This window comes from Dromaius novaehollandiae, chromosome 3, assembly GCF_036370855.1.
Source record: "Dromaius novaehollandiae isolate bDroNov1 chromosome 3, bDroNov1.hap1, whole genome shotgun sequence".
Classification (NCBI taxonomy): domain Eukaryota; kingdom Metazoa; phylum Chordata; class Aves; order Casuariiformes; family Dromaiidae; genus Dromaius; species Dromaius novaehollandiae.
Genome location: NC_088100.1, coordinates 110,838,504 through 110,982,682, shown reverse-complemented (window position 1 = coordinate 110,982,682; position 144,179 = coordinate 110,838,504). Strand labels below are relative to the sequence as shown.

The 144,179-nt window shown below is 40.3% G+C and overlaps 1 protein-coding gene and 1 long non-coding RNA gene across 5 annotated transcripts; one reads left to right on the top strand and one right to left on the bottom strand.

Annotated features, from left to right (window-relative positions):
- Positions 1 to 30,014: 30,014 nt before the first annotated feature.
- FSHR (follicle stimulating hormone receptor) lies at positions 30,015 to 127,181 on the bottom strand. 3 transcript variants are annotated; one of them, XM_026095388.2, is made up of 11 exons: positions 126,960 to 127,181; positions 91,489 to 91,560; positions 66,345 to 66,419; positions 65,876 to 65,950; positions 55,082 to 55,153; positions 52,845 to 52,922; positions 48,890 to 48,958; positions 48,704 to 48,778; positions 43,055 to 43,240; positions 31,143 to 35,911; positions 30,015 to 30,223 (listed from the first exon to the last, which is right to left on the bottom strand). In XM_026095388.2, exons 1-10 carry the CDS (start codon positions 127,142 to 127,144, stop codon positions 34,684 to 34,686), a joined length of 2,115 nt encoding a protein of 704 aa, XP_025951173.1. In that variant the 5' UTR covers positions 127,145 to 127,181; the 3' UTR covers positions 30,015 to 30,223; positions 31,143 to 34,683. The 3 variants fall into 3 exon arrangements, with proteins under 3 accessions (XP_025951173.1, XP_064365853.1, XP_064365854.1); XM_064509783.1 differs by lacking the exon at positions 30,015 to 30,223 and adding an exon at positions 42,143 to 42,264 and having other exon boundaries at positions 35,848 to 40,758; XM_064509784.1 differs by lacking the exon at positions 30,015 to 30,223 and having other exon boundaries at positions 35,848 to 40,758.
- LOC135327940 (uncharacterized) lies at positions 82,457 to 85,016 on the top strand. Of its 2 annotated transcripts, none has more exons than XR_010388595.1 (3): positions 82,457 to 82,746; positions 83,027 to 83,175; positions 84,558 to 85,016. It is a non-coding gene; the product is annotated as an uncharacterized LOC135327940 (long non-coding RNA). The 2 variants fall into 2 exon arrangements; XR_010388594.1 differs by having other exon boundaries at positions 82,458 to 82,746; positions 84,568 to 85,016.
- Positions 127,182 to 144,179: the final 16,998 nt, after the last annotated feature.

Here is a 144,179-nt window from a genome sequence, read left to right as displayed (position 1 = left end):
AAATAACTCTTAAGGCAAAAATTATTTCTGTTCACTACTTTACAGTCTTCTTCTTTTGGCTTTTTTGCATGTGGGAAAACCCCAGCCCATCTCTGGAACATCCAGCATTTCCTGGGTATCCAGCCTCCAATTAGCCTAAATAGTGCTTTCTTAGACTATCCAGTCTCTGACAGTTATTTGATACCTAGATCATCCATGTCCGTACCTACATCTGTCTGTTCTTTTACACTTAATACTGTTCTTAGGCCTACTGAAAGTTGTGGTTAAATGATGATGCAATACTGTTGAGCAGCCAGACCACTTTGGATGCTATCACAACCTGTTTGATACTCAGGTCTGTATTAACAGCAACAACAGGGCAGTCTGTCAGCCTGAAGAGGGCCTCCTTTCAGGTGTGCTCTGATGCCTCCAGATGGAGCACAGAGCCCTCCTTGCACGCCCATAAGGCAACCTAAATTAATACCTGAGCACTTTGAATACTCATTTTTAAACAGAAGTGGTTATCTCCCTTGGCTATGATAACACGACTTGCCTATCTCCTGGAACTGGTGTTTTGCTCTAGTGGTATCAATTAGGCTTAGTTAGTGAACCGTGAGGACAGCTCATGATAAAGCTAAAATTAGTGGAGATGAGTGAAATGGGCAGGTAACACTGACCCATAAAAGAGTATTGGAGCCAATTGTAAAGGAATGAATATTTAGAGACTACACTTGTTTTTTTACCAATGTGCTAAGTTAGTTTGAATTAAGCCAGTTAAACTCATATGATAAAATCTTAGGTAGATGCACTCAGAAAATATTCCTGACTGTTGATGAAAATGGAATGAAATAAAAAACTTAATTATTTTCACTTAGAAGTCAAGTGAAATAAATCAGGTTTTTCAGTTTACAATTTTTTCAGACTAGATAATAGCAGATAATAACAGCTATGGGACATAGTACCTGTTATTGATTGTCATCAATAAAACCCTAGAGGGTTTTTTGAATGTATGTAGATAATAGGCCAAAGCCTCTTTCTCTGTATGTCAAAAATAGCAAGTTTCTTTATCAAACTTATTAATATGCAATGGCCATACATAACCAAGATGCAAAATGGGTGAGACAAACAATCATTCCTGAGAAAACTTGAAATGCTCTAAAGTGAATCCCCTATTTATAAGTAACAGCTTATAAGCTCAGTTTCATGATCTTGATCTAAGTAATTATCAGTGAAAAAAGTGGATGATGGAACATTGAACCCCAAACCTATGAGTGCAATATTGCTAAATGTGAGGTACTTTTTTTTGATTCTACAACTGGCTGGAAGGATACTGTTTTGGATTAAATGATCTCACGGTGTAGTCACATTGGAGAGAGCCTAATGTACTTCACTTCCTCAGAATAAAATTAGCCAAAGTCAGTGGAAGGAAATTTGCTCCTGCCGGTTGCATTTCAGGGCAGGAGCCCAACTTCCAGTGCTCTGCATTACTTCTTGTGGATGCCCCTTCGCAGGGGTGGGGGGGACACGAGGAGACTGGCCTTGCAGTGGTAATGCATGCTTTTACGAACACATTCCTGCATGTGTGGGAACACGGGAAATGTCTGAATCTCTGCCCCATGTTATTTTGTTTGCTTGTTACACATATTAAAAAGCACTAAAATTAAAGCCAGCATCTAATGAACGTGCACTGAGTAGAATTGCTGCGGAGTGTCATTTTATTAGATGATTTGAGAATAGCAGTTTTGTCAATTAAAACAAAGCTATTCCCACTGATTTCAATTTTTTTATTCCACTGCATTTTCTCTTTACCTGTGACTGAAGTCTTCATTGTTTCATACCATTCTTTGGTGTCCATACCACTTTTTTCCTTCTCTTTATCCCCCTTTTTTCCTCATGCCTGTTTTATCCTGTATTTCTTGTCTTTCATTATTTTCTTTTGCTCCTTCATCCTCTTTTTCTTGATTTCCAATTCTTCCTTAGTTATCTTTCATATCATTTCACTACCTTTGTCCCCTGTAGCACATTTCCAGCTTGCCTACTCCTTTCCATTGCATGTCTGTTCGCTACTGATTCTCCACCATCTCCATTTTGTCCACAGGACAATAATGGACATCAGCCATCACCTCTTCCCCTTCTAACCAAGGGTCTTGGGGGAAATTCTTAGAGGACCCAGGGGGCTGCAAGGCTGCACTGGATCCTTCTTGGCTTGCTGGCCAGCCACCTGGCTGCTTTGATTGGTTGGGATGGGCAGGCGCCGTCACAGCGAGGATGCTCTCTGAAGTTAGCTCATAAAGCTCTCCTCAGGACTGCAAATGCCTGCAGAGTGGGCAACAGCACTGGAAAGCAGCACCGCAGGCTTTTCTCTGTTTCCATATGCTCCCGTAAGCCTCTGCTGTTGGCCACAATCAGGGGTAACAAGCTGAACAGCTGCATGGTCATGCCTGCCATGGCCATCCTCGAGTCTACCTTCAGTGGGCAATAGCCACACTCATGAATACTCAGACAAGGGCATCATCTCCACTAGAGAAAGTGTTGAGCTCTTAATAAATCCCATTACTGCTTCCTCAGTGGTGGAAAGGGGCTAAGCCAAGATCTGACCTTTAAGGGCCAGAATATGTGAAATGCGCACCATGAATACACAGGCAAAGTTTCACAAGGATGGCTGAGTCTTGCAGTTCTTTTCAGACTAAATGGACAATTCTGCCTAGCCACAAAGAATAACAAAAAGGCAGAAGCAAAGTAGTTATTAGCACAATCTTCTAATCTGTTTCTAAGCTTCTGCATCTTGCTTGGCTGTGCCTTAGCTAGCTGATCACTTGCAACACAGACTTTCCCCTCAGCAGTCCTAGAGTCCCCACCTTGCCTTCAGGTGTATTATATCCCTCTGCACAGGGCTGATCAGCCTGCAGGACTTTGCAGACCTCAAGTCCACAGCAGGGACTTCAGCTCTAGAAGCAATGGGCTGTCCTCTGCTTGGTGGGATAGAAGGGGAGATACTCAATATACTGTGCTTTTGGGTTACTTAACTCTTTGTGAGGGCATTATGAAACACTTGGCTTCTACATTAATGTCTTCTTTTCCTGATGCTGAGAGTCACAGATGTGTCAGTGGTTATAGCGTGGGCACATATAGTTGTATCTTGTCACAGGAGCTGCCCGTGGCGAATAAACCTGCAAATTAGGGATGCAAAAACGTGCGATTGTATGGCAAAAACTGAAGAGCCAGTGCACGTAATAGGAAAGCACCAGCAGAAACATGAAACATTATAACATTATGAGTTAAAATACGCTGGTGATTGTTTTAAAGGGAACCAGGGTTTTTTGTTTTTGTTTGTTTTTTTCAGAAGGAAAATATTTAAAGTAAAGAAACTTGGTTCTACCCTGTCTAAGTCTGCAGCTGCTATGTTCCTCTTCCCAGTCTTCCTGAATTTCTGTGAGAAATGGAGACAAAAGCAACTTGGGACCTACAGGTTGGTTTGTTGATATTCTAGTCAGGTGCTGTGCACTTCCTTTGAAGAAATGATTCAGCTGGCCCATGTGCTGTCTTGTTGCTCTGGTGGAGCGGAGAATTTGCTTGCATGGCCTCAGATGGTGCAGAGCTGAGATCATCTCCCTGTGCTCTCCTTCAGCTTGTCGGCCACTAGCTCTTGAGTTTGGTCTTGGGAACTATGGTCTTTACACACTATGTAGGAATTGGACTTCATCATAAAGGGGATGTTTTTTTCTAATGGTTTGTTTTAATCTGTAAATTCTAGCCAAACAGTCTAGAGACTGCAACTGTTTTCATTCCAGAGATAAGACAAACACTGTATACTTAAAAACAGGCTTACAGGCACAGCAGTGATAATCTGATTTTAAAACTCAGTGGTCATCATTTTCTCTACATCAAGAGTGATAGACAGGTAAGAAAATAGCTTGACTATAGCTCTATATTCCAGCTGGCAGAAAGGATTCACTTACCTTCAGCAAGAATTTCTGATAAATCTATATTTAGTATCTTTCATAGTCCATCACTTCATGAAATTACTTCCCTCCATGGATGTGCAATAAAGTTTGACAGTGATATATTTAAGAACATTAAATTTTCAATGGCCATGTTATGAACAAAGGTGATCTAACAAAAAATAATACACTTTCAGGAGCAGACAGCAGGGCCCTGTCTCTGATCTCATTGATGAGGCTTAACAGTGGTAGATCTCTCTTTATATTAGTAAAATCATTCATTTTTATGGACCTATGGGAGTGTGTGTTTATATGGACCTATGGGAGTTTCTTCCACAATGGTGTGTGGAAGAAAGACCTGAGAGAGGACTATTTCAGTGTAAAGCCAGAGATACAAATTCATTAATGTATAAGAGAACCAGTTATGTGTGTGACATAGGCTAAGAAAACTGTTATTATCCTGCCCAGAAAAAATTCCTCTCAGTAGACTATGATTTCCCCTATGCCATTTCCCATTTATGTTTGGAAAGCTAAAATTGTGCTGTTTGTCATACAGAGGAAAATCTTCATGCTGGTCGTCAAGTCTCTGTGGGTTCTTGATGGTTATTATCTACTCCTCTGACATGGTTAAAGATGCAGTTCTATTTTTAGAGGGAAGAAAGAGACTACTATTTGCTTGGGGATTAAGGTTTAAAGTGATCGATGTCCTCATATGTTTTCTTACGACTGGGTGCTTTGTATATTCAATTATTATCTCCACTTCAAGTAGGAAAACTGGCTATCCTTGTATTGCCCTTTTCTTTTCTCTTTCTCTTTTAATTGTGTCTGTTTATTGGATTTCATTTCTAAAGGACCCCTTACAGAAGGGTTTTTAGTATCCTAGTTAAAAGGTGCTGCCCTTTTATTACTCGAATAAGGCCAAAATCCAATTTGAACTCTCCTGTGTACCACTCTTTATTTATGGTATCATTACAGTTTGTTTCAGAAACAGCAAAGCCTCTGCGAGGCTTTCCGGATACTTATCTAACCAGCACTGTTGCTTAGCTGAGGCTGGAGTCCAGTCTGATGCCTTAAATTCTAGCCCTGCACCAAGATAATACTTTTAATTAGAAAAGTGAGACAAGTTGTAAGAGCTTGTTCGCAGTCAGCAGGGAACTGGAGTGAAATCGGGACAAACTAAGTCACTGTTTCCAAAGCAGTTTGCTTCTCCAGGTACAAAGGGTTATTAGCAGTGGTGCTGTGTAAATTGGTTATGATATGGAAAGGTGAGCATGCACTGAGTTAGCTTGGACATGGTAACTGCTGTACGCGTGCTCCCACCCATAGAAAGCGCGAGGTAGCTCGTCCCCAGCTGCAGCCCGTTTGCTATACGGAAAAAGCACATGTAGGGTAGAGGTGGCAGAAGTGCCAGTGTGACGGGGATGCGGGTGCCCTCTCCAGCTGCCTGGTGGCAACCTGGACAGCTGCATTGTGGCTCTGCTATGGAAGAGGTGTCCTGAGGGGCCAGCAAAGATCTCCAAGCGTTGGAGGACCTGAGCTAATCAGCCGCTGCAAGGAACATGAGTCAAATGGTTTCCACTCTTCCTGGAGGCCACCACTAATGTTTTGCAGAAAAGGTGCTGGTTGAGGAAGTCTGGAAATAATTGACTAGCTGGACCTGCTGATTGCTTTCCAGTTGCAACTAACATTTCTAAGACAATATTCCTGGTTCACTTCCAATGCTTCTTCTTCTAGAAAGGGTCAAATAAGAACAGATATAATTACTTACTGTCCCGATCCAATATCGGGAGGGTTTCGTTACGATCCCAAGGACGAGATTAAGACGCTAAATCTGGTCAAATATTGTACAACCTTTTAACTTTACTTTCCACGAAGTGGAGAGAAAAGGTGGGGGAAAAGCGAAGGGGAGGCAAAGGGAAGAGGGGAACAGAACAAGGGTAAGGGGAAAAGATAGAGAAAGTTGGAAAAGGAGAGAGGAAGCTAGCTACCACCACTCCGAGGCCGATGATGTTCCGCTGACTCCATTCGATTCACAGCTCAAGCTGGGTGCCTCCGACGAGGGACGAGGGACGAGGAGTGAGGGACGAGGGCCGAGAGAGGGAGCAAGAGGGGGGCCAAACAAAGAAATCCCTTGGCAATTATAGCTTTTTCAAATGAAGTTTTCCCACCCCTCACGTGGTAGTTCACACCAATAGTAATATTTGGGTCTCATCACTGTCCCTAGGTAGGCCGTTTACTGTTGCCGTTTCTGCTGACAGGTGTGTCTCCATTCTTGGGTCCAGCCATTAGCTCTCAAGGTCCTGACAAAGAAGGTGGTAACTCCAGCAATTAGCACTGTTTCAGCAGTGCACAGGAATGCAAATTGCTGGTAACTCCCTTATCATTCCCGCCTGCACCAGCTCTGGGGCCCTTTCTCACTGAACTAGGGAGTGCGGCCTAAGGCTTCAGCAAATTTAGCCATTCATGCCAAGCACGTTTTATAGAAGTTGTGCTAAAAACAGACAATAATTTACAGTCCAGATCCCAAAGTCTCTGCCCGATTGTGGTCTCGTTCAGTGCAGGCTCGGTGCGTCCTGGGTGGTCGCAGGGAGACCATCTCGGGGGGGTCGCAGCAGCCCAGTCCTGTTTCCGCCAGGGACGGATGGCGTGTTCGGGGTTGTGGCCTGCCTGCACCCCATGCACCAGGAAATGTTTAAGGCAAAAAATTCATTCATCTGTCCGCCACACTTACTATATTAATGCAAGAGGTGATTTACATGTACGAGGGCAGATTCCTGACTGGTAGGGATCAGCCTCTACTGAGCTGGGATCATTTCTACAAATTCAGACTGGTATACCAATGATATATGGGGAAAAAATAATTTTCTTAAACAACCAAATACCCAACCAGAATCTCTGAACTAAATATAAAAGTGTTGAAATAGTAATGTTTAAGCTTGAAATTCTACTGGGCCAATTTCCTTAACACCTCTCTAGGTGAGGGTATGGGGAAGAGCTGTCCTTAGAGATCAAAAGAAGCCACATTCTGGGACAAAATAATGATGATTCAAGCAGTTATAGTTTTAAATATAAAAGATGTCATTGATTTTTAAAGGTTAGTTTTAGCTTTCTATATACATATTAATTGACTTTGAATAAAAGACAATTCAAAATGCATGCTATTCTTAAAACAGCTAGGTTTTATGTCCAAGTATTCAGCAGCATGGATCTAAAATAACAATTCTTACATAAACTGTCTGTAATGATTAAAACACATTTCTGAACCTCACTGCCTTAATCTTCACAGTAGTTTAGTGATATGGAGAAAGAGCAGAAGTGCTTATGACCCATACCTCATTAAAGAAACTCAATTTTAAAGACCTTATGCATTCAGAATTTATACATTCCCCAGATGCAAGGAACTGGAATTTTTATTTCAGCTGGAACTCTGTTATATATGTAAACCAACTAAAAAATTCCCCGCAGAAGGCGGTATCAGGTACAAATGAGACGTGTAAGCACTTCATACCTAATCACAAATACAGTATTTTGAAGAAAATGCACTTCTTGCAGCAGGCTTGGTAAAAGATGTCATCAGCGAAGCAGGGCAGGAGTTGCATAGACAGCTTTTCAAAAAACCAGTTTCAGGTCAAAGTTTTAAGACTGTGCATGAGACTGAGTCTGAAAAGCAGTTATATGCCTCTTGGTCCACATCTGCATGAGAAGTAGAAATTGAAACGAAGGTGTGAAGACACTGAACAAAATTCATAGCATGCCTGGATGCTCTCACTCAGGAGTTTAAGCGGCTGTAGCTCTCTGTAGTTTACGCCTCAGAGAATTGAATTATAGTGAATTAAAGACTCTACTGCACAAACTCAGGTGATTCATGTGGGGAAGATTTGGCAGATTAGCAGTCTGTTCCCTGCTCTAGCTGGAAACTCTTCCTCCGGCAGGGTCGTAGCTTGGCCTGCCTTCAGCCTCACTGCAGTGATCAATCTTGCTTATTAATTGAATGCGCAATCAATTGCGATTCGGATTGACTCTCGGTCCGTGACCCATGGCGCTGGGAATTGCACCTCCCATGGCTCTCGCGCTCTTGCGTTGGCCATGGAAAGCGAGCGGGGAGGACAGAGAGGTGGGAAAGGCAGTGCCCTCTGTCACTGCAGCTCAGTCATACCGGGCCGATGCATAAGGACCCTGAAGCCATTTTAACATCTTCTTGCAGACTTAATGTGCTTTGAATTATGCACAGTCTCCTGCCTACAGTAGATTTGCCTTGATGCTCCTGAGCATGCCTGTGTGTAAACAAGCCCTTAAAAAGGGGCTTCTGCCCTACCAAGATGAACGTGAGAGGGAGGGTAGATAAGCGTTTCTGCAGTGTGGGGCTCTCCGAAGAATAATCATGTGGGAATTAAAAGGCCCTTGTGCTGCTTGCTCCTTTCTCCTTGTGTTGTCTGGTTTTCTTACTGAAACCATAAACTTGAGACTGTTGCTGCAGTCAGGAATACTGAGTGACGAAGCTTCTGTATTATTCACGTCAGGAAAAAAATATGCCAGCATGAGGCTGATAGAGCCTTAGTGACAAGGAGCTGAATCCCATGGGGATGGGCTCTAACCTCAGAGGTGGCTGGACACTGTGTATCTAAGGAAACGAAAATAAAACGGCATGAGGGCACGAATAGGCTCACATTTGGTTATCTCAGATGGCCTAACTGGAGAAGAGGGTGCTCTGTCCACGATCCCTTTCTGTATCTCCTGAGGTCCGAGGTTGCCCCTGCAGTAACCATGTTGGTTACCGCAGGGCTCAATGGCAGAAGGCAGGACAGCTTTCTGCCTCTCCTGCAGGTCAGGAACAGGAGAAAGGGAGCAGAAGAATAAGAGGTTGAAGAGCTAAAAGCAACCTTCAAGGTCACACTGCCCTGAATTCACTCTTATTTGAATTATTAGTGAAACCAAACCAACCCAAACCCTCCCCTTTTAATGTAATGCTTTCCTGTGATGGAGAATCCAATTTACCTTTGGTAAATTGGTCCAGTGATTAAGTATAAACATTGTTAAAAACTGCATTGAATTTCTAGTCTCATTTTGTCCAACTTCAGGTTCTAGCCATCTGGTCATTGATATATTTGACTGCTAGTTCGCAGACTGAATTCTGGTCAAATTCATTTTCCCCATATAGGAATTTTTAGGACCTAACAAAGTAACCCCTCAGTCTTGATAGGATAAATAGCTTGAGCCCCTTGAATCTCTTGTTCTTAAATGTGCTTTCCAGTACCTTCAGGATTCTCAGGATATTTTTGGGAATCTTTTCTAAGTTTTCAGAGATTTTTTTTTTTTTTTGGCAACAGACACAGCATTTCCATCACAGTTGTGTGTCTCATATTGCAGAGAGAATCTAAGCTCCCAATTTCTATCAATATTCTCTAATTATGTACCTAAAGATTACAGTTGTCCATAGGGCCAGAGTTCTGCACTAAGAACTTGTATTGACCTGATTATCTGCAGATCTGTCCCACTGAAGATAATGGTTGTTTACTGCAGTGATCCATAGGAAGATTTAGCCTGCTGCCTGTTTAAAATGTAAATACCTTTTCTAGGTGGCTTTGCTAAAACATTCTTGATGCCATTGCAGTTAGAGAGCTGGGCTCTCTAGCCCAGCTGATGTTCTCCAGTGACTTGCTTAAGTTTTACCGCTTCCTGTGTGAAGACCAGAAGGCTGGTTTTTGCAGACATGATGTGTCCCACTCTTTGTGGACATGAGAAAGGATTTAAATAGACTCATAAGCGCCAAGGGAACAGAAGGAGAAACAACACGGCAACTGGCACCTCTCTCTCTTGATTTCCCACCATGACTTTGTTATCAAGACTAGCTGCACTTGTCAAATTTCCTCTCCCTTTCAGGAAAAAATGAGAAAAGTTGACAACAGTCCATCCCTGAGGGCTGCATGCTCAGAGCTAATCTCTGCAGCTCATCCCAAGGCTGCGCTGAATCGCCTCGGGAACACCAGGTAATGAAAACAAAATAGCCAGCATGCAGTTTTATTTATAACAGCAGCAACAGGCTCGGAGGAACAATGCTTGGGGGAGCTGGGGTTTGCCACATGGGTATATGTATTTGAGAGGGGATATTTAGTATTCCAGGCCTCTGTTGATGCTGCAAGTTTGCATCAGGATGGAAAGTCTTCCTCATAACCTGCAGGTACTAGAGGAGCAGCAGGTCATATCCTAGTGGTCATAATGCTTAATACCCTAGGGAAATGATGTGATTAGTATGACTGGAGGCACGTGATATGTCCTGCCTAGAGGATCACGCAGACAGTCAGCAAAACCAGTGTAGTTAATAATTTCTGGATAGTAGGCATACATCACTATGCTGTTTGGACATACAAAAGACCTTTCTGTGGTAAATAGATTTGAGATGCTCGTGAGAGGAGGGCACCCCTAGGCTTAAGCATCATGGGATTTAGGTGGGAGACATGAAGATATGGGAAAATGTACATTTAAGAAAGGCTTTGGGTGTGATTCTCTGCATGATTGCTCTTGTTCAGCTCTGTGCCTTTTAAATGGAAGAGGGAGAGTTTTATGCCTGCAGTGTATTCACATTGCACACATATGGGTGACAGCACAGATAAGTGCACGCAGAGAGGGAGGGCTGGGAGAGGTGTGAATTGCCTTGGGTCTAAGAAGGCCTCCCATCTTCTGGGGAGTTACCTGACTAAATTAACCCCAGAGATTTCAAACTAGCATACAAATGAGAGTGAATGAAAGAGCACCAACACTGTACATTTGCTCAAGTTATATAACCTAAACTCAGATGTAAAGAACCAAGGAACTGGGGGTTTAAAGAAAAGCAACCCTTTAATAGCCTTTCTATCAATACTAGAAGCTCAGGCAATAAACAAGAGGAACTGCACATACCCATTTGTGATAAGAAATTGGATATCTTTAGTGTTATTGAGATCTGGTAGGAAGACTTAAGTAGCTGGAGTGCCCAAATCACTGACTGTAGCCTCTTAATTAAATTAGGCACCAGATATGTGTGTCTATTTGGGTGCTTGTGGTTGAATTGGAGGTGCTCTCTACATCAGAGAGGCTGTTTGTACCCTGGAGCGATTTACTGCTCAAGGCTAAGAGCTCTCACATGCTGATGGTCACAGGCCTGCGTACCACTGGCCTGGGAGCCAGCGATTGTTTGAAATTTGGAAGCATATATCCATACTTCCACTCATACCAAATCCTCAGAGTTTCTAAAAATGAGAGAGAGTTTTCTAATGACAAAAGAACTGAAGCCACCGTAGGAAAAATCTGTATTAGATATTACTCTCATGCATAAGGCAACTTGATTGCTGCACATAAAAGTAAAAAGCATTGCTGAAATGTAAGTGATCAAACCCAACTGCATTTGCTGATCCTAACTGAAAGGTAGATATATCCAGCAATCTCTCTCCCTCTCTTTCTCTCTGCTCTAAAAAGGAATAATTCTCAAAAGACAAAAAAGATAATGAGAAAAATTGAAACATCAGAGTCCAGATGATAATAGAAAACTCTCCAAGAAAGGCTTATTAAATTTCAAGCCCCTACAATTCAGCAATCGGGGAAAAACAGGCTACAGCCTGCTGTAGATCAGAAGCAAGAGCAGCAATTATATGTGAAACCAAATACATTTATACACATTCATACAGAGCCAAAAAAGCCCTGATATAACAAATGGGGAATGTGAGCCTCTTAAATCTACAAGAAAATTCAGAAAATTGGTAAAAGAGGCTAAAGACAGTGCTGAACAATCTATAACTGTTTGCTTTAAAGAAATTCTTTAAATGTATGGGGAGCAAATGAAACCTTAGAACTGGTACAGGGAAGATCATAGACAAGGATGATAAAATTATCAGTCTTGATACTAGAAAACCAGAATTTTTCTTGTAATAGTGCTGTTGGAGCCATGATGGTTTAAGGATTTAGGTAAGGCAAGTTCCAAAGGGAGTGATACAATCTTTTATTAACCAGCTATCAGTATGATCAATACCATCAGTTAGTCTAACAAAAATACTACCTCTCCCCAAAAGTTTTGCCTCAGAACTATTCAATAAATGTTTGTTCTGTGCTCAGAAAGAAGCAGAATTGTGCTTTCATATCTCAGCATGGTAACAAACATTTTCTCTTCTATTATTAATTAGGGAGGATGTTAAACAGCAACTATTGAAGTTAAACAGTTTTAAATCTCAGGACTATAGTGCTTATATCCAGAAGCATTGAAAGGACCGCCTGAGGAGTTTTATGAAACATTTGCACTGATTTTTAGCAAATCTTGTAGCATGATGGCTGAGGGGTGCCAGAGCTAATATTGTGCCACAATTTAAAAGGGTAAATTGAATGACCCAACAAAATATAGAGCAATTAATCTATCAACCCTCTGGAGAAAAGTCATGCAAAAATAGAAGAGCACTGAATAAGTAAAGAATTAAAAATAGATAATAGTAATGCTATAGGTTTATGAACCACTGGTTTGCTCAGTTTTTTATCTGGTTCAGCACAGTATATTTTAGTTTCTGCAAAACAATTGAAACCTGCCATCTCGCTGAAAATATTAGCAGTATGTAAATATCCTGATGAGCCATTACTAAGTGGTTTGGATACCAGTTAATCTGCTAAATCACAAGATATAATTGCGAATGGAAAAGTGTCATCCAAAGTGGGGTGTGTCTGACAAGTTCCTGCAAGGATGGATTCTAGCGCTAATTTAACATCTCTAATCTAATTTAAGGATTTTTATGAGCGATCTGAAACAATAATCATTTGTAAAATTTGCAGTGGTGTTGAAACTGGTGGAGCGGTCGATAGCCTTGGAGGCTAGAGCAGCGGGGATGTGTTGGGGGTGGCATGGATTCCTTTGAACTTGCATTTTAAAGCTGCCGAACACAAGGCTGTGCACTGGGGGGCAAAGCCCCATATGCGTCTTGTTAGCGGGACTGTATCTTAGGGTGCAGTTGCACTGGGAACTACTTAAGGCTTGTGGTGTAAAATTAACTGAGCGCCTGTGCCAGCTGTACTGTTGTAGCTGCGTGGGTGAACACAGTACCCAGATGTGCAGGTGAGGGGCTAGCAGGAGCAGATGGTGAAGTGGCAGTACCTTGATGGAGTAGCAGTGATGGGATTGCGGTAGCACCGCACCTGGTGTCCAAATTTCAAAGCACAGAAAAACTGGACTGGGGTCAGAAAAGAATGGTGAAACTATGTGCAAGCCCAAAGGCATGCCCCAAAGTGGACTTCTTCAGTCTCTTACTAAAGATAGTGAGTGGAAGAACCAAGATGGAAAAGACATTCAGGATGGACATAAATGCATGTGTATTTTTTGTTTGTTTGTTTTTTGACAGAGCAGTGATCATTCATGTAGGCATCTTAGCTAGGCTTATGTTGGGGTCATGATGCCATTCACATTTCAAACCATAATCAGTTCCCTCTCCAGGGCACATGGCACAGGTGGAGCAAAGCTAGAGGTTTGGTGGGGATGGCACTGGGCAACCTCCTTTGGCCTGTGCCGTGCAGGAAGGCACACAGCGCTGTCAGAGTTGCCTTTCTGGCCTTCAGATCTTCAAAGCGAGGAATGTTTTGCTGCTTTCAGTAAGCCAACGATTTAACCTGAAGGGGTGAGTGAGCTCCACAGGTGAAACAGCGGGAACGTGCTGCGAGGTCTGGGCTGCATGGCAGCTGCAGCTGTTGGTATAGCGGAGGGTCGGGCCCTTCTGACGAGACCGTCTGTCCATACGGCAGGTTTGCGCTGAGGGAACCACGGGAGTGGTTTGTTTCCTGCTCCAGAATTTTAATGCTCCTGCACAGGTTTAACTTTGCCATTACAGGAAAGTGGTTCTACCTTACGAACACAAGCGCTCAGCCTGGAAATCTCAAACCACCTTTATAATCTCAATCCCTGCAATAAAAGTCTCTAGACAGCAAAAACTGCAGAATACCCGCCTAGCTTTTATGAAGTGAAACCCTTAGGCAAACCTCATAAAAAAAACAGTTGGAAAAGAATGATTATATTTTGAAGTACTTTGTGTTTTGCTATGTATTAAAATATAGTTTGCTCTAATCTATTCCTATATTTGCAAGCAGAATCTAAAAGGCAATAATATGATCTAAAGAGCACAGTGACCCGATATATTTAGTATTACTGTATACTTGTAGAAGCCAAATGAAACAAGAGTGTTTTCAATTCCATGTAAATAAATATATATTTTAATAACAGCTAATGTCAGTTCATAAAGGGAAGCACACTAGGAGAGTTCTTTAAAAGAAGATTACACTCTCAGTGCAAAATCCCTTCCTCGGAAGTGATTGAAAAGAAAAATGAACTTACAAAATACCATCTCCAATAGAAGAAAGTCTCAGTTCCATTTTGTTCTTTCTCCCTTAGGAAAGTGGAAAGACATTATTAAGGCATATCAATCAACTTTGGTGGCACTGTTAATGCCTAATATTATCATTTTGTTCATATTGATGATTTCTCCACATTTTGTTTACATAGTACATCTTAACAATGTCTGCTTTCCCCATGTAAAAGTTATAATAAAAAAGTGCATGTTTTGAATAATGCATGTGCACAAAGTGCTCAGCGATACTTTGACATAATCTGCTATTGGCAGATTCAGAAAGAAATGTAAAGAAGATAAGGTCTCTTTTGGTTGGGTACCATAACCCTGTATTCTTAATCATAGTCAGTAGTCCTCATTGTCTATGTCTTGAAATTGTACAGGTATCTTTCAGGAGAACCATGTGATGCAGTGGTGGATGAAGAATAAAGTCTGGGTGCAACTAGGTAGAAATCAAAAGCCTGTACTGTACCACAAATGTGCTGTCCAATTCTGGTTTTGACCACAGTTCAGCAATGTTTGTATCTTGGGTTTTCCCTTAGCTCACCACAGACATAGAGTCAAGCCCCAAACTCTGCCTGGGTGTCCCAATATTTCCTTCATGTTATACTTATTGCCTACTTAGTACAAAATTGTGCATAATGAAGCAATACTGCCATACAGGACCACAAAGAACCAACTATGTCATCAAGACCAGTCCCTCTCAGTCACAAATACCATGTTTTAGGCATTTTATTTTGAAGGAAACACTGAACATCAGTTGCACGTACTAATCTTTCCTCACCAGCTATAAAACTAACTTAAGATATGTGGTAAAAGATGAAAACCCCCACATACAGTATGCTCCAGGACAGCTGAGGACATTTTCAGTATCCCAAGTCTTGCAAAAGCAAGGTTTTAGTTGGAAAAAACTCCCAGATTGTCCAGGAAAAGAACAGAAAAAGACGTAAAACAAAGAAACTATGGTGTGTGGCCAATCTCCTGTGCTTCAGAAGAAGGTGGAAAAGAACCCAAATCCTTTGGAAAGCACATTATATATTAGGAGGGAAGAAAACCAAGCAAACCTTTCCTAGTGCTCTCAGAGCTTTGATGCACAAAATATAAAAAAGGTATGAACAAACACTATCAACAAATAACCTGCTTTCAGCTCCCTGCTGTGCAGATACCAAGAAATTGGAGGGGTAAGGATTGAAAAAATGATCTTAAATGTTTCACTCTTTTCTTTATACAGTTCCTTCCATAATCTATCATCCTCATTTTAAGACAGTGGAGGATCCTGGCTCCCACTGTCTTGTAGGTAGACTGTTTCGGTTTCATTTTTTGGTTAATTGGGACCAGTTTTCCAATTTCTGGCCTAAATTTTTTCTTGATTCATTCGTATCCATTTGATTTTGTGCCTATATTATTCTTAAATTAATTATTATCTTTTCTTGATATGTAGCTTTCAAACCCATTTATAAATAGTTGTGATAATGGTGATATCTCCAAGAAAGCTCTGTAGTTTTGAAGAACATAATTTGTACAGTTCACATCTCCTGCCAGTGCCAGTAAGTGGTAACTATTGATTGACTGCTACTTCTGGAAATTACATTTTTTGGATAGTATTACAGAAACAAGCCATCTTAAAATGTACCCCTTTCAAGTTAGAAGTGAAAAGATGATATAAATGGGGCCAGAAATAGCATTTCAGAGCCTTGGTCTCAGTTTTCCCTTTGCACACACAATCTACATAAGCATTTCAGATGAGTACCAGAGTGTACTTTTGAAATGAATCTCGTGACCGTTCCGCCACACTGCACTTTGGTTCCCACCATGGAGCAATCTTGGAGCACATGAACTCTTCAGAAAATAAAGATGTGTACCTAATGGACCTGCTATGTACCTAATAGACCTGCTAATGAGGGTTCGTCTTCATGGGCCCAGACTAGAAATAAAAAAATACTGAGGGCTATTCATGTAGGTGCTGTGAACCACCCACAGATGTTGTGGACCTCAGGTCTTCAGCATCAAATATCTCAGTCTACAGCACCACTCCTTCTGGGTGATACTTCTTGGTAAAGCAGATGCAGCCTCGGAGGTCCTGCATGGCCACAGCAAGCAAGTTGAAGAGTTGTGTGGTAATGTTTGCTGTCTGTAAGACAGGGTAGCTTGCCTTTTTTCTGGAGGTCTTTGGAAATATTAGGGACTTGTGCTATTCACATATTTTAGTGATGACAGCAATTTTAATGCCCTTTTCCAGTTTGTGGCACCAGAAATTTCCCATTGCCATTAATTAGCAGGCAACAGAGCAGAGGAGGGAAGAAATTTTGCCGATGATAAGGTTACTGAAAAAAAATGGTTTTAAAGAATGAAAAACCACTTAAAAGTTTGATTTGCAATTAATAACAATTTTTGAATTAAAAAATTTATTTCAATATTTTACAGTACAGTTCTTAAAATTTCCACAAGAAATGTTAATGAATGCAATTATTTTTAAAGTATAAGAACTGATTATATAACAGAAAGTTGTATCTTAAGCATTTCATTTTAGGTCAAATATTATATTTTTTATTTCATACAGAATGGTTCTTTTCCTAGATTTTTTTTTTTAATTTTTCAGGTAAAACCCTAAATATTCTGACTTGTCCTGAAACAAATTTTCTTACACATTTTCAGCTCAATCACCAAATAGAAAAAAAAAATCATCATTTCCCAAGCTATCCACCAAACCACTGAAAAATAGCAAAAGAAATTGAAACGTGAGTTTACTTTTAAAAGAAAAAATCCTTGCATAACCTCAATATTCAGCACAAACCTCCTGTGGGTATCCTGCATGGTTGGAGTGCAGCTTAAATCCTGGAACAACAGTCTTTGGTGCACTGATACATCATTAATGCTCTTGCTTTTGGCTCTGGGAGCTGGCAGAGCCATTCTGCGGGATGGCTCTCACTGAGACCCCATGTGCGCTCTGGGAAGAAGGGATTTTTTGCAGCTTCAGGCACCTCTCACCTGGGTGAGCATCTGTCCTTGCAGGGTAGCCACTATAAAGAACCAGTTTTTTTATGCAAGCGCGTTGAATATATTCACACATTTAAAAGCATTCCTCTTTGCACTGAGTAAGGTTCAGCTAACAACATTAATGAGCCCTTTTAGCAGTTTGACAATAGTTCCAAATTTTGCTGTTTTCTTTTTTCTTTCTCTGCTGTGAAGCAAGGACAAATTTATCTGCAAAAATTTTTTTTATGGTTGTGGATTGGAATAATTAAATTTGGTAACTCCCTTCTGCCCAGCAGTGAGAAATACTTTTCATCAAACTCCAAAGTCATGTGAAACTCACCTGGTTTCTGGTTCCTGCCCAGCTCCAGCAGTTTTTTCTCTGAAATCTGGTAGAGACTGCAAATCTTCAGCAGAGATTGCAAATGGAATAATTTCACTGCCTCCAGAGAAGCACAAATTTCTGGTGTCAGAATCTCATTGATTTGTTTCAAGTTCATTAACAAAAGTCAGGCGGCACCTATTCTGAATCTTCATTCGTCTGAGCTCGCATCCAAGAGCGAGCAGAAAGAGCTGCAATGCCAGTCCCTGTTAGATATTTGCTGAGCGCCAGATTCTTTATTTCCTTGCAGTCATTTGACCCCTGACAAGCTGATTCTAAAAGGCTACCCAGCTCTGTAAACCATAATTCCCCAGCCCGCCTATAGGAGTAGACATATGTGATTAATTGGACAGCGACAACTAATTAATACAAGATTTGAGGCCATAGAGCACCTGTTCCCCAAAAGACAGGCCAGTCCTTGCAGATTCTCAAAGAAAAGCAAAAATGTAATACCTAATAATATTTCCCAAAAAACCTAATTTTTCCTGTAGGCCTCTAATAGAGCAGATGATAAAGAAGAAAGAGATTTTTCATTAATTTTGACTTTCCATCATTTTAATCAGCGCTTTCGTCTCTCAGTGAAAATACCGAGGGAGCTGGGCTGGCTTTGGGTATTTCTGTAAAGTGAAGTAGGCTGTGCATGACAGCATCCGTCCCCGTGGCCAAATCACGATGGTGCCCGAGTGGCAGCCTCAGACGCTGGCCTGGGTGGTGGGAGGGAAGGGCCCAGAAGGTCGTGGGGCCTTTTCGGCAGCCAAGGGAGAAGACTGGGACCTGCGGCAGCTCCCCAGGAGGGGGTGAGGGTTGACTCCATGCTCTGAACATGTTGCTAGTGTGATACGCTGCATATTCAATCGGTAAAGGTTATCTTACATATCACGAAAGCATCAATAGAGGATGTGAGAAGTAGGATGTCCTTTATTTTCAGGACTTCATTACTCCTGCAAAATCGATGATAGAGGAAGGAAATATTGAGGAATGAAACCACATACACTAAAAGCATATGAACAAAGCACACTTTATGTTGCAGGTATTTCTTTGCTCATTGTTTCATGAAATTCAGGTACTCCCATTGGAATAAGGCTCCTATCTACAGCAGCAAACTACAGCGATTTCATTTTGCAGCCAGATTTTCCTATTATGCAAAAAATAAGAGGCGTCAGATGCCTAAGGAATGTTCATTCCTCGATGGCCTCACATGCTCAGTAACATGTTTTCTGAGGTTATATATGTGTTTTACAGGTCTGAGTCGCCTGCTCATGGTTTGGGCACAGACCAGCCTGTTGCCTGTGCCAGTGATGATGCTGGTGATATTCGGGAAGAGCAGCCAGCAGCAGCAAAGCTATGTGGTGCTAAGCCCCAGTCCCTCCTTGCAGAGAGCTTATTGCAGAAGTTGCTCCTCTGTAGGGAGCCAGGTGTGGCTGGAGCCTGTGCAGAGGGACTTTTTACTCCTTTACCCTGCTGTGGTCACGTTTTGCTGTTGCTGGCAACCCAGTTGTGTTTTTTACTTGGAGCCTTGTGGTTGGTAGTCGTAGATCTGGTATGCTTGATGGAAAAGCATTTCGCTGGCACTTTCTCCTTCTGGGTGTCAAAACACACTAATAAGTTGTGTAATTTGATTTGTGGTGTATCTCCCTTTTGGAATGTATTACTACGTATAATCTAGCACTGTGGTAAATGTTTGGGGTTTATGCTGAGCAGACTGCTTGCATACATTCCCTTCCTGAGATTTCACACAAATATGACAAAACACAACCATGTTCCTAGAGCTATTATTGGAAAGGTTAAGTTTTATTTTGTGTGGGTTTTTTTCCTGCTGCTGTTTTAATTTTCAGACATTTCTCAAGTTTTACAAAGAAAGCATCTCTTTATACCATTGTTGTTCATAAAAAAGTGAATGTGCTAGGTCAATGTATGGCACAAATTCATGGTATTTTACTAGATAACAGTAGTGTATTTAGAAATTCAGAAATGCTATTCCTTAGATTATTACTTTTTCAGCATATGAACTTGCTTTCTTATTAGGGAAGATTTAATACCAATTTCATAGCATAATCACTATGCTCCATCTGATATCATTAATCAATTCAGAGTAAATCTTCAGTGGGAGCCACTGCTGCTGCCCTTTTAAACTATCTGTGTTTAAAACTCATGATCCGGGCATCAACTTTTGTCCAAGGACATATGGAAAATACTTATTTCCTTGGTCTCCACAAGGCACTTCTGAGGCTCTTCTTCCTCCCAAGGAAAAAGTTAAGCTGTGGAGCTTACGTGTTTTCTTGGAGCTACTCAGACCCTCAGTGTGGACCCTTCTCCAGGGTAGCTCTGCCTGAGTGTGGGAGACTTGACCCCAAAACCACCAAGTCTTTCTATTGATATAATTAGTTTTTGCCACATAAACACAAAAACCTGGAGATGTGTGAAAGAATTTGAAAGCATACAGTAAATCTTTACCAACCTACAGACAGATATCCTGAAGTGAATGTGCATCTATTTTAGGGTGGGAAATAAAATAATCTATTTTCCTGAATTTTCTTAGAGGTGAAATGATTATTTGAGAAGGAGGAGAAAGAACAACGAAATGACATATTTGCAGCTGTAGGTGACAGAAAAGATATTAAGATGAATGTCTGCCTTTTTGCTGGGAGTGAATCTTTTCTGTCAGACTCCTATAAGGGTTCACTCACGTGTGTAGCACTGTCTCCAACTTTTCACCTGATATTAAATGTATCGTAACTCCTCTCAGCATCAACAGCTGGAATAGATAATAGAAATGCAATCTGAGATTCTTTTACATAGCACAGGAAAAACTATAACCCCAGTCATGGTCAGTGATCGGTCTGCTTATAGCTCCTTTTTTTTTATATACACCTTTCCAATGCTGCTGACGAGCAAAGCGCAGCAAAAGCTAAATATTGTGCTTCCAGATGGGGCGAATTCAGTGAAATCTGCTGGTGCTGAGCAGCACGCCTCCCTGCAGAGGGGCTGCGCTGGGGCCAGCGGCACACGGCTCCCCAGCCCATTCTGACCATCCCCTGCCAAACTGGGACATGCGCTGTGGCAAGTCTCATGGTCTTTTGCTCTTCTCAGACCCCTGGGAAGCATTAGGCCCTTTGACACTTTTATGCAGGTAGGATGCAACTTTTCCACCCCCCCTGCCCCTCCCCCCCCCCCCCCCCCCCCCCCCAGTGTGCTGAGCTCATTCTAGGAAATCTTCTGGGAATTCCTACACTATCGCTTGTGATTGCATTAGTGATGCTCTGCCCGGGTGTCAAAGCAATGGCTGCACCAGGAAACTTCCCTCCCGCGCCCCCATCCTCTCCCCCAGTAGCTGCCTCCCCCGGCAGCATGCGGAGGAGCGGCTCGAGCGAGATCCGAAGCACTGCCACCGAAGGAGCCAGTCTCGCCTGTCACAACCTGCTGATACACTTGCCTTTTTATCATGCTTTTTGAGGTATGTTTTTTGCTGTTCTCCCTAAGCAAGAAGCCGCTTTCCTCTATGCAGGCATGACATTGTGCTGCCATTTACACTTGGGAAAAAAGCAGGCATTGCAGTTTGCACTTCAATAACACCAACAGCTGTGTAGCTGGATTACTGAGCATGCAGCTGCGCGGGGGAGAGGGCAGTGGGGAACGTCCTTCTCGGAGCAATTCCTTTCTCAGGCCGCCCCGGCGCAGCGCCCAGGAGGAGGCTCCCCACCTTACCCCGGCAGCCAGCATGAGGCCAACCTCGACTCCGGGCGCTTCCCATCAGCCAAGCGATAGCAGCGTGCCAGAGGTCACTCTGCCCAGATGGTGTCGGGAACGATGGCCGATGCCGACGATCTTGTCCCCCACTAGTTTTAATGTGAGCCTGGGCCAGAGCGGAGCATCCAACACGGGGCTGGTGCTGCAGCCGCAGGCACCTCTGCATGGTGGTCCTGCCTTGCTGAGACGCCCAGTTTGACATGGCTTTTCCCTCCTGCCTTTGGCTCTGCATCTCTTTTCCAAGTGAGAAACTGCAGTGGGTAGGAGATGCTGTCCCTTGCTTCAGGGTGTCTCCGGCATTTCCCTTGGATAGAGGAGACGTGCAACATGGTGGCATGTGCCCCTGTGGCTGCCCACATGCCTGGTGCGCTATCCCGTGCCAGGGGCTGCCAACGGCCACGGATCTTCAGGCAATGGGCAAGGCTGATGAGGCAAAATTTCCCTCACTTGTGGGCACCAGAAGTGTACCTCTTGGTGTCAGCAGCGCATTTTCAGTAGATCGGGACATGGTGAGCTGCCTTGATGTGTCCAGGCGTGTTGGGCCAGCTCTTGGGCAGTGCTGCTCGCTTGCCTTTCTCCATGGCCTCAGTAGCCGGGTTGTGCACCATTTAGGTGTACCATTTAGGTGCAGGTTGCCCTATAGCTTGATGTTATCACGGTGCTTGCTTGTTATTTGTACTCCAGCTTTCCCGGTTTTCTGCTCTGCTGTATTCCCATAGGCAAAATGCCTGATTTCTACAACTTTCGAAAGTTTTCAGTCACTTCGAAACATCTGTCAGCTCTCTCTGTCACAGCCCTGATTTTCATGTTCTTCTCTGCACCCAAGGCTCTGGCATGAAAGCCTGTTGTACTGCCACAAAGCCAGCTCAGAATTTATTAGTATTTTTATTGTTTTGCTAGTATAAAGTGAGTGCTGTGAAAGCCCATCATAATGAATTCCTCGGGGAGGAGGTGGTCTGAACCTGATCAAAGGCGCTGGGGAGCACACCTGTGAGCAGAGGCTTTTAATCAGCTCCCGCATGGAGCCGGCCGCTGTACCCCTGGGGACCCCGCGCCTGCGGGCTACGCAAGGGAGAGCCAGGGGCTTGCAGCAGCGTACTGACAGCAGGCATTGCGAGAGAGTGAGAGAGACACGGGTTGTTATGGAAAGGGATTTTTTTTTTTTTAATGCAGTACCTACAAGCTTTGCAAGTTCGAAAGGTCTTCAGCATAATGAGCAAATTTTCCTGAGGTGAGAAAGTATGGGATTTGCTATGCACAATATTTTTCTAACTTAACTGATCTGTAAAGAAAAACCCTCCTGCAGAACCGTGGCACCTTACCTTCCAGAAATGAAAACAGAGGTCAAAAGGCATCTTTGATCTTTCAACGCCCAGCAGCAACTCCCATTAAGCCAGAACCAGGCAAAGGCTGAGCAATGGCACAACCTGCTAGGTTTTACTTAGGGACAAGGGTCCCTAAAGTGCTAGGCCCTAAGGGCCCTGCATGAAACCTTATACCGTTTGCGCAAAAGGGCTCAGAGGTCAAGAGAAGCTTGACCAAATGCACAGAGTATATTCTGCAGTGTAAAGGCTATCTATCGCTCTCTAAACTGAAAGCAGCACCTAAGTCCTATATTACTAGTCCTGCGTATGTACTTTCATTATGTTACACTCGAATCTAATATTCTTCTACTAGATAAACAAGAAAAAGCTATAGGTGGAATCATTTCCACCTCTATCTGTGATGGAATCGTATAGGCAGTCTAATTCCCTTAAGAAAAGAGGTTTGGCGGAAGAGGATAACAGCTCAGTTAACCCTTTCTGTGCTCTGACCAAGGCTGAAGAAACTATGCAGAAAAACCGTATGAAACTGCAGGTGCAGGAGGGGAGAAAGAAATACTCACTGCTGCCTTTGGAGCTGCTCCAAGACGAAAGCCTGGAGTCCATTCCTGGAAGACGCATGGGTAAAGTCTAGAAAGCATAACAATCAGGTTATAAATAATGCTGAACGATGTAACACAAACAGCTATTGAGCAACAGCGGTAGATAACGCTGCCACATCTATATTCAAGCACTAGGTGCTGTAGAAATCCAAGACAGCTGCTTTCTACTTAAAGAGGAAAGGGAAGCTCCTGAATTATTAATATGGATGGGTTGAGACTGGATTTTCTATGCCACGGTGAGTTAATCCCTTTAAAGGGAATGACTAGGAAACGGAGTGAAGGAGCAGAAGCGCAGAAATAGGCAATCACACAACCCGGGTCCTGAGTGAGCGTGGGTGCTGGGCATGAGTGCCCCTAAGGCAGCACCGCCGAGCGGGGCCGGCAGGTCTGTGCCGGGGAGCCGTGAGGGCACAGCGGGGATGATAGCTTCACTACCTCTCTCCTTCACACCAGGCTGTCTCCATCTATTGAAGCCCAGCTCTTCCAAAGGGTTTTTACCCTCTGGTTGCAAACGTCTGTCCCAAACCAGGACACTAATGTGTGCAGGGCTCCTCTGGGCCAGGCCAAGGCTTCTCTTTTTATTTATTTGGATTTTTGGACGCCTCGGGGATGGCTGACTGAGTGCAGCCCTCCCTCCGTGGGCCCCACAAAGCTCTGCCCCGAGTTTTCCATGTATTCCAGGTCTGCAGGCTATTCCCACCAGAAGTGAAACATCTATCCAAGGAGTAGAGCTCCTTGTCTACACTTGTAGATGCAGAACGGAAAAATGAAAGTGAAATTAAAAAAACAGAGTGCGCTTATGTGCGTAGGGGAAGAGGGGAGCGAAATGTATGTGTAGAGGGCAGGAAAAGGACATTGAAATGTTTTCTGTGATAAAAAAGTCATTTCTGAAGTAAATGAAAACTGTCAGTATCCATTTCACAGTGCCTTTTGAGTTTACCAAGAATGTTGCAAAAGAAAAAAAGACACACAAAAACCCCAATATATTCCTAGTTTTTAAAGAGAGTATTTTTGATTAAAATATTTTTATATTTCAGACATTACTTGTAACTCTATAATTGGTGTCCCTTACAGGCAAGTGCTGAGGCAAGAGGGAGATGAGAAAGGGTTGGTTCAAAGATGGGTAAACGGAAGAGAAAAAGCAGAAAAGCACATAAGCAAAAAGAGAGAAGGAGGAAGCACGTACGCTTGGAGAGGTGGTGCAGGAAAATAGGTAAGTGGAATACAAAAGTGAAACGTGGTGCAGTTTTGAGGATAAACAAAGGAAGCCAAAGACAAGAAGGAGCTTTGATAGTGGCAGAACTGTGGTTGATAGAGATGCCTTTTGGTCCTAGTGACTGACCTTCCTGGGGGCTTTTTCCTGCTCTGAATAGGTGGATGGAGCACAGAGCACATATGTTTCAGCTTTTAATTTGCCCACTGCCATTATGAAGGTATGGAGCATACATAGGCCTGGGAGGGCAGCCTGGGGCCAGGGAGCAGCCAGAAGTGGCCACCCCTGCAAAGGGCAGGTTGCAGTGGGAAAAGCCCTGCCCCAGTTCCCCAGTAGCTGCCACCTCAGTTCGCCCCTGGGAGCCTGCTGATCATGCCACTGAGTAGTTAGCACTGTTCAAGCACTTCTTTTTTTTTTGTGTCCCTGTTCTTAATAAGCAACAGGAACACTGTAGCAGTAAAGGGCATGCTACCGAACGTGCTGATTTCCCCAGCTTCATGCATGCTCATTTGCTCATCGTACACTTTTGCATCAAACCTGCTAGGAAATTTTGCGTGAAGCCGAGGAGGCTCTATGAAGTTAAGGGGAGGGATGGGAATAGCCAGCATGCTGGCTGCTCTCTTTCATGCCGCCCCTACCAGCTACTGTGGTTTTATGCCCGCACAGTAGGCGGGACAATGTATACCCAATTATTTCACATGCCTTTCACTGTAAGTTACTCTCATATTGTGTATGATCAAAAGCAATTTTGCAAAAGCACTAAGGGCTTGATCTCATTTTGCAGTATCTAACATGCTGCCTTGGGAAAGCATGTGTTGCGTGTACATGGGTACGTTTGTCAGATACGCAGCATTGGCGACCTCAGAGGAGGGGAGAACGGGTTTGAGTTAGTCCTCAGCCACTGCCGTGACTGCTGATTTTGACATTATTGCCAAGGGAGCGACGAGGGATGGAGTCCCAGCGTGTCCGTCACTGCGCAAACATAAGATGGGCCGAGAGTTTCTCCTCTAGCTAGTGAAGCCATTGGTATACCATGCAGAGAGAGGGGACACTGTGGATGTGGCAAATGCGCTGTTTGTTCCAGACAAGCTCTTTGGTAGTAGGAAGGACTTGGATCAAAATGGATCATTTTCATGAACAGTGAAGGCACAGATAGCGACAAAGCCTGGAGATGATGAGGCAGTTAGAAACTTGCTTGCAGCACTGGTAGAAGTTGTGCTGTGCCCTTGGTGATGACACAACACATTTTTCTTTCTTTTTTTTTTTTCCTGTGCAGAAATTCAACCAGCTGCATTTTAGCAGAGGCACTTGTTTGCTTTGTTTCTAGGTGAGGATACCTGTAAATGCTTTGCCAGAAGTAAGGGACAGAGCAGCTGCTGAGCTGTTATGGGGACAGCAGCTTTCACAGCCTCTCCCTTGCCATGCCGCCTGCACTGGTGCCTTGCTCGGCTGCTGTCCCTCCCGTGGCCCTTTAGCCACCGTCTGCAGAGGAATCGGTGTTTGCTTGGAGAGGCTGGGAGCTCAATTGCAGCGCTCTGAAACACCTTCCCTTTGCTTGTGCTTTTTTCACTCTGTTATTTTCAGCGTGCTAGAGCAGAGAGGTGCACATGTACCCTGACTGCCCCCTCTCTGGGGCTTTCCATTCTGTGTCAAGAAGATGGGTAATAGGCAGGAGTTGGCCATTCTCGAAGGGATGTATTTTTATCATGTGTTTTTCAAAATAGCAGGTTGCTCGGGTGCTATTTTGTGATGCAGGGCCTTGTAGCCAAAAGGGCATATAAATAAATGCGTGTTTAGAGTGGCTTGGTGGGGGCAGACACTGACAATTTTTCATAGGCGTAAGGCAAACATTGCCTCCTCAATGTGCAATGCACTGCACTGCAGAGGGCCAGCACACAGCTTACACATCATGTCAGCCCCACTTTAAAGGTCATTCGTTGTGGAAATAGTCCTTGTGCTGGTTCGCTGAACAGGGATGAATATTATTCTCAGTGCAGGCCATTGCTCACAGAAGACCCAGTTTAGAAAAATTTAACATTGCTTTTTTATGAGCCTCCTTGGTGCAATTCTTTTCACTCCCCTCATAAGAATTATTTGTATAGCCTTAAGACTCCCTCTTTCTCCCCCCCCAACACTGTTTCTTCAGCATTCACCAATATTAAAAAAGGGAAAAAGTCTTTGAAAAAACCTCTCTAGGACTTGCCTCTGACAGCCTTCTTCTCTTTGCTGGCTGAAGAGCACAGGACCTGGAAGATTTTCCACCAGTAATGTCTGGCTTCTGGGTACAGCCTGAAGAAAATCACTCTACTTCTGACATATGGCAGAAGCTCCTGTTAAATGCTTTATCACATCTTGTTTTTCTGGATGCTATCCATTCCTCTGTCATTTGTGATTTTCCTCATGCTGCCAGCAGTGAGTCCTTCTCCAGGCTCGCGCTTCCAAAGCCTGTTTATTTTTGTGGTCTTTTGGGAGGCGGAGAGAAACCACGAGGGTAGGAAGGGTACCAGTGGGGACTAGACTTCGCCTAGCTAAGCACTAAGTAAAATATGGCAGACCCTCATCATATCTCATGCTGAAACATAACCCCTTCCCCAAACCAGTTTTCCAAGACTGAAGAGCTGCTAGTAAGTCAGCTCTTCAAAGAAAGTCTGTTCATGAGAGTCCATGAATTCTGGCTACCTAATTCTTTAGGGTCTTCTGAAGAGCCCAGCCTATGTTCTTCATTATTGTCTACACGCTACTGTTAATCAAAGCTTTGCAAAAGTGAGTGAAGTGTGGCGATCACAACAGCTCTATAGGCAAAGGAAGTATGCATTATGCAAATAGCCTCAGCTCACTCACAGCCTTAGGCACCACCATCTGTGTCTGCTAGGCAAGGGGACGCTAGACAGAGTGCTGGAGTTATCTCTTGCCTTTTGAAAAAGTGCCGCAGGGTCTTTAATTACAAGGGAAGTAACTAGAAGCACTTAGGCTAGGATTCACGTGGGACTGTTTAGCAGGAAAGAAAGATATACATATATAAATAGATATGTATTTGTTAGTGAGTTATTCCTAAAGAAGGAACAAGGCAAAGGACTCCTGGCTGGTTCTTTTCCTGACAGAAACTAAGTCAGACTAAGTTAGTGACATTTTTAACTTGTGGTTACACATGTATGTTTGTCTGCTGCCTTTAACACTAAGCGATCCCATGGTGCTTTACAGATTACAGCTCTGACAACGCAAGTTCTTTCCATAGTTTCCTCCTTCATGTCTAAAATACTTCTGGGACAAAACTTAGCAATGTTAAAACTGCCCAGCGATGCTATGCAAGATGTGAGGGATGGGCTGCCGAAAGAGCAAATGATTTAACTGAAGCAACAGAGAGACCTTTGGGACCTCTATGTATGCTGGGATCTGGCTGCCCTCGAGGTGCTCTTCAAGGTGAGGAGCTACCTCTCAACATTGCTGAGGTGGGCTCAGCATGGAGGTTGCCTGCTTTCTCCCTAGTTTTGCATGACTTCGTGGATGATCCTGCTCATGGATAACAGCAAATCTCTTGTGCTGACGCTGATTAACATCGAAACAGGACTGCAGTCAAGGCAGTTAAAATGGGAGGTCACGTGTGAGGAGCTCAGAATGACGATGCTTGTCCAGTTAACACAGGCGCAGAAGAGATAGAGGAGCCACAACCAAAGGCGCTAGCAAGTTGATGACTTAATTAGCAGTGTGCTGTAGCACAGACGCTGAAGCTGAGCATTAGTTATGATGGTGTTAAATGAATTGAAAAAATATTCTGTTGGCAGAGTGTTACCATGTGGTAAACAACACCTTTATGTGAAAAAAGAGACTACTGTGTCCTAAAAAGCTTTTGTTGGTGACTAATGAGTGGTTCGGTTGTGACTTCACTGGAATCATGTGAAACGATGCCGCTGTCCAAGGAAGGAACGAGAACTGAGCCTAGAAGTGACGGTGTGGGCAGGGGTAGGAGCTGAAGGAAGACAGTGGAAGAAGTAGTGCAGGGGGAGAAGCGGTACTGTGTAGCAGGAGAAACTGGAGTCAGTAGGAATCCCTCCCCAAAACCTGACCCTTGGTAAAGTCAATGTGCAGAAATGCAGATACAGCCACACCAGCTCCGGAAAAAATTTCTGACTAGTCCAGGCAAGCTAGCTCTGCTGAGAAACAGAATATATTAGCCCAGGCAGAGCTTTAAGCAAAACCCATTTCTGGTGCCCTTGTTAACTTGGTATTTTGGTATTGTCTCATGCCATATAGACATACGCAGGAACCCCAAGGTGGAGTGAATCCCTGTCTCACTGCAGACCTTGACACAGGAATTAAAATGAAGAAGTTTTCCCTTGAAGCTGGTCAGGTGGGGCCCAGACAGTCCCTTTAGCACGTGGTCCCATTGGAAAGCTGCCCTAATTTGGCCCTGCTATTCTAACCTTTTATGGCCTGGCTTTCTCCAGCCCCTGTTTTCTCTCTCCTCCTTGCCCAGCCTTTTCCAGGGCACTTAAGAAAGCTGGATGCCAAGAACTACTTTGGTGAGACAATGTGAAGCTGCATACAGCGATGGGGGGGGGGGGGGGTTTAAAGGAAAACACTGAATTGAAATTATTTAATTTTATTAATATTTAAATTATTAAAAATAAGATGAAAAAATTTCTTTATAACAAAGTAAATGAAAATCCAGGGAATCTGCAGGAGGCAGGGAGAGGGAGCTTTGAGTTTCACACTGATTTATTGCTGTCAACCAGCTTGAACAGCAACTGTTTTATAGCAGAATTTTCTAAGCTTGGGAAAAGGCCAGTTACCCTCACAATAATCACTCAAAAAATAACCAAAATGGGAGACAGAAGCTGGAAAGCAGCATGAGAAGGTACATGCACTCCAGTATATAAAGAACAACAAGCAGGTTTCTGACCTTCTAATTACTGATTTCTGAAGCAATATTTCTAAGGGACATGGCCTCTGTTTATTCATGATTTCAGTTAAAAGCAGAGCATTTCTAAGCCCAGGCAGCCTAAACCATCAAAGCTGGAAGAGACCAAGATGGGGGTAAACCTGAGGCAATGATGAGGCAAGAGCACAAGGCATTTGGTGAGGGGGCACACCTGCTCAGGTACTATAGGTAAGAAAACGAGAACCTGGGAGAATGTAAAGCTAATTAGTACTGTGCAGCTCACAAGCAGGGCGCAGCAAGTGCCCTGTCAAATGTAGTCCACAGCAAGTGCCCAAGGAGCGTAGTGCACGGGTGACTGGTGATGGTGCAGTGTGCAGCCTGCATGGCCCCATGATAGAGCTGCTGTACTTTTTCCATGGAGAGCGTATACACATTACTTTACAACTTAATATTATCCTTCTCTTCTGTTTTTCTTTAACATAGGCAACAATGAAATAAAAATGTTGGCTTAAGCTTTCCTTTAAACTTGTCTCTCCATAGACTTTTCTGTGCTAATTTCTATCACTTGTGCCGTGGGAGCTATATTTTAGCCAAAAGGGCCCTTCTAATGCAGAATTTAAGCACTGGCTATTAGGATGACAGAAAGCAGAAAAGCCTTTATTGTCTCATACTGCCCTGGAATCTCCCACCCGCTCCCAAAATACAGCATGTTCCCATCTATGCACCATTCTCATGGTGGTCAAGCTAATTTCTCCAAGGACACTGCTCTTTTACATGTGGGACCTTGCTGTAGGACTTCAGGTTGGCATAGCAAAGACTCAGATGACACATGGCAAAGCCTACAAGACAGAAAGAAATACAGTAGTTTAGTAACGACAAAGTTAAATGAGGCATTTATCTGCCATATTAGGTCTGGAAACACATTTCTAATCTCATCCAACATCATTTCTCTTGCAAAAATGATACTTGATGAAAAGGTTTTCAATGGCTTTGGGGAGGAGGGAGGAGGGGAAGGGGAAGAAGCCTCTGCGGTTCCTTAATGCTTCAAATCCCTTCCTGAGTACTTTCATCCCCAATTAAAGGTCACCTACTGGTTCAAGAACAACTGTTAATGAAGAGTTTAATTATCCCGATGACAGCTGTAAAATCTTGCTCCTGTGCTTGAATATTTTAAAGCAACAAGGCCCAGATTTTCAAATATGTGCCTGCAAGTAAGTACTTAGTCTAAAAACTCACTCTGAAGGAGAGTGTGCACATGCAATTCACGTTTGCATACAAAATGAGGGATTACATATGCCCATATTAAGAACGCAATAATGTGAGGAGGTTTGTATATGCTTATGTGACCATTTGAACCAGATGCACTGTTCTTTTTCTTCTTTCATTCTTGGCTTGGGCAGGGGAAGGAGAGGATGGTTAAATTATTCCTCAAGGATAAATCATTTTGCATTATTAACTCCTCTTAACAACAAAGCTGCATAAATTAAATGTAAGATTATCTCCTGTGTCCTCGGTGGAAGGATTAGGAGGGGATCTAAAGGAAAGAAATGTGGTTAAATGATTTGGCAAATGGGATACAAAGCCTCATCTTGAATTCCTAACAAGTGCAAATGTAGACCTGCCTTCTAATAAGGGAACCCTGTTTGGAGCTTCTGTGCAGCCCCTACAGTGGTGTAAAGAAAATATTTCATAATTCATTCTCTCCACCGAGTCAGGCTTTAGTTTTTATTGATGCTTTTGACCAGCTGCTCCCATTACCTTTAGCTGTGGTGGCAATTCTCATGATGCGGGCTTTAGTCCATCCAGGCCGAAGGGGACCCATTTCTTACTTCCCTAGCAAACACCAGCTATGTGTTTCTGGGCGGGGGTGGGGGAGGTCAGGTAGCTGCCTTTATCAGTTCCCCACAAGATATATGCCTGAGGGAGTGATGGTCCTGTCAGAGAGATGAAGAAAAAGTTTATAGTGTCCTCAAAGGCAGCAAATGCACTGCCAGGGCCATCTCTTCATGGCATTCAGATGGCACCAAAACAAGCAAAGACAGTCATCTCTCTAACTGAGGATTTTTCTGGGGCTGGGTGAACACTGAGACCCAGATGCAGGGTACCATGTACAGGTAGGGAGGAAAAGTAACCAGAAAGCATTATAGTATTTTCAACTGGCAGATGGTCTTCTGAGCTAGCTGGCAATGGGCTGCAAGCTAGAATAACGCCAAGGTTAACAGAGTAACTCTTGTGTGCCAGAGCTAAGCAGAGACTCGGTTTTCTTGTTACCTGCGGCCCATCGCTCTTACACGCACACATGCACATAGACCTCCTTATTTGTTCCAACAGAAGCCTCAGTGAAGCAGAGCATCCAAGCCTGCACTGAAAAAATGAAGACTGTCTCACCTTAGAAGAACTACTTTTATATATATATTAAAGAAGACAAAAAGTTCTATCAATGGTTTATTTCTTATTCCGTAAGAAATGTAAATTAATAGACTAAGTTGGCTTTAAACAAAGCCAAGTCAGTGCTACTAAGTTATCTAAGAGGTTTCGAACATACCTTTCTGTGTTTTCTTACCTCTCCATGAGAATACAAAAGGGTTTTCTTAGTGGAGTCTTTCATCGAGCAAGTTTCATTTGTAGGTCACAATGACCCCGACTGTGGAGGCCGCGCTGCATAAATGGAGCTCTCCAGATAAGCAGTAACATTTATTGCATACTTCATCAGCATATCTCTAGCCGTACACTTGTTCTCAAGGCACTTTGTTTTGATATTGGTTTTATTAAAATAGATTTCAGAAATGTAAATGTAAAATAGTTTAAAGATTACACACATAAACATGTTGTTCAGTGCTGAGAAAATCCACACCAGACACCAGCAGGCTTTTTATACATTACAAGCATGACTAAAATGTACGTCATATTTTCTTATACTATTTTCTTCAAAGAAAAAATGCTACTTTCAAAGTAACTATAAAAGGACCAATGTCCCACAAAGACCAACAGACATGGGTCCTACCTACTGTGCCCCTTCCAATTTGGAAGATGCTTAAGATTAAAATGCAAAGAGTCGTGAAAGCCAAGGAGAACGGAGGACTTCAAGAGGGAAGTTTGGTCTTGGCACCATAAGGTTTGGATCCCAGTTTTGGAGCTGCTGCCATGAATTGGACTGCCACAGGAGCTCCTGTGCATGAGCAGTACATGTGAGTAGGATGACACGTGTCTTAAGCCCTCTCCTCTTTCCTTACAGGCAAATAGCAGTATCAGCATTTCTGTGCTCTCCTGGGAGGGACAAGATAAGGTGTTTAAGGTAATTTTGCCCCATTTGTCAGTAAAAATGGCCTACCATTTGCCAAAGAACACCCCTAATTTTTTGGCCCAGGAATAGGTTCAAGAGAGTCTTTTTGCAATGTGACTAAAATACTTGTCATTTCTGTGTATCATCATTCAAACACTTCCACTGGGATGGGTTTTAATGGCTTCATACTTCACCACGTGATACAAAGTATTTGTGAAGAAGTGATTCCTCTGAGTAGTCAGAAGGGCTTCCCAGAGAAGGTCTGTCTTTCCTGTTTTGCTCTTTGATTCTTCCTTCTCCTGGCTCTTCGAGGGAGAGTTACTTACACTGAGTAATGAAAGTCCCCCCTCCCTCCCAACCACACCATCTTTGATCTTCCCTGTTTTATGCAGTAGAGAGCTGACATTTCCTTCCCTAGCTAGGACTGAATGAGTAATCATCTCCTGTAGTTATTCACATCAGGTTCAGATGCTAAAATATGAAAGCTGATGACAGGAGGAAATTATGGATGCAAGCATCAAGAATTGTTGCTGAAATTTTAAGAATTGTAGGCAGGAAAAATTCAAAGCTCATCACAGTTAACCATGAAGACTCCAGGGACTTATAATCCCATGGGGCAAGAACTTGAAACTGTGAGCCTGGGAATGAAGTCCAGGCTCCTGACCTGGCATTTTCTCTAACGTTCCCCAGTGCCTACATACTTGCACATACACACACAGCCAGCATAAGAAACCCTAAATCCTTGATGCGATCTAGAATGGTTAACCCTCAATAAGTTCAGTATTCAAATCACATAGAAAGACTACATGTTAATTCATGTAGATGTTATTCAAAACCCCTGTAAAAGCAGGAAATCTCGAGTAAGAGCTTTTCTTGCCTTTTTTTTTTTTTTTTTTAAATTCAAACATATGCAGAAGACAGTTTATTCTAGATCTTTGCTGGACCATTGGTGATGATGTGCACATGAAGGATTTTTTTTTTTTTTTTTAGAATGGAACAGGGAAGAGAACTTTTAGGATTTCACAAAAGCTTTGGTTCAGGTTTTCAAAAGCCATGTCTGGATCAGAAGTCCCCTGCATAGCCCAAAAAGTACATAGCACTAATACTGCTGTATGGGAAGCATGCCTCAGGAATCACTTTAAAGCAGCACATTGGCCCATGTTGCGATGCCCAAAGGATCAACCTCACAAAAGCCATTCCAATCCAGCTTTGTGAGACAAACTTGAGAAAACATCCTCCTTATTACAAAGGGTTTCTCCTGCTCTTATTCTTGCTCTTTCTCACCTTGAAAAACAAAAAAAAAAAACAAACCCAACAAGAATCCTTGATCCAAACTCAAATGTAACCTAGTTCTCTGACCCTGGCAGTCTAGATCTACACAAATCCTACCCAAAGTGAAACTTCTGTGCAGAGTAAGGCAGGTCCACGCAGTGTGAAACTGCTAATACCAGCCTATCTGGAGATGCCGCCTAGTTATCTGCTGTGGCAAACAGAAATGCAAACAGCACAAGATAGTCTCATTCCTAGTAAGTCTGTGCTGAAGGAAGAGTGTAAATTGGCTTCCTGCCTCCTGTAACCCCAGGAGATCCGATTAATAAAAAAAGCTAATTACTTTGTCATTGTTACATGCTTCACAGACAAAAAAATTAATTCTACATATTTTCTCTTTCACCTGTATATAGCCATTAGTTAATTCTCAGTAAGCAGTAAGCAGCTAACATCTTCCTAGAATGAAGTATAGTGGGAGATACCAGTTTATACAACTCATTTATTTCTTGAGACAATTCTACAAGGAAGCTTCAGTGCATACTGAAGTTTTGTTCTTTGTCCTTCAAGAACCAATGATGACTATGTGTCATTTTTGATGGCTGTTCATTGAACAAAAAACCCTGCAAAGTGGAAATAAAAACATTTCCCCATAAAAAGTAATTTTACATACTATGTTGAAGTCATTAGTCAAATTCACAGTTGAAAGTGATTATCACACTGCCTCAGACACAAATTCATGCAAACATTTCAGTTCAAGTGATTCAGAGGAACCAGTGAATAAATAGTACCATCACTGGTTTTTGAGGCAGAAGTGTAATGGCCATTTCTTGTGTGGAAATTATGAGCAGATGAGGAAGTCTCTGTTCTATAAATCTGGGCTTGCATTTCACAGCAACCAAACTTGCTCAACAGAATGAAGAAATCCCTTCGGAAAGTCTTTGTGAAAATAGCATAGAGGAAAGGATTGGCACATGAATTGATGGGGTAAAACAAAACCAGAAGAATCTTGGATTTGGACACTGTGATGAGAGGAACCTTTAGTGAGGCTGATATTGCAAAAAAAGATATTGGTGCCATGCAGAGGAAGTCTGTGAAGATCAGTATGGCCATGCGTTTGGCAATCTTGGTGTCACTGTTTGAAGAGATGACATTAGGGTTTCTCACAGTAAAATAGATGCAGATGTAGCAGGTACATATGATCACAAATGCAAGTACATTCAGCACTAAAAGAAATATAACATAAGCCTGAGAAAATGGTGTTTCTATATCCATGGGCAAACAGATGCTGACCTTCATATAGCTGCTGACTCCAAAGATGGGGACAAGTGCCACTGTGAAGGCAAACATCCAGCCAAAAATCATTACAATCACAGCGTGACGAAATCGAACCTTGCGGTCCAATTGCATGGCGTAGGTGATGGTATGCCACCTTTCCAGAGTTATCACAGTCAGTGTGTAGACTGAGAGTTCACTTGCAAACACTGTAAAAAATCCTGCAGCATTGCACCCTGCCCCAGTTTGCCAGTCTATGGCATAGTTGTAATACTGGCTTTTGGTCTGGATATCTACAGATGCAATCAGCAAGAGATAGATACCTATGCAGAGGTCTGCAAATGCAAGATTGCACATTAGAAACCGAGGTACTGTGAGTTTGTATTGGCTGCTTATTAAAATGACAAGGACAACAGTGTTCCCAGTGATAGCTAGGATGCTGATAAACCATATCAGGACTCTGAGAATATTGTATCCCATGATATCTTCACATGGATTGAAAGCATCAGGTTTAGGTGAACAAGCTACATTAACTACTTCATTGCATAAACCATAGTCAAATTCATTCTCTGCTGGGTCAAAACCTATGCCATAGTGGGAAATATAATCTTCAGCTGCAGATCGTCTGTGCATCTTATCACCATGCTGTTCATCAAGGTCTTGCTTGGCCTGAGATATACTACATATTGGATGTAATTCAGTGCTGAAATTGTAAAAAGAGTAGAGTTGGAAAGTAAGAGACACAGCAAGAGGCACACAACAAATGAGAAATCATGCAGTTTCCATTAACAGCTCTGTCTTTCTGGTTAGCTGATTAAAGAGACTACCCCGGAGCTTGAAATTAATAGGCTGACTGGTCCCTACTTATAAGGTATTACATGAAAATGTAAATAAATTGAAAGCATAGTAAAATGTAAGGGAAAGGAAAGCTTGATGTTTGCTGTACTAACAATCACGATGCAATTATCCACCTGGACAGACGCAGTCTGTAAGAAGCCTCCCTTATTTCAACTGGACTTCTCACATAATCTGTTATTGATAATCTGATTCTGCATGGGGGCAACATGATGATGAATCACTATATAAGACTGAACTTGGAAGTATGATTCAATTCAACTGTGCCTATAAAGAGTCTGTATAATCATAATCTTCCTACTATCTATTAGTGTTACTCTGGAATTCTTTTTTCTCTAAAGTTCTTGGCAGTCAGTGTGTCATATTTAATCTTGTAGCTCTGTCAGGGCAGAGAGCAACTCCAGTTTGTGCCATTTATTTTCAGTATCTGATATCACATTGGCCACTGTCCATTAACACAACATAGCATAAATAGCATAAATGAGTTCATTCAGGGCTTCCAGATAATCTCTGGAAGCCAGATATAACAAATAAAAACACAAGACCTGGTAGAACATTTTGCTTAAAAACTTTCAAGGAAAATGACTTAGAAACCAACCTGACCCAGCCGAGCGTTTCTGTAGAAATAGTAGCTGCTTTTGTTTTTCTCAGTAGGTCTTTTTTAAACAGTCTTGGAATTTTCAGTAGAAAAAGTAAACAAAGGAAAAGAGCTCACTTCAAAAAAGAGTTTCAAGAAAAAAAAATCTGTGGAAGGTAAAAACTTTCCTTTTTTTGATTGTATTCATCTTTATTTCCTAGAGGATTAACTCCCCCACCCTTCTCCTTCCTGACTAGACCAATTGAAGAAACAAGTGTTTTGGCTGAGATAAAGAGATGATCAGCTCCATGAAGGTAACAGATACCAAGGAGTGTTAGCAAATAAAGCAGCTGACAATGTGTTGTAAAACCAACACAGTTCAGCTCTGCCTACTTTTGTCAACAGCTTAGATGATAGCAATTTAGCTGTATATTTTCCAGGACAGGATCTCAGCATATATCTCACCCTGACTTGCAGTACACATGAGGGAACAGCTTTCTGAGCAAGTTAGGCAAGTGAGAATTCTTTTTTGTAACCTATTTTTATCCTTTCACTCTGCACTCACTACATCTTCCAGGACCCCCCCCCAAACCATAAGTTTAAAGCATTTGTTTGTAAGAAAGAAAAACTAATGAAGCTCCAGCACCAGCAAGTGAGGCACACTTCCTCACCTCCTGTGAGGTCCTGAGCATCCTCTACTATTACCAGTATTTTTTATCTTGCTTATCAGCTGAGGTAGAAAGCTGACTTTTTGTGAGGTCAAATATGCACCATGGAAGTCACAATACCATTAGCAAGACATTGCATTTGCTCCTCTGTGCTCTGCTAGCACACGGATGAGTGACAGGATGGCTGATAAACAGAGCAACAATTTGCAGCTGAAAGGGAATGCATGCTTGGAAGGGGCAATGATAGGGGAGCAAGCCCCTCAAGTCTGAGTGCAACAGGCACTCATGGGCCCTGGGAGCTATTGCAATTGCTGTTTTTTAGTAAACAAACCCAAGGAAATGTTTTCAATCAAACATTTTTCAGCCATGAATGAAAAATAAACCTTTTCCCAAATTATGGAGACACTGCTTAGAGCTACATCTATCCCACAGATAAGGCAGCTGTTTAGGGCCAGTATAATATTTCTGCTTATTATTACTTACTAATTCTTGTTATTATTTAACACCCAGAGGTCACAAGTAAAATCAGAGTCCCACAAGGTTAGATGCTCTGTTTGTTCTGGGGATTGGTGCCAAGGAGTCTTCCTGCTGGTTATTTGCACCATGAGCAGTTAAGATGGGCAGAGTTTCAAAACTACTAAGGGAAAGAAAAGCTTTCCTCTAGTACAGACTGCTTGTGACTAGCACTTATGCCTTTCTTGCCCTGGGATGTTTGCCCTCTGTGCTGTACAGTGAACTGAGAGTAATAATTTAATACATTTTTGGCAAAGGATGGGTCCTTGCGCCCTTTTGAGACCATATGCATTTTAACATGGTTCACTTATGCATGTTATTTGTAACCCTCGTTTGCTCTGCTAAAGTGAACTGTCTGAAAAATAAACTAGAGAAAGGACAACTTAAAGAATAGCATTAAAATTGGCAGAGTGCTCCGACAAAAATAGACAAAAATAACAACCTTTGTACAAGTAGTCATTTCACGCACTCTGTCTGGATCTGGTGAAAGCGAGATCTTTTGTGCTGAGAAATACACTCCGCAGAATAAATAGTCCAGATCTAGATTCCATATTAGGTCCTATCGCAAATCAATTATGCTTACTGAAAAGTGACATCGAGTGAGTTGTGAGCAAGTGATATTATATTCTCACGAAATGAAGCCCAAATATGTCTCCTGATGCTGCCATGCTTTCTAAAAATAGGTTTGCAAGTGACAGGTCTTCCAAAGAACAATGATAAAGTGTAACAATAGATTCATATCACTGTAGTTCTTTCTGGCAGAAGGTGATCTTTATGTCAGAGAAAGCCAAAAGCTTGCTGAAGTTCATAATGGTCTATGCGAAGTCGAGGGTTTTAATGTCCAGCCTCGGCGCTATCCGAGCAGGATATTATTTCCAATCACAGAGAGATGTGAGAGGAGCTCAACATAGTGCACTGTATTTGTTTTTTGAAAGTTTTCATAAAAATCAGTTTACCTTCCATTGGCTCAGCATCAAAATATTCTAGTGTACTGAATCTACAGATCAATACTTATCATATAATTCTTCTTGGAGTGGAAAAAGCAGCAGCAAAATTGACTATGCTGTTTTGTGTCTTGTGTGTCAGTCTTGCAGCTGGTCTGTGGTTGATGTGACATCCTCCAAAATGTAGAAAACACTGTGGCTATAACATATTTAAACTTCCCATTATCACAACAGAGCCAGTTCACTGGTGCATATGGTTTTTAACCAGGTAATGGGAGAGGTGACACATTACTCTTAAGTGTTGCAAAAGCCTCAAAAAGGGGAAATTTCATGTAAATGGGTCAGTCAAAAAGAGGCCTTAGACATCTGTCTTAATTCCTTCTTAGAGTTCCCACGTGAATGACAAATGCCCCAGCGATGCTTAGAAAAGCACTTCTGGGGGTTATTAGATATCCTTTTTATCCTCCCTGGATTATCTGGAAATATTTTGAGATCTAAACTGCTACAGGAGAGTGAATGGGTGAAGATGTGAAGATGCAGGGTAAGTCAAGTCACATCAGTTCTCATGACAATAAGTAGTATCTGCTGCACTAAACCAACACAGCTCTTGCCAAAGAAACCATCAAAACTCTGTGATCAAGTACTGCAAACTATTCATAACTCTCAAAAAACCTGGCAGTCTTGAATGCACACACAGCTTGTGTCAGCTGTCAACAAAACTGTTCTGAAATGAAAGCAGGTGTAGCTACTGTATGTACGACTAATCTCTGTCAAAATGTATGTTAATGCCTTTGATGTTCAAATGCAGGGCACTTCACCATTCCCCCAAACTAAAATACATCCATTCTATATCTTTAAACTAGGTAGAGGATATCAGTTTCCCACTAATTTCAGTACAAGACACGACTGTATTAATGAAATGACCAATTTTAATTTTGATTTAAACTGGTTAACAGGAAGGGTTATTCTAAATCATTTGTTTCAATCATTTTGCATTTATGCTTAGTATTTTTTAAAAGATAGGGTTGGTAGCCATAGAAGATATAAATACATTCAATGTTGTTCTGTTGATCAGGAAGATGATACACTCTATATGTGCACATTTATTCAAGTAATCGTGTATGAGAGCATACACTGGTCTAAATGAAGTCTTAATTTTTGTGCTTTTAACCCAGTTGTGATGCATTTCTTTTACAAGACAATGATTACTATTTTCCTAATGATTCATGTCATAGTTTAGTTGCATGAAAATTTAAATAAAGTTAAAATGTACCAAACCAGCATTCAATTGTTTTAACAGTGAAACAAAACTACTTTGAATGTGCTGTACACAGAAAACAGTTTATTTAAATGCATTTATTGAACAGAGAAATTCATAATAATAGCCAGAGAGATATGAACAGATCGTTTATGGCTACCTTGTCCTTCTAGATTTTAGAATGAGTGTCTCTCCTCTTTTACACCGACTTTCTAATAAACAAAAGCCTTCTTGTTTTGACAGCTACAATTAACTGGAATTTAATTTAATTAGTAGAATAAACTGAAATGAAAAAAAAAGTCTTTGTACCTGCATAGCAGCTACTCTTTCAAAAGTCTTTTCATCTTTTTAGCACAACAATTAATATAAACTTGTCAATATTTTAAATTTAGTTCTAAACATGGTTCCTTTTATGAAAAAAATGTTTCAAAAATCTCTAAAAATCAAAACAGCTTTATTGACTCCACTAAAACTAGATCTTAAGTAATTTTTTTCTGCAGTTTGAAGGTTCTTTCACTCATTTAAAGCAAATTTTTGAGATAATTTATATTAATGATATAAATGACATACTAATATGTGCTTACATCTTAAAACGCAAAGAGCCTCTTAGAAGAGAAGCAGCAGCACCAAATACCTCCTTCCAAGAACAGAAGTCAATCATCTGAAGCAGGGATCAGAACGGGCTTTGGGGGTATTCTAGAGTTCACCTCTCAGGAACAGTATATTCAATGAGGCCTAGAAAGTATGCATTATTGAGGTCAAGGAAAATTTATCTTGAGAAGACCTTTTTTGTATGGGGGAAGAAGAAAACTTTGAGAGGTCAGCTAGGGGAATTTTATGTTCTGCTTTTATTTGCATTTGTAGCATCACCTTGTTTTATCACCGAAAGTATTTCCTAGAAGGTTCTGTGTAAAGGATTAGTTGCTTTATAGTGATTTTTTTTAATTTTGCTTTTTTACTGAAATTTTAGATTTAGGCAACTTGCGAAGCCAAGCCCCTGAATTCCAGAAATTATCTATAAACTCATCTGACAAGAAAATTCCTTCTGCTCTAAGGACAGACAGTAGAAGAGCAGCACATATCAATACAAGACTTTTCACAAAGCCAGCATAAAGAGGAGCAGCTCCAGCTTGCATAATACTTCCTCCTGTTGCACTACAAATGATACAGTAGCTGATCATGAGTGAAGTCGTGAGCAGACTTGCTCCAGAAGCAGCACCAGCTGCTTCAGCTTGGTGCTCCATCCCAGCTCACTTGGGTTACACAAGCTCTGCACAATTCACGGACATTTCTTTTCAAATTACTCTTGCCCAAGCTGTGGGGAGGCTAGTGTCAGTGTCCTTGCTGGCTTCTTACCTGCCAGGGCTTCCAAAACGGGTTGAACAAAGAGGGAACTGAGTGTCATGGGTTTAAATCCCATGGGGCGAGGGTGGCAGTGAAGTTATTTATAGCCCAAGTGAGGAGATGAGCTACTGAGATCTTACCAAAAGGTCAGTGCCATTTCCTCCTGTAACTTTCTTTCAGCTGGGAGGAGTGACTCTTAACTCTGCTGGATTTTTCGAAAGCAGAGTTGCCTATCCTGAGGGGTAGATTCTGGGATTTGGATCCTGATTTGGCACAAGCAGTCCAGAAATCTGGTCAAACATGTAAATTGTATGATATCAAAATCCCTTTGCTCATTCAGCTTTTTAGGACTAAGCATGCTTCCACTGAAATCAAGGCAAATATCAAGTTGCCATCAGTGGTGGAAGGATTGGGAGCATTTCTACTGAGCAAGCCACCAAGCACTGTGCCTGCATAAACTTGTAGAAGCATGTGAAAATATCACCTTCTCATAAACTCTCCTGGCAAAAAGTTTAGCGTTTTGGATCAACAATGGGCAATGAGGGATTGATTCTGCCAGATACTTCCCTTATCATTGCAGTCTCCACCATCAGACTTGCATTCTTCATACAGCTAGTGTTGCAAGCACACGTAAGTGATCATTATTAGCTATCAGCACAAGTGAGATGAGGCATCTTTCACTGCCTGGTGACAACATAATGCTAAAAATAAAATAAATTGCTATTGTAAGTATTGAAGTGTAGTAGTAGTTTATGCTTTCTCTGCATGGTTTTACCTTTCTTTGAAGCTTTAAGCAACTTCTGAAGACAGTGTCTTGAATTATAACCATGATCTGTGTTTCTTTTTTTTCTGTCACGGCAAATTCCAAGTCTTTGAGGACATCCAGCAAAGGAAGAACTTGGAACAATAACAGGGAGTGCCATAAGTACCAGTCCCTCAGGTTTTCCAGTGGCACAAGCTCAGGAGGTTCATTAACTAATTAACATGTACCTTTTAATTCTACCAGAGGAGCTGAAAATAATTCATGACAACCATTGATATATGAAGTCTCATTGCATCTTGCTGATGATAAATTAAAACTAGCATGGGAATTTACTTTGGGAGTCTAAGATGACCCCACACTTGATTTCTGTTAAAGTGTCTCTAGGTTAACTAATTTAGGAATCATGTCCATAAATGGTGTATATGTAGACTAGACAGAGGAAGTGTGTTTGGTCATACTGATTTCCAAAGTCAGTGTGACTTTCTGAGAGAAGAGGTTAAGACCACTCAGTGGTCCTGTTACCCTCTTGAATTGATGGTCAAATATGACAAGCTTCTGTGGAAACACTGCATTCCCTCCAACTACCTCCTGAAAAGTTACCAAGCTATTTCTCTTGAATGTCTTCAGAGTGGCTCTGGGCTGATCCAGGACTGCAGGTGCCAGTGAAAGATGATCCTATGACAAGTATGGGCTAGTCTCGGCTGGGGAAAATGCTGATGTTAATAGAGCTATCAGAACTTATCACCAGCCTGAAATACAAAATCCCGTGTAACAGGCATAAACGTTATGTATTCTACCTTTGTTTTTATCCATCTACTTACGTGTGCTGAAGAGGCATTTCCTATTCAGATTTTGAACAAGTTTATTTAATTCACTATCAACAGCTGAGAAGCATCAAAATGAAAAACAAATGAAATTACTTACTTTTGTCTTTTCCAGTTTGTAAATGCACAGCAATGGCTAGGATAGGTGAAGTTTGCCTCAATCAAAGAACTGAATTTGCTTAAATCAGGAAGTTTTTTTAAATTGTATGTAGACCTTGCTCTTAGCTTCTTAATGAGTTCTAATCCATGACTTGGCAGGAAACTGATTCTTGTCCTTGAAATATCCCTTAAGAAAACATATGAAAATCTTGATAAAAAGCAAATTAACTTTTGCTCAACAATGGATATATGTTTTAGACTGCCCCACTCATTTTCAGACTAGTGATTGGAAAGAGGTCATCCAGAAATCCACACTGAAAACAGAATTCAGGGATAAATTAGGAGTTCCTCAAGGAGACTTGAACTACTATTAATTGCAAACAATAATCAAGTGATGCTAAGCTGGTTTGAAAAAAAAAAAGAAAAAACCCCATAACCTTCTGGGGTAAGAATTAACAGTGACAAAAACCGTTAGCTCCATATGATTCTGGGTTTACTGAATAGTGAAATAAATGCACCAATCATCCAAGAACACTGTTACGATACACAAAAGGCTGATGAAATCGCAATAGAAGCTTGTTATGTTCCTCATGAACATCACATTACAAGAAGGCTACTGTGGGACAGGTGAAAATGCAAAAGGCAATAAATAAAAAGATACAAGCTGATAGGGGGGTACACATACGAAGACAGGTTGGGAATATGAGGTTCTGTATTCGTTAGGAAGAAAAGATTAAAGACAGATGGGGTGATAAGTTTCAAACTGCAAGGAATGACAATAAAATTTTTCCAGAGGTTTAAAAAACAAAGAGAGCACAGACTGAAACTAAGGGGCAAGATAACAGGAGGTTAGGCGAGATGTATTTATGTGGAAGGCAATTACCGTGTGGAGTAGACTATCGAAGGCACTGATGGAAGCAGTGACTATGAAGGTACTAAAGACAGCATTAGAGAGACTTTTCGAAGGAAAAATGTTGCATGGCACAAACACTAAATCTTGACTTGTGCCACACAGGTGAGGGGAGGGAAGCAGGATCAGTTGTTCTTCATCTCCCAAGAAAGAGCTATTCAGGAACCCATCCCCATGCTCCACGATGTAACAGCTGGGGCAAGTTGTCCCCACATTTCCTTGGCTGGGCCACAAATTGTATTCTTCAGCCTGTGACAGCAGGAAAGCACACTTTCTTCTGTTACAGCAGCAGTAAAATGGACTAAGCAACATCATCCAGTCCTCCCTTAGGTGCTGCACTCTTACGTCACGAGATTGATCCAGGATCCAACATTTGCTAAGGCTGCTCTGCTTTTTGTTTTGTCTGACAAAAATAAAGGATTTTCCCTAATAAATCAGACTGACAGTATTTGATATTATCTCCATCCACCCTGATGTATTTTCCAGTTTACCTGTAACAGTCCTACGTCAAGACGTTATTTGATCTGCATTACATAATCCGCACAAATTATTTTTATTACAATATTAATGCAGAAGAATGGTGACACATGTGGGAGAGACCAGATTTTAGTAGCATATATATAGTTCAGACAGCTGCTATGCACAATATGCACATTTGCACCTCTACTCCCCATTCTAAGGAACAAAATTAACACCAGGAAACATTTCTGAACTCACAATCTTTAGCTGAGGTCAGTCATATGTAACAAATTCATACTAGCTACTAAAGCAATTACTGGCAGTGGGTAAACATGATCTTTGTGTCCATAATGTGCCCACAGCTGGTGGCTTCGGATTCACTCCTCAGGCCCAGAGGCACCGCAGCACGCAGCTCTGCCCTGGCAACTCTGAAGGAAAGAAACACCCCCACAACGCCCAGCTGCAGGCGAGGTGCCCTGCGCTGCACGTGCAGGGCCTGTAGAAGTACTGGGTACTTAAACTGAGAACCACCCCCGCATGCTAAGGGGGACTATCCTAAAACACTCAAGCCGAAAATGCTGAAAAGCAGTGGTGAGTGTCCGAAACTCTGCCCATCTTAAGGATTTGGCCCCAAACTTTGGTGTCCTCCCCAGAGCCCACTGGCATGACAGAGATGTCTTTGCGGCTAATCCCAGTGGAGTGTATTTGAGAGCTAGGCACAGGCTGCTGAGGACCTGGGGCTTTGCTGGATTTTCCTGGGGCTGCTTAAACTGTGAGGGCTCTCAAATATCAACCATGACCATCTGCCGGGGCTATGGCCCCATCTGAAAAGGGTCTGCGTCCATTCCTCTGTTAACGCCAGTTCACATGCTGGAATATTAACACCATCCCTCCTTCGCTGGCAATTTAAGCCACTGGCTGGATTACTGCGAATTGTGGTAGCTGAGGACCAAACACAGACCCCACTCTGCTACCCTGAGCCAGGGCTGTAACATCTACTAGAAGGGCAAGATGGACAGGTGAGAGCAGAAATGCTTTGCACTTCTGCAGGCAAGGCTAAGAGATACCATGTTTTGGTCCTGAGGTTGTTCTGGGTCTGATCCTTTTCTGGCAGAAGCTAAAAGCAGCAGCTGAAGAGGAACTTTAAGCTTTAAATTTCTGATTTAGACACCTAAAGTGGTAATTAGGTTGCAACTGGCAACCTCAATTGTTTCATGGACTGATTATTGTCCTTAGTAGGCTGCCTAATGAAAACTGTCACCTTGAGTATATGTTCATGACTAAACAAGCAAACTGCAGTTTTCTGCCGAAATCCACAGACAGTATCGTTCACGGCACCATTAAGAGCCTATGGAACTTCAAAAGGTTTTATAATTCTGAACAAGGGCATGAAAAACGTTTTCTTTAGCTTGTTAGCTGGAAATCTTTGGCAAGTCCAAACAGTTATTATGCTAGCTAGGAAATAACAAATATGAGTATCACCTAGACTTAAAAGTAGATAAAATGTTACTGGGTCTCTAGTCATCTCTAAACCTAAAATACTTAAATATCTTCCTGAGAAAATATCTTCTTCTTTTAAACATCCTTCTATGTTTTTTAAGATTGTTATTGCACATAAACAGAAGCAAGTTGGGGGAAGTGCTTTGCACAGTAGTGCAGTGTTTGTTGATATGCCAGTTACAGATAGTTACTGATACACTGCCAGTAGGCCACCGAGCAGCAAACACAGACAGGGTGCAGGTGGTTTAGTAACTTACTCCACTGAGCTGTCACAGAGCAGACCTCAGTTCAGAGGCTCCTTGAGGCTTTGTTCACTGCTAGACATCAGCCTCAACAGCAGCCAGTGCAGGAACAGCAAAATTAATCTGAGCTATCTTCCTATCACTTCCCTTTCCCACTGGGAGTCTCTGTTGGATTAGCAAAATATACTGACAGTGGATAATCGCATTTAGGTTTGAAAGCTACATATAGAAGCAGCAAGAAAAGGTTGGGATAGCGGGGATCAGAGAGCGGTGGACTGAGCAGTGATACTAATCTTCTCAAAGGTTGCATTTAAACTGCTCTCTGGAAGTGCTTCAGAAACCCAGCCGTCTAGCTGGGGACCTACTGGAGCTCTCCTGGACCCACATGCTTGGGTTTCCTGCTGAAGACAAGCTGTGAGGGCAGGATGCACGGTAGCCACATCTTGCCCTACTGTGGAGTCAGGGTGTAGCCAGGGAATTTAGCCCAGAATGGATCATCATTGAGCAGCTGAATTACATTTATGGAGAGGGGGAACCTGAGAGTCCCCCTGCAGCTTCCTGTTCCTTCCTGGAACTCCCCAAGTTTTGTAATGCTTATGGAAGGCAGAGGCTCCTATGGACTTCGTTAAGTGACCCAGTCCCTAAAACCTGGTGTAAGCTCCTATTGCTTTGGGAGCATCAGAAGAGAAATAAAGGAAACAAAATGGCTGAAAATTGAGGCTATGAAAATCCAAGTCGGAAATAAAGTGTATTTTTGTACAGAAGGAAAGCATGTAGGTGTAAATCTAATTAGCCATTTAATTTACCTGCCTATCGTCAATGCTGAAATTCTTTAACTCAGAACTTGGTGTCTTTCCAAAATAGATATTCTAAATTCAGCCAAAAGCCGTAAGCCTGAGAGAGGATTTGATCTGTGAAACTGTGTAGCCTGTATAAGGCAGAATAGGTGACAAGACTGGTGCAATATGACATTCATATTTGTGTCTGTGCATCTGTCATGTTATTTTAATATTCTAAAATCTAAAATAGAAGGTGGCATTAATAGACACTGGTGCAGGAAGAGCAAACAATTAAACACTCTGAAGTTCAGTCTAATAAAATATTGTAGCCTGCAACACAAATTTGTTTTCAACAACACTATTTTCCCCAGCAAAGATATCATTATGGGTCAATCATTTCCATAAGTGAAAGCATATTTCTGGTGTACACTACAGTGACAGATGAGTAGAAGGCTCCTCTTTCATGTTCTCAGTCAGGATAAAAAGGTAATTTACAATCTATAGAAGAGTGGACATACTAGTAATGGAACAGAAAACTTCTTGCACAAATAACTCAGTGTTAGAAATTGAACTATCAAATGAATCTGAACTATAGCCAAATCAATTTGATAAGCTTCCAGAATATGATTGTATCAGCTACAGTTTGCAAAGAAAACGCATTAACTTCTTGCTCCAGGAAATGATGTTTTTCCAGAGAAACATCAAGTGCATCACTGCTGAAAAGATGCTCCATTGGCAGTCCTTTCTAAAGGAGAAAGGCATTTTGAGGGAATGATGCAAGTGGAGTGAAATGTAGGTAACCCTTATGGTAGCTCTTTACATCATAGGTGCATTGAACATTACAAGATGGAAAAAAGGTTTGGACTGTGTATTCAAGGCCTTCCGAAGAGCTCTTATCTGAACTCAAGGTTGGCTAGCCATTTTTCTCTGCCTTTTCTAGACTTCCAACCACTCTAAACCTCTGTGTAAAATCTTCCAACAATTCCAATTACCCTTTTTCACCATTTTTGGGGTACCCTCTCCGGACATCCAGGGTAGATGGGAAGAGAGAAAGGCTCTGATGAATTGGTGACACACAAAAAAAAAGTTCACGTGTTTGTTACGGCTCTTACATGTGGCTTGGGCTCAGAAGCACAAGCAGCTGTGCACAGTCACAGGTATTTTCAGACCCCTGCCAAACCACAGCTTGAGGTAACGGTGACTGAGATCCATGAGCACTCTACTGCTGAACTGCATACTTCTGAGATCTCTTTTTTCCAGATTAACACCACTAAAGAGATCCTATTTTAACTGTGTGAAGTATAGGGTAGGGATTTTACCTTTAGAATTAAGCTTCAGAACTGCAGCGCAAATCCTCTGTGGTTTTAAATTGTTCAAGGGTGTGTAATTCAGATTTAAGCAATGAGGACCCACTTACCTATCCTTGCTTTTGCCCTAAACAAAAAATGAACAGCATTTTCACTGCATAAATGAAGCAGAACTTCTCTCTTACAGATCTTAATCAACTCTGAAGAGGAATCTGGATCTAATAACTGGATCCAAATACTCCAAAAACCTTGAGGAAAAAGTGAAAACTTGGATCTAGACTAGTATTTCAGATATGGCTTCCAGTTTTTTATATTCAGGCATGCAGCTCCAATTTTGACCTCCAACATTTGTGAGATGTTAAAATCTAGACTTGCATTCACATTTGAATGCTGTATTCTTATCTGTTCTTTTCTGGGGAGTTAATAATGAGAAAAAATCTGAATATTACTTACAAAACAACTGGACCATTGGCTCCGTGAAAGACTTCATTCGGTAATTTTTCTAAGTTGTGGTTGTCACTAAGATTTCTGTAAAACACAACAATATCAATGCTAAAACAATCTGACATTAAAAAACCTGCAGGAGTTGCTACTTGCTAATAATTGTTTTGCAGACTGCTAAATAACAAAAGTAGTTACAGCTCATCCAGGTAGGTTCCATTAAATGCATGATTCTCAATTTCTCGAATTCCATTTTTATTTAGCCATCTGCAATAGAGAAAAAAACAGTTATGTTCTTATACATGCTTCCTAACTAAAACATACCTAATTCAAATAGACCAGGGAAAAAATAAGGTGATTTCAAACACGTAGTTCTTAAATGGATATTTAAATTAGGAAATTTCTATGAATACCAGGTGATAAAGTCCCAGTAGTTAGAAGAAGGATTTGCAGAGCACAGATCTGAATAGGACAGATCAGCATTATCATTAGAAATGATACACAGAGTAAGTTTTTGAACCAAAGTTAGAAACAATAGCTACATGGATTTGGGTATGGTTCTGCCCATCGCTTTCCTGGGAAGCCTACAGTAAAATCAGTGAAGCTATTCCAGATTGAATTCATACAGAATGAATGAGATCAGAATCTTTCCTACTGTTCCTCTCAGTGCTATTTACACTTCATATTTTCAAAATGCTTATGAAACACAAGGTCACAGCTTATCCTTTGCCAATTATTACATAAAAGAGGAAGGCATGAGAAGCCCAGGAAATAAATGGAAGACAGCAGCTGCTCCAGTGAGCATTTCCACTTACCTCCAGAACTGTGAAGACCCCAGAATAAACACCAGGGAGAATTGAGAGCTGGGAACGGGGAAGGTGGCTAAAAGCAGCAAAACATCTACAGAGAAGTCTCCTCTACCAGACAGTTCCTCATGGAAACGTGCCACACACTAGTGCTGCTGAGTCCCTGTGCTGGTGGTCTAACTTCCCTGGAGCGTGCTGGTGGAGAAGAGGCTGCCTGCGACTGAGCAGGGCAGGATGCATTGGAGTGGCAGTGCTGCAGAAACTGCCACCTAGGCGGCTGAATTCCTTCTGTATCTGCTGTCTCTCCAAATTACACTCCCTGGCTGCTCCCCTGTCCCTAACCCCAACTCCTCTGAGCTCTTGCCTGTGAGAGAAGAAACAGGTAGTGAATCTGTGAACTAAAACTCCTGGGGCTTTCTGCCAAGCTTTTACTATAGTGCATTAACTAATTAATGTTTAATGTCCTTCCCCCTGTTCCCTTCATGGTCCAAAAATTTACACTCAGGTCAGTTATATTTATCATTTATATGGTGTAATCTTTCATCTCCTTTTAAGTGTCACTTTGCGACTCACACCTTCTCCAGCACAGGATGACAGGTCTGATTGATGGCAAAAATGGAATGATTTAATTAAACTGTCACCATACCTGGACATTTTATTTCTAATTCACACTGAAAGCTGAGCATGCAAGTGACCCACTTATCTAAGGTCCGAGATGGTGAGCTAAGGTCAACATGAAAATCAATTACGGGCTTGGCTGAAAAGATTACCCTTCTGACCATGAAAGGCAGATGTGCATAGATCCATGTCTATAATGTGTGTCAGATCAGATCAGAAAAACTGTCACCATCCCCTTCACTTGCAAGCACTATTAGACATGAATGAGCAGGCAAAGAGGAGAGACGTGCCCCTGCTTATAGCATTTGAAACATTTATTATATTACATTGATCTTACCCATTCACAGCTGCCAGGCTGATATATATGATTTTAATCACTGTTTTAGCACTTACTGCATTCTCTCACTGAACATGATGTTAATGCAATGAGATACCAATGCCGTAAAGTCAAACAATTACTGTCGCCATGCAGTGTGGACTACACTCTGCTGTCACCTGGCAAATTGCATCCAACTAGTAAAAAGAGCAAAGATTCTACCTGACTCCTGAGGTCTTACTATAACTCTTTCTCAGTTGTTACCTGGACAGCTTTCTACGGGGACAAATTCTTCTCTCGCTTAAATCAGCATCCTTACTAGCTGCACTGAATAAAATGGAAGTCTTACTTTAATAACAAATGCAAACTGATGGAGAGATCCAGACCTTGGCCCTATCTGCTTTTGGTTACCATTTCATGGCTATAGTGCTATATTTAAGCACAATTTTAAATTCACCAAGTGCCAGAGGCCACTGCCTCTGAGGTACTATTTACACCTTAATTTAGGAAAGCTCTATGCTAGGCTCTAAATGGCATGCAGGCCTGGAAGCATGGTAAATTTCTTCCATAAATTTCTATGACTTTACAAAATGTATCTACAGTTTCCGTCTGTGCTGATCCCATGCAAAGCATAAGATTAGATGCAATCCAGTTCCTGGCTTAAATGTGCTTGGAGCATGCCACAACTAAACCTGCTCATATTGGCAGACCCAGAGTGTTTCCCAGAGTGTGGCGGTGGTAATGGGTCCCAGGTTTTTAATGCTACTTTGACATGCCTGGTTTCACAAATTACTGCTTTTGCAACAGTAAGTTTCTGTAGTATTGCATAGTGACTTCAATTTTGTACAGAACAAGAAGTTTGGCTCTAAAATGAGGAAAGTCCTTCTTTGTTATAGCACAAAGAAAGCCTAATCAGGGACTAGCATTGCCCAAAGACCACAAAGAGGGCCCCTGTCCCAGGGAGAGAACTATGGGAGGGTGAGGACATAGTTTGACGAGACGCTTGGTGGCCAGGGCTGCTTACAGAGCCCTCACCAGCCTGCAGGCAGAGGTCCTCACTGCTGCTCCTGCACCCTCCGGTGGCAGAAGGACTCAGGGGCTGTTGCAGGAGGCAGGTGAAGCAGCTGGAAGAGGAAGGATCCCCTCGGGCCAATTTTGGCAGTAGATCGGCAGCCTGAACACTATCCGAGAGCAGTATCCTGCAGTGCCAAGGTAGTAAGCATACAGGCCCGGGGAGGGCCTGGGGAGGGAGGAAAAGCCAATTTCATACTGCTTGAGTGGCATGGAGAGATCAAAATGCAATAAAAATCTTGCATATTTATCTCATTGCTTAGTAGCATTATGGAAATAAATAAGGTACTTGTTGCGCAGTGCTCTGCACATTCCATATGAATGGCAAATATGCTCTGCGCATTCCATATGAATGGCAAATATTATCATTTTAAGAGAAAGGATAAAGCAATACATTCGGAGCATCATTATCTGAACACGTTTGAGAAAACTGTGTGAATATCTCAGGGGTGTGTGTATGTGTGTGTGCATGCGTGTGTTTAAAACTTTAGGGAATATGACATAGACAGCGGGTGCTGATAACTGATGGGGAAAAAGGAGAGATAATAGTGAAGTGACTTGTTATTAGCCTGTTTCGGGCAATCTCCAAGCACTGATGGTCTGACCCTGCTCCCGCCAAAATCAATGAAAGTCCAATCAGTCAAGCAGATCCTGCTCGTCTGCTTTGGTATCTGAGGTAAACTAAATATCACAGCAGGAAGTTTTTCCAGTCTATCGTCTGGCTAGGTGAAATTAAGGTAGCTTGTTAGTAAGCAAATAGTACATTTTGGTATACCAACAGAAAGGATCAAAGAACCCAGATAGTTCATTAAAAAACATGACTGTTCAAGTCAAATGAAAAAACATCTAACTACACAGCATGAAAGTGCATTGTGAACTGGCCTGTATCAATGCATTAACATTATGTATAAATATACCATATTTCCACAGTATCTACATATATTTTGCCCAAGTAATAAACGTCTTTGAATGATGTATCTGACTGTAAATATTTATGAGTCACAACATCCTTTTAAACACAATGTGAATCACATGGAATTGTTGTTGTAGGTGGAATGTGTTTAACCTTGGTATCAGTAATTACTACATTTGCTCTATGCTGTAGTTCTAAAATAAAGAGCAGGATTAGAATAAAATAAACCACAAAAGCATTCAGTCCTCATAGCAGGAAAACAGAATACACAGATTTCAGGGACAGGGGAAAAGTCTAAAATCTCAAATTGATTTTGAAAGCCTACAGAATAGTGCCCATCCCTCAGAAATAAATAAGGTTTTCTTGACCCTATTCTGGAAATGAAACGAGGAAACAAGGAAAATAATGGATTTGTTATTTCTTACTCACATAATCACACTTTCAGAACTCAGGCCCATGAACGAATTACTTTCAATTGTACGTATATTGATATTGTCTTGAATGTCTCTGAAAAATAAAATATACCTTTTTGTACCTCTAACCGCCTTTCAATGAGAAAAGATATTTCAAACAGCAAAGGTATTTTTCCTTACAGTCAATCTGAGGAACTATTTCATGCAAAGGATAACGATTAAAGTTTCTAGGACATTTCATCTGCAGAGCACAAACCTTCCTGGTAAAAAAGACCGAAGTCAAACATTTCCAAACTGTTGTTCTCCACGCCCCTACACCTTCATCCCAAACAAGCTTAAGCCATTAGAACATACAAAAGCTTGGGTCTGAGAACCCAGACATGGAGAAAGTAGCCCCTCTAGAAAATATACTATCCAGAAAACGCAAGTGGAGGGGCTGTGAAGCGATGCCTCTCTCGGTCTCCCACCTAGAATGAAAAGCTGTTAGTCTTTTTGACCTGATTCAGCAGGGTACCTAAAAGCCTATGAATAATTCCCCTGCCAGTGTCGACGGGGTGGCTTATAAGCTTTGTATGTGCTTAAGAACTTAAGATGTAGGACCCCTGTCAATTGAATTTGTTGAACTGACAAGTATTCATTTCAGTCTTTCAGCAGTTTTGACTGATATAAAAAAAGAACTGCAGATAGACATTCTGTTGCTTGCTCAAAATAGACCTCAAAGAAGTTAAACAGTATTACTCATAATTTAGACGGGGAATATGGTTGTTTTCATGCTGTTTCTGTTGGAAATCAGGGAACAAAATGAATTATCTGCAAAGCTTGAAATTAAATGCAGTTCCAGAATTATCTCATACTGACAGTTAAATATGGCCACAACACTTCATTAACTGAGAGTTAAACAGAAACCTTGTTCTGCAAATTGAAATCAACAGAGTTAGGAACAGGAAGAGAGGGCACAGCATCAGTAGAAGCAAAATTTACCTCTGTCCTAAGTACAAGGCCTTTACAAATATCAATAACCCATGAAGATCTGTCTTTGGGATTTAAATCTTGGGACAACTGAAGCCAACGGGAATTTTCTTATTGACCTCAGTGGGGCCAGGGTTTGAACCAAGATCTGTTTTGTGACTTAAGCAGTGTCAAGGCCTAGTTAGCTTTATAGAAAGGGAGGAATTTCACCTGAAAAGAAAAACCCTTGTCCACCAGGACATAAAAATTCAAATCTAGCTAAGACTGATAATAATCCCAAAGGCATATAGCAATAACGTTCTGTAGCTCTGCATCTGTTGCATTTGCTTTATGGTTTCACAGAGCCCTAAAGTGCAGTTCCCAACACTACATACTTCAAGCATATTACACAAATTTATTTCTTAAAGGATATGTATGTATACAATATACAGACACCTCTAATTTTTCTATATATTTTTATTTATATTCATGGCCATTACTAAGATAATTGCAGGATTAGTATTCCCACAGATTGAAATCTTCTAATCAAAGGTTCAAAAATCTTTTTTAAAGATTCAAAAATTTCAAAATTTCTAATATATCTTAAGGAAGATAAGAAATATCTGTTTATTTCCTAGCTTTTCTGTGTGCAACTATATAAAGAATTGATTGAAAATTTCTGCCAAGATCTTTGTCAGTGGAAAAAGAATAAAATTTTGCATTATATGCAGTTTTTACAAAAAAGTGTCTGCTTTCACACAAAATTTCACACAAATATTTTTTCGCTATTGGCACCGGAATTTTCCATAGCAATATTTCATTCCTGAACAGTTTTACTGCCAGTCAAAAAAATGACGTGCTAGGGATATTTTCTTGCGGTTTGTTTTGTTTTCTGCGATGTGGCCATCTGTCCACTGAAAACAGGACTGAGATCAGTGACTCTTTCCACACAGGCCATAGAACTGTCACCAGATGCCAACAAATTTCCACTACCACCAGCCACGATTGAATTGCAATTGGTGAACTAGAAGTAGTAGTCTGTTATCAGTCTCCTGGGCCATCTAGCTGTATGCTCCTAACACAGTGAAAGGAAGAGTTGTCTGTAAAATGCAATCATCTATGCCCAGAGAATACTGAGACCTTTTAGGCCGAATTATCACCAATGCCTACAGAATTACAACCTAAAAGGCTATCATAAAGCTAGGAAATGAACACAAGGGGACTCACATTTTAAAAGATTTTGTTCGAACAGTAGAACATTCAAATGCAGCTTCTAAAAAGTTAAAAACAGACATTAACACTTACAGCAAAACTTTCTGGAAAGACTGAACCTTACGGAGAGCAGGTAAAAACCTAAGGCCAGTGTTTGATATTAACCTAAGGAAGAGAGAACAAATGAAGATTATTAACGCTGTCCCAGGAGTGAAGCAATAATTAACAAAGAAGAAAACACATTGGACTTAAAATGGCAGCCACAAAAGGTAAACTTCAGCCACATATGCAGGGGTTGCCCAAGGAAACTCCACATCGTAATATGAATGAGTTTTTCTCAAAAGCACCAGCTAAATTCTGCCCCCATTGAAGTTAACAATGAAACCATACTTTGGATAATTCCATAATCCCTCTTGATGATCTCAAACAGCTCCTGTATTAATTTCCTAATGATATTTTAAGAAGTCAATTGCACTGACACAGAATAATTATTTTCCTAGCAGTTCTTTTAAGAAAAAAGTACAAATCAATTTACCACAATTTTAACCTTCTATTTGAACAGCAGATACAGTAATTCCATTAGAAATAACATCACTTCATAAAGCGAGAGAAAAATAGAATGCTTTATTTGCTAGCACCTTAGAGAGCGAGGAAGTGAACATACGTGAATGTTTCCGCAGTTTGTTTCACCAGAAACAGGACTGAGCCTCAATATTTAGGGCTGAAACGACATCCCACCTTCCACGACATTGCCGATGGCGTGCAGTGTGGCTGTGGTGCGTGCCCACCAAACACGGCGGCACAGAAACACCGACTCCGGTGCTCCTTCTGGGGCAGTGAGGAAACGGGGCCACGGACACCAGCAAAGCCACACCAGGTCTTATTTAAGTTAACATGGTTATCAATAACACGAGCAAGAGCAGGACAAAAGTGGCAAATGTTATTGCTGCGCAGAAAGAGATGGCTGGTCGTTGCTGATGGTCGAAATGAGGGACTGTGAGCCTGCCCCAGGAAGTGCCAGTAGCCCGAAGGAGCAGGGCTCCAAGGGGCTGGGAGATGCCTCAACCACCAAAATGTCTCATTACCACTCTGACACTATCAACAAAGAGAAAATTTGGGTTCTTTAAAGGTTAATTATCTCTTTGTATCTTTAATATGTGAGCTGATAGAGAAGGTAACCTTTTACTGAGAATATTGGTTCCTTAAGAAGCACATTAGCAGTATATAGAAGGCATTTTTTTGTCTTGGCACTGAAACAGAACAATAGTTTTCTGTTACTGGATGTGATTTTTTTGCAGATTTACCCTGAATAATTAAACGATGATAAAAGGCACTGAGACTGGAAAAAAGTTACACCATTTATTTTATGTTTATTATGAACCTAGATTATCTCAGGAGAGTTGATGAAAGACCTTTCAGGTTTCATGGACTGAACTGAAACCGACCACCTAAACATGACAACCAGTTTCTACATTTGGGCACTAAGAGTGACATGTATGTCCATAAAATAGTCATTCACTTGCATAAATACTGATCTGAGCTCTCTGAAGTGATATCTGGATATTCTCAGGCATTCACATTGAAAAATCAGCTTGTCATCTGTCTAATTTTAAAACCAAAAGCATTGCTTTATATGTAGGAAAAAAATAAAAGAATTGTACTGAATATTCAAGAAGCCAGTTTGGGGAAGCTGCTGAAATGTCATGACTATTTCATCCTGGGAGTCGAAATGGTCTGATATTGCATTAGCTTAAAAATCGCAGCTCTCGTGTCACCGAGAGAGCTCTACAGAAATGCCCTTGCAAAAAACTATTACATATAGTTAAGTAGAAGGCATGATTAATGAAGCAAGTGGATTTCAAAAGGCCGTTATTATTTAAAGTACTTTTGCACTTATACTTCATGAAAGGAGTTAGCCAAAAATATTAGAAGCAATAGAAGAACCTGCAACTCCACCCTTACGGTATTTTAAAGCACACTCTCTAAATTACTAGAGATGTACAAGATTTTAGCTGAAAGGCTGCCTTTCATTTTAAATGAGTCATGAGTCGAAAAATGCATGCAGTTCTTTCTAAGAGACACTTGTTAAATACAATTTATAGCATGCATTTGGTTTAACAATTAAATGATGAAACAAACTGCTGCCAATGAGCGTGTGGCTGTTGTAGGGCTCAGGAGAAGACCTGAAAAGCTTTCCTCTCTACACTACTTTCCCAATCAAAGCTTGATCCACATGTTTCAGCAATGAAGGGCCACAGTACTCTAAAATATGCTATTCAAACACTATTTCTAGTGGTAACTCGCTCCGTTTACTCTAGTGGTAAACGTCTCAGAATGCCACCCTGGTTAGCAGGGCATTCGCCACAGATGTGTGAAGAAATGCTTTCAAGGCCTTGGGTGGTGCCATATTACTGATCTTCCCAGTCATCTCAAAGTGTTCAGAGCTCACTTTGCACTGGTGTAAACTGAGCAGCATGAGATGATAAGGAGAACATCTTTGAAAATCATTATATATTGAAACAAATCTACAGGTGGTACAAAGCACTGATTGCAGTGAGGCACAGTAGGATGATTAGAAATAGGAGAGGCTGCTCCTTTAATTAATTGCAGAAAAAGAACTAAAAAAATATTTAGCTAGACTGCGGTCCGTATCTACCTTCTTTTTTATTCAACCAGCAACTCTCCAGAGGTCTTTAAGTGGATAATCTTGTTAGAATGCAGATAATCCAATTTACTGAGTCTCTTTCCTGCAGGACAGTTTTATCAATGTATTTACCACTTAATGTATACATTCCTAGTAGCCTTGCTTTAAACAAGTGTCCTCCTTAATCTGTTATAACTGAATCCCCCCCTGCCACACATAAACAGCTCTGTAAGAACCTGCTTTCAGATGGTTGATGGCTGCATTCCAAAACATTAATTGTCTTTTTGAAAAGGCTTACTAGAGTCAGTACTTAAGAAAACATAGCACCATGATCACCAGAGAAAAAAATCTTTCAAAAACTAATTTCTGACAGATTCTGGCTGCTTATTTGCAGATATAGCAACATTCCTGCTCTTTTTATGCCAAACTGGTAGGAGCTACTTCAACAAAACAGGAAACACAGCTTACCTCATCAGCTTATTGTGGGTACTTGCTAAATGGCAAACACAGGGGAGGCAGAGATAAAAACAGTGCCATTCAGGAAGTCTTATTTGTGTGTCCGTGTGTGTGTGTGTGTGTGTGTGTGTGTGTCCGTGTGTGTGTGTGTGTGTGTGTGTGTGTGTCTACCTGGAACTTGGTTGTAAGAAATCCTGTCTGCGAGCACTTCCACTGTGTGTGGAGGAATATAAGAGACAATATAATAATGAGGAGACAGGTGAGATGGAGCCTGACTCCAGTCTAGTAGCAAGACAGGCCTCTGGCTTGTGTGTCCTGGCCTTGCAGGCTAAAATGAGTCTATAATCCAAGAAGCCCACTTCTGGGGCAAGGTCTTTGACCATGAGGCTATCAAGCAAAAGAAAGGAGAGCAGCATTACTTCTTTTTACTGCAGAGTCAGCACTGTCCAGGGGGTCAGCGATTCTGTGGACTTCCCTGTTACATGTGCTTTGCTGTATCTTTGCAGCAAAAATATGTTTGGATTTAGGAAGTATGCCAGGTGCATGTGTGTCAGGCCTTTTAAAAAATAAGGCCAGGCAGGTACAAGAAGCTGCAAGTCTTTGGAAGTGGACTGCGCTCTCCACAAAGCAAACTGTTCTGCAGATAAAATGGATGCTTTTGAGACATTAAAATAGGACATGGACACATCCACTGTAAAAAAGAACCAAAGGACATCATAGATTACATATGTGAACTTACTTTGGAAAGAAAATAGGTTTGAAAAGCCATCACTACATTATTAAACAGACAATGCCTCAGCTTTCCTTAATGAGAGCCAGATAAATAATCTTGTACCCATGAAAAGGTCAACAAGTTACCATTTTGAAACAGTCTGTCTCTTTGGCATATACCCAGGAAGACCAATTAATAATTCTCTTCACTGCTTCTGAAAGACTTGTGAGGAAGTTCAGGTTATTTTTCCAGAAGGTTTAGGGTATTTCAGCACTGTATTATTATTAATTGTTTTTAGTATTTTTCTTTCCTTACTATTTTTGCCACACTAGTAATGATGATGCAGGAGACAAAGAGGCTGCACTAATCTTATGAAGTACTGGGGTGGGGTGGGTGTGAAATATATTCCTACCCAAGCTGACACAGATAAAAGTGTGTTAATGTTCCACAGCTAGTGGCTGTAAGGAGCCCATAAAGATGATGAGAGGACTGACAAGGCCAGCCAGAGCTTCTTGCCTGCCCATAAATAAGATCTAGTGGCTATACAACTGTTTTCAAAGCAGCACAGAAAAAGCTTTGCAAGCAACGTGCTGCAAAGGTCATTAAACCAATGGGCTGTGGTGCCTAGCCTCTATCTCAGGCATTAACACTGATTAATTTTTTTCAAACATTTTTTCTGAAAACTGCCAGTAAATATATATTTTTCTGTGAGATTTTCTAAGCTGCGTTTTAACAGTTCTGTCACAGTCACAGCACCGTCAAAAGGAATCAGACTAAGTGTCTAGTACCCTGTCACCGATGCTGGAAACTTGGGAAAAAAACACAAAGTAAGTTCAGCAACGGGCCTGCAGCTGAGTCCACCTGCTCTGGAGTGCTGGTTGCAGGTGGGTCTTGCTAAACCTCTTTACACTGTGATACAGGTGTGCCTGTGCTGGCTGTTCTGCCTGGTAGGGGCAGACTAAGAAGGGTTAGAGAGGTCTATGGTAGGGTCTGTAGCAGAAGGTTGGGTCAAGGATCTGTCAGAGTATGCACCACCACCTCCAGGTCTGCTGGCTTGACATGGAGCATTTGGAAAGCTGACATGGACCCCAGCTGGGGAAAAGATACATCATGTAGGCAACAGGCGTACATCCCACTGGGACCAGCCTGAGGTTCCTTTTTCCAGTCAAACCTACACAACCCCCCACATGGCTGGACAAAGTCTCCTAATCTGTTTTATGAGAGCATATTTATGAAATCACTTGCAATTCCTTCCTAACTTCCTGCAGTTTATGGGGGAATTAGGCTGTGCTGTATAAAGGTTTGTTAGTTTACCTTTGCAGCCTTAAAATTTTTATCATTTCTCAAATAGATGCTGCTGACTTATTTTTTGTGAACAGGGATGTTTAATCCTTCTCTGAATTGTTTTAAACTCTAGTTCCAAATGTTTACAAGGCTTCACTTCTGTACTGTGCAAAGAAAAAAAAAATCCATTAACTCACCTCGGTGTCTTGCCTGACATTTTCATTGAGCATCCCTTCCTCATCATAGGAAGGTGAGTAACGGGGGCTGGATTAGCTTTACCAGGTGCCATTTCGTAGCCTTCTACCAAGATTTCTGCTTCCTCATTAAATTAGCAGTCCTGTTCTTTCAAATGATAAACTCTTTTTGCCTTTTCAAGGGAGGTTTCTAAAAGGGCAAGTACTAGTGTGTGAAACTAGTACTAGGATGGAGAAAATGGCAGTCCTTCCTACTCAAGTCAAGAGAGAGCAAGAAGGTATGATTGTACATACAGAGAGTGATGTGAGCATGACATAACGCAGCATCACATTCAGCTCAGTCCTAAGGGGACTTCAGGTCTTGCTCCAGTAACACAGGCAGAATTATCTGAAAGGAAAACTTTCTTGGTATCTTATGGGATGACACTGGTGAAGTGTATATGGGGGTGGGAAAAAAGAAAAGAGGTCTTCGTTTGTTTGTAGCATGGGGGAAAAACAGTAGCGTTAGTGGTAGGGTACATGCTGAAGTTGGCTGGTAGCTGAGGAGGTGAAGACAACTCCCTTGGCTGGTACCCAGGTTGGCCCTGCAGGCTCAGCACAGTGTGGTGGGAAAAGCAGTGCCTGGGAAGAGCAGCAGGCTTGTCACAGCCATGTCCCTGCCTGTTGCTTGGGAACAGGACCTCAGCCCTCCCCGTGCTTCCTACTTCCATATGCTACATGCTGGTTTGGCTTTGAGCCTAGTCCTGAAGCTGAGCAGAAGTTACATCAACTGCTACTTTCAAGTAGAATACTTAGCCTGGTATAGCTTGGTTTGATTAAAATAGCCAACGAAAGGTGGTCAGAGTCATTTAAAACTGCGCAAACCAATGCACAGGGAGGTAGGATTCACTTTTTCACATATGATTCCCCAGTGTCCAATCTTTTAGCATTTATAGGTCTAGCTGTAGACACCTCTAGGTTGCTGTTCCCTGATGTAAGACCAGGATAGCATAACTCTAGCACGCCACTCCCCCACAGCCGGTATGGAGAGCGGGGCACAGAAGAAAAGTCTCTGCATGCTCCAGAGATTTTCCTGCAGTGGAATGGCACTGAAGGGCTGGGGAACTCCAGAATAAGTGAACTTACCCCAAGTCCTGTAGAAACCTCCGGTACTAATACAGTCATATCTGTCCTCTCCAGGTGGGGAACACAGCTCGAATACAGTTGACAATCTAGACTGACCAAAGTGTTTCAGTCAAAGCCTCATGCAAAATGAACTGGTGTAGCTCCCCTGAAGTCAAGGGTGCTACACTGATTTATACCCACAGCATAGCTAACTCAAACCTTGTAATTAACATGAAAGGCACATTCAGCAGTTCAAATTCTAGGAGTCATGATGCTTTGCACCTTTCGTACTATTTATACTCATGCAGGAGTCTTTTTTAGCCTCCTAAAATAAAGGCACAGAGGGGAAACAATATAAATACATTAGTGGAGGAAGCACCAAAGACGGATTTTATCTAATTAAATTAAAGAACAGCTTTGGCACAAGAACAAATGTGAATGAAGTGGCCATGAATAAAATTAGAGAAAATTTTCTAGTCACAAAACCCTTGAGTTTCTGGAAAAAGCCTCCCCCTAAGAATAGCAAGAGAAAGCAGGGGAGAGTGCAAAACATCAATAATAACAATAAAGCACTTAATTAAGGAATTTCAGGGAGCGGAGACAGTAAGAAATGGGATACAGTAATCTGGGGAGTCTCTTCTAGTCCTGTGTTCCCACAAGACAGAAAACCGTGAAAAATACCCAAAACATTTTTTTCCCTCTGATCTCGGCTAGCGAGTAAAACTGGCTAAGGGTGGGGGGGGAGGAGGGAAACGGTTAGTTAGACAAGCTCTCTTCTATGTTTTTAATCTTTTGCTTCTGTGGGCCATGGTACAGCTGCTTCAGCTGAGTTTTTATACAAGAAACATCTTAGAATGTTTGAGTCAATGCATATGAGACCATGGAGTGACAAATATTCAAAAGAGGGAGCATGTTTCTCAAGTGGATGCCATAAAAATGCTTATATTACTATTTTGCCCTAATCAATGCTGATGAATAACGTTTTGTGAGGAAACATGCTGTTCCTGATTAGCATAAAACCACCCATATGAGTAATCTTTATGGCATTCTATTGCAAAATAGAATATTTGGAGGAATAGCACTGGGGTAAGGAGCTTGAAATAGTTTTATAAATCATGAGATTTGTGTAAATCACTGTGAAATCAGCACAAATTCATGGCATTATCTGCAATTTATATGGGCTGAGGAGCTAAACCCACATTCAAATCAAATTTTGGTCCCTGTGACTGAATAATTATATGCATTTATAACAAGAATAATAGTCACTGCAGAACCTTGCATTTTAAGAATCAAACAACTGCTCAAAAATGATGAATACCAAATATGAAATATATATGTCTTTCCCCATTAAAGTCAGGTAATTGTTCAGCTCTTTTAATAAGTCTAAAGAATACTGTGGAAGAGACTTCTGCAGGAATGGAACAAAGGATCAAGAAATGAGAGATGGAAAAGGAGCAGAGAGAGAGAAACAGCCGTTAGTGCAACCAGCAGCCCAGGAAAGGGTGGCTGAATGAGGAGTTTCTAGATATTCATAAATGCAGAGGCTTTACTAGTTTTAGCTGGTGCTAAGCATCCACTCAAGTGAGCAGAAAGACTTAAACTAGTTCAGATATTGTAAGTGGGGATTTAGCTTTTCCTCCAGACTTACAATTTACATGTCCCACATCAAAAAGCACTGAAACTAGTGCACTGTGATCCTCACAAAGATAAATATTTCTTCAATTTTGTATAAAGAGAAATGTACTCTCTTTCATTCTTTTTATCCATCCACAGACCTGACAAATATATTAGCAACAGCAGTTCTGCGGATTTTACATGGGATAAACAAATGCTGTAGTTTTGTACACAGGCAGCCAGAATTATTCAAAGACATCAGTCGCTATTGAATGACTCAGGTGTGAAACCAAAGGAAAAAGACATGTGATTCTCCTCATGACAACGCAAGCTTAAAGCTTTATCTCCCTGTTGCAAATAAAAAAAAAAAAAATTGGGTTTCAGTATGTGCACAACTCTTGACAGTCTTTAAGTCAAAGGTTATCAAGGTGTCTGGTGAATTTGCTAAAACAGATATTGGTCCAAATACTGGGGAGAGACACAATCCTATGGCAACTCCTACTGCAAACGACCAACAGAGACTTTCCATTGGTAGAAGGGGAAACATTCTGCTTGTACACCATCCTACGGGGGCCTTGGTATGCCTGACAGTACCTGCGATAGGAAGGGGATATGCTAAAAGAATTCTCTGGTGCTTTGACCCTTTCTTGCTACAAGGTCTGCATTCGTCCCAGAGGATAAGACAAGTGCCCTACCACCTGCACCACCTGCGCCTACTTCCTCATTCCTCCTGGCTGGAAAAATGTCACATAGCAGCCCAGCAAGAACACAAAGAAGATATTAGGGTTATTTTCACTTACTCTGTGCCTAGAATGAGCTACATTCAAGATTTACTGGAGAGACCAATTACAATGACTCTGTTTACCTAAGCTAGCCAGGGGATGTTTTTTCCATCCTTCAGAAATTTGGCACTTCCATTTTTTTTTGGCTGCCAGTAAAGTCTTGGGACAAATTAGAATCCTATCAGAAACATCCCTAACTTTCTCTCATGCCAAAAGAAAACCACCTCAAAACACTGGCATACAAAAACAAGGTATATTTGCTTGGGTACACCAACAGTCAAGGCTTGGATAGTCTCTTGTCAAACAGGAGCTGCAGGCTGAAGTCACCGCCAAAGAACCCAAGTTCTGGGTTAGCTGGTGTTCTGGAGAAAACTGTTCAGCAGAAATTCCACCTCCACCTGGAAACCAGTTTCTTGGTTTAACACTCCCTCTCTCCCCACCTTTTTAAGCTTTGAAACAACAGCTTAATAAAAAACAGTTCATTATTTTCTCACAAGGAACAAAGAACCAAAAATCCAGCAGAAACATTTACAGATGCTTCCTTGGCCAGCTGTATGGGCTATTAGTGAGAAGCTTGAATATAATATTGATGTTATGCTCCACATACTGATGAGATTCTTTCTGAACTCAGATGGAAGCATTGTTGGATCTGTTTTCTCTTTCACAGTCTTTCACGCAGCTTCACTGCCAGGAGCTCTATGTGTTCACAAAAATCCTTCTGTAAATTTGCAGTCATAAAACCAGTCTCGGCCATCTTCAGTCTCTTCAGAGACTTAATTGGCCCAGTATTTGTAAGCAACATAGAAACCTCCCAGTACAGCATCTCTAACCACATATTCCAGTTTATTGAGAGTTTAAACTATAATAGCTTATGCAGAATTAAATGAAACTTACAGTCCAAATCTTAAACATCAAATCTTAAAGTCCAAATTCAAACCAATGTCTCATAGCAATTTTGATCCCAGAACATATCAGAGAATAGTGATTTTCAGAGACATTAAATACTCATTAACTCATTGGGAGCTATGCTTTTTAGACCATGGACCTGACCTTCATACCACACCTTTAAGAAGTATCTAACCAGTATCTAATCAGACAATTAAGCATTTACTCTTATGTAGCCAAATGTAGAAACTGGGATCAGCAACACTTCTTGTATGGGTAAGGAAAGCAAGCTTGGGTGTATGTGTTCAGGTGGACAAACTTAAGAACATTAATGCAATATCCTGCCTGCAATATATGCCATTGTTCAGCAAGGTGCACTGTGGGAGCTTATTTAAGCTACAGCCATTAAAAACAATTGCTGTTAAATGGAGTTCATTGGACTTCATTTGGCTTTTGATACAGAGTAGAGCAGAGATTATTAGTCATGTTAAGATCACATGCTAAAAGCTGTGAAAATATTTTTGGGTAACTGTTTATTTTAAGGATGGGCTCAATTATCACTGAATTATGACAGCAGCCCCGTGGGAGCAGATGGGGCAACCACAGTTGAGCAAACTGCATTCCTGATGAGGCTGACTAATGAAATAAAATTATACCACAAACCAATACATTTGTATTCAAAAGTTTTAATCATCTCACATCAAGTGTTAATGAAAACCATTGCTAAAGCACTGCCATTGTTAAAGCAAAGAGAATTTGAATGCTTAAGACCATGCATATGAAGTGTAAGAGAGGGCAGAGCCATAACAAAGGTGGATGAGAGTGATTTTGTCCCAGAGCTGTTGGGAAGAATTGCAAACAAAACCAGTTGGGTGATTCCACTTGCTCCGATCAGTGCCCTGGCCAGAAAATGCTCATGCAATAGCAATAAAAAAGGCCCAGATCCTTTTCCCACCATCTAGTTTCAACCTGGTGCCTAGAAAGCCCAAGGATTTTGTGTGTGGGAACACTCCATGGAGAGTATTATTTGAACTTTTCTGAGGACTGAGTGTCCAGGCCTGGTGATGAAAATGTGGATTGACAATGTGCAACTAGTGGGGAAAGAGGGCATTATCCTGCCTCATCACCAAAACTGCTCAGTACAGCTGGGACAGAAAGGCATCTGCATCATTTAAATACACTGCATAACTTTAAAAGAGCAGAAATTCTTACAAATATCTGAGGTTTGGAAGGTCTTGGAAAGCATCTTGATCAATGTATACGAGGTTGTTGGCCTTCTCAATTCTTCTGCAAAGACAAAATGAAACATCAAAGGAAATATATTAATATATTGATCTTAAAATATCGGTGGTTACCCCACGATGAAGAGGTACTGTATGTTAAGGGACCTTTCTTTTTGACAGAAAAAAATCTGCATGATTCCGGAAGAACAGCCTAGCATAGCCTGACAGACCCCACCTGCTTTCAAAATCAGTAGTGGTTTCAGGATAACGTTCAGGCTGAGTAAGAAAAGAAAGGGAGGACTGGACGAGAAAATGGAAAAGACAAGGAGATTTCAAATGTTCCTGTATCCATACAAATTCTTCAGAGCTTACTTGAACCAAACTGAAGAACCTTTGATACTTGTCTATAATGAATCTTTATAATTGTCTCCTTTGAATTTAGATTGCTCATTACTTACATTTCATGTAGTTTGGGAAGGCTGGAAAACACATTTGCTTCTATGACCTCCAATGCATCATTCTGTGAGATCTCTCTGAAAAATAATTAAAAAGTCTGGATATTTCGAGCAATGCTGTCAATGCTGTACATTGTGAACATGGTGAACCAGAGAACGGACAAATGAGAAATTTATATGGAACTTCTTCCTAGATTACAGAGCAGTTTTAAAAATGAGATAAACATCAGGTAAGAAAACAGATTCCAGAAACATTGAGGAGCTGCCACCAAGGCAACTAGTGAGAGTTCGGAACAGAACAGGACATCTTCTGTGGCCAAAGTTGGTACCCAAAACAGCAGCCCCACACTTCTGGCTGTCGCTGTTCCCTGCGTATAGTATAAGGCAGAGTCTGTCCATCATCGGCTATTTACTGGATCTCTGACATCACTAATTGCCAACAGAGATTTAATGAAAGATTTTAACTTGGTGAAGGAAAGAGTAGACAAAAGAGGACTGCAACAGAGAAGATAGCTAAAAAGCTCCCAAGAACTGTGACATAGCTTCAGCAGCAGAACATGCTACTGTCTTGACCTGATGTGAACTACAGAGATTAAAACTAAGTCAACAGCAAACACATGTTTTTTGAAAGAATTTGGAGACCACAGAAATGTAGAACTCTTCCATACTCTGGAGGAAACCATATTTGATCTTTTCTACATGCAGTTAATGAGTACCAGCAGCCACAGAATGACGGAGTAAGAATGGCCAGCTTTCTGTTATCAATGCACCAGAACTGCATCTCCTGCTGGCCCAGAGTACATCTTTCTTTGCTTCCTTAATCTGTGGGCTTGCTCAGGCTCTGATATAATTTAGAGCTCAGGAGTCGTCCTGGTAAACCAAGAGGGAATTACTACAGTGCAACATGTCTCGGTCATGTCTCTTATGCTGACAGTGACCAGGAAAGTCGAGGTAAAGGTGGCTATGCCAGAAGATTCCCCATTGCCATTTTTAGAAATAGGGCAAAAATACGATTTTGCAGGCTGAGATCAGCTGTGATCAGGAGGTGAACTTTGTGATAGAGATATGACTCAGGCATACTTTGATGGTCTGTTGGATTGTATTGGCAATGTAACTGTGTACAGCTTTAGAATGAAAACTTAGATAAATCCTCAGATTGTAAACTGTCCATCACTTGTTGCTGGATATTTTGTTCTTTTGAAATTATGATAGTTGCAAATAGATTCAAACAGGAATAGATGGTAACTGTAGGTGCACAGTCAATAGTAAAACACGAAAAAAAACACAAGAATTATTACAAATCATACAAAAAGTATTCCACTTCCTTTGAGTAACAGCTGAACTGTACCTGACAAATTATGTGCCCATGTGAAACAAAAGCCTTGCAAAAGAAAATAAATTTTTCATCTGACCTTTTTTGCTTTAAAAAATGCCGCAGTGGTTTGATATTTTTTATTTCAATAAAAAGCTCTCCCTTCTGCTTCCCCAAGACTTTTACAGAAGAAATCCATCTCTCATCAGCTCCAGGAACTCTACAGTGACTGGAGAACAAGAAAATGAAAGTATGTAAGGAAACACCCTGAGAGATAGGCAGTCAGTAGGAGAGGTGATTTTTAGCCATACTATGATGACAATTGTATTTGTTTAACAGTGTTGAATCACCAGTTCAAAGGCTGAACGTGCTCCTGTTTATTATTTAGGTTTCGGAAGCAACAAAATGCTTTGGTGAGACTGGGATTCTTTTATGCTATGCAAAGTACATAGCCATTGCAAGGAATGCTGTGTTGGAAACTTTCCCATTTAAATAAATGGCCACGAAATGAGAATTACTTGCTCAATGTCTCATGTAGCAAGTCAGTGGGAGATCTAGGAAAAAAGTACAGGCTTCCAGAGTGCTAATTCAATGTGGAGAGTTCGGACTGCCTCCAGTTTGCTGTAGCATATCAAATTAACTCATAAGCCTCCACCAAAATATTTTTCAAAGACTTTTTTCCAAAGACTTTTCAAAGATCTTCCTGTTTTCTTTCACAGTAATATACTGTAAGATATAGATTAGAAGTAATCAACTACCATGCTGTACTTACGTGAGAGTACAATTCAACCAACTACAGTCTAGAAGATTTAATGCCGTAAGAGGTGTCTCGAACAGACTCTCAAGATCTGAACTGGTTTTATTCTTGCTCTTTTTTGGAGATCAGCAGTATATTTGCCATCTCCTACAATCTAAAAATCAGTTGTCTAGAAAAAAGAAAATTCCGCAACAAAAGCAGAAGATTTTATACCAGCAATTCCATTTAACCAGAAGAGATTTCACATCGGAAAACAGCACAGGGAAAAATGCGACAGATTTGTTTGCCTTGTGCGTGCAAACAGGCTTACTAAGAAACCAGAATATGGTAGTGACCTCACCCAAAAGACAGTGCTGTTGAGGGTAATAATCTTTTGTGATCTAATCTGTTATTTAACTTTGGGACAACTTGGAAGATGTATCTCTTTTAATGGAACGGTTACAAACTGAATGTTTCTGTATCAGGAGAACATTTTGGCTTCCTAAGACTGTGATGGGTTGTATGCTCTTTTCAGATAGAAAAATGTAAGATAGAGATCTGAGTAAAGTAGGGCACAAGCAAGCCATGACACTTTGGAAGATTAGGAGAATATATGATTAAAAAGGAATGAAAGAGAGGAAAGGAGATAGGAATCTTTAAATGGGTTTTAAAAGATTAAGTATATAAAGAATTTAAATAACACTTGTATAAGTGGGGTTCAGATATCTGTGGAATTACTTGGCTTTCATACAAATACTCCTATTCACATGCACAAAGGTGACAGTAATTTTTATGGATAATTAAAGTATGTCCATTTAAAATGTTCTTGCTATCTTCCCGCTCAGGCAAACAGCTACTGCAGCCATCGCAGTTATGAGTCTCTCAGAACAAGGACAGGGACCCCCAGGGTGGCCCATCTCTACAAATGGTGGAAGCCAGTAACCCTCCTGGTGTTGGGCATGGGAGAGCTTTGCATCAAGGCACTGGGGACAAGGGAAAGGCAAGAAAAAAGGCATTAAGAAAAATCCCAATGAATTCTGCATCCTCTCTAAACTTTTGCTAGGAAACCCTGTTGATGACCCTACTCATCCTTCTTCTTAGCTCTGGGCCGAATCCCAGTTTAAGCTCTTCAATCAGGAATCACACTCTTAAGTTTTTTCCCAAGATTAAAGTGCTGTTTTCTAACAGGAAGCCATTGCCTTTTTCAGCCTTTGGGGGTCTCCATATACCTGTTATAGGATGTCATTCAGATAAGAAGGAGAATTAAAAACATTTGGTTTAGGAGAGCAGTCACACGCTGTGAACAACAAGCAACACTAGTCTTGATTTTGTTTGCGTAACTTGTGTCAACAATTTATAAATAATGTCAAATGCACATCCTGCTTATGGAAAACCCAAAGAACACTAACTTGGATAATACTATTTATTGAACTAAGTTATCTTTGGAGTTAAAAATATGAACCTATACCACTCACATCAAACAAACCACTCAGCAGATTCACATTCTCTGTAGAGGACAGCAAGTAATACTCGCAGCAGTTGCTATGAAGAGAAAAAGGGGATTTCTGGCTAGTATTTGTGCAAGTGATTCATCTTACAGTATAAATACACACCAGTAGATGATTGCTTATTTTGTGTATCTTATTATGTGCCATTATGAGAGAAGATGGGACTGTTACTACATTTTGTGTTGGTAATTAGCTCTAGTGCTAGCTATCACAGCAAATCCAGACAGCAATTTGAGCATCATTTCTGCTCCATGCAAACCTTTGAAAAGGTGTAGGCAAAAAGATCAGGAACAGTTTCTAAAACAAACAACAACCCACCATACTAAGACCCCAGGGTTGCAAAGTGCTTGAGCATGTGCTTAGCTTCCAGTGCATTCACAGTTCTACTGAAAACAAGAGTGATCCTCACAAGCATAAATTCATTGCTCAAACACAGCCTGAAAGAGGAAAGAGAATTCAGTAAAAACGTTTTACAAAGGATAATTGTTTGCTTTGTTTTTTCTTCAAAATGAGCTGAAGACTTAAAGGTGTGACAAGGTCACACTCTAAAGGAATATCCTCTCATTTGCTACTAATATAGCAAGATGTAATCATTTATTATTTCCAAGCAATTGATTGTAGTGTACTGTTTCGCCATCAGCTTATGATGATCTAAGATGGTGGTGCTTTTGCAATGGATAATCCCAACTCCCTTTCACTGCCAGCCATGCACTCCCACTGTTTCGCTTGCTTTTTTATGCTGGAAGCATAACCACGGGCAATACTGGTGGCTGCTCACAATATCTGTGACAGAGCCCAGTGTGCAGCGCAGGAAACATTCCCCTTCAAAATATCTGCTCTCAGAGTGTGATCCATAAAATCAAGATACATTGAAATGGTCATTTAAACATTTCTATTAGCAAGGAATTTATAGTTCATGGCACTTTTTTTGTAGTCCTCTAAAGAAAGTCCCTTACATTAATCAAAGTCTTACAGCAAAAGCAAGACTGCATTAAACTCACAAACTAATGGTCTTACAGCCAAGTGATCTCACATTTCAAATTAATGAAAGAATAAAAGACTGGACATTTATATGTCTTTTATGACAAAAATTACTTTCAGGATCAGAGTGGGGCACACAGAAAGAGGATATTTTTTTCTTTCCTTTAGGAAATGTGACTGTTTCTCTTTTCTGGCTATTTAAAATGAAGGTGCATATATATATATATATATATATATGTATATTTATTTATATATTTAACAATGACTGTGAAGTGGAAACCTCCGTCAAAAGAAAAACAAAGCACAGTCATGGCAACACGTCAGCTTAGAGGCAGATCACAGCATCAGTCCCTTACATGGTGCTAAAAGATATAGACTCAAAAGCATGAGGACCTTAAAGTACCAAAACCAGAAACCTGAACGACATAGGGTAACTGTTGCCTAACTGATGAGTTCAGCTGTACTATTACTGCAGTTGCTGTAGGATATACGGATTTCTGCATTTAATCTCCTCGCGGTAGATGGCCAGAGAGGGCTGCCCTGGTGCCTCTGATGGCATTCAGGTTTCTGGGGTGCTTGTTTGGGGTGCCCCCTCACACAGGCCTGGCATGTGGTGGGAAGTGGGAATTTCCCCTCTCACCGGAGCCACACTGCCTTCCTCTGTAGTGCTGGCTGCGATCCACTCCCTGTGCACACCTGGGAGTTCTCCTTACCAAATTCCCCAGCAGCAGATGTACCCAGGGCATGGGCTACACCACGGATCTTTCCACCTTACTTCCTGGCACCCATCCCAGCTGTGACTTTGGCCTTTTACACTTGTCATTGGAGAGGTTGTCTGCTGCGGCAGATGGGATAGATGGTCTGTGGATTCCTCTGAACAAACATTTTTCACTGTATGGTCACCTGCAGTTACTAGTGATACTGCATGTAGCAGTTACCACTGCACAGTGCAGTGGTCTCACTGGGCCCTTTACACTGCAACAAAGCTGTTTTAGCTTTGCGTTGATTCAGGGGAAAGGAAGAAATATCAGACCTACTTTGTTTTTTCTTTCTTTAAATACACATACTCTTTAGAGTATTTCTGCAGTTACATCAGACAATTTGCCAAGTCAGTTTTACCTGGAGCTTTGACTGATACCAAAATTTAAGTCACGATTAAGAAAAAATCAGCAGTAGTGTGGGCATCACACGCACACACACACACACGCACACACACACACGCACACAGTCCTGTCCAGGATTCGCTGAGTGAGCAACTACAGGAACAACCTGTGATGTGTCTGAACTGAAAAAAACCCCACCCAGAGCTGGCCAGCCTCCATCTCAGTGTGACAGCCTGAGAAACCCTTATTTCTAACGATCTGATCAGAAGCAAGCCAACCTGGAACCTCCTTTTGAAAACCTCCCTCTAAAGTGATAGCAAAATGCTACTACATTGATTTAAACAGGTTACAAAGAAAAGCTATTTTTCTTAAAACTATTAGAGATTTTTCACCTTTTTAAAATAGATGCTTGACACTTTCTCCTGCCATCTTCCTTGTGAACATGAAAAACTTGTCTCCCTACCATGATTTATTGAACACAAGGGAGTTGCAGGCTAATATATCTTAGCTGTTATTGACATTTCAAAGATGAATTCAAACACTAACTCTTCTCATCATCTCTGTACTTTTCTGAAGATATACACACATACGTCGTACTGACCCAACTAAATAAGTAGGATACCCCTTTAAGCAACTGAGTATTAATAGTGATTCCACACGTAGAGCAAAAGAGTGTATACATAAGGCTTTGATGAAGGTTACCTGGTGGCACCAATACTTTGCCTTCCTGCCTTCTCCAAAGGGTATAACACCACATTCTCAAGTAAATCAATTCAGGCACTGGAAAAATAAAATGCAAATTTCCACATACCACACTGAAGCAAAGGGGATTTTATTTCTATCAGTGCTTTAGCACCATGCAAGCAATCCAGACGAAAGTCTGTTGAGAGTTTGGTTGCATCAAATTAATTGTCCATGTAACTGTATTGAATTGGTCTCTCTAATCTGAAAAAGTGTGTGATTCGTCTGCAAAATTGGAACTGATTATGACAGGATTCAAAAGCAGAAGTCACATCATTATAGGAATTGATTTTATAATCAGTACAGTTTGGTGGGATAGATATATCCTCACACTGTAGTACTGAGAGGATAATATTATATTAATTTTAGTTTATTGCCAGTAAAGCTGAAAATGTGTGAAGCCTTGTAAGTCATACAAACAACAACCTTCCTGCAGGATGAGGTATTCAGAGGAAATGAGAGCTTACCACAGAAATCGAGGCTCCAAGGCCCAGTGCTAAGAAATGCGTATTCTGATCTTGCACCATCATTCCTCCACTTAATATCTTAAATGGATAGCTGCAACCTCATGACTGCCTTATCTTTCTAAAATTAAATTCCCAATCTCCACTCCCTTTTTGACTAAGCAGTTCCAGGTTGCTTTTAATAGACAAATGCTGACTTGACTCTCCTTGCGCTGGGCTGGGAGCTATTGCAGCCAAGTGTGCTATTTGGGAAGGTGCAAAATACTAAGACAATGGCTGAAGAGTAGCTATAACAATGAAGAACCTACTGAGCAGTATGCATTCAGGAATCTATGTTTAGGTGATTCATTAGGGGACCTCATCTCTTGATGCAGTAAATCCAGAGGGAGGAATCCACCCTGGTTGGCACTCCAGAGGAGACAAACTCCTGAGCCCTTGGTCCTCCCACCCACAGCACCGGTAGCCCAGAGAAATGAGCCTTGTAACTCAGGGTCCTTGAACCGCTGGGGTAGATGTACCCTGCTGTTCCCTATATTCAAGCTGGCTGAGAAGTAAGCTGGTTTGGAGAAGATGATGAAATCATCACATTTTACCATTGATTATGAAAGCTTTTAGGGAAGGCAAAAGTATGTGATTTCTCTAAAATAAAAGCATATCCCTTCCTCCCCACCCCCTAGCAATGACACCTCTTTCTCAAACATGACGGGTGTCAGAGGATTTTGAGACTAAGCTGACAGACTGATAGACAAAAATGGTTGTTCAGCTGCGAAAGATATTTCCTCACTCAGAGATGCTGACATAAGCTTTATGCCCACCTAGTAACTCCTTTTACAGAACTGGGCTAGAAGCATTTATTGCCGCTTATCTTTTATTACCTTTCTCTTGGCTGTGATAGTCTGCTAATGATGAATAGTTTTATGAAGAATGACCTGAACAGATGAAGGAATTGCATTTGGGATAATCACTCAAGAGGGCAGCAGAATGAGCAAACTGGAACCCTAACTTTACAGCAGACTGATTCTTGTATGACCTGAATACTTTTCCCAAGGCAAAATACGGTTCAAATTCATCTCTGGAAAAAAAGATAGGCAGACTGTCTTGGAATTGGAGAACATTTGGTTTCCAGGACCCAACATCTAGTGACAGCTCTTCAACACAGACTGCCTTGAAGCAGATGTTCTCAGACACTTTCACAGTTAGTTTTGAAATATTTTAACAAAACACACCCACAAGAAATGCCTCTGGAGGACAGTTCATTACTAACTCCAATGCATTACAGAAACAGAAAAGTTCAGAATAGCAAGTGCCTCAGATATGCACAATGAAACTTTTTAAGCTAAGAAGGAAAATTGTAAAAAAACCTTTACTCCTCAGTTTTGGCATTAAAAATGTTCCCAGGCTTATGAGTGGACTCTGGATAGTCACCAGAGCAAACCATCCTGAGAAAAATATTAGCATCATATAATGTTAAACAAAATTCCAAATACAGACATTATCTTTCAGCTGCCAACACCATCCACTACTTCTTTCAAATGTCTTCCTGAAGGGATTCAGGCTTCTGTTAGTCAGTGTTACAGTCTCCCTGTGAAATACCTTTTTCCAGCACAGAGACTCCCTTCTGTCTTCTTTCCTGTTTACATTCATTCTTTCCTCCCATAAAAACTATCTACTATTCTTGTGTTTTATGTCTAATTGTAGCCTTGACCCTACAAACTCTTATCCATGAGCTTTACCCCAAGGCTCAGCTGATATCCTATTGCATACATATGTGTGTAATTGGGGCCCTCAGATATAAGTTACCTGGGAAAGGGATCTTCTTTTATGCCTCTAAAGTTATATCCAAACCTGTATCTTGTAACAGAGTGACAGAGAACAACAGAAGTACCAGCAAGAAGCTGCTGTGTCAAAAGCTTTATGAAACAAGTATGCAATGTTGGTGACTTATGTGACTACTATACTGTGCCTTCAAAAGCAGAACAAATTACCACAAAGCCCAAATCCACAGGTTCTATGTTGGAGGATGCAGAGATGACATACTATACAAAAACAGGAATTACTCACAATCTCTAACCCTTTTGCCAAGTGGCAAATGGCAGCAAAGAGGAGCCTCATTCAATACATCTAGAGTCTTATTTGATAAACAACTAAATTAATCTCCGCTATGAAGCCTTAGAAAATCACATGCATCCACCTGAGTTCCCCTGACACAAATAACCTCCTTTAGTTGCAAGCACAGCAAGACTGCACAGAGTTAAACAAGTCTTTTCTAGGGGGAAGAGAATATGTCATAAAACTTGGGCAAACCCCCAATATATAAACATATTTTTATATTTGTGTGCATATACACACAATATCCCAGTAAGAGCAATAAAAGATAATAGACTCTCAGCCACATGACAGTGCTTATTCTCTAATATCAGTGAGACTTTCTGCATGTCTAACCCCATTTACAAGGAAGTTGCTCATGCACTCCATCAAGGGTCTCTGCCACAACTACAAAGGTAACTCAGGCTTGCAGAAGCACTAGAAGAACAAGAGCGTCCTGGTGTCAGTTCAGCACCACTGCTATCGTATGCTGCAAGAAGGTCCTCAGACTTGAGAACCCAATGGCAATTTCTAGATGCTTGGGAATAACCTCTTTCTCCCAGGTAAGTGCATTTTGGTCTCCCTCGGTGCCCCTCTCCACTACACTATACTGGTTCATATCTAACTGGGGACATGAAAAGAACTTTTAGAGACAACACTGAACCTTGTGAGAGCATTTTTGTTTTCAGATTTGAATGAACGTTTTGTATATGTTAAATATCTAATTAGAATCTAAAACTTAACTGATACATTGTTTCTTTCATCAGACTAATAGCAAAATATGTATTTTGAGTCTAAGCAGCTTATTTTTACAGGAAAATGATGAACGAATATAACCCTCTATTATAGAACATCATCAGATCTCCCTCTGAAAGATCTTCTATCTCAAAGTAATGCAAATCTTTAAGGCCCCATGGACCTTGATGAAGATATGTAAACAGAAAGCAACCAGTAGCAACAACACACTTCATTTTTCTACACAGAATAAGTTGATTGACAGGCAAGCTAATATGGTTTCATTATATTCTTTTTATTAGTTTGATGATGGCTCTGCAGGCTGGCTCTGGTTAAGAGACATGCTAGGGAAGAGATTCTCCCCAGGTCAATCCCTAATGCCCCATCCCCAGCTGGGAGCTTTGGTGAGGACTGATTAGGCAGCAGGTAAGTATAAAGGCTTTTAGCTTATGGCTCCCCTGGGGGCTAAATTGCTGGTAATGTGAAGCAGGAACTCCAGAATGGCAGGCTCAGGACTTGCTTCCACAGTAGCACCTGTTTAACTTGAGGACCAGGCAAAGCCCAGAAACAGATGTGTTTTTGCTTTTGAAGTGGCACACACTTAATTTTTATCTTTCCTTCAGTTAAATGAAAGCAACTCTACATGCATGCACATTCTGAGGAGTAAAAGGGAGAATCCTGCATTTATTTATGAGACATATTAAAAGAGATTCATGCTAAGAGTGGCTGCATTTTTGCTCATCTTTTTCTTTATGTGCTGCTGAAGTCAATTTAAGGACATTCATACAGTGCAGACTGGGAGCTGCAGAGAAACACATCTATTTGAATACTGCCTGAGCTCAGTACAGTCCCATCTCCCATCCAGTCCTGTGATTCTGCTAGATACATTTTGCCACATCATTCAAACTATCCACAAGGGTAGCAACAGCATGCATGTTCTCATGTTCTTATATTATCCTCCTCCTTCTTAAGGACCTGCAGATGGAAATTTGTTAGGACTACTAAGTTCTGTGTGTGACACAAGAGTTAGTAAGGGGCCAAAGAAAAGGAGGAGGACACCTGTCAAATAGGGAAAATGCCCTTGATTTTCCTTTGGGTCACATTTAGCTAAAAAATAAGGTGAAAAGACTTTATAGCATGTGACTGGTGAAATCCTCTATTTATCCACAAATGAGACACAGCATAGCCAAAGCAATCCAGTCCTCCCACAGCATCCCACAATGTAGCTTGGTCACCCACTGAGATACCAGCTCTGCTTCAGAGACATTTCAAAGTCTGGCCAAAAGAGGCTGCTGATTAAAGCCAGCTGCAGCAGTTGTAGGTTATATGAATCACAATCTGCTGAGGATACAGGCTGAGATCACCATCTCATTGTATGCAAGCCACCAACCTACCCATTGGAAAATAAAGCCTTAATCACACATATGTGGACTGGATATGAACAAGTGACCTAGAAATGCTGGGGTTCGAAGTCCTGTTACCCTCTGCTTGAGTCATTCTCCAATCATATGAAGCTTATTTTGACATAATCTGTGTGGGTTGGAGGGGGGGAGGACAACCAAAAGTCTATTTTGTCCTTTAGTCCTAAAATTATGCATAGCTCAGAGAACAGACAAATAAAAGAACAAAATGACTGTGAAAGAGGAAAATGTGTCAGCAAGGGAAAAACTCTTGTTGCATATTATACCTTCATCTGAATTTCAGAATTAATCTGAATGAATTATATTTTTTAATTTGTTTAACTATGTTAATAGTCAGCATGCAGAAGTGGTTTTAGCAGTATTTTCCCTTTATATGTATAACTCAAGAATTACCATAGCAACTTGCTTCCTAATTAGCCTTCAGTTACTAACAATCAATACGATTAGACAAGGTCAGCGCTGGAGTAAGCTCTATAGATTTTTAGAGAATAGGCTATTGAGAGTCAATAATGACAAGAAGAAGAGGAGCAGACTCCTGGACAATCTTCCCCAAAGGATGGCTGCTATTCTGTTATTATTTGCTGTCTTGCGAACAAAAGAAGTTGTGGCAAATGATAACTTTGCCACTTACCTGACTGCAGAAAGCTTTTAACTTGCCAATAAATTCACAAAATATGGAGATCAGAAGTGTGTTTAGATTTGCATTTAAAAAGACATCTTGCTCTCATGTTGCTGGGATTGACTAAGACTTCATACCGTCACAAAACAAGAATAACTATGGCCTAGATTTTTATCAATGGATTTACATCTGAAATCAATTCCTCTATGTGAGAAGGACCCTTAAACTTGCAATAAGATGAGACTGGCAGTCCACAGGGAATATGCTGCATGGGACTTAAGTTTGTGCGGTGCTCAGTTGGGATGCCATTTGGAAGCCCTCCCTTCAGTGACCTGAGCAATTGCCCATCACTGACAGTTTTGTCCTCATTTTTACAGTGTGTTTCAATCGTTAACATGTTCTCTCTTATCCTGAAAGCACAGTGCCTGGCAACACAGTAGGATGAAAACATAATGTGCTATTCAGAGGTACTCTGAGTCCTGGGAACACAAAACAAGCTCCTTGATACTGACAGATGAAGGTTCATGAAAAGCCACTTTGCTTGTTAGCATGTTTAAGCCTGCTACCAAGAAACACAAGGGGAAACAAGCTTATTTTTAAATAAACGTTGTGTGTTGTCAATGATGCCTAGGCACAGGGCTGTCACAGATGGATCGTGATCAATTTACTTGCCTCAGTGTAAAAATCTGCTGCCACCCAGCTCTCTCCTTTCTTCCTCTGCCAGAGGTTACCTCTGCACTGAGGCCATGCCTTCGGCCTCAGCTCATCCCCTCTTGCAGTGCAGAGTCTCCGCAGAGTGGGTCTGGCTCAGGGTAACAGGAGCTAAGATGCTGCTGAAGCAGCAATGTCCCTCTGCCACAACTACCTTCCCCAGAAAGCAGTGGTGAGCTAGCGCGTATGTGCCCTGCTCAGCCACAGCAGCTCTGCTCAGCACTGAATGGGACAGGGCTGTCGCAAAAAGGTGGATATGGGTACACATAACAAATACACAGCAAAAATGCAGTGACGAGAAAGTCTGGAGGGTCTGTTTGATGGCACTGCAAGTCACAAGCTTTGAGGTTATATGTCTTGACCTTCCCCTGCAGAGAACACTTGAAAGAACAAAAGGTTTTTAAGCCCCAAAAGGGCAGTTTTTATTAGAATGTAAACTAGGATGATTAACTTTAAAGCAGAAAAATCTCAAAGGAAATTGGTTAGACAGAAGAGAACAGGAAAGACTATACATTGCTCTCCCCCTACATGCAGTACCTTTGCAGAAGGTTTGGAGTTACTCAGTGACTTTGAGTGGCAGTAAGCTCTGCCCAGACCTCCTAGGAAACCCTTTCCATCACCCTTGGGGCTGCCCTCTGCTCCTCAATGCATATTTCCATTTCTGGCCTGGGAAGCTCCTGCCACTTGCAGCACCTCAAAGCTTCTGCTCTCCACACAGGCTCAGTAGCCCACAAAGGGAACGCACAACCCCCTTCCTCCAGGGAGCTCTGCCTCTGCCAAGTTTCCTAAGGAGCATCATCTAATTGTTAACAGAAGTAATAAATAAACAAATCCTTTCCACCATATCCATGCTTATCCCTTCTCACAGCACAGATGGGAAAAGCCACAATCTTAAAATCAAACACCAGAAGTCTTAAAAACATGGAAAATAAAGCTGAAAAACGTATCACCACAAATCTCTTTCAAAATAGAAGACTGACAAAAGGATTAGACATTTTCATGTCTAATAAGCACCTTCGATTCATGATTGTTATAAAACAGATAAAAATTTTCAGATAAAGATGTAAATCTTTATGCTCTTGAGCACACAAGCAAGGTGAAGTAAATGTTGCTTCCAAACAGCACAGATCAGGTTACCTCACAAGTTCAGTTCTGCATTCTGCTTTTGGTGGAGAAACATCACAACACAGAGGCAACATGGAGAGACCATTCAAGGTGTTTGTGTTGAACATCACCACTGAACACCTATTACCCGTTAGTTATTACAGGCTTCTCTTCTCCTTAGAGGAGAAAACACCCTATGAGACAAACAAAATATATGCTCCCTCTAGACGCATTATTCTATGACTGTTCAATAAAAGTTCTCATGAACGTCCTCCTTCAGCAATTGGTAGCAACAACTGTCAGAAAGGAGGCTCTGAATGAGGATAGCTGCCAGTCTGTCACAGTCTCCAACTCCTAATACACTGGTGACTGCACTCAACGATGCATTCAAAGGCACAGACACCAGTAGTTCTTCAGCATTCTGCATTTCTCTCACAGTCTTTTGTAATTTCTATCTGCAGTGCTGGCTCCTTTAAGCATTCACAACATTTTGTGGCTCAGGATCTTTCTTCCATTCTAGATTGTAACAATTTAAGTGTTTTCCAGCCAACTGGACTACAATAAATATATATGCAGGTATATATGTATATATATTCTACCACATGGTAAGCAGTTTACTCATGAAAGTATACCACTCTTTATTATTTCTTATTTTTAAAGAATCATGCACATGTATGGGGCTCTTCATAAAAAAACATGTTCCTGCACTAGAAATCAAAATAAATATTCACAGTATTTTGTGAGCACATTGCTCTTGCCTTGGTCACAATGCAAACAATAGACACAATGAATCTCTGGATTTACACCTGGGATGAATTGGGGCCGTCTCTTTTGTAGAAAAATCAAAATGCCACTCACTAATAATGATGAAATTCTCAACTGCCTCTCCACTGAGCAAAACAGCCATCAAACTAATGATTAAATCCACATCAATCATTTGGCATAATAGAAATAAAGGCAATGCAATATAATGTTGTCAGAGAATCAGCGTCTCCCGCTTGGAAAATAAATGTCTTGACTTCATCTCAACATTTGTTTTCTATAAATGCTGAGGTTTGTATCAGCATTTGTATAGCAGCGGGAAACAATCCATCATTGCAACATGCCAATTCCGCTAACATTATTTCTAAAATAAACAGAAAGCTAGATAAAATTAGTATGGGAAGGTGTTTCTGAAATCCTCCTGAAATTGAATTTCCATTTCTGATCCGGTACCAACCTTCCTCTTACTAACAAACAATATTTACTAATAGCAAAAATAAATATTCAAGAAAATCCCTTTTATAGCAAATCAGACACAATTTCAAGTAGGTCAGATCTTTTGCACTCATCCACTATTACAGTTAGAAACATATACCTATGAGATTAATAGAAAAAAAGTCTACAATAGCTGCTTTCTAATGAAAAAAATCCTGAAAAATATGTACATTTTTCATAACAGCAGTTTTTAGAGCAAACACAGAAACTGGATACGCCTCGTAGGACATGGCACTACTATGCCTCTTGGTATATGCCACCATCCAGATTACCACAGACTCTCACCACCACAAGACCATGGTGCACCAGGAGCTGTGGACCTTTATTGGCAAGTCTGGTAGCCGGAGGAGATAGAGGTGTTACATGTTTGAATTGAATAGCCAATTGAAGTGCAATAGCTGTAATTCTGAACACCAATATTTGAGTTTTCTCAGAAATGTTTTTACTCAATTTTTTGCATGAATATAGGTTTTTTTGGTAGGAGAAAGACCATTTCGTAGCAACCCCCTTTATGACCCTTCTAATAAAGCTTGTTGACTTTAATGTTGCTCACCTTTACTAACTTCATATTTACAATTCTCTTTTCTTTCAAGTCAATATATTCTATCTTGAATGCTTTCCAGAATTATTAGAGTTGTATTTGATTAACATACAAAAGACAAATGGTTTTAATTAAAAATAATTTAGGCATATTAATACTCATTTAGGCATATTAATACTCATTTTAACTAGAAAAAGGTAATTGTTTTGATCAGAGCAATATTCTAAAACATCACATGAGAAGAACCACCTTTTACCATGTATAAGCTGTGAATGATATTCAAAAATGTAAAATGTAATTAGAACTGGTAATTCTGAATTCTTGTTTCATTTTCTGGCATGCATATGTAAGTTTAATAAAGATATCTCTCAGGCAGCATAAGAATTATTGTATGTTTCTTAGCAAAGACATATTTTTATATTTACAAAGACACTTAGAAGGTCACTAATTCTACTTTGAAAATACAAGAATCTCATGATGAAATACAACTTGAAACTTCCTGTCCTTCAAAGCAGGGTGAAACTCCTAGAAGGAAGAGATGGAACTTCATGAAATGACATATTTGGAAAAAATATTTGGCTCTGCCTGAAGTTGTCTTATGTTTTAGAACAATAGTTCTGGTTCCTCTTAAAAGAACCCCCCCCCCCCCACCACCACCACCAAATCTCTGAGGTGAATCTCAGAAATTGGGCCAGAAGGCATACAAACCAGCATCTTCAGGTTGCGTAAAGTATGCAGGAGAAAAACCCAAAGATTGTAATATTAATTCTGAGTCACAGGGTGACTGGGACTCTTTGCTGGGACTCTCTGTTAAGTTTAGCAGCCGCACTCCTCTGAGTCAAGGACCTAGAGCATGACTATCTTGCAAAACTGAATGATTCAGAGGAAGCAAATACATCCTTATGAACAACTACATCATGATAGTCCTAAGGTCCATCTACCCCAGTATGCTGAGACTCTAGTGGTGATAGGAGAGGCCCAGAAAACAGTGGAAGAGCAGGGCAAGTCAGCTGAGAAGGTCTCCCTGAATACTCAGCCAGCACTTTTGGTGATTTGCAGCTCAAATGAATGTCTTCATATTTAGTAGGTAAGTAGCCAAGATACATTTTTCTTTCCAAAATTTTACCATGGAGACTTTTAGCATCAACAAAGTCTCAGAGCAGAGCTCCACAGCTGAACCATATTCTATGTGAAGAAGTATCTCCTTCTGTTTTTTGGTTCGTCAGTTACTAGTTTTTTTGGAAATCCTATCCTCCAGTTCCAGGATTAGAAAGGGCAGTGAATAATCCTCCCTGATTCACCTTCCCCATACTAATTCTGAGTGTACGGACCACTCCAATATCTCTTCTCAAATGTGTTTCCTCCAGGCTGAGGAGTCCTGATCTACTCAATTATTCCTCAGATCGAGAGCATTCTTGAGACTGGTCGGCTCTGTTGCTCTTCTATTGGACATTTTCAGTTCTCCCAGAATCTTTCAAGATGGGGAGATCCCACCACGAATTTCAATAGTGACACAGTAAGTATTTTCTCTTTTGTTCTTATCCTTTTCCTAGTAACTCATAACATTTCATTTGGAGGGTTTTCTGGCCACTGTGCTGAGGTCTTTTAAGAACTGTGTGTTATAACCCTCAAATCTCATTCTTGAATGAACAAAGCTAATTCAGAGTCCATATTTAGACATGAAAAAGAGCAATTGTTTTTCTCCATGCATGTTATCTTACCTGCATTTAGCCTATAGTGAATTTTATCTGATTTGTTTATGTTGAGAAAGACAGAACACTGGATTTAAGTTTCCTCCTAAAAAAGGGCGGGCTCTTACATATGCATTTTCCCATGTTTCTTTTTCATGAATTCAAATAATCTGAACAGTATGTCTCACCAGGGAGAGGCATTAAAACATTCATACAGGCAAGTAAATTTCCCTTTTTCACTTTATCTGTCTCTGTGCCTAGACATTTGTGAAGCAGAGACAGAAATGACATCCAAGATGATTCTTTTGTTAAATACCTCAGTTTCTAATACTGGCTTTATACTAAAACAGTTAACAAATGAAGATTCTGCTAACAATTCATTACCACAAAACTAATTCCTGCTAGACAAAAGAAAGTAATGACAAAAATATTTTTTAATTTTTTTCCTTTCTAAATCTATTCCACCAAAGAAAGTAAGCATCAAGAGACAAAACTGCAGAGAAAGAGTTATGGAATACTTCCCTTTTTTGCATTTTAACATGCTTCAATTAAAATATGCAAATAGCAGCATGATTTTCTGTAACTTTTTAAATGGAAAAGTTAAAAAATGTTGATATGGACACTATGAACTGATCTTATATTTCCTAGTTCCTTCTTTTAAGGGTTATTATTTTATTTGTGATTTTGTTCTGCTAAAGCATTAGCAAAGATTGAGATCAGGGTAAGCATTTACTGACGTATTATAATGCTGTAGTTAAAATCTCTGGTCTTAGACATAGCAGTGACTTACTAACACAGATAATAAGTCTGCTTCACTTTTTTGTAATTCTGCAAGGAATAACAAAAAAATGCAAGTTCTCTTCCACAGATAAGCTTTGGTAGGAAAAAGCAGAATACCAGTTGATGATGCAGCAAAACATTTATAGATTATGATAAAAAAATAGTCTTGGTTCATTCCTAGTTATATTTAGAACAAAAGGCATAGCTTCTAGTTTCAAGAAATAAAATTAATTATGAACATACCAGGCCTCATACGTGTTCATACCAAAGACTTAAATTTGCTATCCAAGGAATGATATTTGCAGGCAGGAGAAGGGTCATTTTAAGTAGTGGCATTCATTCTTGAGGAAAATGTATTTAACTCACTCATAGCCATACTGAGACAAGCAACCAAGTGCACTGCTTTGCCCAGTCTCTCTACTGACAGTGTGTTACAGGACGCCGGGAGAAGCTTGCACAGCTGTTCGCCCATCAAACCCCATTTATAGGAACACATTTCAAAGAGCGAAGTGTAGAAATGGGCAAATGAAGACTGACACACTGGATGCTGTTGGGCTACGGGATGCATGCAGTACATGGAGCACCACAGAAGCTTTCTTACTTGATTTTGCTGCTGAACCAGAGGCCTGAAGTATAAGCAACCCCTCTGTATTAGAAAAGAGAGGGTCCAGAATCGCTGACCGCTCTCAGCTGTGATAGGGGCAATGGAGACTTACACTTCTGCCAGCAGGAGCCAGAGCAATTCCCGCGACTGCTCGCTGCTCTGTCTGAACACCGCGCGGTGGCCGGCAGCCTGCACTCGCTGCTGGCCACGCAGTGTCACACCAGGGAGACAGGGGGTAAGCTCCATATCATAACAGTAGCTGCAATAAAACATTTATTTGGAGCATTGGCCTGAACTTTGAACTTCTTTCCTTCTGTGGTTACTGGCCTTAATGTTTTTGAACTATAGCCCTCTGTTCCCTGACAGGAAATGCATATTTAGACTCATTTAAATGCATTAAGTAGCATGCTTCTTTTCATGCCCTGCCCTTAAGATGCAGAATGTTACACGTAACTTCCTACAATGCAAATTAGAATGTAATATCCATGGAGTTGCACCTTGAGAATATACCCTGGAGTATTTATTACCAAGGCATGATCCTTACCAGATTCAGGATATATTTTGGTACACAGAACGCATGTGTCCCTCTTTCACCTTACAGATGTAAATAAATATTTTTGTAAACACTATTTAACTGATGTATCACAGCAACTACTGCAAATTCATATTTTGCTTCTGGCAAAAAAAGATTTATCCAAAGGATATAAAAGAGATGGAAAGGACCTGCTGCCTAGAACCAATTTCCAAATGTCTCAGTTACGCTGAATCCTAACCATTTTCTCAAAATAATTTTAATGATCTTTTCTAATCACAGCCTCTCAGATACCAAATGATGGAATGCAGCACATGATACACTGCAAGAAAAATCAGAGAAACTGCAGCATACTGCTTAGCTTTCTTAGGAGCAGAAGACATGGGCTGCTCATTCTTAGGTGACCATGCAGTTTCTGGTCTCCCTCCTTCCCTTCCCCTCTATTTAGGCTGCACACTATCAAGCGTTACAGAATCACATGCTGGGTTTGAGTGAAGCCAGGTTCAGGAGCACAGGGCTTTGATGGCTACTGCTAAAAAGAGTCGGGATTGAAAGTCCACCAGTTTTTCCAGGCTGCAAAAACTTGCTAAATAAAGACTCACAGTCAGTGACACTTTTCACCATGCCAGATTCCAGTCCTCATGAGACTTTTACACCCAAGGCAAAAATCTTGCTCCTTCCCCTGCTATGCCTTGATTTACCAAAGTATTTTAGCATGTGCCTACAAACTACTCACTTGAGGGATCAATCCCCACTACTATGAGCTGACAGGGACAAACTGGAGTGATTTCTAGCATCATACATCAGGTTAGTTGTCATATATGACATAACCTGGTGCCAGCGCATCCTGGTCACAACAGACCAGCATCTGTTTATATGAACCATCACTGGGTCAACAGTCCCAGCAAAAAAAAAAAAAAAAAAAAAGGTAAAAGATGTAATGGGCTGACTGATGAGATAAATATACGATCCAGAACTATTTTATCTAATTAAGGGGAAGCTGTACCTAGCGGGTGCTTATATTCCTGCTGTATTCCATAGATAGACTTCAGTTCCCAGGACTGTCAGTGCTGGCAGATTCCTTCAACCCTAGAAGTTTTAACACTTTCCAGGATTTTCAGAGTTCATCAAGGATTTAGGTACAGAAGTTCTGTTCATCACAATGTGGTTCATGTTCTTAAAATGTGCCTTCACTAAAAACTTAAGAAGTCCCCTTCTCCTATTACTCCAGACTAGAAAACGTTGCCAATAAAAGTGTTTTTCTCCCTGATGTCTTGTAGTTCACAAAGTTCTTCACATACATGGATGAATTACCTTGGGCTGCACAAAAGTTACAATTTGAGAATGAATGATACAAAAAATTATGTTTCAGACTAAATCTTTCCAAAGAATATATAACTGTCTATGGATTTTCAAGGGGACTCTGCCTTAGGATATAAAAGTAAAACCTATTTGGCTTGCACAGGTAAGGCAATCACATCTCTTCACCTACAATATCATTGTACAGAGAAACCTGGTTACACAGAATATCTTTCTCCAGAGGTACAGATCAGGAGCATGATCAAAGTCTTAAGAAAGACTTCTTTATTTCCTCCAAAAGCCATTACAGGCATGTTTCAAAAGGCAGCACCGGTGTAGACATACCAGGTTCCTCAGGCTGCCTCTATCCTTCCCAGTGGTGACTGGGAGCTGCAATCTCTCTCCATTGACAATAGCTTCTTTGGCTGAAGGCTTTGTTAGCATCCCTCTTCTCTCTCCTGTACCCTCCTTCACCCCAGGATGTAAACTTACAGTTCACAGTTAGTGTCACGCATTTCTGTCATTTGATTTTTCCAAGGGGGAATGAGACATTCACTTTTCCTTAGAGTAATAATATATCCATTAATCCTAGCTATGGAGTTCAGTCTCTCTCATTAGTCCTATAGTGCTGAATGTCAGAATACATGATGTTAGATGACTTCCATTAAATATTATTTTTATTTTAATTTTTTCAGTTACCATATATTTTAACAAAAGTTAATATCAATCTCAAACTGCACAGGTAGCACAGTTTCCTGGTACATGTAAATCAGTTTGGTTCTACTGAAGCTAATGGAACTATGCTGATTTCAGAATAGATGAAGATCTGCTCTAATAGCAGAAGCAAAAAAGCACTCCTCTCAGTTTTTGCTGGAAACAGCTCTTTTCTGATTCTCCCCACCATTAGTTCAGCTACTGAGGTTCAGACCAAATTTCCTACAAACATGGTGCCTGAATCAAGTGCTGTTAGATCGACATTTAGAAATCTACTTCCCTACCCTGTAGAAATATAAGGAAAATTAGCAAGAAAAAAAGGTAGAGACTTCAGTATTGCTTCAGACTTTCTCTCCTCCAAATTAAGCCCTTTCAGTGCAGGTTGAAGATGACATGGCAGCTGCAGAGCATGTTGAATTGATTTTGCTAGGTATGTGCCTGCATGGTGTTGCCTTTTAATTTAGTAACTGGAGGGTTAATTAGTTCTTGGAGTGTAGCAGGTTGGTTAAGCAGGAATCTGGAGAAGATGCCACGTTCCAGCTGGCTAAGACTTCTTAGGAACAGACTGAACCATGTATCTAGAATAACTAATGTGCTTCTCTGAACACCCCTTTGCTAAATTAACATGAAGCCAGAGCTGTGCAGAAGTTGGAGAGCTGGTAGCAATAAACCGGTTGGGTATTCCTCAGATCTGCTATTTCTGAAATAGTTTTCTATATGAAAAATCAAATTATACTGTTAGTAAGAGAAATCTCAGATAAGTCAAAATATTTCCTAACTTAAACATTTTATTTAAGAAGAAGAGAACATCTTTCTCCTAGAAAAATGTCTGTAGAAAGTTGTTTCTGTACATGACAGTCTGCAGAATGGACATTTCATGATTTTTCCGTAACAAAATGAATATAGATGAGCAAGCAGAAAGTGATAATGGGCTCTCATTCTTCCAGAAAATTTAGTAAAATAACAAAACCATTTCAGCTGAAATTTTTTCCTTACCCTAATGCCTGTATTTTGTCAAATAAAAAAAATCAGATGAAAGATTTTAATTTGGTAACTAAAACTGGAGCTTTACAGGGAGGGCAGACCAGGTGCTCCATGATGGCATTTCCAGGTCACGCTGCTTTTTCATAATGAGTCATGGTCACTTGTGTGCATTCTGGAAAGTGTTTGGACAGTCCAGATAAGACATTTGACTCAAAACAGGGAGGGGGGGGAAAAATAAACACAATCTTCCTTGGGCACCAAGACAAAGCCTCTGACTGGAAATATTAAACATTTTGTGGCAAGATACATTTGTTCAGAGTTCCCAGGTGTTTTGGTTTTTACAAGTAGTTTAAAATGCACATAGAAAACAAACACTGAAAAACTTCATTGAATGCTTTTTTTTTTTTTTTTTTTTTTTTTTTTTTTTTTTGAAAACCGGAAGTTTTTGGTCTCTGTATTCAAAAGCTTTCCCTTACTTTGAATGTAAACAGGAAAGAGTTAAGATTCTTATGTAGGACTCATCTCCTATTGAATTTATATCCAACCAGCTCATCCCAAACAGATGATTTCCAAGTCCACCATCACCTGCAACTTGTGGGCCTTAAGACCTACCCCTTTCTCGGAAGCACAGTTAGAAATGATCTAGAAGAGATAAAGATCATGTCTACAGATCTGTTGGATTTTATCAGACACTGCTTTTCATTAGTAACATACTTAGGAAATACTGTCACTCCCTTGATTATTAGCCTTTTTAGTTCAATGCAAGCACAATATGTATACTACATTAAAATATCTCATTTGTATACATCAGGCTATCCACATTTTACCACATGAAGGTATCACATTATTAATAGCTGTTTTCCTTTAATAGACTGCAGTTTGCTTTAACCTTCCTTTTTGTGCATGATCTTGCAAGAGAAAAAAGGCTTTCATACAAAGGCTCTGTTTTTATATGCAAATATACCATTTGATTATACACTTTTTAGTCCCTACTTTATTACGAATATTTCTGATGAATGTTTTATGGGTTAGATTTAGGATTTGTGAGCTATTTCGAATTTTATCTGTTTGTCATATCATCTGCAAATACCGCATCTTTGTTGATGTTGATTGGTCTCATTTACATATTTATCACACTTTTATTTTCAAAGATATTTTGCTATAAACGATCTGTTCCCATTTCTCCTCCATGTACTAATCGTACATAGATATATTTTCAAACTGAGCTCATTTCCATATATAATTTTTTTTGTTGACAATAAATCACCAGTTAGTCAGAGACATCCTATTCAATGTAATCGTCACACTTCATACATAACTGACATATGGTTTCTGAGTAATTAAAGATAACGTGAACAGTTTACAATGCACTTTGTAACTCACTTCACAGTCCAGAGAGCTTAACGATTTTCTGTAAGGACTAGGCTAAAAGCAAATCTGGGGAGAAACAAGTGCCAAAAAACTAGCAACACCGAGCTGAATTTATTCCTAACTGTTAACTCCTGGTGACAAAAAATAAGATCTGCTTTCTTTTTTCTCAAGAAAATGACTGTTTACTGTGATGGAGCATTAAGCACAATAAACTCTTTTAAATATATGGTGGGTGAACTAGTCAATGTGAATGGCATCCAGTCCTCCTAACTCAGGCAGGCAACTTGGGGCTTTTTTTTGACCCTCATGAAGTAGCCCTCTTCAGCAAGAGCCTAACTATAGTAGAATCTTAATGGAAGGATGGTGGTATTTTAGAATGCTTCCAGAGGTAGATCCTCTTCTTCTAACTTAAATCAAGTGCTTTTGTAACTACAGTCCTGAACCAGGAACAGAAGCACTGACGGGTTCAATTTCCAAAAGGCCCCTGAAGAGCTACATACACCATTACAAGTCAAGAGTCAGTCTGAAGAAACTGAAAGATCTGCTCCATCTGCCCTCAAGTGCTCGATGGGGTTATGAAGGTCTGCATCCACAAGTGGGCTGCAACAACAGAAGGCTTTCTAGTGCATATCAGCATGCTTGTGCCAGTAGGACTTGAAACTACCATGATGCTCTCATGCTATGTAAAAGCCCAGATGCCATGTTGGCTTTACTACTTGCTACTGACCAGCAACTCTTGAATCCTTCTTGCATATTCGCTGCCTGTTCCTCATCCACCCATACTCCCATAGGTTCAAAATCCTTTCTTTTCATTTGCCCTACCTTCTGTTGTCCCCCAGCCCCCTCCCTTTTGCTAACTCCCCTACTTCTGCAAGGGTAGGGAGTGAAGGAGAAGATGACAAAGAGAAATGGTGGGAATCAATTCCTTTTTAGTATTGTCATTACACATACATCACTGAAAAAGGCACTCACATTAAAGCGTATTCCCTGCTCCCACTCAGACCACTCTTGGACAAACATGTTGGTGACCCTCACCAGTGAGGGCACAAGACTGGGCTTATTCTAAACACAGTGTAATTTGCTCATATAGGAAATAATTCAGAAAAAGCTACAGAATAGCTCAGATTTGACAGTGACATTTATCTTTGCTGGAGCTAAAATGAGTTAACCCATAGATTTGCTGTAGCTAGAGAATACTGGGAAACGTATAATTCAGCATTTTTACTCCCAGGGTGGAGGGCTGTAGTACATCCACAACAGTATGAGTATGTGATACATCAGCTCATCAAAGGTGCTCATAATTTTATATCCAGACTTATCACTAAAACTCATGGAAATTAGATGCTTTTACTCCTTATGTGCTAAGATTTTCATAACAAGCAGCTGTAAGAAACCTATCGCACGCATCCTCCCAGAGGACTCTAAACATGCACAGAATTATCCTATTTATTCAGCAGTCAAAAGAGGACTGGCTGACCTGTTACGAATAGCAGAATTTTCCTCTCTAATCGTCCACTGATTTCTTACAAACTAATTCAAAGTTCTCAAATTAATCAGTTTCCCATGGACTTCTGCTATGGCATTTTATTTATTAATTACAATGATGCTCCATGCTGAACTAATCCTTTGACCAAGAGCTGCTTCCTTGCTGATATAAAAATGTATTTGTGACAACAATGTTTTGGAACATGGTCTTAAAAAAATGTTTCTTTTTTTTTTAAATGGAAAGATGAAACTAGATGAAGCTCAGTTAGGGACTTGCTTACAGACTGAAGCAGTAAAAGGAGCGACAGCCAGAAACTACTGTTTAAAGCAAAATGGTTGTTTGCCAGTAAGTATTGACACAATACATACATTTTCTCTAGGTCACCAAGTCCTGTGAAAGCTCCTTTCGGAATGACTCTCATCTTGGTAAGGACAAATCTCCTGAAAACAGAGAAAATGTGCTGATTATTCACTATTCACAACACAGGGCTGCATGGTGGCCCTCTGAGAACAGGCAAGGCCATCATCACAGATACAAGGATAGTCTCCCAGGAAGGATTCATATTATAAATACAGCTATATGTAATGTTCAAAGGCTTTGGGGGACTCCAACTGCCTGCCCCAGAGCAAAATTACAGCATATTGTTGGGCTATCTCTGGAGGTACTCAGGAGAAAAAGCATCAGTCACTGAGTCTCAATTTCCCTTTTTGCTTCAGTAAGAAGCAGACACCTGGTCACTGCAACTTTGCTGTGCACTGTGAGGGGATGGTGCCTTTTTCGTCTCTTCCTCTCTTCTAGTGTGCAGATGTTCAAACACAGCACAAAGCAGCCCTGGGGAACCTGACTGGGATGAGTTGCTTACACAAGGTTGTAGGTGGTATATACATGCTCATGCAGGATAAGCCTTAATCTGCTGCACTGATAATTTAAGGAGTCATCTGGTATCTCCAGTCAGTGTAACTTCAAAATCCCTGTACTGCTTTTCACAGTCCATCTTCAAATTCATAACATACCACAAAATTGGGGTATTGGAATACACAACTCTACCACACATGGAGCAAGACAACATTTTAATACATATTTTAAAGGACACATGATACGCTTTACGAAGAATAAACATTTACATATCATGTAAAAACCTTCCTGTTAATCTGGTCTCATCTTCTTTTACCACAGTAGATAAGGAGGACTACAGCTGATAGCATCCAATAAATGAAAGGCAGGTTATCAACTACTTTTTGGAGAAATCAGTTGTTATCCTAGGTAATTGTTTTCTCTCACGCATTTAATCATTCAAAGATACTGAACACAGACAATTGCATATATTAACACAACCTGTTTATCAAGATACATGACTCGAAGCCAAGTTGAGAAACCATGACTGAGGCACGATAAATCCCACAGAGAGTTGGTATGTGGAAATACCATATTTTTATATTTGCTGCTGAGAACAAAAGTGATACTCAAACTCTCAGGTGTTAAACACCAAGCAGATGCAATAAATAAGACATCAGGCAACATTAGTTTTATCAAACAATGTCTGTTAAAAAATGATATATTTTTTTTAAAAAGATCACCTGTGTGACATACATGAATATCATCATTCTGTGACTCAGTTTCTTAGTCTATTTTCCCATAGAAATGGAAAAGATTTTTTTTTTTGAATTACTACAGAAGTCTTCTTTCAGTGAGCATGCCTGCTGGATGATTCCTCATTGTTATCATTCACAGAAGTGTTTTTGAATGGCTGCTTGGAGCCTCTTTTCATTTCCATCTGTGTTGCCTTATTTTAATATCTGCAGAAGGATAGAAATGGGAACTAAGCCTAGTATCACCTACTGTGTAGTCTTGTAAATTTTAACAGTTTACACTTCAGAACTAGAAACTTACTTTCTTACTGTTCACATACTCACAGAAACCACTTGTCTTTTTTTATTTCATCTGATTAATTTAGAATTTTCACGAGCAAGTATCATGTTTTAATTAAAATCTCAGAGAAAAAAGTATTAGTTTGATGGAATACCACTGTGATAGATTTAAATTTTCTAATTGCAAATCAGAATCTATCTCTCATTTAGATTTTTAAATTTAAGTTGTTATTACTTATTCAAGCACAATAAAGTCAATGCATATCTCATTTAACTCTAAGGATGCCAGGAGTGAATTTGGCCCCACACATTTTAAACACTGACATTTATGGTGGTCTTAATCCTGAAAGACAATAAAGTCAATTTTTTATTTCATTATTCTTGTAATATTTTAAGTCAGAAATAGCTTCTCTATGCTGTCACGCAAGAATTACACTATTGAGATCATTATGCAAATGTGGAAGGATTAAAGAGCTTCCAGGAAAGGCCTAACCTGGATTAGGCAATTGTAATGCCTTACCAAACACGTGGCAGTGTAATGCATGCAAAGCTACGTCCCTACTTTCAGAGTTCAGACCCACACAATGGAACCTTGCAGAAAACCCCCCAGGCGTAGTGTTGCAAAGCTGAGCCATTAGGAAACTGTTTAACTTTGATCTACTTTGCAACCTTTTCTAAACTCTCCTTTTTAGAAACACATGCTTAATTTTGGAGGCCTAGAAAGTGGGCTCAGTCTGAAAAGCAACCTGTAATTTTGAACGGCAATATTCTAAAACTAATCCTCTCACAGTAGGTGTGGATCATCAGGAGGCAGGCATTCCTTTAATTAAGCACTGGGCTCTGCATGCTTTACCACAACAAGAACTTACAGCCTGATCCTGAAACTAATAAAAAGATGGGAACATCACTCATATATGAGGCTACCTGTACAAGTAAAGCTACAAGTGCATAGAGGTAGAAATCAGACACTGAGTTTCTTTGCTGAATACTCTGCTATCCTGTGCTAATAAGGTGCCAGAATTCAGCACCTACCTTTCTAATGTCCTTAATAAGCTTTTAAAGTAGAATTGAAGTTTAACAGCTGAAGTCTCAAATTCCACTTCAAAAAATTAAGGTTAGGTGTTTTAGAACATCCCTGAGTAAGCTAATAAAGTTAGTCATAATGTTATAACTAACACTGAAAATTAGAATCTGCTATTTGTTGAATTATCAACTGTATAATGAATAGGAATCTATTATAACTAGTGAAGTGCTGTATTGTCAATAAATCTCACCAATTAGGCTCCAAGAATCAATCGGTACTTGACTTAAAGTACTGGCTGCTCCGTAGCAATTCTTTGAGGAACGTGTAGAAAATGACTGAAAAGTACTGCCTTGGTTTTGTTTCTGGAATTCTTTTAAGGTTAAAGAAATGAATATAAGCCCACCTTTGTCCAAGCATGCTTTATGCAAGACAAACAAGACATCAAAGTGACCTTTGAAAAATGGGTACTTAATGGAGAGATGCATTATTTGCTCCTAACAAGGGACTTAGGCATCTACAAGGAAAGCACTGAAAAGCCTAAATGTTTAGCACTTGGTACGGAATTCAAAAAACAGCTCTATGCCCAACAGAAGGCATGAGAAAGGCTAGACCCCTCAGAGAGGTGATCCAAAAATCTGTATGTACCCGGTGCATGGAGCTCTGCAGCACTAGTCCCTAGGAAACACTAAACACAGGGGCATGTGTGCGTGTGTGTATCTGTATGTATTGATACATATCTATACATCTATCTCAACCCCTCTGAGCTCCCAGCTCTTGAGTCAGAACTGTAAGTATAGCACAACCCTCGCAGTATGCAAAAAAAGCTTAGAAGCCCCTGCTAGCAGCAGTCTTTACAAGAACCGAGGAAGGCTTCACTCCTCCTAAACGCAGCCTCAGCAGTGGAAGTGCAGTAACAAGGAATAGAGGCCCCAGCTTCAATTATCTCCTCATCCACAGCGGTTCAGACTCCCATATCTCATGTCACAGGAGGATGTGCTACCCAGCGGATAGGGCTTCTCGCTGACCCCCACTGCGGCTCAAGCGTCATGCAGCCACGACTACAAGATTTGTTGTCTGTCTCAAACAGCTCAGTGATGCTAATGTTACTGTTATTTGCATTAGTGTAGGTCCTAGAAGCCCTAGCAGATGCCCCAGTGTTCCAGCCACCAAAAACTTACAAATAACAAGATGCAGGAACAGCGCATAGGAAAGCAAACAGCCACCAACCCATGAAATGATGTGTCGTATGTCCTGAGAAGGCCATGTATGTGGCTGGATGTAGAATAACAGTATAATAACTACTGTTATTCCAGAAGTAGAAGAGTACAAGCTAGATTTAAATCTGGCCCATTGCTCCTATACAACTCCATATCCAGAATAGGTTTCTAAACCCTGATTTAAATACATCTATTGAGGCTAATTCTTTGAGACTTTACTATTACAAACCAAAGCTACCCTGCTGCAGTTGTACAGCAAAACATATACCTTATATATTTATAATTTATAGTATACAAATATACTTAAATATATACTGTTTAATATCTAACAGATTTTTTCTTACTGCAGTTCCTGTTACTTCTGCTTCTGTTCTTAAGACTACTGAGAGTGATTGTTTTCTGTTGTGCTGTAATATCCTTTTACATCTGGAGGGACAATTAAGCTTACAATCAGACTATAATTTCTGGAATGAACATGCACAACTCCCATAGTTTTTTTTCCTTTTTTGATTTGTAAATGTTATGTAATTTATTTGCCTTTTTATTTTATCATTTTAGTTTGCCTCATGAATGCTTGTGAGTAAATTTTGCTATTACAAACCTATCAAAAATCTGTTGCTAATTAAGGCTTGATGAGTCAGGGCTAAAGCAGAACTATCTCCCACAGATTTATTTATATACAGAGAGATCTAAACCTAGTTATTTAGAATGATGGCGTCCTAGTTAATAGAAAACCACTGACACAGATAATTTACACAAGTTTGTATCACAGTGAAAACAAACAACCCAGACACATCTTGTTTCTGCATAGCTGTATCTAGTACAAGAGAAATATCATAGTGCCAGGTTAATCACATGGCCTATAGAGAACACTTGATGCAAAGAACAGAATTTAGCAGGTACTGGTAAAACGATCCCAAATAACCCTGTAACATTTTTCAACTATGAAGAGATTTATTGAACTTTTTTCCTAAAATAGAGAGTTCCACAGCTGAGGTTCTTCAGACAGCCAGAACGCAAGACTCAGGGGGGAAAAGGAATGTCCAGAAAAAACTACATTCTTCCACCCAGTCCCACATGAATCCAGTGATGGAAATCAGACCTACCATCATGAAGGGATGGAGGACTGGAAGTCATTATTCAGATGTCTAGTGCCTAAGGCATGGGTGATTAAAAAAAAACTTGATAAATCACAAGATTAAAATTGGACCAATAGGGCCATTTCTGTTAAGCATCTCTAAAAAAGTGCATACAAAATACGTAATATGTGCACATTAACTGTACTGATGTATGGAAAGATGCTGTATTTGTTAAGATAACTATTTGTATGTGAAACAGAATGTATTTTGCACGTTCACCAAATGACGAGTGTTCAGACCCTGGACCCACAAGATTTTTCTTTAACAGGTATGGAGGAACTCCTTGGCGAAGGGCACCACCAGAATTCCCTCCCATGGCACAGCCTGCACAGCCCTGGTGGCCCCCATCTCCTCCCAGCTCCCTTCCTTGGCAAACACCCCCCTTCCATGGCTCCGACCTTGCACAACAAAGGACTTTGCTCATTATCAGCAACTAGACTAGGAAAAAAAAAAAAAAAAAACAAAGAAAAGATTAATCTCTGCCTTATAAGCACGGCTGAATTTAGGTCTTTCAAAACTCTCTTTAAAACTCATTTCTCTGATCTACTTAAGTCACACACAGTTAATCAGAAAGTGTATGTATTGTAGAATTATCTTCCCTGCCTCTTGTAAATTGCAAATTCATGCCATTAAAATGAATTATCAAGCATATACTATAAACTTTATAACTTAAGGACCAAAGGAAAATAAAATAAAAAGCTAAAAAGATTCAGTGACCATAGTGCTAAATCACTAAATTCAGTTCCAAAGAAATAAATGTGATAGGATTTTGAAGAACTTTTTACTTTAATCTCTGAGGTAATAGTCTGATGTTATCACCTTCTAATCCTCCGCAGCAATGTGTTTTTTGTCAGACAGAAAGATTTACTGTGAAATTTAATTTCCCCTCTTTGTAATTTTTTTGGTTGTTTCTTTGTTTTTGTTTCTTGCTTTGGAGATGTGCTGGAGGTCCCAGCACAAGCAACAACTGAGTCTTTGATTTACATCAAGAGAAGACAAAATGATGCCATGACCTATTTTGTGTGCATAGTTTCTTGCTCTTGATAACATGCAAAAATAAACAAAATCCTACCCTATTTTTTTGTTTTTTTGCTTGATTAGTCAATGCAACAGTGAAGGACTATTTTGCTTTTCATGCTGTAATAGAAGACAAACAGACATTGCAGACTGTGTCCCAGATGGTGCAAATCAATGTAGCTGTGTCAGTCTGGCCCTAAGCTTTAGTCCTAATTCTTACCGGAAAGAAACGTGAGATTCCTTTGGGCTCAACTATGATTTGATTCACATTTGTGAAGACCATTTGTAAGCCCCTGCCTCACGGGCTCATACTACTATATGACTTCACTGTGACTAGGATTGAGTTCTAGTAATCATCTCACTAGGAAGGGACATACGCAGAAATACATGAACATTCAAGTATTTTTCATACTATGATTCCGAACATGAAGATATTTTTTCTAATATCTTAAAATACTTTAATGGATCAGTAGGAGGAAAAAAAATCTGCTAACAAATGTAGTAGTTATACAAGTTATACCCTGATCACCTACACAGAAGCGCACGGTGGGCTAAAGATTTTTACCTTCTAATTCTGGAAAGGCTCCAGGTTTGTCACAAGTCTTTCCATGGAAAATGATCAAAATGGCTGCTTCAAAAACCCTGCCATTCTTACCAGAATTTGGCATCTCAAAATTTGGCATCCTCAGGGCTATGTAAATGGAGCTCAGGGGAGGAAAGGGCACTCAGCCCCTCATGGGAAGCAATTGCAGCACTCCCTAGAGCTGGGCCTTTCTTGCATGACGATTTAAGCTGCATGCTTGTGACTTCTTTTAAGCAAACACAACTGGATTATTTATTTTAATGCTCAGAGCGTGAAAATCAGCAGTCTAAGCGGAAGATCCCTGTAATCTACAAAGTAGCTTGTGGTTGCTTTCTGACATAACCCCACTTCCTATCAGCAGCAGGAGAGGAGTCCAAAACTATCAAATTAGATCCTAAAACATCACAAGAAAAGCTTCAAAAAAATCTTCAAGCTAAATGCAAAAAGGTTGGTTTTATCTGCTTTCTGGTTTTTACGTCTTCCAAGGGCATTCATATCATGTCATCAAGCTCTTTTCCACAGTCATGAGGCTTTAATTAGAGAAAAAGAGAGAGAGAAAGATTTGTATTAGTTGCCTCAATTCCAGGAGGTGCTGAGGTTTGGACTTCATAAGGCAGGCAACATCATGAGCAATGGCACTGGTACTGACAAAACACTGCTCACACCATGACACTGGCTTGTCTTTTCAGAGAGCTATTCCATCATCTTAAAGGAAATCTAAAACCAAGCAGAGTATTTTTCATTAATGACTATTCATGTAACTAATTTACAGATTCATTTCAAAAAGGGGACCCTGATGGCACAGGCACACTTGAATGAGGAAGGAAGAGCTTTGCAGAGAGTCTGAGAACTCCTACTTTACACACATTTAAACTGACTTACAAAAGACAGACCATACTCCTCTGGTAATAGGCACAATCTGGCTGGAAGCATCTGATCACTACACCCACCTACTGTGCTCTGTCCACGGTTAAACCAGCTGCTCATCCACTTTAAGTGCTTGTAAAAAGACAAGCTATCTAGTCTGTGCAGCTGGTTAATACATGTGGGGTAATAACAGGAGGTGAAGGTGACCATCTCAAAGAAAAATTATGCAATATATATTTCATGGAGAAGACAGAAAACAAACTTCCCTCAATGAAATTTACTAACAGAATCAAAGGACAAAATAAAAATCTAACTAGTAATTTTTTAAAAAACAAGACATCAAGTCCTGACAAAGAGCTATGTCAATCAAAAATAAAAAGAAAAACAAGTACAAGAAATTCTGACAAGTATCTGGCATCATTTTCCCTTTATTTTCAAGAAAAATAGCTCTATCTGCTTTTGCACACACACAAAGTTACTTCCCAAGTTCACAAAGGAAATTTGTCACAGAGCCCAGGCTTGAACCCAGAGTTTCAGTCCAGCATCATAATCACAAAGTCATCTTTCTTTTACATCGTATAACTTTCAAAATGGGAGAAATGGAAGCAATCTGTTTACAGCTGGCAACCATGAGCAGTAATAGACAAACTAACGAAACGTTAAACTTTAACAAGACTCTATTAGAGTGAAATTGATAAAGTGCAAGGCATTACAGCTGTGCTGTAAAGGACAGTAACGCCACTCTTCTATTTGAAAAATGCACTATAAATCTGAGAAAGCCAATGTCTTCCTTTCAGGTATGCTACACAGGAATCTCTTTGAGACTGGGAGTGATATAAGTAGCCATCCCTGATAAAGAAAATGTTTTGGTTTGTGCACTATTAAACAAAGCAATGCACAGACAAAGTAAATGCAATTAGAACCGGGATGATAAGATTATTAGTGATGCCTCTCTGCTTTGCAGATCTGAACGTAAAAAAGCAATATGTGCAGTAGCTCATGAAAAATCACTCCTTAATCTTTACTAGTGGCCTCTCTTAAAATCATTTTCCTTTTCTTTTTTGAATTAGAGTAAAAGCGTAATGAATAGTACTAGCGGCATTCCTATTCTAAATTTAGTGAATACTTGCTTGGCATAATAATGCCACCCAGCAACAAAAAGCTGAACAGAAACATTTTAAGATCACATTGGCTTTTCACTTGGGGAATGTCCCAATACTGTAACACAGATAACAAAATGCATCTCTGCCTGCACTGCTTAAGTCCCATTTCCCCAGCAGAGCTGTGATGCTACTCATAGGCATATAACAAGGCTGCTGCAGAATTTGTTTTTCTTCCAAAACCCTGCTTAAGTCAGCTAACAAGTTGTACACTGTGCCCCTTGCAGTTAACAGCTGATAAGCAGAGATGAGGAAGGACAGAGAATTGCCGTGAAAAAAACTGCATCGGTTGAAGTACAGGACTGCAAAAGAGGTCAAGCAACATGCTTGTAAGCTTATTCCATCTTCCACCCCCCTACATCTTCTTCTTAGTTTTCAGAAAACATGGTATGTTTAGTCTCAGCACTGATACACTTCTCATTTCAGGACAAAGCATCCACTGTCCTTAGCAACACTGTTCATACCCCACTGCACTGCAGATAGCTCCTTTCCGAGGTCACACATGCAGGCAGTTAAAAATAAAGCTGAAAGATGCTTTTAAATACCTCTGCTTGAATAGGGTGAGATGAGTTTGGAGATCTGGGCTTAAAAAACAGGATGGAGAAAAAGCAAGATTGCAAAATCCACAATCAGAAAAAGAAATGCAACAGAAGTACTTCTACTCAATCTGAGGTGCTCAAAACAAATAGGACAGGACATATCCCCACTTAGTGCAAATTCTGCAGTGTACTTAGACTGAGATAAAGTTGGAAAGGAACTGACTCTGACAAAGTTTTGACATTTTAGACTAGTTGCCTGGGTATGTTAACTAATTCTGCAAAGAACATGCCTGACAAAGAACTCTGTTGTAGATTTAGATGCAAGCAGCACAAGGCAGTAACACACACAACAAATGCAGCAAATACGAATAACACACATGCCCGGAGCAGAATTACTGCAGAGACACCCCTGCAACAGTCATCACCTCACAAGACAGGGCTCTCTTCAGCATTAGGGTTCATGCTAATATCAATGCATAGTTACACACAGGCAATTTTGTTGCCACTAAAACATCAGCTATTCTAGTATTCATATCCTCCAGATTTTCCTCTAGAAGTGTTTGTAAAGAGGGTTTCTTTTAAGCTTGTTTGTCCTCATGTAGCTCACGTCAGTAAAGAGGCTTTGCTAAAGAGATCTGTAGCTATCAAAGGAGCAAAAACTGCCCAGGATGATTCCAGATTAGTGCAGATTAGTAGCACAGGATGATTCTTTCAAACACCCTTTGATATAAGAACGTTGGTCAGTTCAATGAATTCTGGTAGTTGGAAGTCAAATGCAAAAGCTTCCTGTGCTTCCTGCACCACCACGACAGATAAAACACACTCCAAAACACAGCCCAGGCTCTGGATTCCTCTCCAATATGAACATAGAGAAAAGAGGTTTGTCACTGAACACAGAACAAGTCCTGTTTAAGCCTATAAGCAAAATCACAGTGACCACATTCACATCCAGAAAGGGTTTAGTTGCTAGGAGTGTGTTATCCCCCCCCCCCCCCCAAAAAAAAGAAGAAAGAAAAGAAAAAAAAGACCACAGTAAGCTAACAGCGCAGTTAAAATTGCTTCAATTAACATCAAAGGCGTGCTGTGAAAAGTATTTTGTATAAGACACGTAACAGAAGTGACAGACATTATCCTATCTTGGTTACAGAAAATCAGAAGATAGCGATTGCTTTATTTTTATAAATAGCTATACTGCATTAGTATTGATTATCCTGAAAAACACTACTTTTATTCTTCCACAGAGAGTGCTCTACTTTGTGATCTTTGTGGTCAGCTTGTCAAGGCAAATAGGGTTATGGGAAATGTCTAGAGTCCAACCAATTTTTTTCCCCCTCTCCAGGTATTATTGTCGTCTTCAAAACTTTCCTCTCTTGATTCAGAACAAGAATAGCCATCCTGCTCACACACAGCTGGTCATTTCAACTCTTTTCCTTTCCCAAGAATGTGTCAAGAAAGATCTTAGTCCTCAGCAGGCTGAGAACAGTGGTTTGTTCATCAGTTGAGGTCATACCAGAAAGGTGAAAAATGTTGTTTGTGTGTAGTGTTTCTACCTTTAAGACTTCAGGACTTTCTGTGTTGGTAGGCCCGCCATACATGATGCTGTTTTTACTGACGGAGACAAACTGTCCAGGGACAAAATTCTGTAAGTTCTGGGTTGCGGATTTCTTACTGAAGGTAAAACTTCCTTTAAGGAGCAAGTTTTTCTGCAAAAGGTATTGCTGAAACATCGCTGACTGACAAAACACCAAATAGCTTACCTCTTTCACTTCGTTTTGTTTGACAAATTCCTTAAAGAAGAGTTATTTTACTTTTTAACTCCCTTTTCATCTATATTCTCATAGATTCTATACCTATCTTGTTTAATTGGACACAGCCGAAATATCATAAAGTATTAATAAAATGAAAAGTGAGAGAGACCCATTGTCAATTTCTTTAATTAACACACACAGTCTAATAAGTAAGAGGGCCCCCACTGAATATTTGGGTTCATTTAGATATGTCCAGAGGCTTGTTTGAAGTTTTAATGAGATATCTGATACTCCCTGACGCCAGAACTTTCAGAAATCATATAAGGAATAGCACCCGGAGACTCTGATCATACTCTATTATTTTTCTCTGGATCAGAGCATGAGCTCTGTAAATGTAAATATTCTCTCTGCTATCTAATATGCAACGGTTCTTCCAAAGAGCATCCTGAGTGCCAAACACAACTAACTCAACTGGCAGTCTTGAGAAAACAGCATCTCCCAATGAGGGGTCCCAAATGCCAACCAGACATGCTCTGCTATTCTGAGGGCACCAGCTAGACTTGTATTGACACAGTTAATTTAGAAATATGTTTAGGTTCTGCCATATGCTCCTGCATCTCTCTCACCATGATGAGTGGAACACTTCCTCCTTCTTACACATTAAGGTGCATATTTGAATTTTAAATACTTCAATTTTGAAATAAGCAACACTGAGTGACCAAGTTGAAAAATTCAGGCCTTCCAGTACTGCAGAGCCATGAAAATAAGCCAAACCTCTTATTCATCACCTCCAGTTAGGCCTTCCTCTTACCTGAATCTCTCAGCTGAGTATTGCCAGGGATGAAGAAGCTGGCTCTTATAAGCGCTGTTGTCTGTGCACAATTATGAACAAAACAGCACATCAATAATGGGAGGACTGACAAGATTAACATGGACAAGAGGCTTCTGAGTGCGTTAAGGAGTCCGTAGTCCTCGCAATGCAATGAAAACAGCTGAGATGAGGCTCTCCACAAAACCTGCAACACTTTGCTGTTTATATGCCAAATGCCTGGGAACAAAGATAGCATCTTAAAAAGCGGTTCTCTCAATGTTTGGTAACTGGAGGTCACTCTCCCCTTGATTCAGTTACCAGCTTCTTTGGGGAAAATCCTGAGCAGTTGGAGCACTTTACTGCTAAGTCCTATCAACCAAGCAGCAAATACATGGTGGCATTTTTTCTTTCTTTCTTTTCTTTTCTTTTTCTTTCTTTCTTTCTTTTTTTTTTTTTTACAGAAGTTCAAGTGCAATTTAAACGTTCCAGTTTACAACCAGTGCTCACCACATATTTCCACATTACTGATTTTCTTACTAGCTGCATAGTTTCCATATCAAGAACTCTTCTCAGCACATCTATTAGCTACCACTCAGGGAAACACTTATTTTACTTGAATATTAGCAGGTCTTTTCCCAGTAATGCACAGTGAAAAGCTTGCACTAGTGTCAAGCACAGATCTTTAAAACATTTGAAAGTGAATATTACTGCTTCAGAAAGTTGCCAGCCTGACAACACTGGCAACTGAAAAACTGGTTTATGTTCAGAAGAAATGTGTGCTTTGCACTTTCACCTTCAGAGTGCTTCTTGAACATGAACCTTCTGCGGAGCGCTTAAACCTACATGGTTCTGTTAAATAGGGTGACAGAATGGTGAACCAGAGATGGGACAAACTGGACCTCCCCATGGCACAACAGGAGGTTGTGAGGGTCCTTCAAGAAAGAGCTGACCAGATACACCTAGGCAAATATATCCTTTTCAACATCTAACCTCAGTGGATGAAAGCTATAACTCTGCCCCCTTCCTACATACCCTTAAGTCAGCCTTTTTGAATTGTGAGATCTTTGAGTGACTACGATAAGCAACTTCTTGTTTACAATTGGATAAAACCTGAGTAGAAGAAACAAGGGAAGCTATAATGGTCAGTTTTCAGAATGAAGGTGGGTCATGAATAGAGTCCCTCAGAGACCAGCACTGAGCCTGCTTACCATAGTCAAAAATGATCTGGACGGGGAGTGAAGAGCGAGGTGACAAATGTGATGATGATTAGCATAGCAAGACAAGAGCTGGGTGAAAACGGTTGCAAAACTAGCAGGAGGACTTCATTCTTTATATAACGTGTAGTTAAGCTGTGCAACTCCCTGTCACAGGACACTGAGGTAGATATTCAAAAAGAACTGGATAAATTCATGAAAACAAAATATGTGAAGAGAGTTAACTACCAAGATGCTGCTCTGCTCAAGATGTCAAGCCAGACATAGCTGGATTCTGGTAGTGCACAATTATCTGAGATTACCAGGATGCTGGACTAGGGAGATCCTTGATCCAGTCCAGAGCTCCTGTCTTCATAAGGGAATTTCTAATAACTGTTCCCTTTCCTGTTTTTCTCATCTTTACTTCACTCCCCCACTTGCTAATGCTCCATGAACTCCAGCTCTCATATTCAAAATGTCTGTCCTTATCATCATTATGCCATTCAGCAGGCAAATGCTTTCTCCCACTGACATGTATTCAAGGCCTACCAACTACTGAACCTTAGAGATATGTCTTTCCAAGTCCCAACACATACTCACAGGATAAAATTCTTCTGTATTACAGCTTTTTTGTTTCATCTTTACTGGCTAATGAATAAAAAAAGATCTCCACTGAGATATATGTCAGAGGAGCAAAGAACCTTCACTACAACTCTGTCAAAATGGGGATGGCGTTTTGACATGTGCAAATGAGCACAAGCGAACACCACCTATTCTGGCCCCCTTTGAAAGAGTCAATCTCTGTGTCATTGAAATGCTGAAGGATTTCCCGTTCTTCAATATTTACAGTTCATGTAGGGTTTTGTACATCAAAGAAGAGGAGGTTACTCCTTAGGTCAAAACAGTTAAAGGATTATTCCCTTCCCTGTGTCAGCAGATCAGACAAAGTGTAAAACTGAATCAGAGGTAATGTTTTCAGAGCTGCACTCATACTATTTCGTTTCACAAAGCAGCTCTACAGGACATTTTTAAAAATAAATACCACAGCATCAAAGGCTTACTCCACTTACTTTAATAATAAAAAGTATTAAAAGAATGCTCTAGCTCTTCACCAGCTCTTTTGCTAGGTCATTTTGGCAATTTTTGTAAAACCAGACGAAATGCGTTGCTACTGCCCAGAACTTACAGTTCTCCCTTACTGTCTCTCTCACCTCCACATTGTTTTTTAATCCCAATCACTCTCCTCAAAACCATTTTTCTTTCAAGTTGACTCTTTTGCACTGGTCGTATTGGACTGCAATACATAATCTATTGCAAAATAGTCAGGGAATCTGAAACTCAGCCACAGCAAAGTTTCTTTTATCATACATTAGGTGCTTAAAGAAGTAAGTTACTAACTGAAAGGCAATCTCCTCTTTGCCTCACAGCTTGTGGATGATATGAACTTGGCATCTCTCAGAACACACACACACACACCTGAATTTTGTATGAGAGAGAGGTGATGGCAGTAGATAGAACAGATTTCCTTTCAGTATTGTAAAACAGACTCAGGCTCATAATACTCCAAATGTGTAGGCTTTGCATGACCTCTTTGCTGCATTACTTTTCCAATACCTTCCTCCTCCTCTTCCATGGTAAAGATAGTGGTTCACAAAGCCTTTGAGTAAAGGGTGCAGTTACGATCCCTTTATCTCAAAAAGTGTATATTAACATTAGGAAAGGCAAATAGAAGGGCAATCAGGTTGATCAAAGACAAAGAATGGCTTCCATTAGAGGAATAACCAATTTGGCCAGGACTTTTCAGACTGAAAAACATAAGGGGCCTATAACAGAGATCTACAAAACGTCTGACAGGGTAGGCAAGGATCGATTCTTTACCATCTCTTCCATTACAAATGCTACAATACATCATGTGAAAGCACAAATAGCTAAACTCAAAGCACACAGGAGGAAGTGGTTCTTCACACAACGCGTGTAGACTGGTAGAGCTCCTTCGTACAGCTTGCATGGATGCAAGAAGCAGACATGGGTTAAAGGGCAGACTGGACAAATAATTTGAGGAGAGATAATTCAGGGTAACCAAACATACAAAACAACAAGAGTCTCAAGCCTGGGACTGAAAGTAGTTGGAGGCTGGGGGAGTATTGCAGTAATATATCTTAAATGTGTCCTCATTCTTACTCTACCCTAAGCATCTCTTCAGAATCCCTATTGTATGCAGTATGTTTGGGCCCTCCTAGCATCGGAGGGAGACAGCAGTTAACGGATGGGCTATCTTTCTACAGAGGAAAACCTGCTCCAACATGTGCCTCTACTGGGCAAATAGCCCTACCTGTCAGCTTGGGGGCAGGTGAGAGGATTAGGGAAAGGGGATTTAGCATGCTATTTGTTGGTGTTCAAGGGCCCAATTTAGCTGCTGACCACCTGCAGAAGATCCTTGCTATGCTATATAACATCTTTGTGAAGCTTTTGGACTGGATCACATTTTAAACAAGTTGAGGAGCATACCTTTCATATAGTATTTGAACAGCTGCATTTTTGCTTAAATGCTGGTTGTAGCAAGTATCCAATCAATACTCTATCTGTGGCTATCAAGATAGGACAAAACCAAAGGTATCTTCTTACTGCACTACATAAAACATTTCTAACCTACAAAGCTTTATTCAGCAATACTGACTCCATCTTTCCATCTCCATATCAATTTCAAAGTAAAGCCTACATTTTTTAAAAGCAGGCTAAGATTTCGGAGCCTACTACCTACATATGCTTTTCTTATGAAGACATCTAAGCTTACTTTCTGTCTGATTAATTCAAGTTTATAATTATGGCATATTCCCAAAAAATCAGAGGCAGTAGTCTCTGAGGATGACCAAGCAGGCTTCAGGATAAACTAGGAACAGACTATCAGTGTTTTTATTGTGGAAAGAATACGCTATCGCAGTAAACACTGCGAGATGCAGTAGACGCAGACCCAATATGCAGTCCTTGCTCGAGCAGGAGCATCCCAGTATCTTTTAACTACTCAAAGAATTTAGAGGCTGAATATTAGAACCATGGTCTAAGATTAAGAGAAAGACGGTTACATAGCACCACCTGCTAAATGCACTGCCAACAAATGAACACACTAAGTCAATAAATGAATGCATTGACAATTAATGAATTAAGTCAATAAATGCTGATACTTGGCCAGAGACTTAATTCCATCTTGGTGCTAAAAGGTGTCTGTCTCCTTAAGGCTTTACTTTTGCTTTTAATAGTAACATTTTTATTTGATTTTTTAATTCTGAATAAAGGTATTTATTTTTAAAAAAGCTATCCCTCAGCCATTAGACAAACCTGTGCTTCCAGGGAAGAAGCAGGCAAAGGAGTTCCTCTGCTGGGCCTTAATTCTGGAATATGGTAAGTCCCATTCACTCCAGCATATCAAGATGAGTGCATTTAAGCAAATACTTAGAATTCTTTCTTGAATAAAAGTAGTACTTTGATTCAGGACAATAAACAATGGGTGTATCCTGCTGTCTTTGATCATGGAGTTAAGTGAAGGATCCCTTGTGTCATTCCCTACATTACATGCCTAGAATTAGATGCGGCTGACTGCATAAACAGCAAATGATATGCTGAAGGGAGTAAAGTCCTGTTCAGTGCTGGGGAAGTACAAAGTTTGTGAGCCCATGTGGTGGCCAGAGGACCACCATCAGAGCAAAAATTGCACGAGTATGAGCCACATAAATTTTCCTGAGCTCACTTCATATATCAGAAAGAGGAATCTAGACCCCTCTGTTCCCACTGAAGGTGTGAAATTAAATGCCTTTTCTCTTAGAGAGACACAGAGGACACAAAAATGAAACACAGAACAGAACTCTGCTTGAAAACAGAGTGAAAATAAATCAGCAGTAAATGGATTAGCCTCAGATCGGAACACCCAGAGCAGCCTGATCTGGAACAGCAGAGCACTCAGTGCTTGTGTTTTCTAAATTAGTTTTAATAAATAGAATCAATAGCTCAAATTATGAAGAAGGAGGACAAAAGCACAGATCAAATCGATCAAGGCTGTAGCTTATCATTATAAGCCAAGGGGTGTCATCTCTTGTCTGAAGGAGATAAGGTGGCAAAAGAATCCACTTGCAGCTTTTCAGTATCTTTCTCAGAACAGCTGTATACAGGGTTGGATACAGAGCCTGTAAATGCTCCTGGTTATCCAAATACAAACACAGCCTCCCTTTCCTTTTCCTAGCAGAAAAAATAGGAATTTTTGAATCAGTTGACCTGAAGATAAATGCAAATATTTACCTGGAAGACAGGCACAAATAGACAAACAAGCACAAAATATCCTTCATTACATATGGGATTAAATGCTCAGATAAAGAGATTCTTGTTCAAAGTTTTGGAAAAAACTTCCATATAAGAGGAAGGTTAGGAAGGGGTGTTGGAGGACAGAGTTCAGGAGTGTGCTATCTGCCAAACAGCTGGACAGGAATGTCCCACACTGGAGGGGAACGGGGGGATCTGCAGTGGGAAGGAGCAGGGCATTTGCAGGGCATTTTCCTTTTGTCCTGTTTTATGCAGACAGACTTTACCCAAGGGAAACTGTGCTTTCTCATCTACAGAGCACGGGTTTGGGATCCCAGGGACTTGGACTCCACTCCTGGCTGCTGGAAGGTAAAGGGATTTGTGCCTCATTAACCTCTTTGTAAAACAGGTGTAATAACAGGTATTTCTGCAAAGGGCTTTGCCATTGAGTGATGAAAAACAGCAAGGACAAGCATACTGCTTCTTTTTGCATAAAAATCTGAAAGTATCAGCAACTCCCAAACAAATTTGTATATTTTAAAGCAATTCTAGCTCTTCATGGCTGTTTTAATTCCACCTATTGATTTACAGACAATGAGATGGCTTTATGCAGGGACAGTTTGGGTCCAGCTGGGCTTATTAGCTCCAGCTCCAGGCCAGTTCTGCTAAAGCGGGGCTGGCTCACCAAGAACCGCAGGCAGGTTTCAGCAATGGGGGCCCAGCTCTGTGGGAACGCCTTCACCTGGGCACAGAGCTACATGGGTGCTCACAGCAGGATCTGATCTGGAGCTTCGTAGTGAAAGTGAAAAGCTACAGCACAGAGACACCCCCTAAAAGGGAGGAAAAAATGGATTATTCCAGCTGCCTCTGGGTAATAAAGTGAGGACCTTACTTCAAAAAGCCTGTTTTGCTTAATAGTGGTCTCCTCCCCCAATAATGAAACCAAGGAAAATCATATTCCAGTGCTAAACAGCTTTTCAAGTCTCGGTTGGACTCAAGGTTACTGACCTGTGTCTACCATGGGTCTGCATGTACAGGGTTTGCACTGTTCATCACAGGAAAAATCACCATGAGCTCCCCTTGTGATAGGGTTTTTAATCCCAACACCCTGAGCATTAGCTCTGGAGCATGAGCACTGCATAGGAAATTAAATCACTTAAAAAAAAAATCTTTTTTTGCTTCAGATATTCCTTTCTTATTAAAATTAAACTGAGTACAATCCACCAGCCCTGAATATATTTAATCAGATATAGTATAACTGAAGAGGTTTTTGGCATACCGCATGACATCCCAGAGGTGAGAACAATGCAGGGTACTGATAACCTCTGTTAACTCCCGTTCATCCTCTGGCTGAATAGCTGGCATCAGTTATATGGGCTTTGTGCTCATATATAGTACATAAGAGTCTTTCCATTGTTCTAGTTGAATTATAGATAAACAGTGAAAGGGAATAATAACCTTATAATAATAGAATATGTGACAGATGTACTACTGAAAGTCATTCAGTTACTCTAGCAATGAGCACGGTTCAAAGCCTACCTAGGATAGGCTTCCACCTTCCTAATAAATATTCAGAGACTTTTTTTTTTTTTTTTTAATCTTCAGGGACATAATATTGAACATCTGACAAAAAAAAAATCAGTTTAGATCCCTAAGTGTTTTTTATTGCATTGAATCAGAAGTAGCTTTCATAATGTTTTGTAACAAGCAGTGCCTTTGCCAGAAGGCACAGAACTCCCTCAGCTAAAGAAGTCATAGGTTGACTACAAGCCCACTGAAATAAACACAATACCAATTATGATTCAAGTGTAGTATAAGTTATTTTCTATTCAGTCAGGAAGAAATGATTTTCCCAGCAGTGTCACTTACACTGTAATGATTATTGGATGTAAGCCAAGTTAAGAAAATGATGGAAAAACAAATTAGATGGGCTGCAGATCAGTGGCTTATCTTGACTGCTCACCTTGAAGGCAGAGTTTGGAAAACATAATATACAGTACCGGGTGTCAGGATATCTGAAACCTCTGCTCTCCTTCCTTCCTCCTGATACTTCATATTAAAATTTCAAAACAGAAATAAACATTTCCAGCAGGGATAAAGCATGAGGCTTGCCATTCTAAGGATGTTTGCTTAATTAAAAGCAATGATAACTTTGCTTTAAATTATCTTCTGGCGAAGATAATTAAACGGGTATAAATTGTATAAGAACTTCGCTTTGTCTAATATTCTCATTTTATATATGCAGCTATTTATGAGTCATATGAGAAAAAAATGTTGCCAAGGCTCCTTAGCTTTTATTAGCTGACACTTCAGTACTGGTGACCAAGTGCTAAGGCAATGCACTAAAACACAAGGCCCAATATTATGGCACAACCTAATGGAAATCAATAGGAATTCTCCCACTGACTGCCAGCACGCATTGTATAAGCTTTTTATTGCATTCATAAGCCAGAATAATGGGAACAGAGGTTAACCAATCAGTGACGTAATGATAATCTCTTTATGCAGAGATGCAATTGTCCTGATGAGAGCTTTTAACAAAAAAATGAGTTGGCCTCACATTCTTCTTTGACTACATCCACAATCAGCAAATGTACTGTACATTAAGTGCTGCACATCTTATCTAGCTGATAGAATTCACTGCAAGAGACTTAGTTAACTATGTTTGGTTTTTAAGTCAGTGTTACCACCAAACCTGAAATGTCATTGCAAAGTTTCACACATATCCTTCCAGAATCTGAAGTTTTCCCTCAGATGTGTTTCAAAGGTCTGTATCAATACTTAAGAGATCTTCTCTAATTACAGCTTCCTTGCATGATCTCATATTTCTGCTGGTTTGTATGGTAAAAGGTCACTTAAGTTTCAAAGATGAGTTGGCCTTGCATGAAATAAGAGACTGCACAGTTTTTGCAGTTCATTACTGTATTGAGAAAATGTGCCATAAATTTACAGCCCTTCAGCTGTAGGGTTAGATGTAGTGCATGGTATTTCAGCACTTCTGTTTATTACATTTTGGTCCTTCACCATTTTTCTTTAAGGTAACATCTATATCTGTTCTTGCAAATAGATTGTTCAAATATTAGGCATGATACTGGCTATTCTCTCCTACTTTATCAGAATCAGGCATGCTTTGCAGCAATGAGAAAATGAACATTTGCTCTGAGTTTGACAGTTGTAAAGGATGTTTATTTCCTAGGGCTTTGTTTACTAGACTGCAGTTTTTTAAAATATTATTTTATGCTGCTTTCAGCAAAAGTAACAGTCTGCATAACTGTTCTTATTGTTCACCAAACCAATATTTAGGGCACATATACTGAGTTGTAGAAGAGCAAATAATATGCAATGGAAGTACAGAAAGACACGAGTAATGTTGGCTTTGTGTATGCTTTTTGATTTTCACACCTCCTTCACTCAAGGGTAATCCTCTGAAACACGCATGCTTCCGCTGCTATCCACTTACCTGGCAGAAGTAACCTCTGACACTGTGGGTACTGCTATTCCAGCAAGGGGATAGCAGAGAATGGTTGGTGATTGGTTTGATACCTTTTTTTCAGAATGTATTTTCAGTCACCACCATTTCTTTAAAAGCCATGGGGATTTTTTTTCTCTTAATGAACAAGATGAAAAACCATCAGGATGAATGGGCAAACCTAATGTAAATTGGAAGCATGCTGTTAGGCTGGCCAACACAAGAAGCATGGTTGTTGGCTTCTGCTACAGCAGCTACCAAAATATATTTATGCTGAAAAAGGACTTTCCGACTGACGGAACTCAATGCCATGAAAGCTCCTATAGTGATGCTGTGCAATACTTAATGAGGAAGGTGAAATTTAGGCGTCCATACAGTCTAGGTGTACTTTCCTCCTTCTTCAGAGCATTTTATGAAAAACGGGCAATATCACATTGAAGATTAAGACTTCTGGGACTTGTGGGCTTTTAGAATCCCAAGTCCACGTGAATCTGTTGAGTATGGCCCAAACACTGAGTATTTCTATGCAACACAGGCTGGAGCCTAAGCTGTTATTCATAAAGGTACAATAGCTGTACATACAGAAATTCATAAATTCCTTTGTATGATTGTAGAGGCACAATACAGCTAACAAGTCAAGCACTGCTAATAAAAATAGCAGCTTCCCATCCCTCCAAAGTAAAGGTTAACAAGCTTTCTGTGGAATGCAGAAAATTTTCAAGGAGACCTGAGTAGCAACTTTTGAAGCACCCCCTGCCTTATTCCCTATTTCAGCTGATAACCACCACTACGTTCTTTCAGCTTGGAGGACATTAAACAAATGAATCTACACCTAGAACCAAGGACGTATCTTGCCAGCCTAAAACAAAGAAAAAAATTAAAACTTTCAAAGCCTTGAACAAAGAGCCAGCCTCCCTGCTTTCTAGTGCACTAGAGCATTTCTTCCAGGCAGTATTCACATCTCTGACAGACAAACAAAATGGAAAGTATAAGCTGCTGCTGTTCCATAACCCTGAAGCTACAAGGCTGTCCCTGCTAGGCCAGCGTAATGGTACCTCTAACAGAAAGTATGCCTTGACAGGCACTTCAAGGAGATGCAGATCCCTATGTTGAGCTTGGACAGTGTTTCAGTAAAGCACTGCATGAATGTACTGTAACTTCCAGGGTGAAGTGCTCAAAAATCCAATCCAAATTCTGTGTTTTAAGCCCATGCGCTACAGTGATAGACACCAATATAACGTGGCAGTAACATACAGAAATGATGAAAGTCAAAAAAGTATTATCTGCTACATGTACACTGCAAATAAAAAAATCTATAGATGTATCATTCACATATTTATGAAAGGATAGAGCTAAGGAGACAATACAGAGATAATAGCTAAATTCATAAAGGGACTAAAACCTTCCAATTAGTGCACCACATGCAGCCCTACTGACAACAACAGATCTAACAGTTATCTCTAACTGAAATGTCCATGAAAATCTCCAACTCAGCTGTCTTTAAATTACTGACTGTAACACCACTGTAAAATGCTGTTCTTCTAATAAAGTGACAGAAACTAATATAAGAAAAGTACAGAAATAAAGACAGTGGAAAAGGTGATGATGAGGAGTTACCACACCAGTAAAACTATATTTGAGGAAAAAAACCCTGAAATGGTATATGCATCACTTCAACATTACAAAATAGTAGAGCTATGACTTTGCTCTGTATTATTTAGGACATTCAAAACAGCAGGCCTGCATTCCATGCTGCTGAGCACAAAGCCTATCTGTGATGAGAAACAGTTATTAGAAAGGAATATAAATACGCAAAAGCTTTGTTTGTTTGTTTTTTGCTTTTGAACATGGAAATATACTGCCATGGGAATATGGCCTGGTGAATCAGGCCCCCACCTACGCCACTGACTTGTGACCCTGCACTCTTGAAAAATTGCTTGTCCTTTGCATCCCATAGGTTAGACTTGAAATGGATAATATTATCTTTACCTACATACCAAGAATGTTACAAGACTAAGATTTTAGAAAAGTTTTGCTAGTCCTAAGAAAATTGTACGATATCCACATGGTTTATTAAAAAACAGAATTCAAATCTCCCTACTAACTTAAAATAAATTTGAACAATTAAATATATATTTCATTTACGTTTTCAACAACCATTTTATTCTTCCCTCAAGTAGTTTCCTGTCTACTGCAACAGCATGAAGTCCTGAATCTGCAAATATGCAGAGATGGATGGTTTTACACCTGTGATCCATCCCATTGGAACTCAATGGAGCTGCTTGGGTGAGCAATTAGGATGTGTATGTTTGTGGAATCAACCCCAGATTTTATTGTATGATATTCCCTCACAGGGACCACTAACACTGATTTCAGAGCACTGCAAAATGAGGTTTGGGCTTCATCTGCCATGGCAACAATATACTGCATATAGGAAATTATAGCTCCAGGGCTGTGGATACAGTGAGTATTCCCCCATATCAGTAATTCCACCCAGATAGAGTTGTTGTTCTGTCGGGACTTTTCTTGTTTTGCTATCATTTTCTGACATAGTCTGTACTTTTATGACACTCCAATAGCCAAAAAAAAAAAAGAAAACAAAATTTCCACTGCAGCTCTGTTGACCAAAGATGACTTCAGGGACAAAGCAGATTTTTCAGTGTCAACCCTCTGCCCTCACCTAAAAGAAGATTTTTTTTTTATAGCCCCTTTTTTATACCTTGTTTATTCAGAAATTTTCATACATCTATAAATATTCCTGCTGGGAGACTGGACTCTAAAGAAAGACTCTTTAGAATTGATCCTTTCCCAGTAGTTATCAAGAAGGAAATAATGGGTTAGGCTGATCTGTGCTCCTTTTCCACAGCTGAGAAGAGCCTGGAAATGTCAGAGAAATCAGCATGGACAGTGCTTCCACTGCTGGAGCTACATTTGCTCTCTTACCTAGGTGAGGGTCTGCAGCCCCCACAGATGCAAATGTTCCCTGTTGAAAGTTGTGCCCCTCTTTTCCCTAACATGCTTACTGAAGACCTGAAGGCAGTATTCTAATATATTTATATCATATAATGATAACACTGAAAAAAGAAATCAAAGCTTAGCCTGAAGTTAGCAGTGAAACCTTAACTTCTGAAAACCAAAGGTAGGCAAGAATGTTACAGCAGGGACCGTTTCTAAGCACTAGGCATAGCACAGAATATAAATCCATGAGAAGGGTTTCAGAAGATGTGTAAAGAAAACTTCTATAATTCTCAGACTGGCCATTTGACAATCTTGTTCAATGAAGAAAACCAAAACCAAATAAATAAATATTGCTCTTTCCCATCCCATGATCCTGGTTTTAGGAAAAGGAAAAGGGAGACACTCCCTTCTTCCACTACCATTCTCTTCCACCCGAGCCTTGGCCACTTCATCATATACTGCCACATACAGATTTTAATGTTCTTCATTGTCATCTTCTTTGCCTGTAGTCAAAACCACGGATGAGGACATTAGATACACAGACACTCCCTGCATATGTGCAGATGTGTGTAGACAAACACACACACACAGAATTTCCTTCACTTGTCTTATTAGGATTTGTTTTCAAGGTGGGGTGAGGGAGTTCACTTCATGGCCATCCCACTGCATCCCCAGTTCTGTTTTACGTCCAGAATATATATATAGGATGCTGGAAACTCTCTTAAGAAAACAAGAACCCACTTTCTCTTCCAATCTTCACAAAGTCATTCTGGTTCCTTATTAAACACTACTATTTTAAATCTCTAAACCTGCTGACCAGCATTTCAAGGCATATTCCCTCCATATTCCACCCTACACAAATTCTCTGGAGGAAGAGGAAGCGTACGAAGAGTTCTGTTTCCAGAGAAATTTCATGACTTTTCAGTCAGTGTTTAATACTGTTCCAAAAACTCGTCGGGTGCTTGTTCTAGGGAAAATTAGATAAAATAGCCTGGGAGCTCATTACCCTGGAAGTGTTGCTACCTTGAGAGCATGGATTTAAGAAATATTTTTGCTGGTTGATGTTTTTATAATAGGATCCATGGTCTGCAATTATGTAAAGAAAAAAATAAAATCTCTCTTAATCCATATATTAAATATCGCCTTTAATTTGGGCCATGCATAAATAGAGAAGTTCTGTAAAATTAAGAGGACATGAGAATGGTTTCTGAAGTCTAGAGGAACATGGGGAAGAGGATAACAAAGGGACTAGAAGAAGAAGCGAAATCCCAAACATCTTATGAGCTGGGATTCTGCAGCTCTTGCTCATATACTGGCTCCAGGAGATAGCCTTGTATACTGTGCTAAGTGAGACAACTAAGTGAGAGTTGCAGAACTGGATTTATACTGCCAAGAGTACTAATCAGCATCAGGACACACAGGAGAGACAAGATCGGTCTACAGCAAGTAAGAGAACATGGCCAAAAGATAAGCACTTCTTTATTGGGCTCTACTGTGACAAAATGGTCTGCAGAAAAGAAATCCTCTTGTTGGGATGTTTCCCTGCTTTCATATCTATCCCTTCCAAAGGGTTTAAACTAGAAACAAGCACAAGAAGATCCCCAGCCCCTGGGAAGATGTCCAAGGCACAGGAAGTTTGGGAGCCTATGGCACGCTTTTCAGGTCACAGATGGCTACACTGGGAAAAGTGCTTGACACAGGGTCTGCCCTCAGAGGCACTGACAGGCTGGAGGGGCAGCAACCAGCCAGAAGTGGTTTGTCAACCCAGGATCAGCATACTTCCCTCACTTTCTTTTCAGAGGACTAACCCACAATTAAGACGATGGGTAACTGTGGCAGTACCAAGGATTAATGAAAAAAAGTTAGAAATAAAACCGCTGAACAGGCTTAAAAGACTAGTATGAACTGAAGGATACACTCTTCCACACCCTATGCAAGTAACCTGAATTTAAACAGGATTACAAACATGAGGATCTCCTACTTACATTGAAAAGCATCGAGCAGCAACCTCCAACATTATTCGAGTATAGAGATCAGCAAAAAGATTTAGGTCCAGGCATTTTGGCCAAACACTGAGATTCCTTCTCAGGTGCTTAGGTGCATATTTAGTAAAAACGGGGAGAAAGGGGAATCTTGTCTCAAATTTTAAACACACAGAATCATGGATTAAGACTAATCTCAAGCAAGTTGAAAGCCTGATCGTTGAAAACTTTGATCTGACAAAGTTCCTACTGAGATTGTCACTCCTCGGAGCAGAGAGATTCTCCTGGTATGAGGGCAGACCAATGTGTGGCTCTAATTTGATACTCGTTTGGATCTGGGATTCAAAGGTAGTGCCACTTTATTAAAAATGTTATGAACTTTCTGTTAAGCTAGCATGTTCAAGTCTTCCTGCTTCAGAGATGCAAAAAATATATGACTACTAGACAGACTTCTTAGCGTTTGTTAAATATGACCAGCATGACTTGCTACATGGCTTCATCATTCTGGGTTAAAAACACCCATCCAAGGCACAAGGCATGAAATTTGGATGCTAAAAAAGAATCATCTGATTCCTGTGCTAAGGTGAAACCCAATATTAAACAAAGGATGAATTAAGCATAGAAAACTTGGATTGTTTTTCCCACTGCATGTTTGTTCATACAGTGTTTTTGAAAAACCACTGAAGACGCACAGATCAGTTACAAATAAATATTTACAAATTAGTTAATATTAGCTGACTATATTTGGACAAGAAATTGAATCAGAAATCACATCCTCTGTCACATTATCTAAAAATTTTACATCAGCAGGAACATCACCAGGGCAGTATTCACACAACGGGTTTTCCAGGGTAATATGATAAAATGCTGACTAGCAACTGCTAGCATTCTGATGCGGCTAAGAGAGCGGACAGAATGCAAAAACTTCAACTTGCAGCTCACCCACCTGGTACACGTTTGAAGTCTAGAGTGCCCTGTCTATATCAAGTTTTGAAAATGGTACAGTCAAAGATACCATGCTAGTTAGCTAGTACAGGCAACAATACAGCCTCAGAAAGCTCAAAAGTTATGGAAGTGTACTTATAAAAACAAAGACTAGTTCATACGCCGTTGGTTTGAAGTTTGTTTTTACTTCACTCAGAAACATATCTCTCTCTGCATGTAACAACAGTCTGTAAATTCTCCTCTAGCTAACAAGAAACAAATACACGGAATGGCCTGATAAGGTAATGGGAGATAAGAAGCGTTCATATCTTTCAGGCTGAGCTCCTGGAACATGTAAGGATGTTTGGAGGAAAACATTACGCGAAGCAAACAAATCACAAGTTATTCTGACTCTAGACCCCAGAAATCAAGGAAGCTGCATCTGAGTAAAGACAGCAGTTGGGCTCCTTATTACAGCTTATGCAAGACAATTAGAAGAAAACATTTTCTATATTTACATGTGAAATTCAGGCTTGACTCTGACCTATAATTTGAAATAAGCTTCATTTTAATGACTTAAATTTCACTGCTAACAGGAGCAGTCTAATCAAACTACAGGCAAAGAGTGTGAAATAATTTACAGGTTTTGTCTGAAAAGGTCAAGGTCTTAAACAATGAAAAGTGCTTTTCTTATCAAAGTGCTTGCCCCACATAGTATAAAACTAATAGACCATTATGAAAAATAATGCATGTCTTCTGTGCCCAAAGTATCTTGTTTACCACCACAGACAAATCAATTACCAATTAACTGCTATTAAAAGTAACACCACATGACTGGCAGAGGTCCTGAACACCAGAGAATGAAAATTATCTTGGTTCTTTCCACTGAAGTTGATGAAGCTATGACAATTTAAATTAGCTGCTGTGAACCTATCCCAATTATCTTTTAGCTTCCTGTACAAGAACACTCTGGCAAGTTAAGCAAATTTAACTAAAAAGCTGTAAAATAAGAAGAGATTCCTTGATGGTAAACTTCACATGGACTTCTTTCAGCCCTCAGGTGTGTAACAGAGGTGTACTTGTTTTTCGTCACTGTGCTCCATAATTCAGTTTGGCTTTGCAGAACACAGATAAACTGTGGGCATTTAGAGCAGTTATCCTGTTCAGAACAGTATATTCACTTTAGATCTCTCCTCCGTACAACTGTTCTCTCTGTTCCTCTAGCATTCCTCATCCATTCTCTTTTATCTCTCTTGCTGAGTTTTCCACGTACCTAATATTTTCAGTGACACGTCAACCCGGTTAGAACCCTCTGGCATTTGTAAGAAAAACCCTTGAGCAGCACAACATACCTCCTTCTACAGGCTTATCAGATGACACATTTCTTTCCAAATGTACTCTTCTTGAGGAATTCAATCTGGCACTTTAAAAATGTCTTCCTTTGGAGAGCGCTTCTCCATCATATGCTAGAAATACTGCTGGAAGGCTAAATATTTCTGAACTTTTTTTTTTTCTCTTTCCTTTAAAGCAGCATGGCCCAGATTTTGAGGGATATACAAGCTGTATTCTCCAGCACTTCTATGCTGATATGGCTTTATTAAGCGCTAGATCCAGGAAGTGATTAACTGATGACTTCCCAAGACGTCATTTATAAATCTTAGCAAGGAGCCGAAAGTATATTGCATGCATAAATGCAGATAAATGGATAATGGGTGAACTGTTCTGGTTTCACATCTCTTAGAGTACAGGGTACAGAGCTCCCTATATAAGGAACAAGAGAGCAAGTCAACCAAGTTGAACAACTGCAACAGAAGCACATAAGCACCTGAGAAGCTTTATGTCTTTCAAACTTAGAACAACGCTCTTCAAAATTTTACCCTACAGTTCTAACTATGCTCTACTCTACCAGCTAACAATGTTCACATTTGGACATCAATAGGATTCCCTGCACCAATGTGTCTTGGCCTGCCTGGGAGATGAGAGAGATGAAGTTAGTAGGATTCAATGTTAGAAAGAGAAGGCAACAAACTCTAAAATACAGTGTTTTAATACCATGCAGTGAAAAATGATGAGTTGTACAAAGTCATAGTTAGGGGAGTAAATGAAGCTAGGAAATGATCTATACCATTGAAGAGTTTAGTGTGGCATACCATTCAGGGCAAAGGAAAATTAACTGCTACATAACATTGGTGAATTCATGACTCCTCCGGTCTGTTTTGTCATTCATATTCCTATCAGAAGAATAAAAGACTTAATTCCATACTACTTTCTAATGTCTCCTGAGCTTAACAACTTCTCCATTTTAACCACGTTTTAGATTAAGATCTACTTATTTCTGATCTTACAGGGTTTTTCTCTCTTGCTGTGGCTCTGCGCTAAATCTTGGTATTTACCATCTCACATCTCATGAATAACATTATTGTTAAACACTCCTAGGTTATAACAAAATGGAACAAGATTTGAATGGGGAGGCATCCAAGATGAAGACATCCTATTACAGATGAGAGAATAAAATGCAGCACCTACATATGATTTGTTTAATTTTCCAAAGGCTTTATAAAAACACTGAAAACAAGCTGGTTCAATGGGCAAATTATGACTCTTTATGAATAGGAAAACTGAAGGAGAATATATCTAGAGTGTCTAACAGAGAGTCTTTGTTTCAGGACAAAGAGCTGACCAGTCCCAAGAATCCATTCAAGGTTATGCATCTGGTCTGTGACATGTGAATATGACATAAGGCCCAGTTCATTGCATGCTTAGGACAGTATTTAAGCTAATAGAAAAGTCAGAATCTATTTCATTAACAAATCTTTACCCAAATCTTTGATTCTGAACATCATTTTTCTGCAAAATATTTGTCTCTTCCTTACCCAAGAGGACAAAGGAAGAATAGAAGAGCCCCTCAGCACTGAAGTTCAAGACCAGTAATTTTCTCCCCAGGCTTGTAGTTCCAAATTAGAATTACTTGTCCTTTCATGGACTGGGGCTTTCAGAGATCACATCGCAGTGCTTCAGTAACTTCTATCTTATAGACACTGGAATATTCTTCTGTGCACTTATGTGTGACCATAACATTGTATGACTTAAGCTCTTCAAATGAATAACCAAGATAGTGAAGAATAATGCCACAACTTTGGTTGGAGAGCAGCAGAAACACATATGTCCTAGGGACACTTCTGTGGATAGGCAGAACACAAAGGGAGATGAGCTGCTCCAAGCAGGCTGCAACCTGAGTTCATGTCTTTTCATGTAGAACCAGCCCTGTTTCTCTATGTGTGTGGGACCAGAGGGCTGCTGGAAAAGCCGCAGCTTGTAGAAGCACTGTTACAGTAGGAGAGGCTTTCTGTAGCTGATCCCACTGAAGGGCATCAGGCTGGGGTAAGACTTTGGTAGCCTCTAAATGCTATATGCAAAACAAACTGAATTCCTGTCTTTCACTGTTTTTTCCTGGAAAAGCTTAGTGAATTAAGAAGTCAGGTGCTTGCCATTACATTTTAGGTGAATATACATTCATTTCAAAGATACAGTATATACACATGCAGACATCTATACCTTCAGAATGAATGACACCTCTCTCATAATGACTGCAACTTGATGCATCTGTAAGTCAGGTGAAAGTCAACCCTATGTATTGCTGTATCAGGAGTAAGCCAGCAGAGTCTACAGCAATGCAAAGCGACTCCTGTTCCTGCAGAGGTGTGTTGTGCTGTAAAGGTTTTTCGAAGCTTTGGAAGCTGGATGGATGTTTCTAAGACAAATGTACCTGGTAATTTATACTGGCTGATGATCTGCCCAGCAGAGTTAGTTATTCTTTAGTATCACTTCCTTCCTTGGGCCTTTTCTTTATTCTCTCGTATATGTTCTGCTTATTTCTTATCCTCTCAATGAAAATATCAAGTATAGAATCCAGTATCAGCGTTGTACCTCTCCAGTGATATACAGCCAGTGATTGTACAGCAACCTCTATGCTTTCTGCCTCAAAGGATGAGCCAATCATAAATTTGAAAAGAGAAGAATGCAACACTAACAGTAAATGTTTATCTCCATCTCTGTCTCTATCCCTGGTGGAAAGCAAGCTTGTTAAAGGAAAAAAAAAAGGTAAAAGCTTTAGATCACACCTGCTCTAGTTACTCAAATATTTTCATCTGATAATACATGGATTTACTGATTAACTACATAACTAACCAGAATATAGGCACCCACACTTGAAAGCTTCAGGGGTCTTCATTTTGTTAGTTTAGTTTATCCTCTCCATGCTCGCTCTTTCTCAGATTAAGGCCAGTTCACTAGTCTTGAATAGGAACTGTAATTGTTTGCAGGTTTCGATATAGTTTCAACTTTGTGTGTGAAAGTATATAAAAAAAATCTAATTGTAGTTGTCAATAATAGCATTGCAGTTACTGTTCACATCACTTGTAGCCTATTTCTCAGGAAAGCACATCTAACTCATTTAATACATAACACAGAATTTGCTATTTCAAGGCAGCCGCTGTTTCAGTGGTCAGACATCTACTCAGCCTTGACTTGATAGTCTAAAATAAATATCCTTGAGCAATTGTACAAAAACACCTATGCAGAGGGCAAGGAAAAATCCAATGTTTACAGTTTGCAGATGCTTGGGATAAAACATTCTAAATAATATACTTTTAAACTGCTATGTCAATGGCTAAGCCAGTTAGTGAAGCTGGAGAATGGATTTTAAAATACAAAGCACCATGTGATCAAGCCTTATTTATCCTACCTGCAGTTTCCATCTCTCTCTCTCTCTCTCTCTCTCTCTCTTTCTCTCTCTCTTTCTCTCTCTCTTTCTCTCTCTCTTTCTCTCTCTGAACTGAGCTAGAATTTTGAACAGATGGGTGCCCAAATGGTAGACCATCTCCACCGGCAATTGTTTCAATCATCCTAGCTGTTCCTTTCTAAACCTGACACCACTTACCTGCTAAAGTCTCTGGCATACTAACATGTTAAAGAATTTTTCATAAAATGGATCAGAAGGGAAGTTTTAAAATCAAAAATCCAACTTTGCACACTTTCTTTGCGGAGACTCCATGCTTGAGAGAAGTTTCTTAAAACATCTCTGCTCTGCCTGGAATCAGTCAGGTAGAATATACCAACTGCTCAACATATCCATGCTACTGTGGGCTGTATCAATACTATACCAGCTAAAGTGGGCTAGTCATCAGGATGGTAAAGTTCAGGTGCAGCAGAAAACTAGGAAAGTAACTGGACCAGAAACAGTTTCTCTTCAGTGTACACTGACCTGATTCATATTTCTGGATAGGAGCATAATGAATACAGTGTGACCAGAACTGACTTCCTGATACTTTTTGTAAAAGTGTGCATCCCAGTATTCAGATAAAATATTAATGTTAATATTTGTCTCACATAACTTGCAATCATGTAAAGTTGATTTAGACAAAGCAGCCTTTTTCACTTCCCTTCTTAAGCTGCCTTGTATTGACACTTTATTTTGTCAAATAAGAAGTATATTCTACTGTCCAAAAGGCGTGCCTCAACTGCTGGGGTACAGCTCACTATTTCACTGGGATATTGTGAAAGTGATTCAAGATATTTCTCAGATGAGAAGTCCAATAGCAAGGAAGGGTACTATAAGAGATGAGTATGTTTTCCCGGCATTTCCTGGAAATACAAAATATTGCCAGTTGAATGTGAACAATGGGTATACAGATACATTTCTGCTTAAAGTATGTTGCTAAATCTGAAAATGTATCCCTTCCATTCTGAGAGCAAGTTATTTTTGTTTGTGTTACTTTTTTGAAGCAAGATCTCCAATGACTAGATGAAATCTTAGTAAGTAATCAGAAGGATGGATTACAAAGATTTACACCAGATTTTAAGAACAGCTTTTAAATCTTCAAGGAGTAAACCGTTTTAGGTGACTACTTACTTGCTAACTGACTTATTTCCTTACTCTCTGACCTTGTGAGGTGATTAATAGTTAATATTTTGACACAATGAACCTAAGTTTCCCACCTGAATTTTCTGCCTATGGTTTCTCATGGATTACCTCCAGAACTATAATCACAGCCATCTTTATTTCTGACAGGCATTTCAGTAACTACAAGAAATGCCAAAAATACTTCTATTCAGCTCCTCTTCCAAGCAAATATTATAAAACAAGACACCTAATCACCACAGTCTCCTCCTGAAAACATTTGGAGCATGCCAACCGCAGAGTATTCTCAAATCTGCAAGTAACAACATACAAACAGAAATATAACATTCCTCTCCCAAGATTTTAGCCTGCACGCTGAGGAGTAGACATGGTAGTAAGAACAGGAATGAAAACCCGTTGTTTCTGGTCCCTGATTCTGTTACAACATGGTAAGTACAAACAGGAATCACTCAGAAAATGAGACTGCCAACCCCTCCTGCTCTGACACAAGTGCTAAAGCAGGCACTAATCCAACTAGAAGCAAAAATCCCAGCTCTCAGACCATGCAGCAGAGCTCACGCTGACTGCTGAGTGTAAGCTCTCACTGTCAGCCAACCAGTTACAAAAAAGATCCTGGCAGTATGTGTCAGTGGCTGTTAGGCCACATACCTTAAAGAAAAAAAAAAGAAGAGTCCACAGCAAAGAACAGAGATAACAATTGCTTGGTCTGTGCGGACAATATTTTTACCTTCATCCTGACTTTTCTCTGTAAGTGACCCAGCTGGCTGCCATGTACCATTGTACTCACTCAAGAAATAGTCGTGGTGGGACAGAAACACACAGAAATAGGGGAAGTTCTCTCTCTTCAAACACACCTACAGGCATAATTGAGGCTTAGCAGGCTCCTGTTCTCTCTCCAAAGCTGTCACCTGCATATTATTCAACATCTAAACAACATTAGTAGGAAAGCTATCAAAGCCACATAGAGAAAGTGAAAACCTACTAAAGAGGACCTTCCCCCCCCCCCCTTATGTCAAAGGTAAATAGAACACAGCATCCAGCACCCTCTCAGAATTATTTCCTAAATGAAAGAAACATCGTGCAGCAGCTGTACTTATAGTAGAAATAAACTGTGCTTGTGTCCTATGCAAGATCGTTAGACACTGTGGTCATCTATACTCAAGCTATTACACTGGTTTTACAGGCCTTGTGACTCCTTGAGTTTTTTTGAAGACACACAAAGAAAGCTTATTCTGTGTTGCCAACAGTGTATTTGCAATAGCAGTTGGAGCAGTAAAGTTTATTTTAGTCAGCTGAATCATGCCACTGGGCCTTCAGCATACAGACGTGACTACAGGAAGGCACCTTCTCATAGCCCCCCTTTTGCCCTTGAATGGAAACCTAAGGCTTATCCAACACTTAACTCTTCAGCTAATGCATCAAGTTTTATTCACATTAGCACTTGGTATATCAGAAATAACTTCACTGAGTTTTTATGGACAAATTCTTTAACAATGATGAAATCCATTCCAGGGCTATCATTGATATAATGGGACCTGCATTATCTCCTGAAGAACCAAAAGTTGGTGTAAATGAGAAGAGAATCAACTGAAGAGATTCTAACACTAATATTTCTATAACACTTAAAGAAAAAATGATTCACTTCCTGTTTTCAGGCACACTAATGTCCTAGCCAGCTGTTTCAGGGCACACACAGCTATGCTGAGAAACTAGCAAATTAGCAACCTCAACAAACCCTTAAAAAGTTAACAAGTATCCACTGCAAACAAATACCCCTTATTAACAGGTGCTTTTTGGTGATACAAACCTATTTCTTTTCAGAAATAATTGTAAAATTATTTTGCTTAATCCCTCAAAGGCAGACCTTAACTGTGCAATCTAAAGAAATAATCACAGCAAAATTAAACAAAATTAGCAGTATATGCCTGGAGCATGGCTCACTCAGGATTTAGATGATCTAAATCACAGATACATTATTTTTCCCTCTAGTTGTGAGACTGATTTAAACTTTTACTGACCTTCTGCAGTTAATTCAGATATTTTTCTCAAGTTTTCACCACAGTCTAGTCATGCTATTTATTCAGTGAACATAATGACTGCTCTTTCTCAATTAAAGGAAACTTCTTCACTAGAAAAACTGCAGCATAGTATGGCACTGATATATTATGGTCTGTAAGACCAGGCTAGCCACACATTCTTCAAACTAGTGACATACCATTCCTCCTTGTACCCTCTCTCTGAACTTGTTGTTCCAATTGTTAATAAAAGGGTTTATCCAAGACTGCTGCCTTTGTTTTGCTTTAGGTCTTAATGATGTTAGATGGCTGTGGGTGTATATAATCAGTGTTATCTGAGGTGACAAAACTTGCTTTAAAAAAATTAAAAAGTAAAACAATCACTTGGACTGTTACGTATTTGCCACTGTGTGAATTCTCTTACTAGCCTGTGTTACTGACACAGAAAAGAGCTGCCATACAGCATTGTTCATGTTACTTTATGGAAAACAAAGAGAAGCTTTAAGATAGATAAAACTCTTCCTTGAGTAACACAGTACTGTATCTTTACATTCTTCATTCTCATCAAAATGCAGTCATACTGCTCCTTTGATACAGGAGAATCAGTCTCTGAATGCTTATCGGTTTTATTTATTTTTTTAAAATGTCTTCATGATTTCAAATGAAAATGAGAAGTTCCTTCTTGGCAAATAAATACAAATCTTTGGAAAGTTCCTGCAGTACAAACAGAAATGCTCATCAAGTTGTTTGGGGCAGACAAGTTGTACTACACATTTCAATAATGGTAAAGCAAGCTATAAAGAAAGCTCAGACTTTATGCTTCAAGTTACCGTCACAGTACCAAGGAGACTTGTTTAAAGTTTAGTCTATACTTTGCATTATAAAATACCATATCTTTTCTTAACAGAGATCTTAAAATGAACATAACAGTAATGGAGAGATGCTTCAAGTTGTAATTTAATGAATGTCCAAGGAAGTGCTGTGCTTTTCAAACAGCTGGTACAAGTCTCCTGAGTGAATCCTTACAAAATTGATTCTTGGCTTGCCAAACAGCAGTTTATTTTAAAAGACGACAACAAAGCTGCTGCTTGCAACCATTCCCTCTCCCTACTTACAGTTCAGTGGAGTTCTTGGGAATGTCCCGAGGAATCTGGATCACCTTGCTCTCCTGACAAATGAATATCCTGCCAGAGCAGTGACACACGTGATGCTGACAACTGGAGCAGCCAGCCAGGAAAACGAGGAAATAGGCAAAAATAAAAGACATGTCTCTCTCTACATCTGTTCCCTCCTCCTTCATCTAGAAGAAAGGACTGCAGAGACTTCCCTGTGCAACTAAGAGTGACTCCCTTAATTGAAGATCCGCCCTAAAAGCTGACATGAATCATGTGATTCCTAGGGGATGACTTCTATGCAAGTTTCAGTTCATGGCCTGATGATCCTTTAGGGTCTTAGAGTGGGGATGAAGAGAAGCAGCGCTTTTTCCAAGCCAAACTTATTTTATATTTTAAGTAGTGAAATTGTGGCCTAGCTGAACTAGCCAAATGGCTTTTGACACCACTGCATATCTGCACCGAAAAAAAGAGTCTTTCTTTTCAGCTATGCTATTTTGCATGTGTTGTTTGGTAAGACCAAGGAACAACAAAGGATTTTCACTTTCTACAGCCTAGTCTCTCTTCTCCCTAGAGAGGTACTATTTACGTTTCCCCTTCATGGATCCTAGAGTCCATGCTAGCATGTTGCTCCTAAGCAAAAGAAATGCATTATTTTTGTATTTTATAGGCTATATAACCAATTTTATAGGTGAAAAGCTATATAATCCTAAAGCCAAAGCTAAATAACACGCCTTTATTTTCAACTGTGATTGATCTTCATGCACTAGATGACCCCTTTCTTCCACAGCCTCCTCAAAGAAACCCAAGCAGGAGAAAATGCTATTATCCAAATGGTCCCTTGGGAACTGTAAGCTTATTTCATCATCTGGAAAAAAACACAGAAGAGTTAAAGAAGTGGCTACTTGTGACACAACAGGAAGAGAAAAACTTCAAAAACAGCATCATAAGGCCTGGACTCTGACTGCCATCTCTGAGTCCTTATCTATTTACTTTTTGACTGATCTAAATGATCTTTCTTGTTACAAATATTAATCCTTGAGGAAGAGATTTTGCTGTTTCCTTTCACTGAGTCATTCTACCAGTTTATCTTCTGGAACCAGAGTCTGTCCATAAGACACTTGAAATTAGAATTTTGAGTTCTAAAACTCAAAAGAGAAACGTCCTCTCTTCTTTTAATCGTGTGATTTACACTCCTGTCTGTAAATGGCTTTCTCAGACACGCAGTGTTTTGAAGTTACATGCATGCTAAGCGAGCACAGAAGCTGTATTTCCACGGGTAATTCTGCTGAAATTGACTCACATTCAATCCTCCAGATTGCTCAGAATGATTTTACTTTTGTTAGAAGCAGCTGTAAGTTTTTTTTTTTCCATAATCAAAAAGCATAAGCAAACCTAATGAGACACAAGACTGTCTCTTTTTTCTCTGAAATTTGCTGGTCAAAAGATTCCACCATTCTCACATTTGAAATAAGCCCCAAAACATAGACGATTTTGAAGAGAGAGAATTACAATTTTTAAAATTAATTTAACCATTCTTTAAGTTACCCTAACAGTTATCCTAATTCTACAAAGTATCACCCAATCAAACCTACTCAAGACCAGAACAGTACCATTTTCACAGAAGAGGGTAAGAAATCATCACAAACGGTTTCTTTTTAACAATGGTAGACTTGTAACAAATTGTAAGAGGATTAATATATGTAAACCTATATATGTAAAATACAATCTATTTTGCTAACAGCTCTGAATAAGTGTCAGAAGAATGAGACAGAAATGCCAGAATGGCTGCCAGGAAAAAAAATATTCTAAAATATAGTGACTGTTTGTCATTCTTTTCCTAAAACTATTAAAGATCTTAGACCTCCAAGGTCTACTGAAGTGAGTGCATTTACTTTCATTCATGCTGAGGAGAATGTAAACTGCAGAAGTCAGTCCTATGATGAAATAAATTTCCACTTAATATTGGTGTAAAAAAATTCCTGTAGCCTAACTGCAAGATGGACTAACAAGATTTTAGGATTTAAACAAATGCCAGGAAGACAACTTATATAAGATTTTATTCTTGTCTTTTTAATAGCAAGGCTCTAGTTTCTCCAGCTGTAGACTGAAAGTAGTCTGAAAAAATATGAAGCTTGAGGAATATGTAGGTCACAAGAACATTTGGTTAGGAAAGAACATAAGGCATTTTTCTTCATTTTGAAATATATCAATATAAATGGTCATGTTATACTGATGAAATGAATAATCATATTTATGATAAAGTTTTTTAAAAAAGTGATTACATTCTATGAACATCAAAATAAATGGCACCAATAGGAAGACATAGCCATTTAATTAAGTTTGTGTTTCATATATCAAACTACATAATTTGTTTCAGATGATAGTAACAATCCTTCTATATGTGAAAAGTCAGGAGATTAAAGAAATAACTAGAGATACAAGAGATCTTTCCAATTATTAATGACTTTCAAGGCTGTACCAAGTGTGCTTTGTTTAACATGACTCCTAAAACATAGACATTTCAAAACATCAGGTCAGGCCCAATGGCAAATCATGAGATTTATGAATAAAAAATTGGAGGGAGGATGGCTTCTTCTGGTTTTTGGTTTTGTAAGGCATTTTTATCAGGACAGTACACATTGCTCCACAATCATTTGCAATAAGTTGAGAGTGAGATGCTGATTTTAAATAAAAAAACCCCAAGATTTTCTTGGAATAACACAGAGATAGGACTTTGAGGGAAATATCCAGTTATCATTAAATTCAACAAGATCAGGCTAGCAAGCAAAATGGAACCGACATCAGTATTACAGGCAGCACTAATTCAGAACCCCACTAAAATTACCTGAGGATAAATGGATATTTTGAAGGATTTCCAAGTCATTTCATATATATAATCTCTGGTCTTGAAGAATAGACTCTGATGTCTGTTAATTTTTTGAATTAGAAATCTCTTTCCTAATTTCCCTTCATTACTGTTAAATGACATACAGCTGCATCACAGCATTCCCATGAATCAATTAATCAGCTGATGACCTGTGATGGCTGTGCTACCAGTTCAGGAACACACACACGTGTCTCCTCTCAGGACAAAAATCCATGGAAAGGAGGGAAAAAATCCCAAGGTTCCTCCCAGTCACTTTGCAGGGAGGCAAAGCTCACAGATCCTTCCCAAGCACTGGGCTGCTGCTGCTGCTGCTGCAACTACTAATGTACCTGAAGACCCAAAGGTCCCGTTGCAGGGGTCTGTAAGAACTGGTTGGAGTGAGTCAGTACTCACCCATAACTCACAGGTTATGGGCTATGAGCAAGGATTTTTCTTGTGGAGATGGCTGGTGGTGATATACTGCCACTGATATATGTATATCTGGTAAAAGTATAAATTCAGAGCTGATGGTGTTTTCAGATATTTTTAATAGCCTTATTTTTGTTTCCCTTTGTAAAAGATGTATGCTGCAGCTGGCAAATTGGTTTTAACAATGTATACTGTTTTCCTAAACAAGAAAACAGAAATTTCCCCAAACTGAAGCACTGTAGCAGCAGACATGCAATTAAGTGAATCATGACAGATAATCTACAATATCATTGTTGAGTTTATGTAATTAGATGTCTTCTAGGGTAGACAGTTAATTCAAGGTTATATGGTCACGGAGGGCTCCTTTTTAAGACAACAGTAAATGACTCTAGTTAATAGGACTGGCCACTAAAATTAGCATTGGCCTAATTTTGCCAGCACTGAGCCAAAAGAACTGGGGCCTCTTCCAGATCCCATCCTCAGACCAAGAAGAGGCACCTGCCCCAGACCACGCTGCCATTTGGGTTGCTGAGGCTACAAGAGGAAGCAAAATGAATCACCCCAGCTCTCTAACTAAACCTCTTCCAAATACACTGAACCAACTCATACTCCTTCTAAAGCAGTGTACAGACACGGTCATTCCTGCTGCCACAGCTCTGCTATTTAGATATAGATGCTACTCTTCTTTGCAAGGCATAAAGTTTATCAGGTATTGGAGTATATAAATCTACTAGCCAGCAATTTCCACTTGTGTTTCTCTGCTCTGAAACAAAATATCATTGGTAATAAGTAAATATTCTCTTAATAAGTAAATATGCTAAGTAAATATTCTTTTCACTGATGTTTTCCAACCTCAGAATAGCATTTAATTACTGAATGCCACTGTAATATTACCTTCACTTAACCACAAATGTTCCATAAAATGTGTAGATGAATAGATCCCCTGTATGGACAGGTAACATACAGACCCAAATCCAAAAGAAGTTCTTCCTTCAAAGAGTGGAGATCTCTCTCCAGTACATAGGGTCTACCCATGGGTTAACAGGCAGCAATAGCATCTATTGTCCTGACAATCATGCTGAGCACTATAATCAGAAAAAGGTTTTCCAGCCTGGAAAACTTGCAGTGTGAGAAAACAGATAGACAACTAAGGACAAATTAACAAGAGGCAGTTTGACCCTTTATTGATTTATCTTCTGTGAATGTGCAACTTTGGCTTTAAAATAGCAGATGACTGAAGCCAACAGACTGTTTACCTGATTAAAATGGAATGTTTTAGGCTCTTTTCCAGAAATAATCTTTTAAGCAGTTTTTTTTTTAGCTTGATTTTTTTTCATGAATGGATATTATTTTTAAACACATTTGAATGGCCAGACTTTATCTATGCCCTCAGTGCTGAGAACACAAAATATTAAACCAGCCTAATAAAAGCACTAGTTTATTATTCTATCAGTTCTTTTAGCCAGCTGCTTGCATGCAGCCTCAACTCAAAAAGGACTGAAATGGAGATAGCAAGTTAGCCACCAGAGGGAGTTCATTCACTCCAGAATAGGAAAACACTATTATGACGAAAGGATTAAAATTATATGGAATTGCACACCCATATTTCCTGTGACTGTCTGTTTTTTTACTTTAAAACTTCACTGTAATTAATTCCCTATTAAATAGCACCTTTGCAGATGACAGAGCAGCATGATGTAAAGCATTATATTTAAGGCAGCAATAACTAGACACACCGTGTCTTCTGTTTCCCTTCTATTTTTCTCCCTTAAAGCCTAATTATAATCTGATGTAAATGGCTCTGCATATCTGTTTAACTAGAGAAAGACACTGTGCAATACGGAAGGGCCTCGCTCCTTTCCAACATTTTTGCTGACACTTCTCAGCAGTGAGAGCTTGCTTGCGTTATGATCTGCGAGAGAAGAGGAATTACGACTCTGCCCAATAGTTTCATGGCTTTGATGGCTGACAAGCTCCCATCCAGCCCTTTATCTACATGATACTTCAGAGGTGGTTTGAGGATATAAGCACCTCATGTATATTAGGGCTGCGGGAGACAAATGCAAGAGACAACACAAAAACCAGAGAAAAGACCTTACTACTCCATCTAGCACTGCTCCTCAGTTTGTTGATACCTAGTCTATAATAAAAGACACAGCACATCGGCTAGGTTTCTATTACGTACCTATAGAAGCATGTTTCTGGAAGCAATTCTTCTTTGTACTTCTTTGCATAGCGGGTTTGACTAGATCAAAATAATGCACAAGAAACATGGAAGCCTGACTAGAATCTTACTTTACACCATATATTCTGCCCGTGATGCCTTCTCCAGTCTGAAAAGTCTATCTAAAGGCCAGAGATGTGAGATAAAAGAAGACTTGCCTACCTACAGCGTAGTACAGACCTGCCCATGGACACTAATAAGCATCTGTTGTTGAGGTTTGCACAAGAAAAGTATCAGAACACTTGGACAGCTAAATCTCATAGGAAAAAAAATGCAGGAATTAGGAATCTAATTTCTAGTTTCCAAGGAACCTAGACAGGTTGGAGGAATGACATGAAAAGAACCTTATGAAATTCAGCAAGAAAAATGCAAAGCCCTGCACATGGGAAGGACTAACCCCCCTGCAACGATACAGGCTGAGGTCTGGACAGCTGGGGAGCAGCACTGCCAAAAGGGACCTTGGGGTGCTGATATACAGTAAGCTAAGCATAAGCCAGCATGGCAGCAAAGGCAGCCAACAGCATCCCAGGCTGTATGAACAGGAATGTAGCCAGTAGATTGAGAGAAGCGATTATTCCCCTGTAACCAGCACTCATGAGACCACACTTAGTACATGTAGCCTAGTTTGGGGACCCCCCACTATAAGAAAGGCTTCAGGGGAACCTAAGAGCAGTCCCCAGGTTCTACGGGAAGATGATTGAGAGGTGGAGGCAGGCTCTTCACTTAGGTGCATGGTGGGAGAACAAGAGGCAACAGACGTGAGTTGGAACACGAGAGGTTTGGATTGGCTATAAGGAGAATTTTTTTCACCCTGATGACAGTTGAGAAGTGGCACAGATTGTCCAGAGAGGTTATACAGTCTCCATCCTTGGAGGTTTACAGGATCCAGCTGAATAAATCCCTGAGCAACCTGGTCTGACCTTGTAGCTGATCTTGATTTGAGCAGGAGGTTGAACTAGAGACCTCCTGAGGTCCCTTCCAACCTGAATTATTTTGTGATTCTACCTACAGCTTATAAAAGTCTGCCCAGAACGTTTAAAATACAGAGACTGATTATTTACGCTTTTCTACAAACTGTCAGCAGTTCGTGAGCGTGGTTAGACTGTACTGCTCAGCTCTTGGTCTTTAATCCATAAATAAACAAAAAATGTTCATCACCATTAAAAAAATAGGCTAGTAATTTTTCTTTTTCCAATTCAAAAGGCTAGTCCCTCTTTCCAAGTTCATAAACCTCCTATCTAGGATGCTATGCAGTTTAGCAGCGAAGTTCTTACTCATCTAAATTCAAGAGTTCTTTAATACTTTCAAGTACAATTTATTATGAAATAAAATGAATTAAAGAAACTTTATCCTAATGATGCCTCCAAAACATGTCATGTAATTAGCATCTTCTATTAAAGAAAGATAGCAGCTTGGCAGAGCACACATGAGGAATTTCAAGGACTGAAGTGCAGAGAGAGCTGTAGAGAAAAAACTTGCCTAATTCCTCTAGTTCTTGAGAACAGCCTATAAACAGTACTAACAACTTGTCTTTTGGCCAGAGCAACTACATTTGTTGAAATTCCTTCAAATTGGATGAGCATCAAGCATTAAAATATATTAAAGAGGCCTCAAATGGAAATATCTTTACAGAATGCCAAATGTCACCTAACTCTCTACTTCTTATGTCTTTATTTTCAAGGTATTCTGCAATGCATAAAAATATATCTTCTCTTTTCTTGACCTCTTACAGCTTAGGAGAAATCAGCTCTGCAAGGGAAAAGGAATAGCTCAGCCCTGGTTGATACATGAAAGACACTAAATATCCTTCTGGGAAATACATTTCATTCTGATACTTAATACAAAAAAATAGAGAGGTAAGAATGAGAAATTAACATTTGCTAAACCCTCTGAAGATGATGCAAATGACTCATCCCTGTAGCAGACTGAAGAAAAAGGAGAAAAAAATGAAAGCATTGTGCAATTAGTGCAGCTTATTAATATTGATTGAGGAAGGCTAAAAAAGTGGCCCAATTACTTTAAGTGTTATAGTGCGTTGTATACGTTTTACCTTCATGAAAGGTGGGCTCAATAAGATGCCTAAGGTGATAATTAGGAGCCAAAGAATCACTGCATCTTTTTGAACACTATACAGTGAGAACAAATATTGAATCTGTTTTAAAGCATCCCTAGAAGAGCTACCAATGTTTTTCTACTCCCGTGGAGGCTTTTACTGCAATTTAAAAAAAATTATTTTAATGCAATCAGTGACTGATGTGGAGCAACATTAAAATCTAAATATTGATCTGATCTCTGGCAGCCATTATCCTCTTTCACTCTTTCCTTCTCTTCCCTTTGGGATACCTCAACTGCTGTTGAATAGTACTTTATTCCACAAATGGATCCACTGAAAATAATGGGATTAGTTATGGAATAAGGTTCTGCCAAACATGACCAAAAATTCAGAATCTGTCCCTTAGCATATAAAAATAATGAAAAATGACATATGCACTTACATGTAAGTAAGTACATATTTGTAAGGCATATCTAAATCTTTATGAAACTGGAGTCCTAGCAAAATAAAAAAGGAGCACCTTCCAGTTACTCCAATAAGCTTGAATTCCTGCCATAAGACCATCTAGTGGTAATTCCCTCCTTGAATTTCTTTTCCCTCCAACACCTGTTCTGCTGGGAAGCAGATTTTTGCATGGGAGGCAATACAGGGGAGTCTCTGATTCTTGACCTGCCTGCAAGTGCTCTCGGCACACAAGAAGCAGTTCAGTCACAGCTCTGTATAAAGTCTGACTTTCTTGTTTCTACTGCCTCCTCCAGGTGACACAGGGAGAAGAACAAGCTCCTGCCATTGCTCTTAAGGCAAAGAGGGAAATGGTAGGTAGACCAGTGATACTCTGCAAATGATGAAAAAGAAGCCTCTCCATCTCTCAGGTACTTTTATAGCCCTCATTACCATGTTATCAAAGTACAATACCCATTTTTGTCCCCACATCTAAGTACAGAAAGACCTTTACCACCATTTTGCATATGCTGCTGGTTAAGAGTTGGGAAAACTAATGACATCCACACCAGGCCACCGAGTGCAAAGCAGAGAGCCCAGGCAGGTGGATCTGCAGCTCTCAGCCCACATTCCCATGCAGTGATGCACCCAGATCAGCACGCTGTGCTTTGGGAGCCTTACTTGCTTTGTGTGCCCCAAGCCATCCCAACCCAGGCATAAGACTTCTGACCTCCGCCTGGCCCACCTACAGGCACTTTGGTGTCTCTGCACTTGGCAGTGGACAAGCAGCTCAAGTGGCCTGCACTCACGGGCACTTACTGGTATTGCTCAGGCAGTCTGGAGAAGGACACAGGTAGACTAAGATTCCTGTTTGCACCCCAATCAACATCCCAACTTTCCCTTGTCTCTAAAACTCCGTTACACCTGACGTTTATGTAGTACTTACTTGCTACTCAAAGGATTCAAATTAACTTTACAAGCCACAGTTACAAGTCCCAATAGATATGTAGTTACCCAAATTGAAATGTGGCAAGTGCATCAGAATATCCAGACCTGTGTAGGAAAGAAAAAAAAAGTGCTAACAGATTTTAAGACCTAACCACTTAGAAACTCTGACAGATTACATCTTTTCCACTCAAAAGAGTCCTCTGGCTGCTGTCACCCTTGTGACAATGTTGGAGCATAGTTCACTAATGTGTCAGAGGAGAAAAGTGTTAAATATGAAAAAAATACTGAAATCTATTGAACGCTGTAAATTCAAAGCAGAAAAAAATCCATACTCCACCAATATATTTCATTTTTCATACCTCTGCTAGAATTTTTCTTTATCCTTTTGACTCACACGATATGGTTTAGTATGGCATAATTCATCAACTAATGACACATCCTATTGTGTTACACCTGGCTAAAAGGAAAAATAAAAGTGCCTTTTGGATCAAGCTGACAACAATTCAGGCACAACAATCTTAACCCAAGCTGCCTGTAGAGGCAAAACTATTTTACTTTTCAATGTCACTTTGCCTTGCCCTTTTTAAAACAGGCAGCAAAGGCAAAGCACAAACTGCCAATCTAAGTGATGAAGACCACACCCTGGCTACCTATTACTAAGCCACGTGAAGTTCAAAATGCTTGGAGACCAAAGAGACTGCATCTCTTTGAAAGTATGTACACAGTATTTTGCAAGCCTGTTCTGCATGCACTCCAAGCTGACCAGAAACGTCATTAGGACTCATTAGTTCCCACTCAGTACTAACAATCCTGTTCATATGATTTCTGGTTAGCCTGGCATGTAGGTAAAGGGACTTTGCTTCTGCTTGTAAAATAACATGTAGCATGCCCTTGAAGAGATAGCACCACATTCACAGCCTCAGGAAGATCACTGTTGTTTGTCTAAAACCAAAATAAAACAAAACAGCTTTGCACCCTCCCACAGCACAGCAGCTTTGGGAGGTGGAAAGAAGAAGCCTGGTCACATAGGGATCCCCTCTCAGAGCATCCAGCAAGGCCCACAATTGCCTTTTGTCCCTGAGAGTTATAGATTCCCCACCCCACCATAACCTGTTAAATCTGGGCATGCAGTACTGCTCCTGGAAGCCAGCTGTGCTTGTTTACTACTCTGTGTATCAGATACGGGGCTACTCTTCAGACTACTTCATGCTGTCCAGCTCTTTCATGCATGACAAGGAAAACAGAAGGGACAGGGAAAATCTGTTCTGACATTCACCAAACTTTTGAGGTTTTCTATCTTTTGTGCTGTCCCCCACAATCCATATAACCATTTCATCATCTGTGCAAAAAACAGGAAGCAGACCTGACTCCATTAAAATCTAGGGATTAGATGAATCCATTGAGTTAATGAAGATGCACAATATTTATACCAGTTGAAGAGGGGTATGACAGTAAAACTGAAAAGTACCAATAAGATCCAGCATCTAGAAAGAGCCAAAGATCTGATGGAAACACAGACATTTCTAGAACATTATGGAACAAAAGGAAGAAGGAGCCAGGTCATATTGCCCTTAACTTCAGTGAGGCTATGCCACGGTACCACTGCTGAGCATTTGATACCAGACTACTGCAGTAGTCTGGGTAAACAGCTCACCTCTAGATCAGAGCAGCAACAGTGAGACATCAAAAAGGCAACACATCTAAGAGAACAGTGATATGGACACGCTCCTGGGCTCTAATATAACCAGCTTTTATGGAGAGCTTTCCACTGCTGGCTCTAATTGCCTAATTGCATGGCATTATCTGACCAAACAGTGTATGGAAGTAGCATGTAATAATGATTGTCTGTAGGGACCTCAGGTACTGCCCCACACAAGATGAGGAGCTATTCTTACCTTGCTTATTACCCAAAAGCTGAATCAAGAAGTAGTTATAGTTGAGCCATTAAGCCACTGGTCACCCTAATATATCTTCATTCAAATTCATTATAGCAGTGATTTTGCCAAATGCTAGCAATGACACTGAACCATGCGAAGAGGATTGAGTTTTAAATGAGGAAGAAAATGACCAGAAAAGACTCTCTGGAAAAAAACCCCCCACCCTCTAAGAAACTAAAATCTTTAGCCTCTGCATGGTGGTTACATAACCCTGCTTTACTAGAATCACAGCAGCTACACCTACGGCTAACAAAAAAAAGATGAATAACAATCGTGATACATGAGGCAGTGTAAGGATCTACAAAGTTACAGTTTGGGAGGAAACAGAAACCCAGCCCAAATGTGCCCCTCAGATAGAATATCTGGCCAAATCTACAGCTTGCTTCAGCTGGCAGAACACCACCATAAAATCATCCAGCTTATGGGCAGAAAGAATGCCAGATCCAGCAGAAAAAAAGTTCCCATGGCCAATACTCATACTTTCACACCCTACTACAAACTCTAGCTTTCGTCATTGACAGACCACAGATGTTGTAGGGAGTATTCTCCAATGTGTGCAGGAGAAGGTGACACTTCTCCATGTATGAAGGCAACAGCACCAAAGTTAAGCCTTGCATCTGTAAATAGCTTCTGTTTGATGCCTCTTCTTCTCGTCTCCAAATGACTTGACACGGGGTGATATGGCATATTTCTGGCATCAAGGAGTAAATGCTGTTTGTTCCTGCTTAGTCTTCAGATCCCATGATGAGATTAGAGTGCCAGGTTCATTAAAAAATTATGTTTCTCAGACAGAAAACTTTGAATCCACCCAACTCTGCAAAAAGCTGGAAACGACAGAACCCACAGTCCCGCTGTATTCAGCTTCTCAGCTCAACCCAGTTCTGAAGCCAGATGCCACTTTCAGAGGGAACACAACAGTGGCATAGACTGGGATGAGGTAAGGTCTCCTATGTGGAGGAAGGTCCAGTGTTCAACTTTGCCTTCGTTCACTTTTAAAAGCTGCTGCTCAGGAAGAGGATAGGAATAAGCTCATAGAGGACATTTAGCTCCAGAAACAGCATTAGAGAAGGCAGAGGGGATCACATTGGGCAACCTCCATGCACCTTCTAGTGACAATGATAGCCCTTTGGAAGCATATCTATTACTGACTGTCTGCCCAGGCTGGTGACAGTGACTACTCTGCGCTGAGAGAAATTAGACAGGCAGTGAGGGCAGAAAATACAATTTACACTGGCTAACTTTAGTCACTTCCATGTATACTGGGCAGATGTCATGAACATGACAATAAAGTTATAGATGCCATCAGTGGGGCACTCTGGCTAGCATCTAAATGGATTTTAGCAATCTGAGCATTTAGATGCCACTTCACAGAGAAGCTTTTTAGCAACCCCTCAAAAGGAAATACCCCTTGAACTGGTATTGCATAACACTAGGGATTTGGTTTATTTTCACAGAGCTTTCACTGAAACAAATACTATATGTACAATAGTGTATTGAACACCCTCTCATGGGTACAGACACAATGCCACCACAGTTGATCCAAGTTCCAGAGAGGATAACTACAAAAATGAGGAAGCTTGTCAAAGGCCAGCTAGGAAAATTAAATTCTTACAGATGGCATGGAAGATTAAATGCCACCACACTGAAAGCACAATCCCAGTTTATATCACCTTTTAGAATAAGGTAAAAGGAAGCTACTAGAGCTGTAAGAGCTGTACGTTAGAAAGGATCAACAATCTGCAAGATTATATGCTACAATTACATACTTTGTTTCACATTTCTCTAGATATTTTATATATATATATATATTATATATTTATATATATAAATGATATAATTGGACATGCCAAAGAGCTTGTAGAGCAAACCAGTCAAAAAATCAAAACTAGTACTCAATCACTCTTTTAACAAAGCAGGAAGAGCAAGGAGCAGGCCAGGGAGTCCACAGGACAAAGTGACAAGGTTATAAAAGGAGTGCTTACAAGGGACAAAGCATTGCAGAAAATGTCCACGGATTTTTGTATTGGTGTGGACTGGAGAACAAACTTGGGAGATTCCTACTTTGGAATGCCTTTTTTGGAGGAGGGTGAGCAGAGTATCTGTCTGAAATAGAAGTAACTGTGAAACTGGTGATGGTACAAACACTCCAAATGAATACTAACCTATTGGAAGAACCAAAGAGCAGTCACCCAGGAGGTCTAAGAGAACTCAAGAATGAAGTAGTTCAGTTACTAATACATAAGTATTCACTTAAAATGTCCTCCAATCTAAAGACTGGGTGTGATGTCAATTCTCAAAAAAGGGGTCCCATGGAGATCTGGGGAACTGCAAGCCCATAATCTTCATGGGAGCACTGAGCAAATTAGCAGAAACTATAATAAAGGATGTATCTACAGAATACCGGAAAAATGCCAGACTTGTGAGGAACCAAAGTACCACCTGTGAAGGGAAATTTTGGTGTAGAAATCCTCTGGAATGGTTTGAAAGGGTCAAGAAGTGTGCAGACATTGGTGATCTGGTTGATACAGCTTACTTGGATTTCCAAAAGGCTTTTGAGAAGGTCCCTCATCAAAGGCTTTTAAGGAAACTAAATAGCTATGGGAGAAGTGGGAATATTCTGACTGGGACAAAATAAAATCAGCTGAAACATGTGTACTGAAGTGAAGAGACTAGAAATGAGATGATATAGCAGGATTTGATACAAGTCTACAAAATCACGATTAGCAAGGAAATGATGGATGGGGATCAACTTTTTTTTTACCATGTCTTTCACTACAAGAACTAAAGGGCATCAAAAGAAGCCAGAAGGAGCTAAACCAAAATGAGCTAGTTTTTAATGCAACCAGTAGCAGAGTAGTGGAATTTCTTGTTAAAGTACATTGTAGCTACAAGAAGTTGACACTGATTTTAGGGAAGATTGGATGATTACATGGAAGATAGATCCTTTGGGGTTGCTAAATGGACAAACAAGAGACTCAGAAAATCCCCAAAGCTGTAAGAAGTTGGAGGCTGAGAGAGTATTAGGGGAAGGTATACATATGCTTGCCTTACTCTTCTTTAGGTATTCACTTATAACCATTCCTGGAGACACAATACTGGAGGTGTGAACGTTGTCACAATTTTTAGGCATACACTGGCCAATTCTGATTTAAAGGGAATTTTTATAGTAGCTGAGGACCTATTACTGTGTTAATTAGAATATTTATATGAGTTTCAAAGCTTTTCCTTCTGACATATTCACTCATATAGATGTCGTAACACTGAAATATGCCAGTACTGAGAATTCTAGAAATAGGAGAAACTTTCTAGTAGTTAGCTCTCAAGTCATATGTCTCTACTACCTCCAGATTCACATAAGGACAGTGGTTCATTACTAAGAGTGAAGTCTCTGCTTGCCAAGTGCATGTCTAATTTTATGCATACAAATTGCTTCATGTATAGCAAAATGACAACTCATGCTTAAACCTGCATACTTGCTTGTGCATATTCCTCAGTTTGGGGCTTCCACTGGCAAGGGAAGACTTCCCTTTTTTAAAGAAAATGCTTCAAAATATTTTCTTTTTCCTCCTCCTTTATTAAGCTAATCTACTTCCATGTGCCTGTGACTGAAAGAAGGCCTCTGGCCCGTTGGTGCATAGAACATAAAAGGGAAGAAAGATGTTTCTCTGATTGGTTTGTTTCAAGTTTCCTTGCAGAAAAAGGAAGCAAGCCTACTTGAACTAAAATGTGGAACAACTGCAACCTTGCCCTAAGCGATATTAGTGGCAAACTTTCACGAGCATTCAAATCATCAGAGCAAACCAGCTATGAAAGACATCCTTATATGTATTCCCTGCCCTAAGTCCTCTTACAGAAACATGCTATCATAATACATGGCACACTGTCTTGGTGGTTTCTTTTTTCAGGCCGGTAGAAAAATTAATTTGCAAACTGTCTCTGCTTTGAAGACTTTAACAATATTACTCTATTCAGTGAAAAATCCAAGGAGAATGCAAACAAGAAGCTCTTTTTTGAAGATGTGGTTTGTCCTAAAAAGCTGTGTGTGGTCAAGAAAAGAAGGGATATGCTTTTAGGAGTTGCAGAGTACCCTGGAAGAAAAGGGCTTAGAAAGTAAAATATTCAGATGTCTTATATCTGGTATTTCTGATGTATTTTAACATTATGTTTTTTATCCTTTGATAATGAATCACTGAATTTTGGCGGCTCTGCAAACTAATGTACTGATAACAGCCTATACAGCAACAGTGTATGAATTACTATATTTCTCTATAGAACTCTGAAATTGCCTCTGAGTCCTGCTATGTACCTACTATTCTGGTCACTTGCCGAGCCGAAATAGGGACCAACCACTGTTCTAGATTATAGATTTTGTTCAGTAATACTTACTGATTTTTAGCCTAACTTATACCTAGTCCATTGAGTCTATGAAGCATTTTGTCAAAAAATGATGATGGTGCTTTGCATACAAGGCACTCATCATCCTTGTGCATCTAACAACTGTATTAGCAAAAACTATGATCTGGCTACAGTCTCTGGGACCCTTTCTATAAACAAACTAGCATATAAAATCTACCCTTTTAAGGGTGCTTCAGCTTCTAGAAGACTTCCTTGGCTTGGACATGCAAGACTTACCAACCAGGCAGTTGCACTCCCTGAAACAAAGGAGCACAAAACCAGCCCTTGGAAACTGGAAGTCCTAGCTCACCGCAGCTGAGCATCCTTCCTCCTATGGCTACTGAACTATTATTTTGCATAGGTTTTGTCTAGGACTGTAATGCCCAGTGCAACAAACTCTCTCACTTGCTTACACTAAAGCACGGGCAGGTTCCCTAAGCAATGTCACTGCTGGTGGCAGAGATCAGAAAAAAGTTGGTGCAGAACACACAGCACAGTGCTTGGTGAGCATCTCTGTTGCTGTTTTCAGTTACATTTTATGTTCTTGTAAGGCCACTGGATTTAAGGAGACCTAAAGAGAAAGGAGATGATGTCTTCCTTGGGGAAGATCTGGGTACACTCCAAGAGAGGAGGCTGTGGACAACGCAGGGTACAGCAGCAGCAGAAGCAAAGATACAGAGCACAGGGTTGGATGCCTGCAGCACAAGCAGGGGCTGCCTCATGAAATAGGAAGCAACCAGCCTGGCTCCAGAGGGGACAGAAAACCCACCCCAGGAACCAGAGGGGACTGGGCAGAGTTTGCTGCCTTTCGTAGTGTAACTGAAACCAAGCTTGGAAATACAGATCCATTTATAAGGACATGTTAGGTGGAAGGAGCACTATATAGAAACCTTTATTTTTTTTCTCCCTTTTCTGTCCTATTTACTAAGCTTGGGACATCTTACTTCTGAGCTTTGTACACTCAATTTTTTTGCACCTATCTGATGCCCCTCCAGGGCTGCCTTGGCTACTGCCTTGGACATCTGGGACTTACAAGGAGCTTATGGAGTCAGTCTGAACACGAATCAGAATATACCTTCTGTATGCCAGAGGCAGGGCTTAACTGACAGTCATAAAATAAGGGAAAGTGATCAAAAAATGACCAGATTTGATAAAGAAGCAGAAAGAAAAGGAAGGACAGTGATGAAGACCTAATGTTCAGGCTCCTAAAAATAAATACATCATCAGGGTTAGCAGTTTCTAACAAATTCAGTCATTCTATTTAGCAGTGGAAATGCTGTTTGCTGCTTGGCATTTCCATGCTTACATAATTTATAGTCTATTATTTGATAATGTATTGAAACAGGCTGCTGTCTATGGCACCATCAAAGCTATCTGCTAATTCACTGCTTGACCTTCTCTGCATGCATGCAAAATGGAAAAGGAGTGGTGCAGGGCAAACGGCTGCAGTTCCAGAAATGACTTAGTGTTCAGAGAGTTTCATTTATATGAACCTTCCCACCAAACTATATACATATATATGCATATATATGCTTATCTAACACACACACACACACACACACACACACACACACACACACACACACACACACACACACACATATATTTGGGAAAAGTAACAAACAAGTGGTGAAGCAACATTTTCAAAGACTGACTCATTACTGTTCTATTTGGCTTCTTAGCTAAGTGTTGTTTTACAACCTAAAATGAGAAAACGTTCTGGCATTAGGGTGCAACTGGACACATCATGCTAGAAAGTGCTTCTTCACAGGGAGAAGTTCTCCCTTTGCCTCTCTGAGGTGCTGGAGGGGAAGGGAAAGGACTGAAGTGTCACGGGCTAACTAAATGCGCCTTGCCGATTCACAGAGCACACTTAGGACACCACATACCACAGAACAAAAATGCTACTCTGAAATAGTGTCACGAA

Bases quoted from the DNA above. Each gene is read 5' to 3' on its own strand.
- FSHR (XM_026095388.2), bottom strand. From the start codon at position 127,144: ATGAAGGAGGAGGGAACAGATGTAGAGAGAGACATGTCTTTTATTTTT. The intron at 55,154-65,875 runs GTAAGAATTTCT...TCTCTTCCTTAG, and splicing joins CTTCCAAACCTCAGATATTT to GTTAATATCAAACACTGGCC. The intron at 35,912-43,054 runs GTAAGTAATTTC...TTACAATTTCAG, and splicing joins ACAAACTGGAAAAGACAAAA to CACTGAATTACATCCAATAT.